The sequence below is a fragment of the Megachile rotundata genome, chromosome 6 (assembly GCF_050947335.1).
Source record: "Megachile rotundata isolate GNS110a chromosome 6, iyMegRotu1, whole genome shotgun sequence".
Taxonomy (NCBI): domain Eukaryota; kingdom Metazoa; phylum Arthropoda; class Insecta; order Hymenoptera; family Megachilidae; genus Megachile; species Megachile rotundata.
This window is the reverse complement of record NC_134988.1, coordinates 14584581-14728759: the sequence shown is the minus strand read 5'-3', so window position 1 is coordinate 14728759 and position 144179 is coordinate 14584581. Positions and strand designations below refer to the sequence as shown.

Sequence of the window (144179 nt, the reverse complement as noted above, 5' to 3'; positions counted from 1 at the left end):
TAAATTGTCATTTCTTGATGGGCGATCAAATCATTGGAGCCACAGTGCAAATGTTCTTCTGTATTTTTCGATTGATTGTTTGTATTATCACTGGGTCTAATAATTCAGAAATAATAATTCAATAGAAGCAGACTTTCTTTTTAAGGTGACTCTAATAGTTTGATCATTCTTTAATTTATGCAAAAGATGTCCTCTGTACTTTTTAAGTAAAATTGAATGTAAACATCAGATAGAGAATATGACAGCTCCATAAGACCTTACAAAAGGTTCCGATTTATAGAATTTTGTAAATGCACTATTTAAAATAATTGAAGAAATTTTTAACTGAATATATCTGAAGATATGAACATTGAATGTTTAGTATACTATTTTTGTATCAGATATATAATTCTGTAGAATTGTTCAAAGAGATAACTCAGCTAAAATTTGTAATTTTGCAAAAATATTTTAAAATATATTTCTATAGTGAAGTATTTATAATTGAGTTATCTGAATGAATATTCCAATAATTTAATTAAACAATTCAATTGCATTAAGTAGTGTATAAATCTATTCTGAAAACTGTATGAATTGAGGATACGTACAGGATGAAAAATTATTTAATCCCTCCAGCTGATTACCATTAAAATTTCTGGTAGAGTGATTGAAATAAAAATGTAGAAATTTGAAAGTTTGCATATTTTCAAAATTAAAAATAAACGAAAATTGTATAAAATCAGCAACAGGGATTAAAGAATTGACAGCCATTTTTAATGGAAACTAACCTCAAAAGAATCGTCGTGCGTCACGCTGTTCCTACCGAGAAAAAACAAACCCTCCGCAACAGTCGAAACAACTATTTTTCTTTCCGTCACAAAACCGCTCGAAATTATCCACACTCGACTCAAAATTCGCACACGCAATACGCGCAGTCTTGTAAAAAAAATTCGATGTATTACGGTGTCTCAGCTCTGTACATTTTTTGTTCATCTTCCCGTTTAGGAGCGCGTGTATTATTCGCGAGGCTAGTTTTATAGTCTCCTTGTAAATTAAACGCGATTAATCTGTACACACGTCGACACACGTACACGCACACATACACTTACACAGCATGGATGCGAAGCAAAAATAATTGTTTAAACGACCGGACTTCGAGCTGCGGCGTCTCGAAGATCGATTCGAGATCGATAATGCTGACCAGCTCGAAAAGTCCACGGTGACGACTTTGGGAGCGAAAAAATGAAGAGACATGGCGGCTCGATCGCCGAACACTAGTGTTTCCTCTGTATGGAATGGAAAGGAGTAAGGAACAGTCGTGCTTTGTACATAGCTTAAAAAATTACATATCGCTGCGTCTTTGAATATACTATTGCGGGCAATGCGATTATCACGAAACGTATTATTATTATTTTAATAATTATTTTTATTAATATTATTAATAATTATTTTATGAACGTTATCGAAAAAAAAAGAAATAGTCGTTAGTCAGTGTGCATCGTAGCCATCGATAGGCATCTCGATCCTGTAGAGCTGTATCACGTTTTACCGATTAATAGAAGTGATAATAATGTTATTATATATATATTTTATATATATTATATTATATATTGTGTTATATTATAAATTAGACGTGTATCTATAAATACGTATGTATATATACATAAATATAAATATGTATGTGTATATATGTATGTATACATCTATGCCTGTATTGCTAGCTTTACAATGAACCGGGGCGCACGGTCAGCCCGGTGAGACAAGATTTTGTTGCTTTTCTCTCGAAGAGAGATAAGACGACGTATGCGTGACACCTCTCCGTGTGCTTTCGGGGAATCGCAATGTACTTGTGGGCACGTCCCACCCTACCGGCCTACCAATAAATTTCGCCAAGTCGTAAAACCGACGTTTCTGCTGCTCTTTTTCTGCGCTCTGCCCGCGCCTGCACCGGGACGCAACATTTTCACGAAATCCACCGCGGTTCCCTTCCTTTTTTCCACCGCGCAGGATCCCGACGAAAGTTATCGGGTGACCGTGTTCATCCCGATGTCCTCGTCCCACCGAGAGCCGCTTGATTTGTTGTCCGTTTAATTGAATTATTTTAATGGGCCCCTCGGGGCCTTTTGATGGACGACTTTCGCTCCCTCGATCCCTCTGCCCGCTTTCCGTTTCTCTTCCGTACAAGTTTATCCCGAGCCGACCCGATCTTCCTTCGCCTCTCGATCGCGCTCTTCTCTGGAACCACGAACAATCGGACATGCTGATATTCTTTCATCCGTTTCGACGGCGGTTCTCAACCTGTGCTTCAACGAGGATTTTCCGGATGCTGATATTTTTTGTTTAAGGCTGCTTTTTATTATGTTTTAGACTGCAATTTATTGTGGGAGTTATTCTATGGTGGGGTTTGTGATATTTTTTAAATTAAATGTTTGCGGACCTTTTTGTTCATTTGGGGTGGTTAGGGTGGTAGTTGTAATGGATTCTAAAATTAGAATTATGAGAGATTTGAGAATTTTTAAATTAAGAATTTAGACATTGGGGATGTGGGAATTGTAAGACTTGAAAATTAGGATTTGAAGATTTTGAAATTGGAAACTTGGAGATTGAGAACTTGAAAAGTGAGAACTTGAGGGTTCTGAAACTTGTCAAAAACCTCAAAGAATTGCAAACCTAGAAATTTCAGAATTTTAAAAAAACTTAAAACTTGAAAAATCTCCAACTTAAATTTCAACACGTAAATACTAAAATTTGATAATAATTTGATAATATTAATAATTAGAATATACGTCGTACGATTTCCACCGCGACAGTTAACGTGTTAATGACCCATGTCATATCGCATGTCGTGCAAAGGTTGTCTGTTTCTACTTTGATACGGTGTCTGCTATTTCATTACGTTATTCACTGTATCAACTTCAGCATCAAGTAATAAAGCAATATAACTTACAGTTAGATGAAAGAAATACCGACAGATAACAAATGGAGTTCAGATATCAAGCAGCAATGAATCAATGAGGTGAAGCAACAATGACTAGTAGATCCAAAGAAGAATGTCACTATAATGGCATTTCGATGTGAAAAATCGTTTAGCAGATACTGTCAGATTGTATCCTATGAAGTATTTCATTTTGATATGTAGGAAGATTGAACGACTCGATTAAAGTCATGAGTATGTTATATTTAACACGAAGTAGTATTTATAGCTTAATTTTAAAGTGTGAAGCTTGGTTTCGTTGGGCAAATGGCGTTATGTGTCGCAAATATGGCGAACGTAGGATCGAACATAACCTAATAGAGAAGATACATTTTTATAATACAAAATCTAATTTTTGACTTCTTTATTAAAAGTTTTAATAAATTATGAAGTTATATTTTCTAGATATTATATTTATCATCGTATACAATAAATTTCGTGTGTATTCAAACATGAAACCAAAAAGAAAACAAATCAAAAAAGCTACAAACACTAATTTCTAAAAAGAAATCCAAAGTGAAATTAAAGCAAAATTGAAAGATCGTAGCTTGAAATAAAAACGTAGATCGTCAGAATAAACAACGTTAAAGATCACCAAGAAAAAGCTAGTTCCCAGAATAATTACAATGTAGACGTTAAAATGTAGTGACGTGTCGAAGTTGTTTGAAGTGGCTCTTCAACTTCAAACATTGAAATACCAACACGATTTAAATGGAAACGTGGTGGCCATTTAAAATCGCTTTCGACTGTCCGTTCCAGATCGCGGTATATTTAAAACGAGTTTCTGATGAGTCGTACACGGGCACTGTTTCGAAGTGGTCGTCACGCAAATCGTAACGAGCCGAAGGATGAGAGAAAGGAGAAGAATAAAGACTAAGGTATTCGTGATCGAGACAGGCCTCCTGCAGGCGTAAAATAGCCGAGTGTTTGCACGAAATTATCATTCCTGTCACAATACGCTGTCCAACCAGGTACATCTTGACTCAATTAGTTTTACCGGATTCGAAAAAGAGACGCTGGACCGGAAGACGCACAAAGGAAAAGAATTAGCAAACATTGAATTAGCTACGGCTTACTTAAGTGTCTCTTCCTGGTACATATTGACGAGGCTTCAAGGATACGAGGTTTCGATTCTTTTAATTTAGATATTTATTAGGTAAAAAGTTTTGAAAATTATGCACTTGTAAGATGACAGAAGAGGGTCTTCTTTATTACTGATTTAATTGAGAAATTTGACAACCCTCTAATTTTACCAATTTCATAATTATTATATCTTCAATATGTAAATTCACAGATTCCCAGTTCACAAGTCTCTAAATTTTTAAATTTCTTAATTTCTATATATCTCATTGTGCAAATCATCAAATTCCTAAAAATCTAACAGAGAATTGAATTCTCAATATGGGCTCTTAACACTATCAACAAACTTTGATACCCAATTTATCCTGAAGTAAAATCCTGCTCACTGAATTCACCCTAAACCTTGCACCCTAAATCCACCTAAATCCACCCTAAACCAAAATCCCACCCATCAGCATTGAACTCGCTCCCAAATACCCAAACAGCAAATGAATCACACATGAAAATCATACAGAAAGCCTACGACATCAAATCTCACGAAATTCGAATGAAGTTTAAATATGAAATCCCTGAAACTTTCACTGGCCAGCAAAGCAGATTTTTCAGCAGTATTCGTGCAGAATTTTGCAATTGTGCAACAAGCTTTAAGCGATTCGAAGGTGTATAGCACGGGCGAACAAGATTGCAGCCAGTGCATCCTGTTCGCTTTATGCTTCTGCTGGAAGCTGCTCTCACCTCCTGGGGCAAAAGTCGTGAGCTGAATGTCACGATGATTGAATACGACCCGTTGATGCGCTTTCCGAGACGTTGAACGTTTACCTCTCCTACAATCGTTGATGTCTTTCCTGGATTTACAAATATTTCCAGCCGGTGTAATCCTATTTTTGCCACGTAACACGCGGCACTGAATAACTTATCCGTTGAAAGATTGCCGCTAAGCGCTTCTCTTCCTCGGCAACGCGGTATTTTACGACCACTTTACGGTCGGTCTGTAGTTTTTACTTCACAATCGACGATGCACAAGTACGTGCCTCGTTCTCGGAACATTCAATTAAATAGTAGGTGTGTACTTTAGATGCGGACGTTTTTTATCGGCTGATGGAGGTTTCCCGTTATGATTTGTTACCTTGTTGTTGACTCATCTTTATGCAATTCTTTGCTAATTATCTTTGTGGAAATTAACGAGCGATTCGTATGGATTATGGAAATTAAGAATGTTGCCACTGTACGACGCAGAACAAGTGTTGTAAAACTGAGATGGAGGGTGTTAGGAGGTTATGGACGCTGGGGTTTACATTTCTTTATAAGTTTGTTAATTTGGGGATTTAATGGAGGAGTACGAGTTTACAAATTTTCCTGAAACAAGCTTCCAAAATTATAAACGTACAAGTTTTGTATATTTGCACAGAGACATAAAGATATTGGGGTATACTTATGGAGAGATATACATGTGGAGATACATGTATGTCAGAGTCATAGAAATATAGAAATATAAAAGTATCGAAATTTCACCCTTCAGCTTATTCCAACTAAACCTCCAATATCATCCTCACGTTCTAAATAAATAACCTTAAAAACCCCTAATAATAAATAAACCCACCTAATCCTCCAAATCACCAACATCTAAATTTTTGATCAAGCCACTCCTCAAAAATCGAATCCTTCGCTACCTCCTTGAAGCAACAAACGCGTCGCGATAAGCGATCAATCACGCATAACAGTACAGTGGTTTCAATAAAACGAGAGGACGTGGCAGAACCGTGCGTGAAATATGTTCGATCAAGCGCAATAACGTCGCATTAGCGAGGGACGTTCGTCAGCACCTCCTTAATCTACGGCGATTCGGCATGGCCACTAATTCGACTCGTAACCTCGTTGGCCGCACCACGATTTGAAAGCGTTTCCACATGCTTAAGAACAAGTTATGGGCATGTTCGACGCGGTAAGGTAGCGGGCAGAAGCTTCCCATGGAGCTCTCACCTCCGCGGGCGGAAAGTGAACTTCGCGGACTGTGTTGCAGCCGACACGGCCGCGATCCTTTTTGGGGGGAAAGGTCGGTGAAAAACGACTCGATGATCGCTACTATAACTGCATCAATGCCATAGACCGCTTTCATTTCGCGAGATTGGACGGACTATCAGATTATTGACACTTTAAGCAAATTCACGATGTATTGTTTTAAAACTATTTTATAAGCTTTTAGAAAATTTCAGGTGCATTATGAGCTTTCAGAAAATTGTGTACGACGAGATATTAGAAAATTGAGAGCTATTGTAGAAGTGTCTTTTTTTGGTAAATGTTTTTGAAGAACGCTTTAAGCAAATTCACGATGTACTGCTTTAAAACTATCTTATAAGCTTTTAGAAAATTTCAGGTGCATTATAAGCTTTCAGAAAATTGGTACGACGAGCTATTGGAAAATTGAGAGCTATTGTAGAAGTGTCTTTTTTTGGTAAATGTTTTTGAAGAACACTTTAAGCAAATTCACGATGTACTGTTTTAAAACTATCTTATAAGCTTTTAGAAAATTTCAGGTGCATTATAAGCTTTCAGAAAATTGGTACGACGAGCTATTGGAAAATTGAGAGCTATGTAGAAGTGTCTTTTTTTGGTAAATGTTTTTGAAGAACGCTTTAAGGTTATTTCTCGTGAAACTAATTTTGAGGATAACTGATTATAAGGAAGTTTGAATATGAAAGATACGCAACGAGGTATTGTGGTGCCAGTTAAATAGAAACAGACAACGAAGCCGTCAATAGGAAGGATCAGGAAAGAGAGACAGGTTACGTGAGAAAGCGAATGTCGTTTTATAGTAGCAAAAGGTGAATGTTTAACTGTTCTAAAGGTTATTACCGCGGTATCATCGCTGCGTAAAACGGGAAAGTAAAGTGGGTTGCGTTAAGAAAAATTGAGGAAACTTTTATTTTTCATAGAAGAGTGAAACATGTTCAGAAGAAAGTAGTGAAAATTATATTTGGTCCAATGACTATTCAATTTATTGACCACCTTTGTGGGATAGATGAACACTGATTTATGAAGACTCGAGTGTAATGTAGGTTTCCCTCAGTTGTGAGTAAGCGTAGTGGGAGGAAACAGTCGTCATTTGTCACTAGTGTAAGTGGAATTCTTGTCTAAGGTGAAAAAGCACCGTATCTAACCTTGAAATATTGGAATGTATGACGCTGCATTAAGTATCGTCTTAAATCTTGAACTGAATATTACTTTCTCAGAAAGATGACTTAAATATGATCTTGTCTTGTATATAACCTTGTTCTACATATGATCTTTTGCTCCAAATATGGCCTAAAATATGCTCACATCCCAATATCCATACATCGCAATATCCACATATCCCAAAATCCACACGTTCCATATCCACATGTCCCAATATCCACACATTCCAATATCCACACATCCCAATATCCACACGTTCCAATATCCACACGTCTCAATCTCCACACGTCCCAATATCCACATATTCCAATATCCACGTATTCCAATATTCACATATGTCAATATCCACATATTCCAATATTCACATATTCCTATATCCACACGTCCCAACATCCACACGTCCCAATATCCACACGTTCCAATATCCACACATCCCAATATCCACACATCCCAATATCCACACATCCTAATATCCACGTGCCCCATATCCACATGTCCCCATATCCACACATCCCAATATCCACACATCCGAATATCCACATATGCCAGTGTGGACATATCCTAGTATTCACATATTCCAATATCCACATATCCACCTATCCATATATCCACATATCCACATATCCACATATTCACTTGTCCACCTATCCATATATCCACATATCCACCTATTCACCTATGCTCAAATATAACCTTGATTTAAATAAAATTTCGTCCCAAAAATGACTTTGTTCTAAATATATCCTCCACCTCAATTTGACTTTATCTTAAATATATTTTCAACCAAAAATTTTGTCCTACACATAACCTCTACCTAAATTGACCTCCACCTAAACATAACCTAACCTCAATATATATCTGCATATCAAATTTCTAAATACCTCCCCATCGAAAATATTTAAATTGTAGAAGGTGGGGCACCCTAATGTACACGAGCAAGCATTATAAATACTAGTTATTCCTCACGAAACAGCTCCATTCTAATGTCTGAAGACGCAACTTATTGTTCGGTTAGATAGACATAACTTTTGAATAGCGAAGAAGAACGATAATAAAAACGAACGAATAAAAATGCAAATAGAATTACAGAAAGGGAGAAGCATAAGAGAGGCAGCCGTGGGTGTGGATACCGTCTTAAATAGTGCCAGAAGGCAGAGTAGTTAAAGGTTACTACCGCATCATCGTCACGTCAAACTAACAGGGAGATTAATACCCTATAGTTGAACGCTAGTTACGTTGCCCGTTATACCGTGGCTGTTATTAATAATCACAATTGATGCGGACCCGTGCTATTAATCATCGCAATGATAATAGTGCAACACATTGACGCGTAATCAATTATCAATTACAATTATTATCGCGTACGTTCGCGAGGGGTAACAGTGCGAATGTTTTGAGTGCAAACTTTATTAATTGCAATTAAATAAGTCGCGTTTGTGATCGGGGAATGTTGCCCACTAATGGATGGCTATTCGTAAACGGCAGAATGGAGCATAATTAGAGAAATTAATAGTTGTCGTTCGTGGAATATTTGTTTGATTAATGACGAGTTTCTATAATGCCGATTATGGAGATGGGCAATTAATATTCCTGAATGGTGTACATGGCAAAATCACTTAGCTTACGGTTTGCCTGTTTATGGATAGGGTTATGGGTAGATAGTTAGATATTTATACCTTTATAGTTTATTGTTCTATATTGCTATTTTCTAAGATTTCTGGAGATGTAGGTTAATACCTTGATTTCTGGATCTGTAGATTTATGGGTTGCTAGATCCATAAAGTGGATTTACGATAAATTCGAAGATCCACGCATTCCCATATCCACATGTCCTCATATGCACATATGCCAATATCCACATATTCCAATATTCACATATGCCAATATCCACATATTCCAATATTCACATATTCCTATATCCACATATTCCAATATCCACACACCCCAATATCCACACATTCCCAATATCCACACGTTCCAATATCCACACGTCTCAATCTCCACACGTCCCAATATCCACACATTCCAATATCCACACGTCCCAATATCCACACGTTCCAATATCCACACGTTCCAATTTTCACACGTCTCAATCTCCACATGTCCCAATTTCCACACGTCCCAATATCCACACGTCCCAATATCCACATGTCCTAATATCCACATATCCCCATATCCACATGTCCATATATCCACCTATCCACCTATTCACATATCCACCTATCCACATATCCACATATCCACCTATCCACCTATTCACATATCCACATATCCACCCATCCACCCATCCACATATCCACCTATCCACATATCCACATATCCACATATCCACCTATCCACCTATTCACATATCCACATATCCACCTATCCACATATCCACATATCCACCTATCCACATATCCACATATCCACATATCTACCTATCCACCTATTCACATATTCACATATCCACCTATTCACATATCCTCACATCCCTACACTCCCATATCTCCAGATCCCCATTCCTAAATTCCTAAATTCTTTCACTTAATTGAGAAATCGTTTGCCTCAATTAAATATTAATCGAAATGGATTCACTCGAATAATTCACTGTCTACCTCAACGATTAGAGAAACCAACACCACGTCACTGTTATTTATACCTCTTAATTATGCAGTTAAACATAGAATTCCGGAAAAATCGCGATTATGACTAATTACAGTGCCCCTTTTGCGAAAGCGAACGGTAATATTTTCTTATCTCCACGGATTAAATCGGGAAAATGTTCGCAACAGACAGTGTTCGTAATTAATTCTTGTCTGAGCCACCTGTTAGTAACGAAACAAGTGATTGTATACACAAATACAGAAACTGGTAGCTCGGGCTTGACGAACAAATTAATTACTCGCTTTATGAAATTAATCGCTGCAATCGGAACGGATAAAAAGGCGAGCTGCGATCGAAGGGGCCATGGGAAAGGTAACGCATTAAGATAATTAAGTATCGTTTATTTATGGCGTACAGTTACATTCTTCGTCGATTTCTTTTCCTATTTTCTGATAATTAATATTGAGTGAACGATGATATTAAATGACACAAATATTTGTACATTGCAAAATATTTGATAAAGCTAAATAATTATGATGTATGCAATATGTAACGAGAGTCTAATGAAATAATTGCAGAGAAAAATTTTAAGAAATTTTTGCAAAATTCTACTTCGATCAGTTTGACAGAAAAATTATTTCTAACATTCATGATTTATTAGAAAACATTAATGTTTGTATAAAATTATATCAACACAATTAAAAATTTATTATCATTGTAACTATCAGTTAATTACAATTACAGTAATAAATCAATAATCCTAATAATCACAGGTCAACTCTGATTACAATCACAAGTTAACTATGTACACAGTAATGATTTCACGAACGTTCACAAGTCTTTATAGGTCAAAAACCTAGTTGTCTGTTTAATATTACATCCGCACATAACATGAATTATAGTTAAGCCGTAATTAAATGTTCGTTTAATTAAATTCGCCGTTCGTGTACATTCGCAAGAAGTAACCAACACAGATCTTTAATGGCCATGTAACGCAATGGCAAAACGCTTCTCCTTTCCTGGTGCAGGTGTTCTGCATCCGTTAAGCAATCACGGAAAGTGTTCGTGTCAATTAGAAAGATCGTAATATCAGGATTTCTCGTTAGAGGTTTTGCGGGGTTAATTCGCGTGAGAACGTGCTATTAATAATGAGTCTGGTAGCTGCGCCTCGTTAAGTGGAGTTAATAGCTAAATCAAGTTGCAAATCAAGAAACGATAGGTTACTGAAAACAGACCGACTTGGGTGTGGGTGGTGGAGATATCACTTTAGATATAGTGCCAAACGATATAGCCTACGATAAAAGGTTAGATCGATGCATAATTAATTTATTTAAAACGTTGCACGAATCTTTCGTCGTATAGTCCATGCTATTTACGATTATTATCTGGGTGATAAACTTTCTGGGTCTTTCAAATGTTGTTTGATAAAGAGACTGAGTAGGGATGTGATGTGGAAAGAGAAAAATGTATTGGTAGAAGGTTAGGTTTCTCGGTTAGTATATTAATGGAGCTGTGTGTGAATTTCTGGATTCCAAGATTTGTATGTTTACATCAACAATTCCAATATTTCCCAATTCCCACATTTCCCAATTTCCACATTTCCCAATTCTCACATTTCCCAATTTCACATTCCCCAATTTCCACCTTTCCCAATTCCCATATTCCCCAATTCCACATTCCCCAATTCCCACCTTCCCCAATTCCACATTCCCCAATTCCCACGTTCCCCAATTTCCACCTTCCCCAATTCCACATTCCCCCATTCCCACATTCCCCAATTCCACATTCCCCAATTCCACATTCCCCAATTCCCACATTCTCCAACTCCACCTTCCCCAATTCCATATTCCCCAATTCCCACATTCCCCAATTTCCACCTTCTCCAATTCCACATTCCCCAATTCCACATTTCCCAATTTCCACCTTCCCCAATTCCACATTCCCCAATTCCCATATTCCCCCAATTCCCATATTCCCCAATTCCCACATTCTCCAACTCCCACATTCCCCAATTCCTATGCACCCAAATACCTATATCTCCAAATCCCTATATCCCCAATCCCTACATCTCCAACCCCTACATCCCCAAATTCCATCATCCTCAAATCCCCATTCCAAACTTCCCAACTCTCAAAACACCAAATCCTCAAATATCCAAATCCACGTATCCCAAGTGTCTAATAGATTGCTCTAAGCTGGTTACCAGTTATGCATCGCATAAAAGCAATTCGTTATTTTGGAAAGAAAAGTACCGGTGGGCGAGAGTGAAAGTGATCTTTTAATGGCGTTTACGGAAAGAATGCGCAAAAGTTTCTTCCTACCAAGACTAACCACCTTACGTACACATAATCCTAATCTGCGTGAGAACTAGCCGTTAACGAGAAACCCGGTAGTCCTCATTTTACCGGGTAAAATTGATGGGTGAATTAACCTGCAAGTCACGAATGGACATTTATACAGAAGCGGAAAATAGATTCTTTCGTTATGCGGCAATATGCACACTGATGTTTCTAGTCGTGACTTTGTTTGGTCAGATATAAATGTACTATTTATAACTTCCTTGTGTTATGCGGATATTTTCGTGTACCTTGTTATCTAGCTATCAATCTTCTAATTTATTCGTTTATCAATTTACCAATTTTCTAATCTAGCAATCTAGAAATCTATATTATTATATCAGTGTATCAATGTCTCAATGTATCAATGTATAAACGTATTAATATATCAATATATTAATCGACCCATCTGCTAATTTACCAATCTACCATACGATCAATCTACCAACCTTACACTCTACTAATATGTCAATCTACTAATCTACTAAGTTATGAGTCTACCAATTTACCAATCCACCCATCCACCAATTCACCGATCCACCAATCCACCAATCCACCAATCCACCAATCCACCAATCCACCAATCCACCAATCCACCAATCCACCAATCCACCAATCCACCAATCCACCAATCCACCAATCCACCAATCCACCAATCCACCAATCCACCAATCTATCAATCTACCAATCTACCAATCTACCAATCTACCAATCCATCAATCCTCCAATAACCCGACCGTCGATACCAACGACCAACATCCAAGGAACCAAAATAGCAAGCCATGAACTGACCAAAGAGCAAGGAAATCGAGGATGAAAAAAGCCTCCTTTCCTCGAAGCACCATTCCCATGCGAGAAATCGTTATTGCATATCATCGAGTTGCCCGCGCAAAATCACCGCTTCCCTACAACACCATCCGTCGGTACAACCTACACACACAGCCTGCGAAACAAGCAATCCACAAAATGGTCATCGAAAGCGGCGAAACGTCAAGCGAAGCTACGAATCCATCGATCCGGGTCGACGGGTAGACGTTCAGAGCGACAGGACGGTGGGTGCGGATATCAGCTCGAACAGTACCAGGAGAAGTAACCTAAAGGTTACTACCGCATCATCGCCACGTCAAACTACCAGCTAGATTAGTCCCCCTTGGGCGAACACGAGGTATGTTTTGCTCGAGCGCGTCTCCATCTCTGTCAGGCTAGCTCTCTGTACACGACGCAGTAACTGGCTACATTGCCAGCTGGTAGGTTGGTAGGTAGGTAGGTCGGTTGGTCGTTCGGTAAGTATATTAAACGATCCAGTCCCCCTCCTCCTCCTCCACCATCACCTCCTCCCCTCAACCCCTGTTAGACTCTTTCTCTCGTTACCTATCAGCTCCTCTCTGTCCTTTGCATCTCTAGATGCTGCCTCTACGATCTGTGGGAGCGCCTTTCACCTAATTGTTGGCACAATATGTGAAGACCGAGCCACCACGGTTCCCATCGACTTCTGGAGATGATTCCCCGGCTCGTGGCGCTCGGGCACGGTTCCAGAGGTCGATCATCGGAGCGACGAGCACTTTTTTTTATGAGCACCCGGCTAATTAGAGGAGAGCGGGAAAGATCACATGTGGATGAAAATCGTGTCCTTGCTGTGGAGACTATATATCTTTTGCTGTAGAGAGATCGATGGAGAGGTGATTGATGGGTTGAACTTTCTGGGAGAAGTTGGGTTTGATTTAGTTACTGCATTTTAGAGATTTTTTAGAGAACTACCAAATTTTTGAAGTTCCAAATATCCAAATACCCAAGTGCCTAAATCTACAAATCCCCAAATTCTGAGATTCCTAACTTCTCAAACTCCTAAATCTACAAGTTCCTGAATTCTCAAATTCCCAACTTCTCAAGTTCTCAAATCAACAAATCCCCAAATTCTCAAATTCCCAAATTCCCAAATTTCAAAGCTTCCAAAATTTAAAAGTCTCAAATTCCAAAATTCTCACGTTCCCAAATTTCCAAATCCCCAAATTCTCCAAACCCCAATTTCCCAAATCTCCAAATTCTCCAAACACCAATTTCCCAAATCTCCAAATTCTCCAAACCACAATTTCCAAACCCCAAATCCCAAACCCCCAATTTCCCAATTTCCTAAATTTGCAAGTCCCTATATCCCTACATCCCAATTTCCCAGTTTCCCAATTTCCCAAATCCCTAAATCCCCAAATTACAAAAGTCCACCAACCCCTAAGACCAAAACCTTTCAGGAAAATAAAGATAAATTTAATTTCACATTTCCAATAAAAAAAAACTAGACACACCGTAGGTCAAGCATTTCCCTAGAAACCCAAGAGAACGGAATGCTTGCTGACATTTTAAGGGTTCAAAAGATTATTCAAACATGGAAATTATACAAGAAATTAGCGTACCACTAATCAATAATTATTTTCAATCTACACAACAGTGAATTGAAGATCTTTTTAGATGCACGTTATTATTAGTACATGATTTTATAGCATTCCTTGGAATTCGATAATAACATTATAGCCAGAACTATGCTTCGTCCTAACAATATATTATCACACACTTCTAAATTATATAGTGTAGCATTACAACGCGCATACCTAATTATACTAGTATATTACTATAACACTTTTAACACCCTATATTTACGTTCCGCATACTTGAAATTTCTTGTATATTCGTCTTACTTTCGCTCCTTTTTCACAGTTCGCGGAAATTGATAGTCTCGTGATTATACATAATCGATAGCGTTCTTGATGCACCATTTTGTCATAATCCCAAGATTCCCAAATCCCAAGTTCCCCGAATCCCAAAATCCCCGAATTCCAAGATCCCCGAATCCCAAGATTCCCGAATCCCAAGATCCCCGAATCCCAAAATTCCAAAACTCCTAAGTCCCCAAATCCCAAGATCCCCAAATCCCAAGATCCCCAAATCCCAAGCTCCCCAAATCTCAAGATCCCCAAATCCCAAGATCCCCAAATCCCAAGATCCCCAAATCCCAAGATCCCCAAATCCCAAGATCCCCAAATCCCAAGATCCCCAAATCCCAAGATCCCCAAATCCCAAGATCCCCGAATCCCAAAATTCCAAAACTCCTAAGTTCCCAAATCCCAAAATTCCAAAACTCCTAAGTCCCCAAATCCCAAAATTCCAAAACTCCTAAGTCCCCAAATCCCAAGATCCCCGAATCCCAAAATTCCAAAACTCCTAAGTCCCCAAATTCCAAGATCCCCATATCTCAAACTTCCAAAACTCCTAAGTCCCCAAATTCCCATACCCCTAACCCCCTAAATCCTTAAATCCCCAAATTCTCAAATCCCCAAATCTGAAACCAAAGATTCCAAAATACTAACCATCCAATATCCAAGAATGAAATTTTCAAATTTCCAAATTTTCATCCTTGCGAATCCTAAAACTTGTAAATACGAAAAACGCCATATGCACTAGAACCTAAGAAGCGAAGTATCATAATATCGAGAAAATAATCAGAAAGCGATAGAAGGCGGGTGTCTCGATCAGTTCTTCCTGTCTTCCTTCGGCGATTCGCCACGATCTATAAATTACGAGACAAGAGCCACCTCCGCCGACGCGAGCGAGCTCGTTGTGACTCACCAGTCACAACTTGGCCGGGTGACGAGAGTGAAAGAGCCGAAGAGAGGAACGGACGCAGTGTCCGCGACAGAGGGCAAAAGAAAGGAAGAATTCGCCGATGCGAACGGGCACAAAGGTCGAACGAAGACGAAACACAGCGAAACGAAAAAAAGAAGAGGAAGAAAATAAGCAAGGGACCGCGCGAGATCGGTATAGTTGAAAAGAGAGGAACAGGACGTTGCTGCCGGACGAGCTTCAACAATAACGATTATTTACGTCCGCGGAACATTGACGTTGACGTTTAACGTTCCTCTCCTACCGTGAAAGCAACGCTTGCCCGATCGCGGCTACGACCTACGGTTCACCGAGGAATTATTGCCGCTTTTAGAGAAATTAATTCTAGGTGCCGGATCGGGACTGCTTACGACTCTACCTTGTTGGAGCGCCGGCAATAATTCAGCACCGATTTTATAGTTTCGACCTCGTAATTGAAATTCTACGGGGCACCGGCTTTTTAATATGCTCGCCGTACGGTGATTTACGCGTGGCCGGCCGGAAAATTACCACGAATTTACGCTAATGGTTAACGAGCTTATAGTGCGTGGCGATATAACGTGTTGCTTCGACTGTATGGTCTAATAGCACAACGTGGAACAACGTCATGTTACACATTACATACACATGTCATATATACATCATATACACATGTAACATATACACATATAGAAGAATGTTATGATACAGGAATGTTGGGCGATATAACACGTGGCAGTATAATGTGTTGCTTCCACAGTTAATAGCACAACGTGGAACAACGTCATGTTACACATTACATACACATGTCATATATACATTATACACACATGTAATGTATACACATATAGGAAAATGTTACGATAGAGAAATGTGAAGCGATATAACACGTGGCGATATAACGTGTTGCTTCCACAGTATGGTCTAATAGCACAACGTGGAACGTCATGTTACACATTACACACACATCATATATACATACATTATGTACACATGTAATGTATACACATATAGGAGAATGTTACGATAGAGAAATGTTAGGCGATATAACAAGTGGCGATATAACATGTTGCTTCCACAGTATGGTCGTTAATAGCACAACGTAGAATGTCATGTTACACATTACATACAGATCATATATACATTATACACACATGTAATGTATACACATATAGGGAATGTTACGATAGACGAATGTTAGGCGATATAACAAGTGGCGATATAACATGCTGCTGCCACAGTATGTTCGTTAATAGCACAACGTGGAACAACATCGTGTTACACACTACATAAACACATCATATATACATTATATAAACATATATGCATATATGTTACGATAGAGGAATGTAAAGCAATATAACACATGGCGATATAACGGATAGAGTACAGTAGTATAATTACGCAATTACACATGATTTTATAACGCAACCTAATGAAACAAGGATCGATTCCAAAGCTGATAACTGGTATACGATAATTGAATTACTTCCACACAGCACCGAATAACGAGGATGAAGGAACATGCCAAAGAGGAGTTGAGAAACGAGTGACAGGCAACGTGTGACGAACTTACACGCCCCTTCGTGACACTTCTGCGTCGACCTGCTGTCACCGATCTTTTCCTTCGCTCCAACATGCGGATGATCCTTCTGCGACACTCCCACATTCCCCGATGACGATGCTAGATCGCATCCCTCGATAACGCAGCATCTGGGCCTCCTTACCGCTGAATTGTACATTCTTCGGCAGAAAATTCATGGGTGAAGACACCTCGCGCTGAGCTACGGATTGATGAACAAGACTCATCGATCTTTTTTTAATATTTTTGAAAATGTAGGGTGTGAAGTATAGTTGTGAAGTGGAGTTAGGAAGAAAAATGGAGATTTGTGTTTTTGATGTAATTCAGTTGATCATATTTGTATGTTAGGGAACTTGATGTGATGGTGAACGTTAGTTAACTAGGAAACATTCCAAGTTCTCATAGTTTCAAATTTTCTGGTATCCAACTTTTCAACTCCTTAAGTTCACAATTTTTTAACTCTTCAAATCTCTAAATCCCCAAACCTCCAAATCTTCAAGTTTCCAACTCTCCAAATTTCCAAATCCCCAAATTCCTAAATTCCCAAATCTCTAAATCCCCAAATCTCCAACTTCCCATATCTCCAAATCTCCAAATCCCCAAATTTCCAAATCCCCAAATCCCCAACTCCCTAACTCCCCAAATCTCTAAATCCCCAAATCCCCAAATCTCCAACTCCCCATATCTCCAAATCTCCAAATCCCCAACTCCCTAACTCCCCAAATCCTCAAATCTCCAAATCTCCAAATCTCCAAATCCCCAAATTCCTAAATTCCCAAATCTCTAAATCCCCAAATCCCCAAATCTCCAACTCCCCATATCTCCAAATCTCCAAATCCCCAACTCCCTAACTCCCCAAATCCTCAAATCTCCAAATCTCCAAATCTCCAAATCTCCAAATCTCCAAATCTCCAAATCCCCAAATTCCTAAATTCCCAAATCTCTAAATCCCCAAATCCCTAAATCTCCAACTTCCCATATCTCCAAATCTTCAAATCCCCAACTCCCCAAATCTCCAAATCTCCAAATCCCTAAATCCGCAAATCCCCAAATCTCCAAATCCCCAAATTCCCATAAAATAAATGACAAAACCCAAGTAAACCCTATAACTCTAAACTGTACCATGCACGTCCAATAAGTTGTCACTCGAGTCAATAAGCTCCTCACATCTCCAGCAACTTTCTAAACGCACACAAACGATTTCTCCGTGAAAAATCACGCATAAAATGCTTTTACCACAAAACGTCTTTTTTGAATTTCATCAAACGCCTCCGTCAAGAATATTTTCCTACACACCTATCCCGTAATAAACGGGAATAAATAGTAATAAATACACCGTTATATTAAACATTAATTAAAAGCTTTGAATAAACTTTGTATTTCATAGAGGTCTAAAAATAGATAAATTAAGAAGGTATTTCAAGTGGAAATAGAAAGATACATTAAGAAACATTGATATGCATTATTTGCCGGAAAAAAGCTTACGGTACGAAGCATAAATTATGGAGTAACATAAACGCATCTGCATCGGTATTCAAGCAAGCAACGATCACTTTTGAAGAGGCCAAGCTTCGATTCGCTTGAAACATTCCCAAGTTATCAGCGTGGGCGGTGAACAAAGAGAAAGGATGAGAAGAAGGTGAAAGATAGAGAATAGACCGCGAAAGGACTCGTGTAATATGTTTACGGAGAAACGCGAGCCGAGAAATCTGCTGGCCCGGCTTGGCTCGCGTTTCCGCGGCTGTAATTTGCATAAACATCACGGTCATTCACTGCTTGGTAGCAATAACCATATCTAGACACGGATTGCAACTGCATACTGATTGATTTTATTTCTAATTGACGGCTGCGTTCGTTAGCCTTGAAATATTAGCTTCCATCACGATCACGTTACCCGTTTCTCTGCGATGGACATTCGAACGATCTGCATAATTTCACTGATGGTATTATTTTAGTGGATACCGTTATTCGATGTGTAGCAACGTAGTTATGAAGTATCAAAATTGTCAAATGTATATAATCAAAAATTTGCAAGGTTTCAAATTTGCAAATCTCCAAATTCTTCAGTCTTCAAATCGTACAATCCTTAAGTTCTCAACACTGCAAGTTCTCAATTCTGAAATTTCTAAATCTATAAACTTTGGAAACTTCAAAGTTTCAAATGATCAAATCCTCAAATTCCTGAATATATAAACTCTGAAATCTCTAAATTCCCAAATACTCACAACCCCAAATTTGCAAGTCCATAAATCCACAAATCTCCAAATGCCTGAAACTTCCAAATCTTCATGAGTTCCCAAATTTCCAAATCCCCCAATTTCTAAATTTTCAAATCCCAAAATTCCAACACTCCTGAATCCCCAAATTCCCATATTCCCACACCCTTAAACCCCCAAATTCCCAAATGCCCAAATACTAAAATCCCCAACTCTCAAATCCCCAAATCCTTAAACCCCAACTCTCAAATCCCCAAATCCTTAAATCCCCAACTCTCAAATTCCCAACTCTCAAATCCCCAACTCTCAAATTCCCAACTCTCAAATCCCCAACTCTCAAATTCCCAACTTTCAAATCCCCAAATTCTCAAATTCCCAAATTCTCAAATCTCCAAATTCTCAAATTCCCAAATTCTCAAATCCCCAAATTCTCAAATCCCCAAATTCTCAAATCCCCAAATTCTCAAATCCCCAAATTCTCAAATCTCCAAATTCTCAAATTCCCAAATTCTCAAATCCCCAACTCTCAAATCCCCAAATTCTCAAATCCCCAACTCTCAAATCTCCAAATCCCCAAATCCCCAAATCCCCAAATCCCCAAAACCCCAACTCCCCAATCTCCCAATCCGAGCACTGATTTAGACATTAAAGTTCCTTATTACCGATAGATTCAGCTTGATACATAAAATAGAAAAATTGAACGGAAGTGTTACTAGTTGAGTTTCTAGTATAAATCACACAATGATGTATAAATTTATTTATATACGTATCACCTTTGATAAATCAAAGTCCTACTCGTGGTTTGCTACACCAACACTTTGTATGTAGCAAAACAGAACCTACCGGTCAATAACAACTTTATCAACACCCACACACCTGAAAGCCTCCAAACAGCTTCTTATACGAAGCTGAACATTAATAATGGAACGAGTTGACAACAGTTCGAATCTGTTACATCATTTTATAAATCTTTATCTATTTTTCCATCTTTAGCTATTCGTGGAATAATTTATAATTAACTATTGTACATTTTTATTGACTGTGAGAGTATGTATATTTCTTGAGTGACTTTCGAAAGAAAATCAAGTTGAAGCTTGGGTAAGAAGTACTGTTAAGGATTGAACAAAATGGCGAGATACGGTCGAGGATAAGTAGTCGTTCTCCAACTATTTATTTTACTTAATTTGCAGTTAAATATTGATATATGAACTTTTGTACTTTGAGAATAACTTAGACTGATGAATAAATATATTTAAGTTTACAAACATATTTTTTAACCTCACGTATACCAACTACCATATGTAACAACTCATATGTACCAACTACCGTATGTAACAACTCATATGTACCAACTACCATATGTAACAAATCATATGTACCAACTACCACATGTGACAACTCACACATACTAGCTACCACATATGTATAACAACTCATATGTACCAACTACCACATGTGACAACTCACACATACTAGCTACCACATATGTATAACAACTCATATGTACCAACTACCACATGTGACAACTCACACATACTAGCTACCACATATGTATAATAACTCATATGTACCAACTACCACATATGACAACTCACATACATATACCAACTACCACATATAACAACTCATATGTACCAACTACCACATATGACATCCCATATATACCAAGTACCAACCTGATTAACAAAATTTACATCGACTCTAAAGAATTAACACCCTCAAAATCTGTAAGACAAACCTTAAGATCTCCAACTCAACATAACTTTACCAAAACAAAAGGCACCATGTCCAACTGCCCGATGAGTCCCATAGGAACGGTTATCGATGGAAGTAAAGAATGAAATAGTATAAGAAAACAGTTGTTAGGTATGACTCAGAGGTATTTGCCTTTCCAGTGAAGAGTTTCCGTTTCCAGTCGTGGCTGGAGTCACGGTTTTGTGGCTGCTCATTGGCCCCCGTGGGGGTACCGGGCCAACCGCGTCCCATTATCCCATGCTAATTCCCTGGCTACGGCTGTCATTGCCTCGAGGCGAGGACTGACAAGTAACACCTCTTGGCTCGTGTTCCTCTCGATCGTAGGAGTGTCTCCTCTCTTGCTCGCCCCTCCAGACCTGCCTTTTTTCCTCCAGTCATTGGTCCCCGGCTGGAAATCGTCTCTTTTTAACTCGGCTACCTTCGTCTCTATTTCTCCTATCCGATCCCGATCGATTCGTTTCTACGAGTCCCGATGTTCCATTCTCATCCTACTGTCTCGCCTTGTCCCTGCTGTTGGATAGTCCGAGCGGGCTGATCCTTCGCGAGGAGCGTACACTCCCGCCGAGACCGAAAATCAACTCGTCATGCTCGCTTCATTTTCTGGCCGATGTAAAACAGCCATTTGTTAGGTCGTGTCAAGCATCGCAAGAACGTCCGCGGGGCGTCCCGCTTCTTGGACGGCCACGAATGGCATATCGATTGGCGTTTCATGCGATCGACGCCTGATAATAAATATCCGTGAGCGAGACCGCTGTAACATTCGTGAGTCCTCACGGACCGGGTTTACCCACCTCGACTTTACTCCCGGTGTTGTTAATAGTTCTTCGGAAGGTTCGTCGACTAACCTCCGATGACCTTGGATACCACCGGATGACGGGGTTCAAGGTGCATCGGGCTGATTCCCTCGAATTCCTTCACTTCCTATCTGATCGTACCCCTGATTAATTAGCTCTTATCACTTCGAACTGATGCAAAACATTTTCTACCTAGTTGTGCCATGAAGTAGTGACATGAAGTGAAGAAGTTAGACGAGCTTTGTATCAACGATCCCTCTGAAGATTATAATCACATGTGGACTCAAAATCGCGTATAATCACATGTGAACTCAAAATCGTATATAATCGCATGTGGACTCAAAACTGTATGTCACAAATGTAACACGAGGCAAAGGGTTAAGTTACGAATGAACAAATGCTTCATACAATGAAGTAATCGAACCCTTGCTAAATTAGCCCTCTTCTCTTCAAACTGATGCAAAACATTTTCAAGCCAGTTACGTCAAAAACGACTAGGTACTGCTACGATGTGAAGAATAAAGAAAGTGAAAAAGTTAGACAAGCTTTGTATCAACGATCCCTCTGAAGATTATAATCACAAGTGGACTCAAACTTGCCATGAAAAGAGTGTGGTTTATAAAATATGAATTGTACGTCACACATGTGACACGAGGCAGAAGTTGAACTTGCGAATGAACAAGTGCTACATACAATGAAGTAATCTAACCGTAACATATTACATAAAATAACCCCAGCAAAAAGTTGCGATACTCATTGAATCGAAAATTGGTCACTCGTAAGCTGGAACCACATCAGGGTTAGTCTCGGCGGAAAATCAGTCACAGAATCGTCCATCAAGAAGCGTCGTAAAGCGACGATAGCCTCCACGATACAGACGTAAAATTTGATTAACCATCAAGTACAATTCGTGAACGGTTCAGCTGGTCAAGAGGTAAACGCAATCGCATTTGTTGCGTGAAATTTCACGATGTGCCCAGAACAGATCGGTGTCGCGCCGCTTAGTCGTTCGTTGGCCTCGTGAACGCTCGTTATACCGTGGCGCTGTCTCGTAAATAACTGCCTTATATTCTCGCTCTCCTCTCTTCGGTTCTGTCCCCGTGGAACCGTATTCATTCGTTGTTACCGTCGTTTAGAAGCCGTTGCCGGTTTTATGAAACACTCGAAAAACCATGGTAACTGTGGCGACGTCGCTACCACTGCCCCTGCCGAGGCAAATAACGCTGACAATTGTGCATCGAAAGTGGATAATTATGTGTTTGAGGCTGTTTCAACAAGCGGTGGCTCTTAAAATTTTATATTGCGAATAATGCTGCGCGAATTTTATATTACTGGTAATTTTTTTGTCAAATGGACTTAACGGTGATGTTTGAGTTTGTGCGGAATTGAGAGTTTGACGTGGTTTGGAGTGCTGTGATAATTTTAGGGAATTATATTCGGTGTTGAAGTTGAGTTACTGTTATATTAAGGGGTGGAAAAGTAATGGTACTCTTTTACGGTGGAGAAAGTGACAGTGATAATTGTGTGTCAGTGGAGATTTATATGTTTGAGGTAGTTTGAACAAGTGCCTCTCCAAATCTTATACTGTATTAAAATTAATTTTTTCAATTTTGAATTATTATCATTTAACATTCATAATGATGTAGGGGATGCAGTGATAGTGATAGGTGCACAGTGTCAATAGAGAATGAGGTGCTTGAAGTTTGAAGAAGTTTGAAAAGTAAGTAGCATCTGCTAATTTGATCACACACGACTTATTGTGTTACATACTGAAAGTTACTTTTATAAAATAACATCAGTAGCTACGTACTAACAAATTGAAAGTTCGACATTGTTTAAAGCACGTTCGTCTCCAAACTTCACGATTACAATATACACATAGAAATACAAATAGCAATTGCTTCTAAGATATTCCTCAAAATGGTGTCCCTGCACAGGGTAATAAAATGGAGACGTCCGCAGAAATAAAGAAAATTCCCGTCCATCACGAATATGTTGTCCAGATTCAAATACGCCAGAATCCTTGATGCACGCTTCTAGATTACGAAGAACGAGGATCTACTTTGTTAACCATGAGGAACATGGAACAGAAACGCGTTGGTATGCACCTCGTCGCTGTCTTTACACCGGCTTGAACCAAATTTATGTGGCACCGGGAGCCGAGGGTGTGCATTTGAATCCGGGATGAGACACATCCATATTTTTTTCTTTACGACCGCACGTTCAGACGTGCATGGAACTGCATGCCGGATGTAGCACGCGAACCGACACTTTTGCGACGACATGTACTCGACCTCCACCACTGGCCCGTAGGCTTCTTTTCCTTTCTTTCCCTGCCATTTTTTTCCCCGCCTATTTCTTCCTTTTTCGTATACTTTGCCAATGTTTCGACTCGACGACATCCGCCGTTTCGATACAACCATTCTTTCTGCCCGTTGTTCTTGGCTATGCTGTCACCGTACTGGCCTTGGACGGTCTGGACTAAAATTCGAGAGCGAAATTGATGCTATTCTATAATACTTGAAGCGATACGATCGTTGATTCATCGAACGCGACGTTGCGAGGCTTTCGGCTGGTTTGGCGAACCGCAACGCGGATGAATGGAGACGACCACCAAATATGAAATTAGGAGCTAAGCTAGAGTTGGTACCTTAACACTCTGATGTCTGATAGCCAAAGTCAAAAGCCCAACATATCAAAAAGTTCAACAAGGGTTATTAACATTTGACGTTATGTTTAATGCTGTTTAATGTCGTATGATACACAGCACAATTTACTATGTGGATAAAAAGTTCTCTAACTATAGATTATATGAATAGAATGACTCTGATGTCTGAACCGATAGTCAAAGTCAAAAGTCCAACATATCAAAAAGTTCAACAAGGGTTATTAACATTTGAGGTTATGTTTAATGCTATTTAATGTCGTATGATACACAGCACAATTTACTATGTGGATAAAAAGTTGTCCGCTAACTATAGATGATATGAATAGAATGACTCGTGCATATTTCGTCCAGGAGTCCCTTTAGCCACCGCGAACCCCGCGGACCTGTTGACAAGCACGTGGACTCGCTGTCAACAAGCTCAAGGCGTAACCTCGCGTTTATAAACCCCCTCGTGCCAGGATATATACGACTGGCTGTCATAATCTTTCGCCAAATTCGGGAACACTCTGGGGACTCCTGATGGTCGAGGAATCCCGGCCCTCCGGCGAACGTTTAAATCGATCCTCACCCTGAGAAAGGGACCCCGTAGCCGCTCGAATCTCGTTACCGGGCTCAGCGGGGCTCCGATTACCATTTCTTGGACAAATCGTCGCCTTCGAGCCGCGTATCGCGAGACTATTGCCAGAGAAATCGCTTTCGAGCGATTATGAATGCCGGAGCATCCGGGGAAATTCTTTACACGCGAATCTTCTAGGCGAGCTCGCAGTTTTTACTGGCTATGACGGGGTTTAGAGGCAAGCCGCTTCCTCGCGGGATTGCTCATTAGCATCCGAGCTGGCAATAAACGCTGACGAGGAAAATTAATCGATGGGTTGATTCCCTGGGTTGATCGACTGGTAACTGTTCACGTTTACCAAGGTTATTGTAATTTTCATTAAGCAAGTGTTTGATAGCTGCGTTGAATCTGAGGATTTAGGTAGAGATCAGAAACAGAAGGAAAATTTAGTTCAAGATCGAGTATTCAAGTTTGAGAACAATTTTTGTCCGATTACCATTAGGTAGTCATTAATGTCTCATATTTTCAAGATAAATGTACTTCAGTATAAATATATGTGAAGTCCATACATGTGCATGGAATGGTTAATCAATAAAATCCAGTAGCTTGAAAATTCAGACCTGAACCTTGTAAGACTATAGCAAACAGAAATATTATCACAATGAATACATATTTAGGGAAATTATAGTACACTCTAAAAGTGATGTTACAACACCCTATACTCAAAGTAACATTCTTATAGAACATTATCTTCCACATATCATTCTCCATATTTCACTCACTCTCCAATCATCATCAACCTATCCCAACTCTCATATGTACATGTGCCACATGTTCGTACACTATGATACAAAGAATTTAAATACTACAATGAACGAAAGCCTGCCATCAAATCGAGATCTCTTGTCAGTTATGACTTAGCACTGACGTATTTTGATACAGTTTTGAATGAAATTTTTGCGACTACCACGTCAGTTATGTCTGGAAGCCAGTGACTAGCGTATCTTCTGCATCAGCTACTTAAGTTTACAGGATGTCGAGGAACTCGTAGAGCCGTCAATGAAGAGCAATCGTCGAATCGACGTGCATACACGCGAGCAAGCATACGGACGAAGGTAGAGAAAAGGTAGGTAGGATGTAGGTCGTATATCAATCGGTTTATCTACTTGTCGACGCGTGTGGCCGACGGCACGTTATGTCGCGGTCGACGGAGAGAAGCATCGTGCGCTAGAAGAAGCGAAAGAGAGGACCAGGACCTCCGCCTCTCATGGCTCCTCTCCTTTTCTTATTTTCTTCGTTCACTCGCGGAGAAAAGCAAGTTTCAGAGCACGAAGAAAGGAGAGGAAGGAGAGACCCGTGTTCACTAATGTTCTTCTGTTGTTTCTTCCTTTTTTATGGGGTGGATTCTTCACCTTCGATCTTCGGGGGTTGAAGTGGACCATAGTGTGTAATTCTTGATGCTCTCGATATGTTAACTTTTAAAATTGTAGAATGGGAGGAAGATACAATAGGAAGAATGATAGTGAAACGATAAAAAGTATATCCAGAACAGTATAACATTAAAACAGTAAATAACAAGTAGCTCAAGAAAGATATCTTATAATAAAATATGCAAACACGTCCCACATAAATATATCTGCATAAGTAAGAATAAAAGGAAAGCTATACTTTCCTATAGCTCATTGACGACCAATAAATGAATGAACCAACTATCCAGAAAATGTTCATTCTTAAGCTTCGCATGATTTTATAAAATGGCCTCCATTTCTCAGCGAGTTAAATCATCTGCCTCGTCTCGGTAGAAATATTCTGGCTCCATAAATCACACCTAATTACCCTGTCTTCGCGTGTCTGAATGCAAGGAAACGAGCTTCTTATTAATTACACACGGCATCAAGCATTCCCGATTCTATTCTGTCGCTAATTGAAGGAAGAGTACCTTAACCCTCTCGTGACGTTCACCGTTTCGTCTACCGTTTCCCTCGAAACTTCTTTCGGCTTCTTTTCCTGTTTTATGGCTTCTCTGTTGGTCATAAAACTATTTGCGGCCTCTCCACCGCGACGATAACTCACCGACCATCGCGTTTCTCAATTAGGTAACGCGCAACGGTCTCGGGCTAACGTAATTTCGAATAAATCAGACCCCTCTTTTTGCCTCGCCTCTCACCCCGCTGACAGACCCTCCACCTACAGCCTCTCGTGGATCCTCGTAAACCTGTGTATTTGTTTATTTATCGTCCGTTTCCGCTGTCGCGAAATCCCGCGCGATTGCGCGGGAAGTTTGAACGGAGGTTTAGTGTAAGTGGAATTTTAGTTGTAAGCTAATTACTTTGGAATTTTTTGTAAAGGGGGTTTGGAAGATGGGGAGGGACGTTTGGGGATTTAGGGATTTGGGGATTTGGGGATTTGGGGATTTGGGGATTTGGGAATTTAGGAAATTAGAAATTTGGAAATTGGGGGCTTTGGGATTTGAACAATTGGGAATTGGGGAATGTGGGAATTGGGGAATATGGGAATTGGGGAATGTTGGAATTGGGGAATGTGGGAATTGCGCAATGTGGGAATTGGGAAATGTAGGAATGGGGGAATATGGGAATTGGGGAATGTGGGAATTGGGGAATGTGGGAATTGGGGAATGTGGAAATTGGGGAATGTGGGAATGGGGGAATATGGGAATTGGGGAATGTGGGAATTGGGGAATGTGGGAATGGGGGAATATGGGAATTGGGGAATGTGGGAATGGGGGAATATGAGAATTGGGGAATGTGGGAATTGGGGAATGTGGGAATTGGGGAATGCGGGAATTGGGGAATGATGGAATTGGGGAATATGGGAATTGGGAAATGTGGGTATTGGGGAATGTGAGAATTTGGAAATGCGAGAATTTGAGAACGTGAAAATTTAGAAATGTGTGTACTTGAAAACGTAAAAATTTGGAAATGTGAATATTAGAAAACGTGATCCAAAAAATAATTCCAAATAAAAAATAGTAATACCACAAATACAAAACCCAAGTTTTTAAACTTGACTCACCATCCGAAGAACATGAATAAATAAATCATAAAACCTCGATATATGATTAGCGTCCCAACGTGGATCACTCGATAATTTTCCTATTTCATTCATCCGTCCGTTCACTGAATGAACAGAGGGAGGAGCCAGGAGTATATTTTATTCGCTTTGACCGGGACTTTCTCCGATTGCATAAGAATGGTAGATCGTTTTGGGTCGAAAGCACGCATCTCGGTTGTTGAGAGATGGGAACATGGACAGTGGGCATAGAAGCGCACAGCAGCAGCTTTAGCGATCCATAATTTACCGGTGTTGCTGCTCTCTCGCGTGGCCATTTCCCACTAATTTATGTGTTTTTAAACACGCGGCTACGCGGCTCCTACAACATTCAATTTTCTTCGGTATTCCTCTCTCTTTTCACTTCCGACGATCGCTAGAGATGGGTCGAAGCTGATTCGAATCTAATTTGAATCTAATTTCTGTGGTTTATGATTGTTTTCAAAATGTGAAGCAACAGTTTTTGGTTAAGAGATACGTTTGAAGTTTTTATAAATTGTTTAGAAGTACTTTATTCTCTTTTAAATTTTCAAGGTGGTTACATAATGTTCTAACTTAAAACCTGTTCAATTTTACATTGTTATACTTGCTTAAAACTAGGTTAGGTCAAACTTGAAATTTAAATAATCGTAAATTGATTTGACTAAATGTAAAGATAGGTTAGGTTGCATTCCAAGCTTCAGAATAAATCGATGTGAATCATAAAATGATTGAGTAAAGATTAAATTTAATTCAGTAGCATAAATAACATTTAGGAATATCAAGAAAATATTTAGAAATACTTTCTCATCAAATTTTATAAAGTAAAAATTATGTCAAATGTCGATAATTTTATACATCACTATAATTATCTATAAAAATGTTTAAAATTGCTAAAAAATGAAAAGAAAGAAGAATGATTAATACCCGCAGTATTAGCACTCTCAGAAAAAGATAATTATAATATCGAAGATGATTTTCATTGATTGTTAATGCATGGGAGGCGAAGCTATTACGTGTATACATCGATAAATCTATGGCCGCCTTGAATTCGAATTTGAATAAATTATTGCGAGGTACATTTGCATAGCAAGGTAGGCCGCTGATCGGTCGTCCCTTGGAGAACACCTGGTGCACCTCCATTGATGCGCATTGCATGCAAATATCTTTGCTGGAACACCAAAACAATACACGTCCACGCCCGGAATTCGCCGATGGGCAATTTCGATCGAACAAAACAGTGCCTGTCAGTTTTGTCAAGGTGAAAAGGTTCTTTAGGATGCTGCACGTGTTCGATTCGCTCTTGACGTACAAAAAAATCTTCCTACAACTTCGTTCGCTGCCCTAATCAATTTTTATGTTCTTTTATTTTCTTCTATTTTTCATTGTTTTTATAGTTGGTAGAAGTAAAATTAGAGATGGTTTTAAGGGAAATCAAAAATGTATATTTGCATGAAATATTTATTTGCGAGAAATTAGGGGAGGTTTTTGGAGATTAGGAGGGAGGTTACTTTGAGGAGGAAAATATTCGGAGGATTGTGAGTTATAAATTTTAGGATCTCCACATTACCAAATCCCTTGATTTCTAGATTTCTACAGTACCGAATTTTTGAATATTCAGATCTCTGCATCTGTGGATCCTTACACCCCCAAATCTATAGATCCTTAGATCTCCACGTCTTCCACTTCCTACATTTGCAAATCTCTGAACCACTAAATCACTACGTTCTTGGATCTCCACATCCTCAGATTTTCACATCCCTAAATCCCAACATCCCCCAATTCCATAGATTTCCAGATCTCTACATCCCCACATCTCTAACACCCCCAATCTCCACATATCCAGTTCCCATAACCCCATAAACCCACATATACTCAAATCCACATAGTTCTATCTCCTCACACCCTTATATCCTTGCCCTCCCAATTTCCACAGTCAAAAATTTCATCATCCCTCTACCATTATACAAAAAATAACCAACTACATCAAAGACTATTACCCTAACAACCCTTCAATCCTAACTCTACTCCTAACAAAATCCACAGACCATCATCCTCCACAACTCTAAACCTTCCCAACCTCAAAAAGAAGCTAAAAATTCCTCCCTAAAATTTCTCTAAAAATTCCCCAACCAAAGACCAGTACAAGAATTCCCTAACCAAAGACCGTAATCCAGACGTGAGAACAGAAGTCCTGCAAGAAAGAAATGCAAGCGGAATGTTTCCGGGGGTAGTCATAAGGACCTGGTAACCGCCAGGTAATTGGCCGCTTCCACTGTTAATTGGTTAGCCCGTGTTTCGAGCACGGTCGTTAGGTGTTATACTCTGTTGCGTTGTAAACGTTCCGCTCGAAGTTAGATCGAATTTTTTCGGGAACGGTAGACTGCTCGAAACGGGTCCGAGTTCACGGTTCGAAAAAACAGAGGCTCGCGTGTTTACGACCGGTGGACTGGGCAGGACCGATCAATGGCCAATTATAGACGCGTTCGCAGGGACCCGAGGATAATTTTCGAAATTGACCCTTGAGCTACAGCCCGTTCTGCCCTGGATTTCCTTCGTTTTGATTGGCGGAACGGTGACAGGAGTTGGGTCATGGAGGCAGAAAATCGGTGTGGACTTCCACAGTGTGGACAGTAATGATTCATAGAGGATAGTGAATCATCAGATTGGTGGAAGCATATTGTTACGGACTGAACTTTGATAGAGTACAAAAATATTCAAGTATTTATTGTGGACATTAAAGGAGGGTCAGATTAAAAGAGGGTAGATTTGTCTATGATGTAAAGTTTGTAGAGTTCATCTTTTGAAATGTGCATGGTGTAGGCTAATGTCATCCACATCTGATGTATGAGCTTTTATATTATGTTTCTCGAATCTGTTCGAGTAAAAAAGAATTTCATATTACAACTAACTGTATAATTACAGTATTATTGTATTGCTAACTGTATTATTGTAATTGCAAGTAATGTACAATAAATAATTCAATGCAAAAGGAGCAACTTTTATTACAAAACTCAAACAGCAGTATTCTTCAAAATAATAAAACGCAAACATGATACAAAATAACACGTAACATATGAATTTTTCTACACATCGTGAGCCAAGTGGCTACTTTCCGAATCGAGCACGAACGGGTTAATCACCGAAGGGTCACGATCGTATATAATTACATCCTTCCAAAAGACATAAAATCAGAAACGACACGAGCAGATAAAAGGGGGAAAGCCGCACGGATCCAACCTGGCACAATGTATCGCTTTGTGCTAGATGGAAGCTACAGCAGCATACTTTCAGGGGGATCCCGGAACATCATCCTTGTTATATGCCGCCCTCTCGGGTCTGCACGTTTATGGCCGGTGAACTGGGACGGGCCCGATCGACGAGCAATTATATACGCGTTCACAGGGACCCTGCGATTCCTGAAATTGGGCCTTGCGGCTTGGCTTCTTTTTCTTGTGGCACTTTCCTAGACAAAAGAGGATCGATGAATAATTGAAGAGGGTTAGGGAAGGGGTTCGTTGTGACAATAGAGAAGATGGTTATATGGGTCACCATAACTTTCAATTATAATTGTTGGAATTGATGTATGTCTTGACAATTCTGAAGACTCTGGTTTGAAGTTTGAACCTGATCTTCGTGATCCAATTTTCTTTACATCTATTCAAGTACAATTTCTTTCACTCCTACTCAAGCACAATATCATATAATCAACATTAAATATAAAAATATACAATATATATGCAGATAGAGTAACTAAATATATGTACGAAGAGCAAATATATAAATATTATTATAGTAAGCATAGTTGAGTTCTTTAGACATTTAGAATTTTTCATTTCTTCCACTATTAAGATACAGTGTTAAGAATATACTTAATATTGAAAATTTATTGCAGAAAATATTTAACATTAAAAAAGTAACTCTATCGACCTAATGCAATATTCTGCAATCTCCGAGCAATTTTTTGTGTCCGTGATAGCACAGGGGGCAGAAGAATCGAAGAGGGGCGGAGAAGAAAGCAGAAGGGTGAAGATAGGACCGACGATGGGTCCACGCGGTTTCAGAAATCTAGTGCCTACCATATAATTGTTACGTTATTAAATACCGCTTAAGTTGGACTGTTTCGGAAGAAATTCTTGTAACACGGGGTCCCCTTAATTAAGGGGCATCGGTGGCCATACCGCCCTCGTACGATGTCTAGGAAAACGAACTTTTAATAGAGCCCGGGCACCCGCGGGAAAGGGAATCGCCGCAGATAATTACCGTCGGGGATATATAGAGACTTTTCGGACAACTTTGGTATTTATGGCGATCAAAATCCCTGCCTCCGTTGTGATGTAACGGGTCTATTCCCGTTGACCGCTTACAAAATGGTGGCTTTCGGAAACCGACACACTGTTTACTTCTTTTTATTTAACACCTTAATGGCTTTCCTCAAGGTCTGCCTTTTAATAAATTTCATATTTATTCTTATAGCTTGATCTTGTGGAACGTTGCAAAATTTTCTACATTAGATATAACTTTATCAGACATAACTACTTGAAGGTTAATAAAAATCTTCACCAATTAATACACATGATGCAACTTTATATAAAAAGTATAATAACGAAGTCCATGTTTGAACGAATATAATCTAGACTAGAAGGTTAAGTACACGCCATTTGCATTTCTTGGCACAGCGCCCTCTCATGCACAATTGATTGTGTATAATATATGATCCTCACTATCTAGTATATAATGTATAACCCTCACTATCTAGTGTATAATATATAATCCTCACCCTAAAGTACAATCCCTATCGCAACTATTCACAGTGTATCATCATTTATCCAAGAGGGTGTACAATAACTAGTGACATCCTAACCTTATTTTTCCGACGCGCTAGATCTCCCGTGAAACGTGTGAAAGAAGTCGCAAGCTCATGCGAGCGGAATGAATGTTTTGTTAGTTCGAACCCCGAGGCGAGGAGAGTTCTGTACAGTGGAAATGTGGTTACTGCAGACCGGTGGAATCGTTGGGCGTACCTGGTTTTTAGAGACGTTGCTCCCGTCGGGTCGTAAACACAGGGCGCCGGGTTACGAGCAGGCCCGAACCGTTTTTCGGGAACGATACATTTTGGTCCGCGGAAGCTATTCGAGGATTCTTGATGAGAAGACAGCCTTCACTCCCTCTGTCTACTTCTCGTTCTACTGTCGCTACTTCGCTTCACCTTCTTTTACCCTCTTCTTTAAAGTGACTATCATATGAATTTTTTCAAAAGTGACGGCTGTATGATTTTGTTCAAACATGACTGCTATATGAATTTTTTTAAACATGACTGCTACATGAATTTTTTCAAACATGACTGCTATATGAATTTTTGCAAACATGACTGCTATGTGAATTTTTTCAAACATGACTGCTATATGAATTTTTTCAAAGATGGCTGCTATATGAATTTTTTCAAACATGACTGCTATATGATTTTGTTCAAAGAGGACTGCTATATGAATTATTTCAAACATGACTGCTATATGATTTTGTTCAAAGAGGACTGCTACATGATTCTTTTCAAAGATGACTGCTATACGATTTTGTTCAAAGAGGACTGCTATATGAATTTGTTCAAAAATAACTGCTATATGAATTTGTTTAAAAATGACTGCTATATGATTTTGTTCAAAGAGGACTGCTACATGAATTTTTTCAAACATGACTGCTATATGAATTTGTTCAAAAATGACTGCTATATGATTTTGTTCAAAGAGGACTGCTATATGAATTTGTTCAAAAATAACTGCTATATGAATTTGTTAAAAAATAACTGCTATATGAATTTGTTCAAAAGTAATTGCTATATGAATTTGTTCAAAGACGAATATTATATGAATTCATTCAAGCATGAGTTGTATATGTACTTCTTTAAAGAAGACTATCATATGCATTTGTTCAAACATAACTACTACATGCATCTCTTCAATGGCGATTATTATATGAATTTATACAAGGGTGACTACTACATGAATCTATTCAAAGACGACTCTTATATGAATTTATTGAAACAAGACTACTATATGAACCTGTTCGTTTTGATAAGGAATATGATGTTCATTGAAATATAAGATGTTCATTTGAGGATACATTCACAATACTCATATAAAAATATCATTTAAAAATTGAAGAATATTTTGCAAAGTCTACTGAAGAGACTAGTCGACCAGAGTTCATCAAATGCAGGTCCATTTGAAAACGGTAACAGCAGGTATATAATAGACGAGTAGAAATCTATCCATCAGGAAATGTCGATCGAGAAAGAATTCCGCGAAGAAAGAAGAGAACGAACGGGGTCGAATGACGCCTCCATAAATCCCACGTAATCCTCTCTCGATTTCAGGGCCTCAATTCGCGCGATATATTGCGTCGAATTCCGATTAGCTGTCCGTCGAAATTGCCTTCAATTTAGCAATTAACGAGAGGGAGGAGGGCTAATGGGAGGGTAGCTAGACACATCGGGTCGCTTGAGTGACAGCTCTGACCTCTCCCACAAGTCTACGCGCCTCCAACTCACCCCGAATCGACAATCGAGTTCACTCACACGACCCTGCGACTATTCATTGAAATCGACTCCTTTGAATCTACAATCTCTCGTCTACGATTCGCTGCGAAATTGTTAGCTGGCGCTATCATCAAGCGCAGGGAATAATCAAGTAGCCTTCACGATGCATTGTAAGGAAATTTTTAGTAATCCTTCGTCACTTTTTGAATACGAATGTGAATGCATATCAGTTCGTGTACACATGTACAAATACCAGCACCAAAGTCAGAATTGCAGTTAACCTTTCTAACACGTTTTCCCAAGTTTTCCGCCTTTTTCTCTCCATAGAACACGAGAGACCACCGAAGGACACGAAAAGCCGCAAATTGTCCCGTAACAGCGACACAAAGTGACGAGCAGTCCCAGTCTCACAATAGCGACAAAAGGCAAGGTGGCCGAGGATGATCGTTTCCCGAAACAGAAAGGAAGAAAAAAAATAAAAAGGAAGACAGGGGCGAGGCTCTTTTTCACGCTGGATGACCTTACACGGCACGAGGACTGGTCGCGAGTTTCCAAGACAGGTAGATCGAGCTAGGTAGCTGATACTCGCTGCAACAATGGCCTCTCGAGAGTCTCCAGGGTCCTCGTTTCAAGGATTCGAGAGGACTATGGGTAAATAGGCAAGCATAATTCAGGTAGGACACGGATACCTGTGTTTACTTATTGGACCACTCGAACCGCCAACGATACGGCTCCGAGGAACGCTCTCGATGATTCCTTTTGATGAGAGTGATTCATTAATTAAATTTTGACACGCTTGTCTTAACAGCGGCCGGAGATGACAGACAGTAGATAAGTCGGGAATCGATTTGTTCCGTTGGCCAGCTTCTCAAACGACTTGTGCGAATTTTGGTGGATGTCGGATGTAATTAATGAGAAGGATCGATGTGATCAGCGAGGAGTTAGTAATTGAACCGCCGAGGTAATTATGCATTTACGTTCTTTTGTGATGGTCCATTTTTGAGGGTTCTATCTTTGGGAATTTCGAAAAAGACAATTTGAGAATTTAAGAATTATTATTGTTTGATAATAAAGATTTTATATTAAACTGATCTGATCTCTGACATAATCTCTGATTTTTAACCTATGTTCTGTAAATAAGGTTTAGAGGTTAGTTATATCGGTAACCCTGTTTTATTAAGTATATTATGAGATTAGATCCTTTCTATCTTATCTGACACTCTTTAACAAAACAACGTGGACTTCTGTCACACGTAGGACTTGATAAGCTACGCATCATTATTCATTTTAGAGAACAGGTAGAGGCTGAGATATTTAGATGTTCTCCGGTGACAGATACAGTTTGGAACAGCTTCCTATTTAACTTTAGTAACTCTCAAATTATAAACCTAACGTAACAAACATGGAGACATTAATTCTTCTAAAAGAATATAAACCTGAATTACGACTTAGTTAAATTAACCAATTTCTCGTTTCTCATGTGTCCAATAAAAGAGATTACATAAAAATAACAAGAATAATAAAAAAACATCAGAGATCCCTTCAAATCAACCCCATCTTCAAATTCCAACGCCGCCTCCTAAAAAACAGAGAATATTTTACAACATCTTCCAGAAACTCAAGTTCCGAAAATATACGATGCACATAAATCCGGCACATTAAATTTCTATTAACACCGGTCCGAGTTGCCGAAATACTTTTTGACCCCGTTTAGAATCCGAATGCGATTTCGGAAATTTGTCACGGTCGTTGGTAGCCTCTGCCGTATTCTTCTCGAACGTGGTGACCGTTAACGACCTTTTGTGGTCGAATTCCTTGGAGAAACTGGCGATCAAAGGTGCCAGCAGCAAAAACGAGACGAAACACGACCCCCTGTGGATGAACCGCACGGTAGCCGACCTGTGTCTCCTCTTTGGGGACCACCGTTGACGTTTCCTTTTTACGAGATTTGCCTTTGACGCGGAGGAAGCCGAAAACGAATAATGCTTGGAATAAAACAGTCGGGAGAACGTTTTGTCAAGTGCAATTGTCAAGTTTCGCTTTGGCAAGTAGCGATAGGTAGCATTCTGTTACACGGTTCATCTTTTCATGATTAACCTTTGTGAGTCACGGATCAGGATTTTCTATTCTGCTGGTGTACTATACAGGGTTCACTAGGTTATACAGTTTCGTTTAACGCTAGATTTATGAGAGAGAATCTTAGATTCATTAATTTGTGCAAGATTCTTTTGTTAACCTCTTGGCTATTTTCGCTTGCATAAATAATTACTGCTGCAATGTTAAGGCAATTAAAGAAAGTTAAAATGTGATGTATATTTTCAAAGATTATGAAGATTATGAAGGTTATAATTAGAGTTGAACTGAAAATTCAATTATAGTAAAAATACGAGTTGTAGAACGAGTAAAAACAAGATGCAGAAAATATAGAATATAAACAAGTTATAGAATATGTTTTATAAAGCTATGTTAAATAGAAGTAATATATCTAAAAGTGATGTGATTGGCCGTAAAAATTCTGGAACGGTTGTAGCAGAAGAGAAGTTAAGCACGAATGTAGACCTCCACAGTAACATATGGTCCCCCATGAACCCTCAAAGGTATCGACGCAGCCACCCCGTCAACCGGGACCGTGTTCAGCTTGCGAAGTCGACGAGCTCCGAGGAGTAAGAGGCAAGAGGACAGGAGAGAAAGATCGCGCGGTCGAAAGGAATAAATGAAGGGACGGTGGATGAAGAAATAAAGAGAGGAGGCGAGGAGATAAAGGACGAGAAAATCGAGGGGTGAGGGTGGGGATGCAAGTGTCTCGATTCGACGGCGCTTCAAAGGCGCCCGAAGAAATAAAAACTCGGCTGTTGCGGCTCGTTGGCAGAAAAAGGAAGGGAAGCTCGCCTCCAAGGGGACCCCGGGTTGAACCCTCGTGGACACGCCGCCATAATAGGCGGCGTCTTTACGATTAGCATTGTGAGTCTCTCGATGAATGTGATTGTTGTCTAAGCGGGTCCCTGTCGTCCCGTATACCGACGGACTCCGAGATGGGGCCCCTCTGGACCTCGTGCTGGGCCCACAATGCGCGCAGCTATGCCAAGCACGCGTCCCTTGTGTTGCGTGAGCGTGCGCTCGCGCGCGACCTGCGTGCCTATATTTATAATGCATTATTTACAACTCGGTATTCCTCTTACAAGCTCGGAAATCTTCTTGACACTCTGTCCTTTAGCATTTCGGATATCGATTTCACCCATTTTATGTTGTATTATATTTTTATTTTATGTGAACACTTGGTCGAATAAATGTTCTGTTTGCTTAATGAGATTGTATAGATCTAATATTTTGGTGTACAATATATCAGAATATATTTCTTCTTTATAAAATACATGTAGAATACATTGCAGTTGTGTTGGCAATATGAAGGAAACACCGCCATTTTGATTTCGTTCATTGACAAAATGCAGTGCAGTTCGTAAACAGAAAGCAGTAGAGAGCAGTCAAATATATATTTTACAGACAAGAATTAGTATGTTTTATACATAGAAAATAGTATATGATATTTTATAAACAAAAACCAGTATAGTTCATAAACAGTAAACATTTTCTAACCTAAAAACAGTGTATCCTATAAACAGAGAACAGTATATTTCATAACCTAAAAACAGTATATGTTATAAACAGCAAACTTGTATATTTCATAACCTAAAAACAGTGTACCCTATAAACAGCAAACAGAATATTTCACAACCTAAAAACAGTATATCTCATCAACAGCAAACCTGTATATTTCATAACCTAAAAACAGTGTACCCTTTAAAGAGCAAACAGAATATTTCACAACCTAAAAACAGTATATCTCATCAACAGCAAGTCTGTATATTTCATAACCTAAAAACAGTGTACCCTATAAACAGCAAACAGTATATTTCAAAACCTAAAAACAGTATATCTCATCAACAGCAAACCTGTATATTTCATAACCTAAAAACAGTGTACCCTATAAACAGCAAACAGAATATTTCATAACTAAAAAGCAGTATATCTCATCAACAGCAAACCTGTATATTTCATAACCTAAAAACAGTGTACCCTACAAACAGCAAACAGAATATTTCATAACCTAAGAACAACAAACCTATATATTTCATAACCTAAAAACAGTGAACCCTAAAAACAGAGAGCAAAATAATTTAAACAATCTACCCAAAAGTTTAATCTCTTCAGCAACAGTGAAGACACCTATTCAAGTACTTTATCCCCACCCTAAGAATATATTCGAGCCATTGTCCTTTCATCCTTGCTTCACCCTATCCTAACCCTCGGCACAGCACACGTGCCCGATTTGGCATGGTACTTCGCCATCTTGTAAGTCCCAGGATTCCTCTCTGTCTCTCTCTGTCTTGTTCGATTCCCTCGGGTGTAGTTTCACGACGATTCCTCGGAGTTAACTTGATTGAGACAACGAGCTCCTAGTGATCGATCGATCTCGAGGAAATGTTATCTCGCAACCGATCCAACCACCGACACCTTTTCGCTCTCTCCGGGGCGAGAAGCACGAGAAAGCTCGGAAAATATTGTATTACCTGAAGGCTCTGTTGGCTGTAGATCAACGCTGATAACTGTAATAGGCTTTTAAGATGTTTATACTTGCCGGGACTTCCGTCGGTGTTTCGCCAATAACAAACGTGCCTTGGGTGACGGGCAGGGCGACTGCAACGGGTTGCGGGCAATGGGGTGACAATGATGAGATGCAGGGAATTCGCAGAGATTTCATATTTAGAGTTTGATAGTTGTTATGTGGTAGTCTTAGAAATTATTTGCAATTTTTATACTTTGCAGTAATAATTTGAAATTATTTGAAAATTATAATTTTTTAATTTTTGCAATTTTTATATTTATGTTTAGGTAACGACAGGAACTACAAATTAAAAAATTTGTAAATACAGTAGAATAAGTACTGTATATATATTTATTCTCTTACTTATGTATTTCTGAATAAAAATAGACAAACTCATATGTAAAGTACACGTCTCATATGTAAAATATAATTCATAAAAATTATTACTAGAGAAAAAAAATATTTAAAAATTCTATAAAGTGTCTCGAAGAAATATGATATCGGTCTAAATAACAGTGAACAAGAACACTCGAGGTGTTCAATTAGAAATCGTAACTATAGTAACACTATAGTGTAGTCAATCATCTAACACCGTCCATCGTTTTCATCTTCTTCTCACTTCTTCGTAAATTATAAGACAATAGGAACATGATCTGCAACCGACATGGTGAACAATGGAAGCGTTACAACTGAGAAACTGTCGTAAATCAATTTATCTTGGAGTCTGTCAATTAATTGATACTTAACCACATCACTTTCATCTATCAGTGCCTCGCCTACTGCCTGTCACCAACTTTAATTACGGGGGAATCGTAATTCAATGTTGCATGTGCAAGCTAATCAACTTTTGTTTATTAGAGTTTAGAGATTTTATGTGGATTATATTTGTTACTTTTTTTTGGTATTTATTGGTGGAAATAAAATATTAATTAGTTGTGAAATTTTTAAGTTTTCGAATTTTCGAATGTGTGTATTTTCAATTTTTAGTGCTTCAAATTTCCAATTTCCCAAATTTCCAAATTTCTCAATTTCCAACTCTCCAAATTTCCAACTCCCCAAATTTCCAACTCTCCAAATTTCCAACTCCTCAAATTTCCAACTCTCCAAATTTCCAACTCCTCAAATTTCCAACTCCCCAAATTTCCAACTCCTCAAATTTCCAACCCCTTAAATTTCCAACTCCCCAAATTTCCAACTCCTCAAATTTCCAACTCTCCAAATTTCCAACTCCTCTAATTTCCAACCCCTTAAATTTCCAACTCCCCAAATTTTCAACTCCTCAAATTTCCAACTCCCCAAATTTCCAACTCCTCAAATTTCCAACTCTCCAAATTTCCAACTCCTCTAATTTCCAACCCCTTAAATTTCCAACTCTCCAAATTTCCAACTCCTCAAATTTCCAACTTTCCAAATTTCCAACCCCTTAAATTTCCAACTCTCCAAATTTCCAACTCCTCAAATTTCCAAATCCCCCAATTTCCAACTCTTCAAATTTCCACCTCCCCAAGTTTCCAACTCTCCAAATTTCCAAATCCCCCAATTTCCAACTCTTCAAATTTCCACCTCCCCAAGTTTCCACCTCTCCAAATTTCCAAATCCCCCAATTTCCAACTCCCCAAATTCCCAAACCCAGATCCCCACTTCCTAAAACCTCCACATCCCAACCTCCTCCATCTCCAACTCCTCACATCCCCTCTGCAAAAGTTCAACCTTCAAAACCCCCACCTCTAAACTCCCCACCCAAAAAATTCCATCTCCCACAGACGGAAGTGAACCAACAAACAATAATGTAACCGTTAATGAAACCACGAGGCAGATAACAGGGGTTGTTTTTAACGAGCACAGATAGAAGGAAAGTGTGAGATGAGGTCGTTGTCGAGAGGGATGCACGTTAAGGTCGCCAACGAAGGAAGGAAGGACAAGACCCCGTAAAGCAGAAGATTAGAATCTGAAGCGACGGCCACCCACCCTGAAGTTCCTCTACTTTTCTCTCGTTCCTCCGTTCTCGTGCATTCTCGTGTCGTCTGGTCGGTCAGTCACGTGAAACTGTCGGCTCTACGTGGCGATAATTAACCGTAAAGTGTCTACGAACTTATTTATTTCCCCTTTCACGGCGTAAGCGTTGTCGGGTCGATACGCTTCGCACGGAAGCCTTCGGGCGGCCATTTTCCTTTCTAACAGTCGTGAAAGGGTGTCAGGTCTTCAACTTAAACTGCTTCGAGATTATGTTTCTTCGCTGGTGCTTTTAACGTTGCATTGCAATTTAGTTAGGTTGATTATCAAATATATTGATTCAGTCATTTATTGATTTAATATTGGTGCAATTTTTATGTTCTTGCTTGTCATATGATTTTCAGAAAATATGACTTCTGGTGAAGTTTGAAAATATGCTGAACTTGAATTACATTAATATATTTGCTGAATATAATTATTGTTCCAAGTCAAGACTGCGTATGTTCATTTGAAAGATGTACCTTCATGTTTTATGTTAGAAATAAATTAAAAAATTATATAAAGTAAAGACTATTAATATTTTCGTCGATAACAGTGAAAGACAAGTACATCATTTTTACATTTGATCAAAAACAACCTATTATGGCAAATATAATATACGATCTTCATATAAATTGTCATAAAATCTGACGCAGTTCACAAATCGTTTCAACCATGAAACCTGCAATGGCTTCAAAAATGAATAATTACGAGCGGAATAAAATCCCCATATTTAATATCATGTTAGCGCCAGACGCCGCAGGCTATTCACTATCAACTTTCAAGGCAATAACTTGTCGCAAAAACTGTTAATCCTTTAGCTGGAAACAAACGATCGTGTACGAAAGTATATCGTTAAGTGCAATGCAGGTAGTAGTTTCGACACGTGGAAGTTGGCCGGCGAGGAAGTTTAGCTTTACAAGAGATGTTACGAGCGGGCTGAGTGTCGGTTTTCATGCTCGTACATTCGTTTATAAACGACAAAACGAACGGAATTTAGTGGCTTTCCTCTGCCGATGAACTCTGCATACCAAATAGAAATACGATGAAACGTCGCACTAACGTACCCACTTTGTGCCGTGCCGGTTTCCTCTTACCTCGATGTAGATTCAACACTGTAGAAACAACGGTCGACGGTGAGAAAAAAAATTCTGAAACGCGGAACCGTTCACGTAATTAATCCTTTAACCGCTGTCGATACCTCGTGTACGCGGCTCTAACTCTGGAAGTAGGGATGGACTCTTATAGAGAACGAATAGTTTGACCACGAACTACTCTGGCCACCCTGCAAGAACTGTTTCATTCACATTCTCAGAAAAAGAAACAATTACATGTTTAAGCATTATGAGCTAAATTTAATCTTAATCATATATGTCAATGTGTTTGAACATTTTTAAAGTACATTTTAGTAAGAATAGTTCTTTTGAAAAGTACTATTGTTACATAAAAATGTAATAATAAAATGCGAAATAATAATGCATGTTTGTTTGAAAAACGAGAGTGGTTAATTCTAAAATATTTCATGTTTGTCTGATAATAAATTGTTACGACTGTGGTGCAGTATAACATATTTAATATAATGCGTTTGATTTAATATATTAAATTGAAGGATTTTATAGTAAAACGTTTTCCTGATAAAATGTTACAATGATGAAGTGTATAACTAGATTTTCTGTTAAACTAAACAAGATTTGATAGTTTCATAAAGCTGCATAACAGAGCCTACTGCGTCGGGGTGGCAGCCATTTTGGAAAAAGCGGTCACGTGGCGTCACTGACATCTGCAGGATACTGAAACATTTCTGATTTACTTTTTCAACATGAATTTAATATATCAACACATTATAGTAAGAAGATAAAGTAGAATTACATTGATAAAGTATTACATAACATAATGTTTATGTATGATAATATTTTAATTTGCCTGAAAATTGAGTTACTTTGCGTTCCAAAGTTAGCTGATACAAAAAGCTGATTCAGTCATGATCTAATTAATATGGCCCTATTAATTTAGATGTGGTCTATGTTCCTATCTAGATGTGATGTTCCCCAAGTGCAGTAACAAGAAAGTGTCAATTTGTCGTGGACAAACCTTAGTAAAAGAGTGCTGTCCTTTCGCAAACAAAAGGTGAACGATTGCGTGTAAAAGGAGCAGGCGATGTGGAAGAAGGAAGGTAAGTGACGTACATAAAGCAGGCGAAGAAGAGGCAGCGATTTTTCGAGGTGGTCCCACATAAGATTGGGAAACGCGGGGTCCAACACGTCCGCCTTTCTTCGTTCGCCTTCGCCGCGCCGCATTACCTTTTCTCCTCGACTCGATCGCACGTGGAGAGGAAGAGACGGCCCGTTACGTGCGTCGTGCGCCGAAAGAAAGTAAAAAAACGCCGACGAAGAGGAGGAAGACGAAGAAAAAGAAGAAAGCGACGGGTACAGGGAGGACCCAGTACATCGTTGGAGGATATTTGCGCCGAAAGCGGCATGAGCAGCAGATTGACGGGCGACCACCCGGGCCAGAATGGGTCTTGCGTGGTTCTGGAACGGCGACAAGCTTCTTTCTCTTCTCGTTCCTTTCTTCGCCCTCGCGATTTCGTCCCTGTCGCGCCTCATTGTCCGCCGAGAAATGCCCCGGACCATTGGCCAACTTAACGACGTCTGCTCGCGTCCTCGGTAGGTGCTCGTTTCCGAGCAAACGACTCCTTTATGCGTCTACTCCCGCGTCCTACACGCTTGCTAGCGGTAGTTACAGACCCTTTTTCTCTCGAGGACAAGGAAAAGCTGCCACTCCGACCAAACACACGATTCTAATACCTGATTTCTACCAGCATTTCCAGAAACTCCACACTTCACAGGGAACATCCATTTTAATTGCCAACAGTTTGCATCGCGTTTCATCTACTTTTATTGCTTCGAGCTCTATTAACACATATAGCTTCAAACTTTATTGTACATCTTCAAACCAGTACCTTCAAACTCCAGTATCTTCAAGCTCTAAGTTGAAACCTTCCCGGCTTTATATGTTCAAAATAATTCATAGACTCAGAGAATCAGAAACAGGGATAAATCATATCTGACATTTACATATCCGACTATTCAGTTTTCAACGTACCGCTTTATGCGGTATGTTCATGCAGTCATTGGCTGTGGAATTCGCATCTGTGAGTGTTCGTTACTTTCAATTCTATTTTGAGAAAAACTGCAGATGTAAAATCTGATGATTACGAGTAGACGAAGATGGTACTTTCGCCGGGTTAGAAACAATTAACGAATACACTGTGTGGTCACGATGAAGATCGTTGAGAATAATCGATAACTGTTCGAGTATACTTCTAACCGAGTGACCATTCAGATTTAGAGAGTGAACTAGATCCAAGTCGGTAAAGAACGGGCTGTGGCTCGAATCGTAAAGCTGGAAATTTACCATCGTGATAAAAGTCGAGAATTTATCATCGTCTCGGCGTTTAAATTTTTTTATTACGATTCTTAGTTGCCGTTAAGAGCCATAAAGCTGTTTTATACGCGGCCTTTTATCCGTCTACCCGCGGACGAGGAAGCCTTCTACGCGAGCGTGGGAGGGGTTGCACACTGAAATGTGGTTTCAACCCTTACGCGACCAATTTAAATTCCTTGTCGCGATTTTTAATTGCCATCCGTATAATTGTTAACGTCCCTTTCATTGCACATTCCACTTTTCCTGAGACTCTTCAAGAGAAGAAACAGCGCGAATATTTTAATTGCGCAATCGAGAACGAAATGTGATAATTTCAGATTGAAATAAAATGTTCAGTTCGATGTAGTGGTTCGTTGTTTTTATGGATTCCAACATTTTTTTATTATTGATCATAAATTCATATTACTCTGAAACGTATACGAAAGCGAATCTTACTACCATTCACCATATACGAAATCATGCATTCGGTGCGAAGTGAAATAAACGAAGCCACGAAAGTCTTAAATTATCGATACACTTGGCGCAACAGGTACACTTGTTAACACAGTATACCTCTCCTAAATGATCCCGTGCATTGGCTCGGCTCTCTCATACATCTTCCGTGTCTCACGTTTCGTTTCGCGATTCCATTAATATTCATCGCGTCAGGCGTGTCACATTAAAAACAGATCGATCACCGGGTTATATACAACGCGAAGCCACCGCGTCGATTCTCATCCGAGGCGAGTTCTCTCACGATTCTCGAAGATGATCTTTCCCGATGATTCGTCCCCGTAATAGGAGCACCACGTCCCAGCCAATCTATCCGGATTTATTCCCCGCGAGACGCATTCGCCGTTAGCGAAGCGAGAAAAAGAGAGAGCGCGGAACCAGTTCGTTAAATTTTCGGGCCGATCGAGTGCACAACAATAAAACACCGTGAACGTGACACGGGACCACCGTTCTGCTTCCCATCCTCTTTATCGTAACTACTGGACCTCGATGGATATTTGAATTTGGGATTAGTACTCATAGGTACATAAGAGTATTCATATGTAGTAGGTTTAATGACGTGGACTGTTGGAGGTGATAGCTAGCTGTAACACAAACTGGGTGAATTTTTAATTAGGTACGAAACAATAACCCTATGTACCTATGTACATTCTTATATGCCTGAATGTATCTTCAGTTAACATACATCATGTGCACTCATTTCATACCCATCAGTAGTGCTTATGATCAAGTACAATACATCAAACTTTTGATGTCTTCTACCAACAAGACAAGAAATCGTCACTTCACATAGATAATTGCAAATGAAACGAATTAGCAAAGTTATAATCTACATAACCAAGTCTTCCAAAATATGTTTAGCTGTCGAAAAGGACCTGGTGTAAAAAACATGGAAGCATGATTGTCGCCATCATCGTATCACAGAAGAAGAAAGAAAGGTAACGTGGCTCAATAAACCTCGGCGGACCTCCGGATATCTCGGTGCCCGGGGCATAATCGTTGCACGGCGTTGCGAACAAGAGATATCCACGAGCGCCGAAAATCCAGGCGAGATCCAGAAAGCACACTCTCGTGTCCGCACTCGTCTCTTCGTGGTCGTCGCACGTGTGGTCCCACCGGCGTAGATCTAGTCTCTTGTCACGGATACGCGTTCCTCTTCGTTCCACCTTCCTGCACGTCCCTGTCTGTCCCTGTTCCTCTCGTCGCCGGTCGTGTTATCTCGTATTCTTCCGATGTTCCTACCCCGTGTTTCGTCCTGACGCTCGGGTTAGCTTCGAGAAATCGCGTGGGCAGGTAATCGAGTAGGCCCCTCGCGAGAATTTAAGATCGTCGTATCCAGGTTCTTGCGCTTAGCCTCTCAGCCACGTTGTCGCGAGATTAAGCCTCGATTCTCTCCCTGTCGCGTCGACTTGCCACGGGAGGGTAGACGTACACGCCTTTCTTCACCTCCCTCCTGTCTTCGTGCTCGCGAGGAAAGCGCGATGAATTTGTTTAATCTACTAGGTATCCAAATATTGCGATTTAGATTAAAGCTGTGAACATAACTCTATATAGAACGTCAAGGTGTAAGTATGTGCAAAGTTGTAAATATGTTTGCTAAAGTCATCTGGACGAAAGGAAAGTTAAGTGAAAATGTCCAGATAAGCTTTCTTTAAATATAGACGCATTTGTTTGTAAGTATAATAAAATGTTTGCAAGTAAAGATGTGGTCCAGGTGTACAAAGATGTAGATATACAAATATGATCCCTTCAATGTAAAAATACAGGAAAATAAAAATATTTGATACAGTGACAAAGACATTCCTGCTGCAATCCTGTTTAAATTTTCAGGATAAATCACTAATTTCATCAAGTTATCGCGAGCATCTAAAAAGGATCCATCAAAGCTGTTGAAAGGAGAATAGAGTCTAAGAAGTCCAATAGGCAGGTAAGTTGAGCGGCAAAAGTTTTTCCAGCGAGCATCGTTGGTCCGCGTATCTTGACTCCGCTTACCGTTATCTCGATCGAGCTGACAAAACGTCAGCGAGTCTCCCTTGTTGACCGGTTGCAAAAAGCACCGTTTGACGAGGGTGACACCGGAGAATATCGGGCCCGATCGAGTATACATAATACGCGCGTCGTATACGCCTCTTGTCCCCTCGACGGTCCGTCTCCGTCTTTTCGTCGGGTGATCCCCGACGGGAGAAAGAAAAGAAAAAGGAGAAAAAAGAACGGACACGGGGGGGAAAAAGAAGGGCCCCGATCGTCGTTGGTGCGCTCCTTCCACGAGGATTACAGGTTTGCGGAGAGATCAAGATCTGAGCTTTTGGTGCTGATCGGACGGACGGACGGACGGGCGAGAGCGGACCGGACGGTTCCCACACGCCGCTTAATTGATCGATTCGAAAATCTTGGTGATCACTCGAGGGATCTGCTCGAGCATTTACCGTAGATCGTGTCCAGATCTTCCTATAGCCGGTCTTTACCCCTCGCTCGAATTCTCAGGAGTATAATAAATTCCTTCTCGTCCCATCTTATCGCGCTTCTCGCTCTCTTTCTCTTTAACCCCTTGATCTATAATATCGTGACACTTGTTGCACTTCATTGGAATGTACACTTGTATTTTCTATTTTTCGTTCAATTTTAATTTACTCATCAATTAGTGAATGACTTATGTACCACACGATGAATTGTCTCATATTATTTCACCATGAATTAAATCTTAACGCACTACATCCTATACTATCCTAACTATTATAACAACTCTACATACATGTTACAATAACCTTATAATACTACATATTAATATTACATGTTGCAATGACCTTCTATAATATGTCGCTACAAATTAAATTACTCATCACGTACACACGGTATCACATCATCGTTGCATCAAACTCTAATCTCACCCTAGTTATCATCTCTCAAAAGAAAGAGAAAACATGAATGAAAGCAGTGAATAAAATCGAGAAGATGAAAGAGGAGAATACTCAAAGAGGCTCGGTCAAACGGTCGACCGAATATTTCCTAAGATTATGACGTCAGGCTGCCAGTTAGCCATGGCTTACCGGTGTAATCCGTCGTAATACTCGTCAGAATCCTTTTCCTTCTGCGTTGCATCCGACCTTTCAATTTCCGAATGGTCGACATTAAACATTAAAAAATACTGACATTTCCATACGCACAGTTTAAAATAAATGAGTTAGTAGACTACCTAAACTGACTGATAAGCAGTCAGAAGCAGTACCCTATCAATTTACCTTGTGACACACACGGTATAAAAGCTAAACTTGTCAAATTAAAATTGTCAAACTAAAATTGCCAATAATTTAGTGTTAATCGTAAGTATTTGTTCACGTCACTCTGTTGAATTATCGCAGTTTGTAATATCGACGAGCGTCCTCGAACGAAGAGGACACCAAAGCGTAACCCGCGAAGCGGTCAGCTAGAAACGACAACGGTAAATCAACGAACCGAAATTTATCGCTAATATTTTTCCCAGAGGAGCATTTAACTGTCGCCTGGTCGTTAGCGACGACAAAAGATTCGAAATTTATCGAGTTCCCGGGTTAGCCGACCGGCTGAAAGTCTTCCGGCAAAGTTTCCATTTACGAACGTCATCCAACGATCGAGAGGGTACCTCTTTTGTACGCGTACGCTTCCCGAATTCGATTATCCGCTCGTTTGATCGTGTCGGCCAGCTGAGTTTACAGCGCAGGAAGAAAGGCGATTATTAACGATCCAGTGCCGGCACGATCAAGACGTCTTTGCTTGAAAGAAAGTGGCACGCGTTGTCTCTTTAACACTAAAACTACCAAGCCGGTCAAATGACCGCTCCACAAGTTTCTCCTTAAAAGGTATACATTTTGTTGAAGTACATTTCTTGAAATCAGAATTGATTTTCATCAAGATAAAGAATAAATGTGTGTACTAATTTATGTTTCATCGTTTGTTTATTTAATTTTTAACTTCATTTTTAATTTCAAATTAAGTACGCATTGTATGCCGGTAGGTTTAGTGTTAAAACGCGATAAATCTACGCAAATGTCTGGTCGCTCTGTGACGAGAGACGAAAATAAATTTTTCTTCAAGGTACGTTATCCACTTCTCTTTGTATGGCGCGTCACGAAATTCCTGTCGCCATCTTTGAACCATTCAAATTTTTTTGCTTGGAATTTCTTATTTAATAGCAAATATTCGCCCATCTTATTAGTCAATAGACAATATAGATAATATTATTAATAGTCAGTAGATTTTGATAGACAATAAATTTTAAGTTGATTCGTTTACTGCAGCGAAGAGGCAGCCATTTTGTTTCACGACTGCAGATGAGTCAGTAAAAGTTAACGTATGATCATTGCAGATTTAATTTTGTTCCTACTTGAAGACTAAAAATAATTGATTGTGCTATTTCTATATGTCCGAGGAATGTAAGGTACATAAATATTTAGAGTACTTAAGATATTTAAAATGTTTAAGATACCACAGCAATATCTGTCTAATAAATGATTTACAAACAAGATTGTAATAAATACAATAATTACAAACAAGCTGCTACACAGTAAATTATAAAACTTGAAATACAGACACAACAAACCGTAAAAACATTTCCTCCAACTCATAAATGCGTTATTCCACCCTATAATTACAACAATTACACATACCCGGTGCTTAAACTAAATCTCAAAAAGCTCCATACATTCATAACTGCTCAAAAGATTGAACACCCAGCGTCCCCATCATTCAAGATCAAAAAACAAGAACCGCGCCATTCAACATTCAAGAGCACCGTTTTTGACGGGCTCAAAGATGTACAGCTTCGACCCAGCCCGCCAAGCTCAAATCGAGAGAAAATGCACGCTACGAAGAGGATGAAGCAACAGAAGAGGAACAACGGAGGCTGAAGAGGAAGGAGATTGCGGGGACCACGAAGAGGAAGATCAAAGAAGAGGCTATGAAGAAAGAAGGTTACCAGGTGGCCACGAAGAGGAAGAATAAAAAAGAAAATAAAACAAAATGAAACTACGAAGACATAAAAGATGGAAGAGACCGAGGATCATGAAGGTGTTCGAAAGTAAAGAAGAAAGCAAAGAAGGTAGAAGAAAATAAAACTCATGAAGAAGAAAACGTCAGGAGACAAATGTGGATAGACGAAGACCATGAAGAAGCAGAAAAAGAAGACATTAAGGATATGAAGAAGTGCAACATCTCGGATGACAAGAGAAAAGAAAAAAAGGTGAAGAAGGCTCTGAAGATGATGAAGAAAAGAAATAAAAGTATCAGGGAATAGGTGAAGATACGAAGGTTCATAAAGAAGATAAGGATGAGGTTGAGGAAAGAAGAAGAAGAAGAGAAGCAAATTATGAGGGTTAATAAGAAGAGAAAGAAGATTGAAGATCATGATGAAGGGAAAGAGGAAACTATGAGGAGAGAGGATAAGAAGAAAAAGAAGGGATCAAAGACCAGGAAGAGGAGGAAACTATGAGGAGACGGAATAAGAAAAAGAAGAGATCAGCCTAGGAAGAAGAAACTGTAAGGATAATAAGAAGAAAAGGAAGAGATCAAAGACTATGAAGAACAGGAAGAAAGGAAGCTGTGAGGAGGCAGAAGAAAAAAAAAGAAGAGACTAGCAAGAAAGAGAACTGTGAGGAGCTAGAGTAAGAAGAAAAAGAAGAGATCAGCCTAGGAAGAAGAAACTATGGGGAATAATAAGAAGTAAAGGAAGAGATCAAAGACTGCGAAGAACAGTAAGAAAAGGAAGCTGTGAGGAGGCAGAAGAAAAAGAAGAGACTAGGAAGAAAAGTGAGGAGCTAGAGTAAGAGGAAAAAGAAGAGACTAGGAAGGAGAACTATGAGCTAGAATAAGAAGAAAAGAGAGACTAGGAAGAAGAGAGAAGCCGAAGAAGAGGAAAATACGAGGAGACAGAAGAAGAAGAAGAAGAGGAAGTAGGTAAAAGACGAGAGGTTGGAGTAGAAGGATTTTCGCGTGGGTGTCGCTCGGTGGGCGTCGCGTCTGCCTCGTCGAGAGTGCGGCTGACCTCTGACCTCCTCCTCGAGCACCTCCACTCCTTCCAGGTTCGTCCGCTTCTCCTATGCGAAGCTTCTCTCGCATGCAGATGTTAACTCGCGTACACACGGCCGGGGAATCCAGTGCGGACCAGGTAACGCGGACGAGGAAACGAAACGTCGGATGAAAGGAGACGGCCAATAACCGAGGGAGAATCACGTGTGCAATTATCCTACGCGTGCGTGGGCGACCCCTTTCCACCTCCACCCTCTCGTGCCCCTGTAGCTTCATCACCTTTTGCCCCCTTCGTCTACCTCCTAGCCATCTCACTCTATTTTCCTCTCCGCTTATCCTCTCTTCTCCGCCCGAGACGCGCCGCGGAACGAGCACTCATTGCATAATCAGATTTTTCAACGAAACCTGCTGACCTCTCACCTCCAGCTTTCAGCGTTCCAGGGGTAAGTGTGTGAATCTTCCCTCTCCCGGTAGTTCATGCGCATTTTTCGACTTCCGACGCTTAACGGAATACCCTTCCCGGGATTTTATGCTCGTTAATTGCGAGTCGCTCTGTAATTGACGCTCCGTTGTTATGCTTCAACTATACATAGAGAAGCCTTCAATAACTTGAGAGAAAGCTTCGATACTGAAACCAATTTCAGTATTTCTTTGAAACCAATTTCACTTTCTTTGTAAAATCAAGTTTCATCGTTTAATTAGATTTTTATATTGTAAATTCTGGAGTTGACAATTTGAAGTATTTAACCCTTAATTTACAGATGATCAAACTTCAAAAATTCCAAAATCTGGAAGTTGACAATTTTCACCGCTCCGACATCTTGTAAGACTACTTGTATGTGCAAAGTTCCATATTGTATGAAGATTAGATATTACGAGTTACACGTACGGAGATTAGTACATTGGAGGGTTGTATGTTGTATTTGTATGCACGAGAGATAATAACGGATGTTTGGTAGTTCCAGCACCGGTTGGCGACACCGGTGCGACAAACACAGCGTCGCCGGAGGCGTCTTCGAGGTATCGTCTTCGTGGTCTCGAGGTGGGACAGACTGCATCGTCCCCCCGTAATTAACGTCTTGGCGCACCCACGTACACCTCGATTCGCCTGTGTAACACCGCATATGCTCGTATCCTTTCTGGTATCTACACGGGGTCAATAAGTATCGCCACCTGAAATTACCGATTTCTTTGTCAGTGCAGAGAAAGTTGTCCGATGTCCCGTTTCATTTCTGATACCTATTCAAGTACACAACATTTACTTTATAAAACATACTGAAATTGCAATCGTTTGAGTATGTATTTTCTATTTGTAAAAATTATAGAGAAAAGCAAAAATGAAAAATTACATAATTTTCTACTGTTAGAAATATGTCTAACGTAGCAAAATTTATTTGAAACCCTTATGCTTCAAAACTTGGATTGTGTGATCAAACGTTTCTGACAAATACATATCTTAACACTATATAATGTCATGCAACGACCCATTCATTTGTATTCTTTTTTTCCTTTTATTTTTTTTTTATTATGACAACGAGTAGTAGTTCATTGTTGCACCAATCCTTAGAGCTAGTTCACAGTGATTTGTGTTTCCTGTTTCACAGTGAGTATTGTTGCATTTTGATTCGAAATGATATACTGTACTTCGTATGAACCCTTTTCTTCATTCTTTTTTACTACATTGTATTGTATATTTATAATTCTTTATATCATATTTTATGACAGCTGGTTGCTTCAATATTATGACTACACTTCTCAAGATCGGTCGTCAAGTTCTTCACAAGATCAGTCAAGATCTAAGAGTCGTTTTTAAAAATACTGTGAACGTTAATTTCTCCCACACTCTCCGTCATCCATCTTCCGTTTCTTCTCGGAACGCGAATTTCTCCTCCGAATTTTCTCATGGAATCCGCGATCGGTCGATTTCACGCGTAACGAAACTCGCATACCTCGCAGCTGTAGACTATAGGGAAGAATCCTAAAAAAGGAATCGGGGCTGTCAGAGTCGGATACACGGCCGGAGCCTCGGTGGGTCAATTAACCGAGTCGTGAGATATATTAGCCACCCTGCGGTCCGTTCGGCGTGGATCTCGACACTTTATTTACGAGGGATGCCTTCGTCTAACGGAAAGGAAGACACTCGACGCCCCTGCAATCTTTGCCGGCGGATCTCCACGCTTCCGGAAGCTGTCTGTATCCCACAGAGTCCTGCAGCTCCTTTCTTCTTAAAGGACACAAATACCTAGTCGCTGGGTATTCTGGCCACGAGCATTCTTGAACCCTAAAGGACACCAGGGTTGCTGCCAAATTGTACGATACGCATCTATCGGGGTGTTACAGTTTCATGTTGAGACACCTCTTTGGACCTGTCCGAATTTTTGCGAGGGAAAAGTGTTTTGGGGTCTGTTAGGGAATGAATGAAGGAAACATTGGGAATGAATCATTGCAAGGTTGTTGTGAAGGTTACTTGCAATTAGAGAAATGTTATTTCTGTTGAGACAAAAACAGGGTAGACTTTTGTGAAGTCCTCACGAAGTGCAGGTCTTAGTAATTATGTAAAAATAATTTAATAGATGAAATTATTTAATTTAATGAAGTCATAGAATGACTGAAGATCTCCATTTAATTTATAATAAATAATTGTACAAAAATATACCTTTCAATGTTTAACGAGAGTGTTGATTGTACTAAGTAATGGAGACCGTTGGTAACCCACTCAGTGGGGAATTATTAATTACCCTGCAGACAATGTAATTTATGCGGCTCATTATAAATTCATTAAAAACAGAACCAAAATTAAGCAGTTGTTTCAAAACTGTTAAATATATAGCCTGCTGGTGCTATAAATTAGTTTCCTGAAATCATGCGGATACGTGTTAAGTACTGAAGTGTACACTTAACGAGATCCCATTTGCAAGATGTGGTGGGAATAGTGACAGACACTTAAGCGAGCAAAAATGTGGACGATTAAGTGTACACTTCTGAATGAGACATTAATGCAATTAATAACTTTAATATTCCGCTATTTTGCATTCTGTCTGCATAATTTGAGGATATTTTATTCTGATATTCAAAATCATCATCTAACTGTATGAATACCTTTTACAACCTTCACACTTGGTGTCACATATGACACTTCGTGATTCCTTCACTGACACGCGTCCACCATTTTGGATCTCAATCACCATCTCACACCACACTGATAAACAGACAATATCAAGCTTTCACTCCGAAGGATTGAACCGAGATCAAACAAGTTAAAATGCCAAACATCAAACGCAAAGACTTAAGCAACACGATACAACGTTGACCATAAGATCACCGTCCCTGTTCGGCGCATTCCGTAGATTCGCCCGTCAGTCGTTCACGACTTCCTGTCAGGCATCGTTCGGCGAATGCCGCATAAAATGGCCGGAACAGAAGGTTGTCCGGAATCAAAGTCGGCTATCCTGTCGGATAAGTTTCTCGAAATCCGCGCGGAGGTCGTGCACGCTCGTAAATCGAGAGGTCCGAGCGAGGGTGTAAAGGAAGAAGAGGCCGAAAGAAGAAAAGACATTTCCAGGGACATCGACGCGTGCAGGTGGTGGTCAATGCGTGTACGTAGGCATGCATCGGAGCGGCGAAGACGAATCCATTAGCCGTGAGCGCGGATTGAGCAATAAACCAACTGGGAGGTAAGTCGACTCCAGCCCCATATCCCCACGTAGCCGAAGAGTAGTCTCCTCTCGTTCCCGCGCGGGTTTCGGTTCGCCTGTTATTCCTGTCGAGCCCGCATTCCCATACAAGATGTCGCGCCGATAAAAGTCCCCAAAGACTCGTGGTAGGGCCCACCCCGAGCAATTCATTTAAACATTCCCGGAGGTGGTCGCACGACAAATTACTCTCACGAAACCTTCGCGCGACAGCCAAAAGCTCCGTCGGACCTCGTGGCTCCTATCTCCATTCAGAGATCTCCCACTTTCCCTCTCGCTTCGTCTCCCTCCGACCTATTCCTTCCTGGATCGTTTCCCTCTTTCGTGCCCGTACGGATAACCTGCTGTCTTGCTCCTTTTTCAGAACGTGTCCCTACCATTCGACGTTTGCCCCCACCCCACCCCGGGAACGGACATAAAACCTGGTGACACTTCTCACCCTTCTTAAGGAGCAGCTCTACGGCACGAGCTGGTAACAACACGGGGAACCAGACTGGCTTTCGGGATCTTATCGGGGTACGCGGGACTAAGATGGGGAATCGGGATGGACGCCACGGAGATTCAATTGGAAAAGTTTGTTCGATGGGAATGGGGAGGATGTGAATCGGATGCTTGCTTAGGGCAGTGGTTCCCAAACTGCAACATTCATAGTTTACTTGTTGTAAATAGATTAGCTTCTTATACAAGTCAGCAAATCTTCAAATTCCCCGATTGCTAAATTCTTGAGATCCTAAATTCCCAAGTTCATAAAACTTCAAATCCACAGTCCCCAAACTCTAGACCTCAAACTTCAAGTCCCTAAATTTCCATATTTCAAATTCCTAAATTCATGAGATCCTAAATTACCAAATCCCCAAATCTCCAAATCCTAAAATCCTCAAATCTTCAAATTCCCCAATTTCTAAATTCTTGAGATCCTAAATTCCCAAGTTCATAAAACTTCAAATCCACAGTCCCCAAACTCTAGACCTCAAACTTCAAGTCCCTAAATTTCCATATTTCAAATTCCTAAATTCATGAGATCCTAAATTACCAAATCCCCAAATCTCCAAATCCTAAAATCCTCAAATCTTCAAATTCCCCAATTTCTAAATTCTTGAGATCCTAAATTCCCAAGTTCATAAAACCCCAAATCCCTAAACTCCTAAATCCCTCAGTCCCCAAACTCTAACCCCCAAACCCCAAGTACCTAAATTTCCAAATTCCAAATTCCTAAATTCATGAGATCCTAAATTGTCAAATCTCCAAATCCCCAAATCCCCAAATTCCTAAATTCTTGAGATCTCAAATCCCCAAAACCCCAAAACCCCAAATCCCCAAATCCTCAAATCCCTAAATCACCAAATCCCCAAATCCCCAAACCCCCAAATTCCCAAATTCTTAAATTCTTGAAATCCTAAATTCCCAAATCCCCAAAACCTCAAACCCCAAATCCCCAAAACCCCAAATCCCCAAAACCCCAGAACCCCAACCTCCCAAAATTCCTAAACTTAACTCTACCCATCAACCAGTTCCCACCCAGATAAATCCATTTCCCCATACATCGCGATTTTCCTGAAGAAGCTTACCGAGCACGCGAGCGTACGTTTATCGGATAAAACTAGACTCCGCCATGCAATATAGAAATTATTACAGGCAACGGTGTATCGGCTAATGCCGTAAACAAGATGTTCCCATCGTTAATATTTCTCCCGCGTGCAGATAACGAGATGAGTTTCACGCGAAATTTATCATCGGCATGTTATACTCTGTTTAACCAACGCTTTCCACGTTCCATGCTAGAAGAGGAATATTTCTTGGCGCTTCATCGCCTTAGCCAGGTGTCGATAGCCGCGTACGGAACTGCGCTAGCGCAAATCCTCTAACAAACTTATAGCTCGTTAGGGTGTATGGAGCTGCTGGAACGAAAGCAAAATTGATATCGCTATCGAGGAAATATTTGTTTGTTGTGATGGTGTGGTTAGCTGTTTCTGAGTTCAGGATTCGTTATCTACTTTTATTTTTAATCAAGCTATTTAATTGGTGCATTTATTGAAAGATGAATGTTAATAATTTTGATGAATTTTTTGAATCGAATGTCAATACTGAAGTAAAACTTGCAGTCGTATCAAATTCTTCACTTAAAATAAATTTGGTTACTTCAAATAAATAAAAGAATTGTAATATAAAATCATAACAATTGCAAACAGATATTATTGCAACAAACTGCACCAGTTGCCTCAGAAATATAGCAAAACCACATTATCGAAAGTATAAATAAAAAATTGCATTACTGAAAATCATAACGAAAAGATATGAAGAATGCAGAACCCGTAATACAATGAGAATGAAGTGTCGAACATTGTCGTTTAAAACTGCAAATTTATTTTCAATAAAGCGACATGACCAACAAAGTGCAACTTTCTTCAGCCTACAGTTTCAGCTTATCAAATCCCTCGCGCAATTTGAAAAGTAATACACTTTCTGTCGAACAACCTGGTAAAATGGAATTCCAATAATTCTCTGTTGAAATCGCGCATTGAACTCAACGCATCGATAAGATAGGACAACACGTAACTGTCCTAAGTGTACGCTTTCATTTTACAACAGCTGTGTGAAATTACAGCATCGTTTCTTAACAAAAAGAAATTGAAAAGAATTCAACTTTCTACTTAGTTAAGTTGGATACTCGGGGTGAGATAAGACCACTTTTTATATTTTTATTTCAGCGTTTGCGGATGTTTTTTTAAATTGTGCAATATAATATATAGTTGTTACTAAATTTGTTGAAAATAAAAAATTAGTAGTTGGAAGAATTTTTCATAAATTTTCTACACTCCAAATTTTTATATCATAAAATTCCTAAGTTCTCAAACTTCTAACATCCAAACTCTAAAATTGCTTACAGAATTTTTTAATACAAATGTTCTATATCGTCAAACCCCCATTGCTAAAAGTTGCAAGTGCGTTTCATGGATAAAAAGTATTACACACAATACTAGAACGATACCGAGAATGTCGGTAACCTTCCAGCTGTCTCCCAATGACCACTACACCCACGAGTGGTCTTCCCATTCAAGAGGTCCCTGAATTTCGAAGAAATCACCAACGACCCGGACCCAGTGAGTTCCTTCTCGATGTATGGACATCGCGAATCATCGCCGCGATAACGGACAACCGTTCTGCCGGTCACAGTGCTCGGCTGAGCTGCTCGTACCTACCTGTGCGTGTTACATGTACGCAGTAAACTTTATCTCACGAATGTCCGCCACCGACCACCATGGCTTTTACCTGCGTTTCCGTACCTGGCTCGTGTTCCTATGCCACCTTTAAGGGGGTGTTCTCATTCGGCTCGGTCAAAAATTATTTACGGTATAACAAATATAGAACAAATATAGTTCTTCTGTTGACATTAATCACCGTGGTTGATTATTGGGCGGTCAATTATTTAACGGTCAATGACCGCACGGTCAGTTATCGGACGTTCGATCATGACGCGTTAAGTTACTCAATGTTCAGTTACCACGCGTAGAGGTATCTAACGTTCAATCACCGCACGGTCAGTTATCGGACGTTCGACTATGACACGATTACTTAACCAACGTTCAATTACCACGCGTCGAGTTATCTGACGTGCAATAACCACATATGCAGTTATCACGAGTCAGATTACTACACACCTTCAAATACCACGAATAGAATTATCAGCCATGTGGTGATATCTTGAAATATAACAAAATATGCGTCCAAAGAACCCTGACACATACACAAATAATTCTCAATCTCAAACCGAATAAAATCGATAGCCCCAAATGTAAATAGCCCCTTAACATCGTCAGCAGAATCAAGAACAGAGGATAGTCATTGTCCTCAACCACACCTTCGGCCTTCAGACAGTTGAAATTCGCCTCGCGAGTCAACCGGCCAATGATTTAACCGATTTCACAACGGCCGAGTCTTCGCGAACAGAACATTAGTCTACGAATCGTCGGTTTTCTCCAATCCTGTCGTTAGTAAACCGTAGCATTTTACGATCGATCTGCACGGTAGCCCGGTTTTGGTTCGCGGCAACGAAATTTGAGACACATCGGCTTCGTTTCGTAGAGATTCTTGACGGCCCGTACTTTTCTCCGCTCCTCCTTAAAGCAATCATTTTTGTAGGTGAACTTCAGTGTGGGAGTTCATGGGTGATTTTGATGGGTATCCTTGAATCGTCGCCCCGTGGAAGTTGAGATTTGATCCGGTGGGAGTATTGTTTTGATTGCTGCGTGGGCCGAGAAGTTTTGTGAGAGAGCTCGGGGAATTGTGGGTCAGTTTTAAATTGAAGGAAGTTTTATCGGGCTGGTTTTATGGCTATTGGGTTATGCACCGAATTTGGGATTTGGTCGTTTGGGAATTTATGAATAAATTAAATTGTTAACCGGTGACTCTACATGTGAAGATTCTCCTTTCGTGTATCACTAATGCTCTCAGAAATATATTTTGGAAATACATCTTGAAGAATGCAAGAGAAATCATATAACAATACTGACATAACTTTGACATAACATTGACATAGTACTGCAGGCACTAGCAGAATACTACAACACATTTTCTTCACATACGTCCATATTCTCCGTTTCCACTTGTTCTAATCTAACAGCAAGTAAAAAAGGATAGACCACAGTTCGAATCCGCCATCGTACAAATTCCCGAGCCATAAATATCCGGGCGTAGCAGGCTCTCCTATTAACAACAATACCGACAACACGATAAAGAAGCATTCATAATGAAATCAGCTCGATGGACGGTGATTTCGGTGGGCCAGGTTGAAGCAACGAGAAGGCCGGGACTCGATAGAAAAGGACGAAGGATCCCGAAGGAATCCCGTGGAGCGGAGTGGCGTGCATACGGGGGTGTGCCGCGTGCCAGACCCGAGGCCCTCTCCGCATAGGCTTCACAGGGGGCCCGTGGATGGGGGCCCCGTTCACCGTAAGATAAGGCCTCCTGGTGCGAGCTGACGACGCGCGACCGACAACCATGTCACATTATTACCATATAGGTACCAGTCGCGTCGTCACAACACTGCACGACGAACGTACCACCGCCGTTATGCGTTCCTAGGAAAGGGAAGAAAAAGGGAAACCAGAGGTCGTCCACTATTTTAGTTGCGAACCGGTTCGATATCTTCCTTCTTCTGTTCATTCAGCACGTTTTAGAGAACGGTGTCCTTCTGAGGAAAACTTGATGGCGACTCGCTCTTTGCTGGACAAGGTGTTCGAGTGATTAGAGATGTCTTTTGCTGAAGATAGTTAGAGAAGTGATTGTTAATTGGGGGTTGCTCTTGATGAACTGTAAATGTAAAAGAGGATACTGTCTGGAATAGGGTTTGAAATATTTGAAATCTTTTGTGTGGAACTTCTCAAGAACTCCTCAAAATCTCCAAATCGTAAGTTCCTCAAATTTTCAAGTTCAAAAATGAAGACGTACTTTACCCAGTACAAAATAACAGAGTAATTGAAATTTATTTTATCAAGTACGGATTCAGAAGGAGAGCTATCTTCCCATCGTGTTCACACTTTCCGCTTTTCGACGTAGGTGTCTACCTTAAAATTCCTTGGCGGATTTAATCGTGACGCGTTCCGGAATTCGAAGGAAGGACAATGTCGCGTGAAAGAAATGAAGACAGAAGATGCATCAGGTTTCAGGTGGTTCTTAAGTCGATCCTTGTGTCGTTCTTGACACCAGTATTTTCGAGAAACGATCGTAGATCCTCTCTTCTAATTCCCACGTCTCTTCAACACTTACAGTACGCAGTCATAAAAAATCATGCATCTTAAAATTTTTATTCTACAGCAACACAAATTATTTTTACAGAAAGTGATATAAATATTGGTCCTACACTTGAAGTATATTATCTTAATATAAGTGTATTATCTTCATATAATTGTATTATCTTAATATAAATGTATTAAACTAAATGTTATACTTATACGTTAGCTCATATATCAGAACTTTCAAATCGCTCAAACGAGGACCGTGTATTTCAGCAAATATCGATCGATGTTTCGATCGAAAGTAACCGAAGGGCCAGACGAAGAGAAACGGTATGGGGAACACCCCGACGAAGAAGGGGTTGAGGTACATACATAGGTATATTGTACAGGCTGGAAGGTAGATCCTTTGAAGTGACCCGTACGAGCCGGCCGGATGACAGGGAAGAAATCGAAATATGCGATGACTGCGCAGATGAAATATCCGTGTCCCTTAATGGCGAGCTGTTGGCTCGTCTCGTGGGTGTACAAGAGGAGAAAGAACTCGTCGCCTCTCTCGGGGTACCGCGGTCCACCAGATACGAACCGAGACTTATAGGTGAAGTCATGTCCATGTTGAGTGCATCGTTTTGCTCGTTATAACGGCGGAAAAGGGTTGGGAAGGAAAGTCGCTTTCGGTCTGAAGAAACGAACAAGAATTTGAACGGGGAAAAGAGTTCGATGGTTGAGGAGAATGAAATAGAATAGCACGAGGAAACTCTCTTAATTATTTTCTTTCATTCACTCTGACAGAAACTAAGCCTAATAATTTGTGAAAAATAGTTGTTTGAACTAATACTTATAATACGAGTAAAAATAAAAATTAACAAACGAGGTCTACTGCTTAAATGATTATCGAATTTTAAAATTGTAGAGCTTGTCTGTTGCTATAAAACAATCGAGATCTTTAGAAGAACGTTTAATGTCCCGTTGTTTTTGGGCGAATATTTACGCAGTCAGAAATGCGTTCTAAGCGTGACACGAGGAACAAGACGAGGTGGCGCGTCCAGCAGTGCCTTCTAACAAGTAACCCCGACCTTAGAACGACGAAGCGCCACGTTGGAATTTATTCAACAGGTTTACGAAGTGACGACGCGGCGAAACATCCATAATGGTGGCTCGTGGTCCCCTCTCGTAGCTCGATTATAATATAAATAAGAATTTATCGACGCCGTGGCGGCGTTAGGTTAAAAGGTTTACGTTTATTAATTCCGCTAATCCTCCCGTGAACGCGCGAGCACGCGAACAAAAAGGCACCGCGACGTTCAATACCGTGGCGTCGTTTTCTTCCTAAACAGACAACATCTTCTTCGTCGTCGTCGTCTTTCCACTCCTCTTCTTCTTCTTCTTCCACCCTGTTTCCTTTCCTCGCCGTTGATCGTTCACTTTTTATGGGACGTAAGCGCCGTTCGCGAGTAGCTCGAGGAAAAATAAAGTAGGGGCACCCGACTGCGCCGGGCATTTTATGCGTCGCATATTCTGCGAACGGGGAGAAATAACGCGTACCACGCAGGGATAATTGTGGGGAATTAATTGATCGCGTGGGAGATTCGAGATGGCGAAGGCGTACTGGATTTTTCAGGAATTTGATACGCTTCGGATTTTTCATTATTTTTGCCAAGTGTTATTTTCAAATTAAATTTTAGAGTTATCAAGTTTTTAAGGTGACAAGTTTTTATATTCAATAACAAATTCCTTAATTTTTCCATTACCGAATTCAAATTTATTGCTAATCTCTCAAAAATTTCTCCAAATTCATCCTCGAGTAATAAATTGATAATTAAATACAGAGAGTAGAATATACGATATCTTGCTAACAGGCATAGTTTTATGAGGCCTAATCGAGCAAGAAAGTACTGGATTCCGTTTATCGATATCTCCAGCATATCGTAAGAACAGCGATTCCCATAAGCTCCGGTCTCGTTGGTTCTCGCCTCGCATACAAACCTCTCGCTTCCATAAACGTCAAAGTTATCGAAGTTATGGAGGCAACGTGTAGCTGGTAGTGTCCCCGAATGAACGAAGGGTCTCGAAAAGTTCCAGGATGCGCGCGTTTTAATTAATAAGGGCACATCTATACCTGGCCGACGGATAGGGGCTCCGAATGAATCAGCCGTGTAAATTATCGAGCCACGTTATCTGGACGTGGTATTGGGTGCCCAGGTACCTGCTCGTCGTCCACACGCCCCGAACCATTCACACGTAAAATTACGTTATCTGCTGGTTTCTTGGGAGGCGAAAAGATACGTCCCGGAGTAGTACTCGGATACAGGTAGATAGATTGTCGTACGGGTACGTAGAGGCGCGCGTAAAACGATCGAGGGAACCGGCAGGATCGCATAAACTCCGAAGATTTAAGCGGCTTGAAACCGCTCACGGACGAGGAAACCATCTTCCAGCTCGACCACCATGGCTACGCTCTTAGGCCGGTTTGCCTATGCTGAACAATGTTTCACTGAAAGCTGAGCTAAATGTCGTGGCGCGGCGACCGCGAGGCTTTTAGCCCGAGATATTCAAAATCAAATCGTGGAAATACTATTTCAATTACCGACGTTTACGACAAGGACTTTATTCATGGCGGATAACATGCTGCAAGCGATGACAGGTAAATGGGGTGAGGAGCGAAATAATGGATGGCTGACAATTGAAGTTCGTACAGAATATTCTCTGTTTGGAAGGTGGAAATGTTTGTCTGACAATGAGACTTCAACTGCCTTTCAATCATAGTTTGTGAAATTTATTTTCGAGTTTATAATAAATTTTCACAGACCCAAATCTCAAAGTACCCTAACATTTTTGTATGAACACGATAATGTTATTGAATTTATTACCCAATAAGGGGTGACACGAATAAAATAATAAATGAGACTGGAATTAATTTTTAGAATAATTTTATGATGATGTATCCTCAGAATAAAAATAAGAGAACGTTAATGAAGTATTGTAGGTCTGACACAAGAATTTTCCCATGATTTTTGCATGTCGTTTCATAATTTATTCATGAAAGTGTTGAAATCTATATCTGATGCTTAACAATTCGTTCGAAACTATCATTAACGTTATTTGCGCTGCATTACAGATAACGTAGTATCCAACTTGAGATCGAAGATTTAGAGGCCCCGAGGTCTTTGAAATGGAGAAACCGTCATAACCGTGAGAATACTCTCTGCTCATTTAACTATTTTTAATAATATTGTAAAAGGTGAGGCAAATGCCGCGACTAAATCGAATCGAATGAATAATGCATAAATTACGGAGTTAATTATCGGAGTAATGACATTAATGCGCGAAACGAACGCGATCTATCATATTAACCTCTATTCAATTTTACACGCATGTATTAATTTTATACATCAACTTTTCATTGACATATAAATTTTGTACATAAAGTTTTCACTGACGTATAAATTTTCTGTATAAAATTTTCATGTACAAATAAATTTTGTATACGTATATTTCTTGCTACATGTATGTTTTGCATATGTGTACAGAATAGATGTAAATATTTCATGGATATGTAGGTTTTATGTACAAATTCTTCATGGACATGTATACTTTTTGTAGATGTATAAATTTCTTAGACACGTATGAATTTTGTATATGTAGAAATTCTTCATGAAGATATAAATTTTATATATGAAATGAGGTGGTATAAGATATATCTATTTCTGCTGTATCAGTAAACCTAAATATCTACATAACCTAACTACTGCTTCAGTGTCTCAAATATATTTGTATTGTATGAGTATGTGAAATGTATCTACTTCTATTGTATCTGAAATCAATCTAAATATCTATACTGTATCAGTCCGTGAAATATATCGATTGCTACTGTATCAGTATCTCAGATGAATCGCAATACAACATCAGTCTAAACTATATTTATTTCTACTGTACCAGTAAAGGAATTAACTAGCAGTTAACTTAAAGAAGTATCCGATCGTGAGATCCGCGAGAAAATGTCGTGTTGCTCTTTGAATACGTCTGAACGGCTTTAAAGGAGCTTTTCAAACGATGTTGATAACTTTCGCAAATGGACAATCGTTCGCGTCTGGTCGAACCTCTTGTCGCGAGTTTATGCACAGGACGAACCGCTTGTCGCTGTGAATATATTCACTGTACTGACTTAAGAGGTTAACTATACCCGACGATATTTCAATAGCAGGCGAAGCAAATATCATGTTCCAAGCCCAATCTTGCGACGGGCAGCGAGAGAATAAACTGTAAAAGGTGTAAATCAATGAACTAATGTAACGAGTAGAGGTGTAGGGATATATTGGTAACGTAATAAGTCGTCGGATCGTATGTACGTCGGCAATGGACTTTAAAGCTTGTTTCACACGATCGTAAGCTTACGCTGGTTGAATGATTTCGTGCTGTTTTGCTCTTTCTGTAAGTGTTTTTAAATTAGAAATAGTCGAAGTGTAATGGGAATTGAAATTATTCCAAATTTCCCAATTTTCTAATTCTCAAATTCTCCAATTCCCACATTTCCCAAATTTTCATATTCCCCTATTCCCACGTTCCCCAATTCCCACGTTCCCCAATTCCCACGTTCCCCAATTTCCAAATCCCCCAGTTCCATAATTCCCCAATTCCCACATTCTCCAATTCCCACATTCCCCAATTCCCACATTCCCCAATTCCCACATTCCCCAATTCCCACATTCCCCAATTCCCACATTCACCAATTCCCACATTCACCAATTCCCACATTCCCCAATACCCACATTCCCCAATTCCCACATCCCCCAATTCCCACATCCTCCTATTCCCACATCCCCCAATTCCCACATCCCCCAATTTCCACACTCCCCAATTCCCATATCCCCCAATTCCCACATTCCCCAATTTCCCAATTCCTCAATTCCCAATTCCCCAACTCCCCAAATCCCAAACTCCCAAATCCCAAATCCTCATATCCCCTTCCAAAACTCCCAAATACCCAAATTCCCACACCCAAAAATTAAAACCTTAAAAAACACCCGAGTTCCAAATTTAATAATACCTCATATTGAATTATACAATGTAGAATAAACAAAATTTCATTGTACGAAGAGACTGCGAAGAGGTTAAATGTCAAGCTGCCATAAACTCTTCAAATTGCCTCCACAGTACTTACAGAAACTAATACGCGTGTTTCGTTTGAGTTACTGCTCCGCTGTTCTCCGCAGAGAATGCAGAGAATACATTTCGCGTTTACTTCCCATTCCGTTGCTAACTCGATCATTTAGCAAACAAGAATGGGTGGAACGAAGAACAGCGACGAAAGAAATGAATAGGAGGTCGAAGCAATTAGAGGAAAAGAAAAGCGGCCCCTTCTATACTTAACCTCTCTCTTCCTTCGATACTCATTTCATTTTTATCTATTTTAATGCTCATATATTATATTCAATGTCTGTCTAATACCAACATTATGGCTGTTGTAACTTTTGATAAATTAAAATATTGAGTCGGGTTGCGTCATGGAGGCAAGGTTTGTAGACCTAACCTCTCATTCACTGTGTAATTTGAAAATTAGTTGTTTTATGAAGTATTAAATTACTTCACACATTATCGTTGGATTGTATTTAAGTATAAACACTAACAGTATCATGGCTGCTGCAACTTTTACTAAATTAATATATTGCGTCAAGTTGTGTCATGGTTGCAGTTGTAATCCTAACCTCTCATTCACTGTGTAATTTGAAAATTAGTAACTCTATGAAGTATTAAATTATTTCAAATATTGTCGTTGGATTCCATTTAAGTATAAACTCTAACAATACCATAGCTGTTTTAATTTTTGCAGAATTAATACATTGCATCAAGTTACCTCGTGGTTGCAACGTTTACAACCCTAACCTCCCATATACTGTAACTTGAAAATTAATAATTTTATGAAGCATTCAATCATTTCAAACATTATCATTATATTCTATTTAAGTAAAAATACCAACAATACCATAGCTGCTGTAACTTTTGCAAAATTAAAAAAATTGCTTCAGTTGCGATCAGCTGCGTCATGTCGTAACTTAAACCCCTCACTCGCAATTGCCAACGCCATTACCATCTTTAAAATTAATAATTTTACAAAGCACTCGATCATTCATAGTTAATTCCATTTAAGTACAAACACGGAATAAGTGTTACACGAAGAGCATAAATTTCACAAAGCTAGCGATTGTCAAAGCGTTGAAAGGGCAGAAGAGCGTAACGATCGCGACACCTAATTTCATCCTGATTCGTCGCAGTTGCAACAAACGTGGTAAGGAGAGAGCAAAAGGAGGCAAATAGCAACCGCAGGTTATAACGTGTTGCAAGAGATCGCTTATGCGACCGACCATGATCCCCCTCGACGTAGTTCCTGAATATCCTTTAGACAACGACAATGACGATGGTCGCACGTTGGCGAATATACTTGCGGCTGGCCGCAAGAAGAAAGCCCCGGGAGAAGAAACGGGGAAGTAGACGGGGAGGACACGTGCCATAAATAAAATCTACCTTTTGTTTTTTTCGTTGTGCCATTGTGTTTCGATACATTTTTCCTTGCTGTCGTTTCTAATACAAAATTGCTGACATGTTAGGGACATGTTAAATGACATTAAATTTTATTTATAATTCTGGGTAATATTTGTTCAATATTTTTTTATTGGAGATGATATTTATTTTTGAGTTATTGCATAAGGTTCATGGTATACAAAATTTAAAACTTTTTTGTACAGAAATTTTTGTGTGGTTTGATACATGTACAGGTACTTTATTATATCTTCATGACAATTCTTAGTAAGTAATTTTTCAACATCTCTGTTTCTTCAATTATCATTTTACAATTAATATCACAAATCGTCCTAATTAAAATAGCCACGTTCAACACTTAACCTTCTTTACTTTATTAAATATTAATAACCTTATTGAATCATTACTCTTACCATAAAATTAATAAGAAAATAAGAAACCCTCTCCAAACCCTCATTTTCTTAAATGAAGCTTCACACAAAAAACCCATAAAAATTCCAAAATTGCAGTGCCAAAAGAAAAACTGAGGTCCTTATAAATTTTAAAAGAACCTTTAGCATTTCCTTGTGCAATTTCCTTATAATAACTTTTGCATCAATCTACAAGAAAAGGTGTACAAAATGGAAGCAAGAAAGAAAGACAGTCAGAGGGAAGGAAATGGCGATGAAAGCAAAGAAGAGCGGAAGGAAGAAGAAGATGGAGGAGGATCGCTAAAGGCTCGAATACGTGGGCGAGTGCGAGCTTGTGTCGCGCAAGTCACCGCTCGGTTGCCCAGGGCATCCTGTCGTCTGTCATTCTGTCCGCCCGTCCGTATTTCGTGAGCTAGCACGCTGCCAAACGAGCACGCACACGCACACGCGTCTACGCATGCGCGTGCACTCACGTGTTCCGTCGTTCCGCCAATCATGGACCAACGTGAACAATCCCGCGCGATTTTTACCCGTTCAAACTGTCACATCGGCCGTATTGTAATTTATTCGCTCATTCTTTTAGCCCTCGGTAAATCACTGGCCCATTATGGGTTCCTTTTAATTGCCGCTCGAGATTACTGGAGAGTTATGTTCCGGAAAAAACAGAGGTTTTATAATGTGGTGGGGATTGAGGACTCTGATATAATAATGCAATTTTTGTACTGCTTTGGTGATGCTGGAAATTGTTATTTGTTAGGTAGTATTGGTTTATTGTGGCTAGGTTTATGTTATTTTATATTGTTACTTGTTAATGTACAATTGTTTTGATGTAGCTGTATTTATGTAACATTAAATTGTTGCTTCTTAATATGTATTGTTTTAATGTATCTGTATATATGTAACATTAAATTGTTGCTTCTTAATATATATTGTTTTAATGTATCTGTATATATGTAACATTAAATTGTTGCTTGTTATTATATATTGTTTTAATGTATCTATATTTATGGAACATTAAATTGTTACTTGTTAATACAAAATTGTTCTAATGTAACTATATTTATGTTACACAATATTATTAGTTATAAATATAAATTGTATTAATGAGGCTGTTTTTATGTCACATTGAATTGTTGCTTGTTAATACATATTGTCTTAATGTACCTCTATTTATGTAACATTAAATTGTTACTTGCTAATATATATTATTTTAATGTATCTATATTTATGGAACATTAAATTGTTACTTGTTAAGACAAAATTGTTCTAATGTAACTATATTTATGTTACACAATATTATTAGTTATAAATATAAATTGTATTAATGAGGCTGTCTTTATGCCACATTAAATTGTTACTTACCAACATATGTTGCTTCAATGTCACATTAAACTGTTATTTACAGACAGGAACATATTTAACGTAGCTGGATTTATGTGACTAATTTTGTGTCACATTAAACTATTCTTTATTAACAAAGTTTACATTGACAGCAACCTAAGTCAGTATACTACATGTTCCTTTATTATTCCTCCTTCATCTTGACAGTATTAATATGTTCATCAATGAGGTTCGATATGTTATATCATAAATGAACAGTTTCTTATTTAACCAACTTAAATGTACTTTTTAGTACTTCCATAAAATGATCAGAATTTCGTGTGCTGTTCAGACGAATATCGCAATGCAAATGCGTTTCATCGAATTTGTAATAGCTAAGTTAAAATTAGTGTTCTCGTCGAGGAAGTGTTAACGTGAAGATGTTCTTCGTGTAAATCAAATTGAACACGTCTTTGTTGGCAACGAGGCAAGCCATTCACGCGTGGCCCCTGGTGCAGCTGCTAAACGATACACGCCTGCGAAATTGCGGGTGGCCACCTTGTGCGTGAGCATCCGATCGTATACCGGCAAGTACAACTTCGTTTTGCCGGCTATGGAGACGTTAAACCCGGGATCTCTTGCGAGAAAACATGTACAATCCATTAGATATTTATTTATATACAGAGTGACGCGTAACGAGCGCGGGATAATCCGAGTGCAAACATGACATTGCACTTGCTTTTGGGGTAATGTGGAGTGTGTATGTTTTAATTAGAGCTAGAATCGAATAATGGAAAGTAAAGTTGTAATAATTAGCAACAGTCAGTGAATCGATGTTAAACACCCGTCTTTCATTCTTGAAGTCCACTATAATACTTGAGATCCACTTCAATAGTTGAAGTCTGCTTCCAAATCTCGTTTACAAGAAATTCAAAATAATTCAAAATAATCTTATTAAAAGTGATAATTAAGCAGCTACAAACACACTACATGAGGTGTGAAATAAGGAGTAAAACCACGTTGCTAATTTTCATCATCAAACTTCACAAATTTGGAATTCGAGTTTGATGGTTCCTTACAGCATGATGGTTTATTACAGTAATAAAATTCTATCAAGGTTAAAATCACCCACTTCAATTATCTCGAATTTTTATAGAATTCCTCGTTTCGTCGCTTAAAAATGCAAAATAGATTAAATACACAACGACATAATATTTTATTAGTTGCTCAAAAAAACCTAACCTAAACCTCGAAAGTATCGCATATCAAAGTTCAGTCTGTTAATGTCACTTAAAAATGCAAAATAGATTGAATGCACAACAACGTAATATTTTATTACTTGCCCAAAAAACCTAACCCAACCCTCAAAAATATTTTAAAAGTATTACATATCAAAGTTCAGCCAGCGTCCACTTTTGAATGCATCTGTATAACTAAGTACGTATTAAAAAGAATATTTCCACGGTTAATATTACCTCAGTTGCTGCCACACTAATTATCGGAGTATATTCGCCCATATTTATTCACATGCAGTGTATAAACAACTATATTTGTGTGCAGGATTCACGACCTTCGACTCGCGTCTTATCCGCTTGATGTTACGCTGGCGAACGGTCAAGAAGAGATAAATTCGCGTGGTTTTTTGCGAGGCTGGCTTAATTGGCCACCGAATGGAATGAAACGGATCGAGCACGGCGAAGTAGCGAAGTGAAAATAATGCGAACGACGTCCGGGAACAACGCAGTCGTGAAAATATAATTTGACGACTTGGTTTCTCCTTTCTGATCGCTCGTTTGGGATTACAGGCTCGTTCAACTGGTAAAAACGCACACTGCCTTTCGACTGTTTGTTCGTTTATTGATGACTCGACTTTCCATTGGAAAATTTGTCATTGTTCATTTTTAAGGATATCTGAATTATTAGTTCAACCACTTTTGATTTATGAACTTATTTTCTACAAATTCTTACATTTTGAGTTATTAGCTTTTGATGTACTGGTAAATAAAAATAATAATATTAATTTTTTATTAATAGAAAAATATATTACAAATTGCGTTTCTAGTAGATAAAACAATTACTTGAACAATTTTAAAATAAATAAATAAAATGAATAAATTTCTTCTATTTTAAATATGTGTTACCCCAAAAAAATTAATCATACAAAGACAAAAAAATAAAAAATAACAGAATGAAAAATATTTCATAACCGGGTCAAAATGACCCCGCAATGCAAGAGACAATTATGTAATCTTCTCCGAAGCTGATTCCAATTAGTCAGAAGTGCCTGAAACAAAGGAATTGAATATTGCGTGCCAGTGAACTTTGATATATGTGATGAGCAACACATATTTTAAGCATTGAAACATAGAAATAATTACAGCACCGACGATTATCATTTCTCGCGATCTAATATCTAAAGTTCAAATCGACGCCGCGATATCCACGCAAGCATTCGATATTTTTCAAAATATTCGTATCTGCGTCGATTACGTAAAACAAATTACCATATTAATCGATACTCATTTAATTAAAAAGATTTCCATTCGGCCAGAAATTTTCATACAATGTATCGATCAATCAATCTTAAAATTAGCATAACTGAATTGAAAGTTTCTTGTAAAGTTCACGTTGTAGTTGCTTATTAGTATTTACAAATTAAGATTGCTTTTCGATTATAAAATTACAACGTGCTGATTAACCTGATGACCGATATTCTTCTCTGATGAATGCAGTAATTATAAAAATCATATAAAATGACATTGTTCATTGTCAAATTTTATACAACAACCGCTCCAGGACTAATTAGTCCAAAGAGACCAAGTTTCCTTGAAGGAGACTTCTCGTGAGACGCACACATCCAATACAACAGTTCAATACAAAGAGTAAAATGCAGCAATCAAATAGAAATAAATCACACGACAAAGGGTTGTAAGCAAGAAAGGAAGGAAGGAAGGCAAAAGCGTCTGGCAACGCGAGCGCGGAAAGCGTAGCGTCAGGTAGACACGTATTAAATCGCATATTAAGTCTGTCATTTCCCCATTTAAAAGCGAAGAAAGGCAAACCGGTAGGATCGAGAGATCCAGGTATAAGGCGAAAAAGAGAGAGGAAGAGGCTCGGAACGGGCCGGTGCGTTCCCTGAAGCATGGACGAAGAGACGAAGGGGAAGGTTGGAAGTTAAAGGGGACATAGAAGGACCACACGCACGCGCCGCCCACAGATACGCTATCACTTGGCTACAACCGACGTGATCTGCATGCGCATGTCCTCTCTTCGTCACGAACCAGAGGAACAAAAAATCGAGGGATCAGGGAAAGGGAAAGGAGGATCTTCCCTCCGCCTCTTCTTCTTCTTCTGCACCCTCTTCGCTTAGCTTCGCTGATTTAAGGGGTTGGCAGAGCGTCGATAACACGTCTGGTCAGCCCTACTCTACTCCTTCGGAATTTCTTCTTATTCTTCTTCTTCCTTTCGATGTGTTAACGTAGGATATATACGGATATCTTTACACGATTAGGTTTCTCTTCCTCGATATTGTCACTGGGGTCCGTTCTGGCCCCAGGGACTTGTAACGAGGAGCTGAACTCGATTATTTATTTAGCTATTCATTTAGGTTATTTTTGGAATTCAACTGACTTAGGGTAGTATACAATATTTTGAGAAAGTGCAGGAATATTGTTGTTCTCGGACTGGGGTCAGTTCTAAGCTGCATCTAAAGAGTGCATCACAAGCAGCTGAATTTGACATTCTATTTATTAGGCATTAAATTTATTTATACAGACAATAGATTCTGTAGAAAGTCACACTTCATGTACACAAGGAGTGTCATGTCTCTAATTGTAAATACATATGTTTATTTGTAAATATGTTTATATGCATTATTTGTAAATAATATTTGTTTCTTGTATTAAATAATATGCTATTATAATTTGTTATTTCTACATCTTACACCTTGTAATCAAACTCCATTCTTCACAATTCAAACTTCGCGGTTCTGCTAAAAAATGGCGGCACCAAACTCGATGTTTCATAACCTAACCTTCAAACTCAAATAGGCTCAAAATATCTTATAAAGAAAGCAATACATCTTATAAATTACAGAGTAGTCAAAAAACTATAAAATCTCAAAATCTTTCTTAAATATAAAAGCAGAGATTGATTCATCCTTGGAGTCACAGCACAAGCATCAGCAGGAGCATCGAAATCGCGCTAAAGACGATAAGGACGAAATAAATAGCCGAAAATCGTGTGGAAACGCAGCTTAAGCGAATTCGGGTGAATTAATTTGGCCAAAGGGGGCAACGCGGTCGCGGCTGTCACGAAATTATGTAAATTTGCTTTACAAGGCTGGGACAACGTTCCCTTGTTTTTCTTTCTTTCTGATCCGGATCGGAATTCCTCAAGTTTCCAGCTTCGGAACGAACTGCCTCGTGGAAGAAGTGGAAGCCGACCGGTCGTGCGAGATTCTCCTTATCGACGCGAACTGTCCCGTGTTCGGCCCGTTCCCGGGCCCGAAATAGCGTCTTCGGGCCCACCTCGTGCCTTTCCAGCACCTACCTTCGAAAAAGAAACGTAACCCTAGACGTATCGCGGTGTCATGTCCCGCGCACCTGGCGGCCTCGCTCTTTGTAACACGATACACGCGTTTCTTCGTCTTGTTCTTCTTCTTCTTCATCGTCGTCGTCGTTGTCCGAGGCTGCTGTTGCTTTTTCTCCCTCTCTGTCTTCAGAGTTCATACTTTTTTCTATGCTATCGTATTCGTTTCGGGATTGAAGAGTATCGTTTGGGATGAATTGTTTGCGATAAGTTTACTTTCAGCGTCTACTTCTGAACTTTGGATCTGGAGAACAATTAGAGGAGGAATGACTGAATGGGAATGAACAAGAATTGTGATGTGATGTTTGTTCGATGTTGTTCTTGGAGATCACCTGAAAGTTTCGGTTTGGATCCATTTTCGATAACTTTTGTGATATTCCTCCTATTCTTCATCCTACTCTTCATATTCTTCATCAGATATAATTAAACAGAAGTATAATACAACACGTGTGAATATTTTAAAGCAAGTATAATTAACAAGAGTAGTTTAATTTGAAAGGTCTAAAAACTACGGAACAAGGGAGAATAAAAGACCCAGCTCTATCTCACAAACGTTATATATTTCACTATTGTACTCGACAAAGAAAAGTGTTCAGGTGGTTGGCACAGCAGGCACGACAACGTTTTAAAAAATAATATAATAAAAGTTTATTTTACACGTACAAACGAAACACAAGGGACACGTACATAGGTACACAGTGGAAGTACAAAAACAAAGAGACCCTCCGCATACTTACAGTAATACCTCGTTACGTAACGCAATTACACAAGTAACGAGCTAAATCCTTAAATAACATACGCGATTAATATTAACCTCTAAAACATAAACAGCTACGAATACGTACGCAGGTAAATATACACTAAAAGATGAAGAACAAAAATGTCCCACTACACCTAGAGCGAGTTCTCATCGTCCTCGATGATCCTCGAATGATTCACAAAAACGCTTTCAATTTACAGAGAATTCGACAGCACGAGTTCACCGTCGAATTCGATGAACGAAATCTTTTGTTTTTCCTGGCACACGTAAATTGTTCTAGTTGGCTTAGGAGAACACTAGGATGTTTCCTGTAGCACAACAGTGCTGGATCCAGGTACAGGGATCCCTGGAGGCGGTGGCGACGTCGATACGCCCAAATTATGGGTCAACGAGTGCCTCCTGAGGTCGCAGTTCCTGCGAAAGACCTTGCCGCAGGAGGCACAGTGGTATGGCTTGATGTCCGTGTGCGTCAGAAGGTGTGTCTTCAGATTGCTCCTCTGATTGAAACTACGGGCACAGACGGGACATTTGTGCGGCGATTCCTCCATGTGCAGGATCTTGTGCACCGCCAGGGTCCTACTCTGGCAGAATCCTTTGCCGCACTCCGCGCATTTGAACGGCTTTTCCTTGCTGTGGATGTACCTGAAGCAGAAACGGCGGTTTTCTCGATTCTAATATTCGCTTACAAATGAAAATTACTCTGATATCTGACATTATGCTTGTATCTATATTTTTGAGAAATGTACTGAATCAGTGGTTCTCAATCTTTTTATAAACGTTATGTAAGAATAGTTGAGAACCACTGTACTAGTTTGTACAAGGAAAACAGAAGACCAGTAAATTGTCCATCACCAAATTTTCATAATCATTAAATAACCTTTTTATAGTATGAAAGAACAATATTTTACTTGAAACAATATTTTATTAAAAATAAATTATAGCAACTATTAATAATTGAGTGTAAACAGATGTAAAATATAACAAATTATAATAAAAGGAAAATAGTAAAACCCCAATTAAAAGTATCGATGTAGTCAATGATTTCAACATGGTAGGATAAAGTCAATAAAATTGGAAGTCGATGAAAACGTGAACGAAATGATTGTCACTGATCTCATATAACCCGACGAACGAACCGTGGAAGATGCTGGTAATAGGATTAGCGAGATTAGAGGGATTAAGGATTGTCAGGCTATCGGAGCGTGGAAATTTTGTGGACCACGAAACGATTAGAGATGTGTTACAGCGATTGGTTTATTGGTAAATTTGTGAGTGTTGAAAGTGTCGAGATTATAAGGGTTGCAGGTACGGAGATTATCAGGGGATTAACACGTATTTGATAGATAAGAATTAACCCTTTCAGAACTGAATTTCTTCGACAGTGTGAACAATCTTTTTATCAGAGGTTAATGGTGGAAGCTTAAATAAGATTTATCTACAAATGTATCTACAGAGTGTTGCAATGAAATGTTCACAAATGTTAATGCATTATAAATACATATTTATTGTACACAAATACGTATTTATTGTACACAAATATGTATTTATTGTCGTATAACTTCAGCAAGTGAGGTTAGGTTATGTTCGCCATTTTGTAGTCACGTGTGTTCAAAATGGCCACCGACACTTGCTTTCATTTGGAGACATTAATGTTCAAAATTAATAATAACATTCAGAATGCTATATTTTATTTACTATAAAATAAATAATAAAAAAGGAGTCATTTGTTATTGCGCAAGTAATTGGAATATAAATAATTAGAAGCAAAATAATGAAACTTGTAATATAAAAAATAACTTCGAGGAAGGTTATAGAAAACAGGTCCTTTAGAAAGGTTCTCAACTTCGACACAAATTGAAACTAAAAAACAGAAAAACAACTGACTGCAAACAACGCACGTCAATTAAGAATAAACAGTAAAAAATAACAACTTACAAGTAATAAGACGTCAGATATTATAAATTACTGCGCACTAAGCATTCAAACTACTCAATCGAAACGAATTACAATAAGCGTCAATTTCGTCCAGCTCCTAAATTGCAATCAACAAAACATACAAACGACACGACACATTATAAATCTTGGTATCTTGAATAAAATCAAGGTAAGTGTGACTATTTTAACGCGCAATTACCGGGTCGAAATGAACGGGAATTGCAGACGTATCGATCGACGACGTGATTAATGATCAAGATACGAAAAGCTCTATAAATTGTCACGAATTGATCAACGTAATTAATACACAGCCGTCGTAATTACACGTTCGTGCAAACAGGCGTGCATTATTTCGTCGTGTTTAGACACCACGAAGATTGCAATCAATTTAACCGCACGGAGAAGAAAGCTACATAGGTGTCATGATTGGTGTAATGGTACTTTTGCTGTGCACACTTCGTTCCAGCCAATAAGCATACGTAATAGCAGCTTTATCTTCCGCGTCTCTTCCGCGAACAGATCCTTGCAAGGGTAATTCTTTTTACCGCTTTTAACAGTGATACTTGAATAGAGGTAAATTGAGTTCAATTATCGACCGAGCGACGATTTCTAATTTACGTAACTGCTGTCGAACTTTCTAGAATGTTCTGTATGATTTCTGAAGGATCAGTCGAGACAAAGAATCGGAAGAATGTAGGTTGCAGATTAAATGTTTCAGACGCAACAGCATCTATTGCTGGCTTATTGTTTGAGGAGATATACAGCTTATAATGATGGATACTGAGCTTGCACTTTGATGTAATTACTTTGACGTAATTTTGTATGATTATATAGGAAATACATTCTAATAATTGGTTGCAAAAACTATATTTTTCAATTTGCTAAAATAGAAAACAAAATTCAACATATAATTTTAATCCCAACAAATTATACGAATTCAACAATTCAACATAACAATTCTATTTTCTATAAGCTATTTCGGCAAATAAATGTATCTAATAATTTTTCCCTTAGCATAAATAATTTGAATATAAAGTTAACGTTTGACCCTGCGTCCACCATATGTGCGACTACCGCGCCATCCTCTGCAACGTTTGATAACAATGCGAGAATATTACTTCGACCGTAATAATATCAAGTGAAAGGATCTATAAAATACCCGTGAAATGCTACTGAAGCATTTAACACGAAAGGTTAGAAATGATTCTCCACGAACTAATGCTATAATGTAACATAATGTGCAGTATCTCAAAATCAGTGAAACGTATTTAGTTCTCGAATAGCTCTATGAATCATAGATTTTATTTCAATAGTATGCAGTAATACAATTAAACAATATGTACGTTCTATTCAATAACTATTTACGTTCAAATCGTATAGAAGATACTATCGTTTGTGTAACCTCAAACTGACAGTGATTACAAACGAAGCCTCATACAAATATCTAGAATATGTTAATCATACAAACATATAGAACCTCAGTCAACTCTGTGATTATGAAATAGAAAAGAGTACCCATATAATACTTAAGAAGATATACAAAAAGAACAGTGTCTCGTTAAAAAAGGATTAGTGAAAGTCAAGATTAAGGTTAGATAAGGTTAGAGAAAAGAGAGCAGTGAGGCATAACATCTTAATCAAGCAACAGCTATAAGTGAACGTTTCCTACCTATGGTCCCTGAGGTGATCCTGCCGTCGGAAAGCCTTGCCGCAAATGTCGCACGAGTACGGTCGTTCGTCGGTGTGCGTTCTCTCGTGTATCAGCAGATTGTAGCTCTTGGTGAACTGTCGGCTGCAAAATTTACAGATGAACTGTTTCTTGGGCCTGGATGCCCTGCACGTCCTGGGTATACTGGTCTCTGCGGATGTGGAGGTGGCCTGAAGCGGCGACGAGGAGGACAACGAGGACGAAGAGGACGACGAGCAAGCGGACGAGGATGCCGGCGACGTGAAGGACGAAGCGACGATCTGCGCCAGAGACGTCGATTGTTGCACGGTCGTGGTGGAGCTGGTACCTCGGTTTCCTTCGGATATCCGTCTGAGCAACGCCTCGTGATTCGCAGAAGAAGTAGCCACGGAAGTGTCTCGCAAGAGAGCTTCCTGTTCTTCCAGCAGAGCCAAGTCCTCCTCGGGGTCTCCGATAAAGTCCAAACGTCCCTCGTCCTCGTCTTCGGTGGACTGTAATAACCTGTCGGCAACTAGCTGGTCGCTCTTGGACGTTGTCGTGGACGCGAGCGTGTTGTCGAGGGCGGCGTTAATGGGCGAGCACCTCTGATTAGCAGTGGTCAGTCCCGGAGCGGCGGGCTGATTAACGGCGGGCGCTGCGCTGCTGGCGTGAAGACGATGAAGGGTCAAATAAGTCTCCAACGCCTGGAGATTCAGAGCCGCAGCCGCGGCGTGTCCAGGAGGTAACAAAGCGGCTCTCTGTAGTGCAGCCAGAAGAGCGCCCTGCAGTCCGAGGGCGACACTCTGCAGGGTGAAACTGGGCAGACCAGCTTCCGTGACACTGGTAACGTCCCTGAGGTCCGTGCTGGTGGACGTGGTTGCAGAGGAAGACGGGACCATTACGATTCCCCGTTCCTGCTCGTGGTCCTGGTCCTGCTGTTGCTGCTGCATCCTCCCCCGTCGCTAGAATCGTCCTGGGTCAGGATCAGGGGCTGCCGACGTGTTGCCGGCACCATTGGCGAGGGTGAGCTCTGTCGATCACCGTGTGTCGCCTGCTGATTGGTCGATTCGGGCACGGTTTCGTTCACTAACCGACGAGATCGAGGATCGACCTCATGCTCGATCGTACCGTGGCTCGATCGCGAGCAATCGTTCGATAACGGCCGCGACAGGGTGCACAAACGGGCAAACGGCAAAGAGGAGACACACGCGCGATGCTGGCGGTGCGAAGGCGCCCCGACGACTGCTCTTGCCTCTCGCTGCTGGGCACTGCTCGTGGAGACACCTGGTGGCAGGTATCCGAGGCGAGTTGGGACCGTCCGCGAGGAACGGGCCCCGGATTCTGGAGAGAGAGCCACAGCTGGCCCGCAATTGCTCCGCGTTTCGGCGTAAACGGCGTCGTTCGTAATCTCGCGTGCACGCGTCACTGCGTGCGCGGATACACGCGACGACCCAAGGGGACATCTCGAGTTATGCTTTAATTCGTGCTTTAACGAAGATTCGACGGGGACTCACGGGATTCCCTGTACGTCGAACACGGAGCGAGGTGACGAGACCGGTTACTTCGTTTTTGATGATGGACGCGGTAATGAGATACACGCGGAGTGTACGCATCGTGATATATGGCCCTGCGGTCGGGAGACAGCTTCATCATGTTTCATCGGGTTTTCGGTAGAGGCGATAATTCACTATTTGGGAATATTGGGGAGGGAGTGCCCGTTGTAGGGTTCTGGGCACCGGTGTGCACGGTGCGTGCGACGATGAGCTGGACATGGATAGTGACAGAGAATCTTTAGATATTTAGATGCATAGATACTTAGTTACTTATATACCTAGATATTTAGGTACTTGGATGCTTAGTCTCTTAGACACGTCAGATATTTAAATAGGCATATATTGAAATATTTAGAAATTCAGAAATTTGAAGGGTGAACAAGTAGACCGTATGTTATTGTCAAATTTTAGCGAGCAACTTTTCATTGAATTACCAATTATACGACGCTAAAACTGGAAGGTAAAATTGGTTTCTGTCTACCAACGTATCGGTAAATCTCCGTGCTTCTGTGTTCGCGGCTATCATTAAAACGTCGCGAATTAAGAATTACGAGGTACTTACGTAACATGCTGTGAGCCGTGAAAGTAATGAACAGCAAATTCCGGCATGGCGTGTGTCACCAACGCGAGATACGTGCATCGAGCAATAAACAATGTAAATACGACGTTGTTCGTACCTTAGAGAGTTATTCGCCGATTTACGAATGCAACAATACTTTGTCAGGAAGATGGTTTAAGGGGGGACATAAAAAAGTTACTGTAATTCATCTGCTGCGTCATCGAGGAATTAAGGAAGAAAATTCTACCAGGCTACAATCAACAGTCCTTATGAATAATTATTACTGTCATCTTTACTATATGCACTTGCAAGAGGCGACTACTATAGTAATCGGATCAAACGAATGATCAGTTGTCTAATTAAACTAAAAGCACCCTTGATCAGGATCTTTCTATAAACTAACCTTCTGTCAGTTTATTATATTTAGTACAATTTGATATTTGCAATCTAATGGTGTTTAAAAATGCAGTTGCACTAAAGATCCAACAAATGTCTTCCAAATAAAAAAATGTATTCCCCAAATTCACCCCATCAGACAGCTCAATATTCACAGCAAAGAATAACTTAAAGATGCGAATGAAATTTGAACGTTCACAGCTCCAGAATAAAGTTCACGCTCCGTTACTTTCCCATTTGCCTATGCGCACAAGCGTCTAAGGGTGAACCATTTTCCGCCCCATCTACGAGTCTCTGCCACTTCGTTGCAAAGCCGCAACAATTTACGACGGCAATTAATGCGCGCGAGTAAACCGCGTACAGCCCTGAATAGTTAGGTGCCTCTGACGCCGGAGAGGAAGAAAGACGGACACGTTCCTTGCACGCGCAGTATCGCGAGGAAGAGCAGGCTCCCCTCGCAGAGTCGACGGAAGAAGAGGAAGAAGAAAAGGAGGCGAGAGAAGAAACAGCGGATAGAAGCAAAGAAAAGAGAAAGGAAGAGGAGAGAGGCGAACCGAGGCAGACTAAATAATATTATAGGTGGTGTTCTCACGGTCCCGGGACGCCCGCGGGCCAACTCGTCACCCCCTCCGCCCCTTTCTCGTCTTCTTATTCTCCTCTCCTCACGGCCCACCTCGTACCCAACCTCTTACACCCCCACGCCTCGGTTTCGCCCACGCTGGGGCCCCACGAAGTCGTTGGGCCCCGTCGGTGGGAGAAAGAGGGCCCGAGACACCGGGAACGAGTATGGACGACAACGGACGAAGGGTCAGGGTTCAGCTCGCGCTCGCTGACCGTCACCGTGGACGGTTTTCTTTCTCCCTTCTTCTTCTCTTGCTTTTTTCTACTCCTCTGCTATCCTCTCCTCGAACTCTACTCGATCGTACTCCTACGCTGCAACACTCTAACCCCAAATTTTCTATATTTCCCTATGGGACTGATTATGATCTTCACATTAGGTTCAATTAAGAAATAAATAAATAATCGTTCGATTTAATAATGTCTAATACCTTATCATAGAGTAAATGTCTGATACCAGCACATATTGTATTAAGTTAGTAATCACACTAACTTAATATAAAATTAATTAAACACACTTAAACGTCAAATTAATTGTGTATAAAAATTGAAGAATGTACCATGACTAACAAAGTATGTTTCAAATGAAAATACACGAGTATATAATAAATTACACTGAACCAAAGGGTCAACAAGTAAATAAATAAATTTTAAGAATTGTTAATCAAAGACGAACTTCTGTTTTTTTTTTATTATACAATATTTGCCAATTTCGATGAGAATTTTTTGATTGAGTAATTTGCTACAAAGCAAAGGTTCCTCGATTGGTTATATTCGATGTGTTAGTAAGGATATCCTATTCAGAGACCTTGGTGAAATTGATTTTTAAATTTTGATGCACGATGGGTCGATTGATTGATGCTCGCGCTTAATCTTCCTTTTCGTTCTTTTCTTTCGTTGTCGTTTCGATAGCTCGGACTGTTTAACGAACAAGATGGCAGATATTTTGGAACTATACGAGCAATCAAAGAGAGAGTGTTAAATGAGAATTGTGATTAATGCGTGGTAGCTTGGAAAAAAGGAGAGATTGGGATTTTTATTCTTTATGAGTATTTTCTTTGTTGTTATTATTGGTGTGGACAGTGCATTTATTTGGGGATTTTGGTATTTGGGGGGTTTTGGAATTTTGGGGGTGTGGAATTTGAGGATTTTGGAATTTGAGGGGTTTCGAATTTGGGGGTTTTGGTATTTGGGGGTTTTCGAATTTGGGGGGTTTGGAATTCGGGGGATTTGGAATTTGAGGAATTTGGAATTCGGGGGATTTGGAATTTGGGGGATTTGGAATTCGGGGGATTTGGAATTCGGGGGATTTGGAATTTGGGAGATTTGGAATTCGGGGGATTTGGAATTTGGGGGGGTTGGAATTTAGGGATTTTGGAATTTGGGGGGGTTGGAATTCGGGGGATTTGGAATTTGGGAGATTTGGAATTTGGGGGGGTTTGAATTCGGGGGATTTGGAATTTGGGAGATTTGGAATTTGGGGGGGTTGGAATTCGGGGGATTTGGAATTTGGGAGATTTGGAATTTGGGGGGGTTTGAATTCGGGGGATTTGGAATTTGGGAGATTTGGAATTTGGGGGGGTTGGAATTCGGGGGATTTGGAATTTGGGAGATTTGGAATTTGGGGGGGTTGGAATTTAGGGATTTTGGAATTTGAAGGGGTTGAAATTCGGGGGATTTGGAATTCGGGGGATTTGGAATTTGGGAGATTTGGAATTTGGAGGATTTGGAATTTGGGGATTTGGGAATCTGGGGAATGTGGGAATTGGGGAATATGGGAATTGGGGAATATGGGAATTGGGGAATGTGGGAATTGGAGAATGTGGGAATTGGGGAATGTGGGAATTGGGAAATGTGGGAATTAGAAAATGTGGGAATTTGGAAGCTTGAGAATTTGGTAATTCAGAAATTTGGAAATTTGGAAATCTAGAATACCTTTCTCCGTCTCACACGTTTCAAACTAGTAGTATTAAGCGTCCATATTTGTATCCGGAATTCCATTGCGTCACCTTTGTTGGAATTCCATTCTGACGATTTCGAGACTGGACCTCGACAACTATATTTGGTTGGTGCGAATAAACGATGTCCTTTCGCTTATCTTTCCCGTCAATGAATACGGTATTTCTAAACACGAAGACAATTCTTCTCGCTTTTTATTCTGACAACTCTAAATTCAGATACGACACTGAATTACAGAAGTATCCTCGATTAATGATTAATCACGTATGCCTCTGGCTGCACAAGATGGAGATTTATTTTTTATTAATGATACTATGAATATCATTAAATTTTTATTAATGATCCTCTGACATCCGTGTAATCATTTATCATTAATCTGAACACCGTCGCAAAAAACTATTGCACTGCTTTGTTAAATTACGAAAGGTATTTTTAACAATACCCTTTGTAATATTTTTGAAAGTATTTTAACTAAATTAAAATTATAAATAATATTAACAAATAACAACAATTATAAATAGTAAAATAACCGTGTAAAATTATTCATGTAACACAGCAATATCATAAGCATCAAAAACGGTATATAATCACGCAAAAATAGTTTCGAAAGTTCACAATCCCAAAAAATCACAAAATTATGGTACACCGAGCAATAAATCACTGGTGAACGGTATTAGTAACTCGGCGATCTTGATAAAAGCTCATCAATCTTACACATTCACAACATACTTGTTTAAATAACACAATGTTGCAAACATCTCGCGCAAAGCGTCAGACTTGAAACAAGCAATCGACTCTTCGCTGGCTACCCAATAAATCTTCTTTACAACGCCTCGAATTAGCATACACCCGCTAAACTTCAGTTCTACCTGCCCGTTAAACTCGTATAACAATGATAAAATAAATTGCAACCAGAATTCGACATCGTCTTGTTCAAACAGCACTTAACAAATCGAACTGAAAAAGTTCATTGTTAAACCACTACTTGAGAGCGTCAAACAAATATGAGATTGTAATATGCAGTATTTTATGACGTGTAATAATTTATACATTTAACTCTTAAATATTTGACATCATACTTCGTGATACTTCATGTATTAACATGAAGTGTATCGTTACAACATTAATTGTGTATGATACTTCATATATTTAATCCCAAAAAATAATGGTACTCTTGTATGTTTATATTGTAGAACATTAATGAACAGTGGGTCCATTATTATTTTTGATGAATGTTTTAATAATGTAAGTGAGTAAGATTTTCGTGAAAAGTGCACATTGGTTAATCTGTTATAACGTAGATGATAAAGGTTACAATAAATATTTGCTACTAAAGGGATTCCCGTGTAACCGATTGGACAGTTAATGGATTAAACGAATAAACGAAGAGGAAGCAAAGGAACGGTGAATCACAGAAGCGAGTTGGCGAGGATCGATCGATCGACTTCGCGCGCCGGAAAAGCACCAGTTTGCCCTTTAGCATCGCGAGGTAAAAGGTTACGAAGCGGTGTTCACCGTCGATAAATAACGTAACATGGCGTGACATGAGAAATTCCTCACGATCACCGACCTACGTTGAATTAGAAACGAACGAACGGTCTTCGGGCTCGATCCTAATACGTTTTGCCTAACGATAAACCGGCATCAGGATAAGTGCGCATGAGAAATCACCCTTTCAGAAGTCAAACCGATCAACTTGACTGCACTTTCTGTAATTTAATACCGACTAATTTTTCCGATATGTTTATTTATGCGTTTATTGCGTCACATATATACTGCCTTTATCTGCGAGCACACGATTATAGAGCTTTAGGAATTTGCGCGCGAAATGTTTTCACACACGTGTTGAAATCGCGCATGAAATCACGTATGATGTGCAGATCAACTTACGTGTTCCTTTTGCAAATGGATCAGAACGTAGATATGTACTTTTATTCCTTCTGCTATTTATTATGCTGTATATTATTTTTATCTTTCGTATATGATGAAACATGTATGCCTCTCTGTGTCAGTATGTGTATGTATTTGCATATGTAGATGGATGTGTACATATCTCACGTGTATCCTGCATGATACCTGCATTGCACCCCATCCAAGAAAGCCCAAAGGAAACTTCAATTCCATCCGACAAAAATTTTCGAGCAATTACAGTCCGAGACTATAAGCCATAATCGAGTACAATTTCGCAGAAAGCAACGATCACACACTTTTTTATTTCCGATAGAAGAAGGTAGTTGACAGTTTCACGGATAGAGTGATAATGTGCAAGAATCAATTTACTATAGCATGAAAATGATTTTGCGTCGTAGAGGAAGTCTTAGTTCCCCTACTCGAATAATTAAATGATTTAGCGCCCCATTATTTTGCCTACCTTCGTTATCAATCACCCTCGTGCAACAATTGTGCAAGTGGCAAGTAGAAATTATGGCACAACTCACGAACTACGGATAACTTATTATGCATATAGTAAATGCGATACAAATGACATCTGATAATTGGTGATAGACAGGCAGAGGATACCTACCCTACTACTCTAAGGTAGATCCTTTGTTCAGTAGAAACTGTTCAGTTCATTGCAATAAAATCTGACGCTGTTACAGAAGTAACGGTAAATATAACAGAACCATTTGGCAACTTTATTGCAGAAAGCAACGACTGACCGGCTACGCAGCAAAGCGAGAAAAAACAAGACAGATTAATCCGTTTGGCCAGTTTCATTTATCATTCCGGTCGATCCTCGTTCAGCGTGTTTACACGCGTTGCGCCGCGGAAGACGCTAATTCGACGGTGTTGGCCCGATCGAAAGAAAGGGTATCAGATCGTAAAACGATCTCGCCTTTGTGCGCGAGCATCGGGGCCCGGGACCGATCGCGGTGCACCGAAATCGCCTGACGGTCGTTCGGGGTACACGCTCCCTCCGGCTCGTTCGAGCACCTTTCAATTTGCTCTTGTTTCCTGAATGCGGTGAAGCGCAGAGGGAGGCCGCGACTTCCCGCCGCGTAGATAATTAGATCGCTACCAACCACCTCCACTTTCACGCATCTTCACCTCCGCGGTTGCGTACCCGCCGTTTCTCTCTTCGTGTACCGCCGCTTGTTCCGACGGCTCCTCTTCTTCCGCCGGTTCTCCCGCCGCTCCAAAGAGCAAAGCGAGCACGCTTCCCTCGCGGCGTGATGCCAATGGATGCTCGCGGTGCAACCGACTTCGTCCGCGAGCAACCGCGCCGAAGAGGAGCCGTTCCTCTCGGACGCGCGAACGTTCTCTGTTGCGCCCATCTCGAGTCGAAATTTAAATTCCACTTTGGATTTATCGACTTTGCGCGACGTACTTGGCATTTGAAATTTTGGGGTGGGAGATTGAGTCTGTGGTTTACTGATTTCGAAGTGCCAGCTTTGTGGAGCTGAAGCCGAGGTGAGAATGGTAGACCTAAGGAACCACAATAATACTTGAACCTCACCGAATCAGCGTTGACATACTTATATTAATACAAGTATATAGTAGAGTGAACGCTCAGGGCTTGTGATCAGTGGACGACCTTTGATGTCGATAGAACAATTTTAATTCCTAGCAAAAGGAACAAAGAAATCCTGCAGACTTCAACTCAGAAAAGTTTGAAAGGGTTCGCTCGGAAAAGGAATGCAAAATGTTCAAGATAACAAATACTTCTCAGCTGCTATTAAAATACAGAGTACAATATACATGTATACAGAATATAAAATATAGTCATATTTTTCACATCGGGATACAAGAGCAATATTCTGCTTTTTTTGACACCATACATTTATAGTAGTAATCTTTGCTTCGTAAGATTTTTAGTGGAGTCAGCCTCTCAGTGATAGCAGCACCGTGAAGTATGACATGCAGGTTTTAAAAATCTTCGAATCAAATCAAATAGATTATTCAATATTTACTGTTGTGGTATAATAATCATATTGCCAAGGTAATATAGTAATACATACTGATCCGAAATTTGTCATGTTCATTTCGTACAATCCGCCTGCTGACAGCGTGCATGGCCTACTACATCTAATTTGCATTATGTGAAGTACCTTTTCAAGTTTCACTGGTATCTGGTACCATTTCGAGAAGTATCTGTTACAATGTGAACACGTTCCCTTAGTTTGAAAATCATTTTAATACCCAACCTAAAGCTTCAAATCTTGTAAACTTACATATCGTTAATCAACTCTAAACCGCGATCTATCAGCACCTGGCCAGGTAAACTCAGAGCGTACAGATGGAATTGTTGTCCCAACAAAAACATAACGATTCTGAAAGCTTCCTCTGGTCTATCGATGTACATAACAGCCTAATTGATAAAAACATGTATATAATAACATCCAAATTATCGAAAATTAAATTCTTGTTCAACTTCTTACTTGAACGGCTGTTACAGTAATTCCAATCATGTTTAAACCAACTTGAAAGAGGTAACTGGTACGAGTACTTTCGTCCATGTACTCATAAAACCTTAACGTGTAAAAATGAATTTTGTGAGTTTTCTATTGTTTCTTATAATTTACTAGTAGATGTCACAGCTGACCTGATAGCTTCATAAAGCGTGATCACGCAGCGATTGAACTGAGCTTTAGTATTAATCGTGGGGATTGCTTTTGGACCCACCATCTCTGTAGCTTTCTTAACCTGATACCTGTATTTGTGAGAAATATTCGAATGAATAGCACTCTACATTTTTTAATATTATGAAATTTGCTGACTTTTACAATTTTAATTTTGAAGTACGTGTTATGGTTAAGCACGAAATATTTCAATACATATACAGGTTAAATTTACCCGCACAGAGCAAACAATCCGCAAGCATAGTGTATAATAACCATGTACAACGAATCCATAGTGGTTACAATCAGCACGATAATCAGCGAACACCAAGCTGAATGCAAGTACACGATGTAAAAGTGATCTCTCATGTCCACGATGTAATTCAGTTTAAACAGTGGCAGTTTCGTTCGAGTTTCATTTAACGGTGCAATGAAATCCAGAGCAGGAGAGGACAAAGGAATAGACACAAACAACACTAGAAATCCCCACAAACTCTCTGAAAAATAACTTGCAATTGACAATTGAAATTATGTTTATCACTAGGGTTGGAATTAAATCGACAATATAAAACGCGAACACTATTTTCATACGTAAACTTTGATAGCACTGTATTTAATTTTTAATTACTACAGTATAAAAACAATATTGTAATTGAATACACTACTATATATAACTTGTCTAATTACTACAACATGAGAATATTTTAAACTCCGTCCGTCATGTTACACACAGTGTAAAAATACAAAACTAGAAAATGTAGAAAATTCGACGTATTCATCCAGTAATGATACACGAAAAGATTAATTCCGTAACCTGTCAACATTATACAAATGCTGTACTAATTCCAATCTAAGTGTTCGATTAAAAAATTAGAAATATTTACTTCTGTATAAACTACCCATTCTACTTCCTTCTTCCGTGATTTCACTCAAGACGTGCAGTTCGCCATTGATCTCAGAGATCTCCCACAGCTCAGCCATACGATTAAATATATTCAGAAACTGTAAAGTAGATGTACTTGATGATTTCGAAAGATTTTTCTGCAAATCCCCTCAGTACACTACTTACCTTCTGCCTGTTGATATTGTGGTTTAATATTTTTATCATGATAACCAGCAAGGTGACGATTATCGGTACGCATTCCATCATGGTGTCCATGTCTCGTTCACGCATTGACAAGAAGAACTGCAACATCTACAGTCAAATTTACAATATTAAAAATACATGATATCAAATTTACTGATGACAGAAAACAGTTGCACTTGAAGATTGGTATTTTTTTAGGAGACTTACGGACGGAATTAGGAGGCTTGTTGTACTGAAAACTATTATGGTCACGTTAATTTTGTGAGATCGCTCCGTCTGATATGGATACTGTCCAAGAGGTATCAGATATTTTTTGAATACTTTGAAGTAAGGTAATTCAGAGGCTTTCTTGTGGGTTCCTTTGCTCTGCAACACTAAACGATTAAATATCAAATTATGTCACGACATGCACGATACAGTTTCAACAAATTTATTGATTAAGACACCATAAGGTTAATTCGAATTAATTTTTGTTATATTGTCATGGACGAGGCTGTAACAATATAGAAAGAGTTTCAACAGTTTGTAATACGGAGGGTTTATAAATTTAAACATTTCTATATTTCTAAAATTCTTAATTCGAAAATTTGGAACGTTCTAAAATTCCAAACTAAGAAGGTTCAATTTACACTGATGCTTTAATTCTCAGTTTACAGCAAAATACAAGCAGATAATGCAAACGCTTCATTATCCACACACTTTTATTTCCGTCCAAGTTGCCCGTTTCGCGAACAAAAATTGAATGAGTGAGACTCCGTGTACATGAAAATGATTTTATGTCATGGAAGTCTTGCTTCTCCTACTCGAGTAATTAAATAATTTAGCGCTTCATCAGTCTGTCGCCCTTCATATCGTATCGATCACTTGTGTAACTGGCAAGTAGTAATTATGGCAAAACTCGGAAACTATGTGTACGCATTTAGGCATGCAATAAATATGGTGTAAATGATGTATGGATGTGTGATAGACAAGAACCCGTAACAAGGTGCTTTTTGCCGGTAAATATTTCAGTGGTTAGCAGAGGTAATTGTTACAAGGACCCATAGTGTCCTTGATAACCCTTAGTACCTTCGATGAGTTCGTATTGAACGGTTCAGAATTTACTGATGGAGTAAAATAATACAGTGCTTGTGACATTTTACAAAAGATACTTGATACTTGTGTATATCAACATTCTTATTTATCAAAATGAATCTACTACAACAATTTTTAAACATCGACAACACAATTTGAAGAGGTAAGAATTGTTTAGATTAATCAATTGTATAGGTACCTTGGTTAAATGATGTGATGTAGGTGCGTTATTAAAACATCTTCACGATAATCTGAAGCCTTTAGCAGCAGTAAAACTTCCAAGTTTTCATCCATTTTTTTCATTGATATTTTTTGTTGAAATAACACCTGATGCTTATCAATTTTCTAATTGTTTCCATTTCGTATGAAGATCCTTAATGGAATGTTTCTTTGTCAAGTACCTTATTGCTAGACTACCTGTAACAGTACTGTTAATTAAACTCGTAAAAGTACACGAATGAACCTCGAACACAAAATCTGCATAATTCACATAATTGAGAGAATGTATCAACTAATTCTGTAAAGTTCCGACATCTTTTAAGATCTCCGAAAAAAATATCCTTCGAAGAACAACAGAATACTAGTATTCTTCTTGAATTTGCGCCAAATTTGAACCTATCTTCCTGACCAAGTACATAACCTATTAAGTCTCTTCGTTTCATCCTAATAAAAAAATGTCTTTCCTTCCAACGTTAGATTCCATCCCACAAAGATGAAATATCCTTCGAAGAACAACGGAGAAATACGAGCATTCCTCTGGCACAACCGACAAAGATTCTCTTTCAGCGGTTTCATGCTCCTACAATTGCGCGGTCTGGCCGTTCACAATGGCGGAGAAAATCAGGCATTCTCGGTCCGCGATGAAGACAGAACCCGAGTGTTGTCCACGCTGCTTCGTCTGGAACCAGGAGATTGATTCGTCCAATTACGCTAAACAATCCTCGAGATGACTCGATCGTCCATGGCATGGATCGTTCATTCGCGGGGTCGGCGTTTTAATAATTTCCGAATGTAAATTCGAAACCGCGGCGCGGAATAGGTATACCGGTGAACGAGACAACGGATTTATCGTGTTCACGACACCGAATCATTAGTCCCGGCTGGCTGATTAATGACACCGGTGGCCCCGCCCTTCTAAGGAGCCACCTCTTGATAAGATTAATGCGTCACCGTCCGCGTGCATCCGCTCGGTTTCATGCACGTGTCACCGATCTCGCTTTTGTAAATCTATTACCGGATGAGGTGGAAAGCGACGCGGCGATTAAACGCGCTCCTAACGAATGTTATTCCATTTTTTAAATTCGTGGAGCCGCTTGTCGTCGGCCTGCAACTGATTTATACCGGGAATTCTTCCGTTTTCAGATAGTCTTGAACCCTAGATTGAAAAAGCTCTGATTGATCGATTAACTGGGTTTTATTCGATGAACATGGCGAATGGCGTAATCGAATCTAGTTGCATGTAGTTGCAGGTTTAGAAAAGGTAATTTGAAGTGCTACATTTCCTGGGAGCATGGCTGTTATAGCGAGACATTTCCTAGGTTCTTGTGTTTCTCGATTTCTGAATTGCTAGATCTCTATGATGTTGTGTACGTATGTGTTCTTATGAGATGCGTATGAACATAAGCATAACATTTCTGTGTCCATCATATTTCTATACCCTGGGACACACCCTATGTATGAATACATATCGATAGCCCTACATTTTTATATTAACAAATATGGATTCCCATGTATAAATCTTGACATTCCCAAATATTTATGTCAGCAAACCCTTGCATCTCTAAATTCTTACATCCACAAACCCTTGCATTCTCAAGTCTCTACATCCCCAAATTCTTACATCACCAAATCTCAACATCCTCAAATCTCCACATCCCCAAATCTCCACATTCTTAAATCCCTACCCTGCCAAATTTCTACGTGACCAGTCCCCTACACTCCTAAATCTCCACACCCCAATTCCTACATCCACAGACTTCACATCGCCAAATTCCTAAAATCCCAGAGCCACTCAAATCACACATTTCAGATTATTCCTCTCATGTCTCATTCCTCGAAAGCTTTATTGAAGCTACAGCATGAAATTTTGTTGACTCTTCGTCGTCTGGTACAATTTAATCGGTATTTTATGAAGCATATCTTTTTCGACAGTTTAAAGGATTGTCCCCAGAGGTTTGACATTGCTTTGACCCCAGATTTTACAAGGTCCATCCAGCTGTAACTAAAATAAAGAGTATATTACCGCAGACTTGAACCTCATATTACATACAATTTCGAAAAATAAATCATTGCCAGAAACTTATGAAAATTATTAGTGTTGCCTTAAATAACGAAGGTAGTACATCTTTGAAAAAATACCTTAGATGAAATGAAGTTTAACCTTTCAGCGTAGAAAACATTGAGTGACATGCACATAGCACTTTGAGCGACAAACGTTCGCGCATGGGAAGAATTACTTTATCCCGAGGGATCGTTTAAAACATATATCCTCTATCTATAACAGCATTCTCTAATTCATACTAAATAGTTTTCGTCGTATCAATCCCTGAACGATAGCAGGACCGTGAAGTACGACAAGCTGGTTTTGACAATCTTCAAATCATATCAGACTGATTAAGAACTAGTACTATTACAATATAACAAAGACATTCAAAGAATAATTCATACTGATCCGAAGTTCTCCATGTTCATTTCGTACAATCCTCCAGCCGTCAGCTTGCACGGTCTGCAGCTCCTAATTTGCATTATGTGAAGCGTCTTTTCAAGCTGCACTGGTATGTGGTACCAACTGGAAAAGTATCTATAGCAAAGTTTATATATTAGGATCATATGGATCAGATGTGATGTACATATCGTGACGAATGAACGTACATATCGTTGACCAATTGCAAGCTTTTGTCTATCAGCATTTGACCAGGAACACTTATGATGTAGATATGGAATTGCTGACCCAGCAGGAACAAAACAGTTCGGAAAGCATCCTCCGGTTTGTCGAAGTACATAACAGTCTAGTAAACAAAAGCATCGATTTATAAAAAAATCGTTAAAGAATTGCATCCAGTATGAATAATTGTGAATTAATAATAATTGTAAATTAATATTGCCGTAAGATTGATTTGAGTAAATGGTTCTTACTTGAACGGCAGTTACAGTGATGCCAATCATGTTTAAGCAAATCTCAAACAGGTAACTCATACGAGTACTCTCCTCCATATACTCGTGAAATCTTAACGTGTAACAAATCAAGTGATTTCTGTGAGTTATCTAATGCTCCGCTAGAGTTTATTATTAGTTTGTGTTACTATTAACCTGATGGCTTTGTAATGCATAATCACGCAGCTCTTAAGCAGATCTTGGTTTCTGTCCGATGAATGCATATTCCTTCCCTCGATCTCTACAGCCTTTTTAACCTGATGCCTGCATTCGAAATGTGATTAATACTAATTCGCATTGGTGTGATTGGAGCATTGGTGACTGATTGGTCTATTTCCAAAATTTTACTTACCCGCATATAGCAAATAGTCCGCAGGTGTAATGAATGATAACTATATACAACGAATCTATGGTGGTCACAATCAACACGATAATTATAGAACACCAGACTATATGAACATAGATAGTGTAAAAATAATCGTCGGTGTTTACCATGTAATTCAGTTTAAATAATAGTGGTTTTTGTCGAGTTTCGTTTAATGGCGCGACAAAATCCATGATGGGATAGAACAGTGGAACGCCCAGGTACACCAAAACAAATCCCCATATACTCTCTGAAAAATAGACATAAATATACAATTTTATTTTATTTTATAAATTATAAAAATTGTTAAAAGTTTGAAAAATTGTTAATAAAAGTTTTATTCAAATCACAAAAATTCATCATCAAAGCAATTTATTTGAGAATTCAAAAATTTCTCCATTGAAAAGATTTAGCATAAAATTCGCAACCCAAGTAATTAAAATCTAATTTGGTAATAGAATAAAATTTACTTCTATACAAACTGCCCATTTTACTTCCTTGCTCCGTGATTTCGTTCAGAACGTGTACTTCGCCATTATTCTCTGCAGTCTCCCACACTTCGGCCATGAGGTTAAATAAATTTTCAAACTGTAAACCAATTTATAGGCTGTAATTATACTGATGAATTTCGTGAACCATATTTATAATCATTATTAAGTATTATGCAAATACCTGTTCTCTGTTACTGTTGTGAAATATCATTATTATAAAAATACCTTTTTTTTGTTACTGTTGTGAGATATCATTTTTATCATAGTACCCAAGACGGTTGCGCTAATTGGTACGCATTCCATCATCGTGTCTATGTCCTGTTCCTGCATTGCCGATAAAAACTGTAACACCTATAATAATAATAAAATTAAAAGGTTTGCATCTTCCAAATGTTATACGATTAAAATAAAAGAACTGGTTGTCACAAAAATGTGAAGCATGTATTGTATTTATTGAAAACAGCAATCTGATTAAAGAAGCTTTTATTTCTAGCATTCGCTACATACGAGTTAAACATGGATTGTCTTGACATATTTAAACATACACTTGTACTTTAAAACTTACTTCTTGATTGTTAATACTTACTCCTGGAAGTAGGAGGCTGATTAATGTGACAATCAACAGGGTCACCCTAATTTGACTATTTATTTTAGTTTGACATGGATACTGTCCCATGTACATCAATAACTTTTTGAATACTCTGAGACAGGGTATTCGGGACACGTCGTACGTCTGTCTTTCATTTCTCTGGAACACTGAACGTTTTTAACTGTAGCCAACGATAACTGTTTAATAAACCTAGTGTCTGTGCGACGTCAGTATAATTAATGGACAGTTGCAAATTATTTGATGATTGTAGAACTATCAGTTTTTATTTGCAACTGATTAGCTATATTCTATTGCTGCCTCATATGTTGCTAAAAATCAATCAATTTTGACGACTTTGTTAAATAAAAAAATTAATGAATTTGTTCGTTTGAAAATTATAAAATTTGTCATTATTAAATATTGATGTTTTCAAAGTTAAATATTTATAAATCATAAAGTTTCCTAATGTAAGATATATGATTTCAAAATCGATAAAATAAAAAATATCTAAATCTGAAAGCCAAGTAAAGAAGTGGAGTATTTAAATTTCTAAGCCATCACTACAATGGTATTTCATATCACACAGTAACACAATTTATACAAAACTACAGCGTTTGCAATGAATTACTCGTAGCACTTTAACACTAAAACTACCAAACTCGTTCAATTTACAAATTTCCTACTGTTTGTTCAATCACTACATTTGTACCAAATTTGTTCAATTTACAAATGTAGTTCCCATTGCATTCAAATATCTCAATGAAAATAAGCAATGAACATATACAAAATTTTACGTCTCATCCTTGAATTACATATTCTTCTAACTTTATATTCGACTCAAAATTATATGTGAATTAACCGGTAGATTTAGTGTTAATAATCGTTGACACACTTTTGTCGCATCGGAAAAGCGGATGACCGTATCACTACAGCGACGTACGCACGAATAAACGCTTTCGGGAGCACCAGCCTGCATAGAAGTAGTGTTAACCCTTCACATGAAACAAGTAAATAATTGACATATGGTCCCTCCGACGTTCTTCATGAAATATCGAACAACCGTCTGTGATTTGAGGAGTTGACAGGTGCACATTATAGTCCAGCTCCTGCACCCTGTTTGTAAACACGAAACAGATAGCATTTAGATACGACCGGAAAAAATCTGCTTGCACTACAATTTCATATTTGCGACAGGAACCCACATCTGGCAAAACTTTTTTCTTAATGAATATTTCAGGTAGTCCACGGGAAAATGTAGCACTTGCGCGGTTCAGCGAGGGACACTGGTCGGAAATCTATAATATGATGATTCAGAAAGAGTGCTCTCCGTTCTGATCATTTAAATATTTCTGATCACTCAATATATATTATAATTTAACGAACCTCTGGGGTTAGTGCTGTATTCTTACAGCAGTCTTTGGACGATCGTTACACGGAACGGTTCTACTTCACTACCAATAGTGTGCATCATGTTATCGCATCGAATCTGTTTTGTGAAGTGACATGGAGTTACACTTGTGTGGCAGAGTTTAATTTGTGTGAATAAAGTTTGTAATTAATATTGCTAACTAATAGGTTAATATTGGATGAAATGGTAAGATTTTTCAAATTCCATATGTAGCATAAAATCTTTATTCAAACTACAACATGAATATTTTTTTGTTTCTTCTTAGAGCCATCACTGGTACAGAGAATTATTTACATGGTACTTTGCGATGCACGTCTTTAAAGGATGTTCGCCATTGTTGGACCTCAGATTTAACATGGTGGTCTTCTGTTATACCGATGAGGTAGTGTTGTAACTATAATAAAACCAAAAGAAGCTCACATATCGTTTAATTCTTGCTATCATTTTACTTAATTACAAAAACATATGGAAAACCATATGGATCATGTGGAACATAACGCACATGGATTTTGAAAAATTAAATTATTGCAAAATTAAACTTGTGAAACCATAACTGTATTAAATAATTTGCAACAAAAGTAACATAACTATGAAAGAGTCCATACCTTAGATGAAGTGAAGTAGTTTTATCTTTTAACGACTAAGAACGCATGGGAAGTACTGTATCCCGAGGGATCCTTTAATACACAAATCCTCTACCTAACATTCCCTAATTCATACTAACTAGTCCCCGTTAAATCACTCTCTGAACGACAGCAGAACCGTGAAGTACGACATGCTGGTTTTCACAATCTTCAAATCAAATCATACTGATTAGTGGTATTATAATATATTAAGGAGAAAGACAATATGTAAAACATACTGATCCGAAGTTCTCGATGTTCATTTCGTACAATCCTCCAGCCGTCAGCTTACACGGTCTGCTGCACCTGATTAGCATTATGTGAAGCGTCCTCTCGAACTGCACTGGCATTTGGTACCACTTGGAAAAGTATCTACAAAATTTTGATATCACGATCAAATCGATCAGAGTTTATATTATGAACGTACATATCGTTAACCAATTGCAAACTTTGGTCTATCAGCATTTGGCCAGGGAGACTTATGATGTACAGGTGAAATTGTTGACCTAACAGGAACATAACGATTCGGAAAGCTTCCTCCGGTTTGTCGAAGTACATAACTGTCTAGTAAACAAAAGCATCGATTTATAAAAGCATTGTTAAAGAATAAATGTTAAACAGTATGAATAATTGTAAATTGATAATAATTGTACATTAATGATAATTGTAAATTAATATTGCCGTAAGATTGATTTGAGTAAAGGGTTCTTACTTGAACGGCAGTTACAGTCATGCCAATCATGTTTAAGCAAACCTCAAACAGGTAACTCATACGAGTACTCTCCTCCATATACTCGTGAAATCTTAACGTGTAACAAATCAAGTGATTTCTGTGAGTTATCTAATGCTCCGTTAGAGTTTATTATTAGTTTGTGTTACTATTAACCTGATGGCTTTGTAATGCGTAATCACGCAGCGCTTAAGCAGATCTTGGTTTCTACCCCTTGAATGCGAATTTCTCCCCTCGATCTCCGCTGCTTTTTTAACCTGATGCCTTTGAATTGTTTATGTAATTTAATTAGCATTGCTGTAATTGGACTATTCCACAAATTCTTGTTTTACTTACCCGCATACAGCAAATAATCCACAGGTGTAATGTATGATAACTATATACAACGAATCTATAGTGGTCACAATCAACACGGTAATTAGACAACACAAGGCTATATGAAAATACACGGTGTAAAAATAATCGTCCGTGTTTACCAAGTAATTCAGTTTAAATAAGGGTGCCTTTGGTCGAGTTTCGTTTAATGGTACAACGTAATCCAGAAGGGGATAAAACAATGGAACACATAGAAATAGCATTACAAATCCCCATATACTCTCTGGAAAAAAGGACGTAAATATTCAATTTTATTCCGTTTTATAAATTATAACAATTGTCCTTATACACACAAGTTTTATCCAAATCACAAAAAATTCATCATCAAATTTATTTGAGAATTCAAAAATTTCTGTATTGGAAAAATTTAGCATAAAATTCCCAACCCAAGTAAAATCTATTTGGGAACAGAATAAAATTTACTTCTATACAAACTGCCCATTTTACTTCCTTGCTCCGTGATTTCGTTCAAGACGTGCACTTCGCCATTGGTCTCTGCAGTCTCCCATAGTTCGGCCATGAGGTTAAATATATTTTCAAACTGTAAAAATTACAAGCTGTAATCTGATGAATTTCATAGGTCATATTTTCAATCATTATTAAGTGCTGCACAAATACCCTTTTTCTGTTATTGTTGTGATTTATCATTTTTATCATAGTGCCCAGCAGGGTTGCGCTAACTGGTACGCACTCCATCATGGTGTCTATGTCCTGCTCACGAGATGCAGATACGAATTGTAATATCTGTAATAATAATCAAAAAAAGAAGTATTTACACTCGTCTTCCATTAACATTATACATTATACAATTATTAGAAAAAAAATAGGTTGTCACAAATGTGTGAAGCACGTGAATCATATGTGAACATATGAGATTATGATATTATTGTTAAAACGAATACATATATTTTTACTTACGGCCGGAATTAGAAGGCTCGTTAATGTGAGAAGTATCACGAACACCCTAAGTTGACTACCTATTTCTGCTTGATACGGATACTGACCTATGGACGGCAAATACTTTTTGAATACCTTGAAACAGGGTAGTCGGGACACGTCGTATCTGCGTGTTGCATTTTCCTGGAACACTGAACGTTCTCAACTGTAGCCGAGTTAGTGATAGTAATTAGAAAACCTAAATTGTGTCATCGGTAGAATAAATGGAACAGTTCCACGATTGTAAAATGATCTGATTTTCCCAAATAATTTACTGATATTTCCTACGTGTTATTACTGACTCGTATATTGCTAAAAGCGAATCAATTCTGACGGCTTTGGTAAATTACAAAGTTTATGAATTTGTTCGTTTGAAAATTAGAAAATTTGTAATATTAAACATTTAGAAATATTGATCTTTTCAAAGTTAAATATTTATAAATCATAAAGTATCTCAGTTTAAGATACATGATTTCAAAATAAACTGGAAAATGTCTAAATCTGAAAGTTAAAAAGTATCTATATTTCTAAACCATCAGTATTGTGGTATTTTATATCACACAATCACAATAATATCAGTTTGTTTAATTTACAAATTTAGTTCCATTTCATCCAAACATCTCTATGAAATTAACATTGTCCACAATTTTACGTTTCATCTTCGATTCACATATTTCTTTAACTTGATTTTCACCCGAGAATTATAGGTGCAAGTTTTAGTTGACGCACTTTTATCTCTTCAAAGAAGTAGATGACCGTATCACTGCTACGACATGCAAAAGAATAAATCCTTTGAGGACTGACTCGCATACAAGTGGTATCTACCCTTCATATAGAACGACAAAAAAGACATATTGTCCCTCTTCGTTCTTCATCAAATATCGAACAGCACCGTCTGTGATTTGAGGGGTTGACAGGTACGCATTATAGTGCACCTCCAACACCGTGTTTGTAAACACGAAACATTTATGACTGAAAACATCTGCTTATACTACAATTTCCTATTTGCACAGGAATCTGCATCCGGCAAAATTTTTTTGTCAATGAATATTTCAGATAGTCCGCGAGCACTGGTGTACCGCAAGTGACAATGGTTCGAAACCTGTAATATGCTTATAGATAAAACAATTCCTCGTGTAAATATTTCTGATTACTTCCATGTTTAATATGATAGAACGGACACCTAGGGTGCAATGTCGTGTCGCAGTGTTTCGTCGACGGTTACGCTGCACGGACCGACTTTGCGAGCGTGTAATATTTTCTGATTCCCATATTTCTACTATATGGGAGTACTTTCTATATTTTCGAACTCGAGTGATTAATCTTTGTGTACGAAGTCTTGAAATTTTTTATTCCTATATTTTCACATTTCTGAAGTAGCAAAACGTGGTCTCCAATTTCTGAATTGTTCAATCTCCAAATCTGTCATTCTCTGAATCCTCGAATTCCTAAATCTTCAAGCCTACGTTTTCAAATTTCTGAAGTACCAAATTTCCATGTTCTCCAATTTCTAAAATATCTAATCTCCAAATCTCCTATTCTCTGAATTCTCAAATTTCTAAAATACAAAATTTCCATAGTCTCCAATTTCTATTATATCCAATCTCCAAATCTCCAAATCTCCAAATCTCCAAATCCCCAAATCTCCAAATCTGTAATTCTCCAAATCTCCAAATCCCCAAATCTCCAAATCTGCAATTCTCCAAATCCTCAAATCCCCAAATCTCCAAATCTCCAAATCTCCAAATCCCCAAATCTCCAAATCTGCAATTCTCCAAATCCTCAAATCCCCAAATCTCCAAATCTCCAAATCTCCAAATCTCCAAATCTCTAGATCTCCAAATCTCCAAATCCCCAAATCTCCAAATCCTCAAATCCCCAAATCTCTCATCTTCTAAATCCACAAATTCCCAAATCTTCAAATCCCCCAATCTCCATCTCAAATTCTCAAACACAAATTATTACAAAACTCGCGCCAAACTTGAACCTATCTACCTGGTCAAGTACATAACCTATTAAGTCTCTTCGTTTCATCCTAATAAAAAAATGTCTTTCCTTCCAACGTTAGATTCCATCCCACAAAGATGAAACATCCTTCGAAGAACAACGGAGAAATACGAGCATTCCTCTGGCACAACCGACAAAGATTCTCTTTCAACGGCTTCATGCTCCTTCAATTGCGCGGTCTGGCCGTTCACAATGGCGGAGAAAATCAGGCATTCTCGGTCCGCGATGAAGACGGAACCCGAGTGTTGTCCACGCTGCTTCGTCTAGAACCAGGAGATTGATTCGTCCAATTACGCTAAACAATCCTCGAGATGACTCGATCGTCCATGGCATGGATCGTTCATTCGCGGGGTCGGCGTTTTAATAATTTCCGAATGGAAATTCGAAACCGCGGCGCGGAATAGGTATACCGGTGAACGGGACAGCGAATTTTTGACTGAATTGAGTGACAAGTCAGAGGCATTCTTTCAACACTTCTTTATGATCACAGTCAGGGATCACTTGTTGATAAGGTTAGTATCGAACATGGTACACGTTTATTTTGTTTGTTAGGAACGTTGGTAGTTAGATTACACATTCTGCACATAGTACATTGCACTTGCTTACTTTTTTAAATTTACAAAATTTCACTATTATACACATTACTGTGCACAGTACTAGCACTATACCAGAGGTTCCTATCACTCCCTAAACTACAGCAAATCCTTAAAAAATTATGGAAAATAATACATACTGATCCGAAGTTCTCCATGTTCATTTCGTACAATCCAGCTGTCAGCTTACACGATCTACTACACCTAAAATAACAAAATAAATATAATACAAATGCATCTGGACACTGCGGGAACCCCTAACCAACGAGGTGCTTTTTGTCGTATTTAATTCAGCACGTAGTAGGGGAACAAAGAACTTGCAGTTCCACGGGACATTGAAACCGTAGTATCCTTCTACGTCCAACACAAGTACAGAATAAAATATACAGAATATAACTTATAGTTATATCGTTTTTATTGAAAACTTGCGAGGTACAAAAGTAACATTACAGTGAACATTTTTTTGTACTTTACAAACATTATTTCCCATAGTCCTTCTTGCTTTAACTCCGTACATTTATAACTATTTCTTCTTCCGAATAAAGATTCCCGGTTCACTCAGCCTCTCAGTGATAACAGGACCGTGAAATACGACATGCAGGTCTTAATAGTCTTCGAATAAAACCACAGTGATTATTTACTATTATATAATGATTATATTAGCAAGGATATATTTATACATACCGAGCCGAAATTTTCCATGTTCATTTCGTATAATCCTCCAGCTGTCAGCTTGCATGGCCTACTGCATCTCATTTGCATTATTTCAAGTGTTCTTTGGAATTTCGTCGGCGTCTGGTACCATTTCGAAGAGTATCTTTTGTAAAATTCCATGGTAGCGAATAGATCAATGTTAGTGAACACGTCCCGTACTTCGTGAGACATATATGACACACGGTATATTGCAGTGTACATTATGCATGCACAAAAATTGTTCGGAATATTATATTCTATACATTGTATTATTATATTTCTTACACATTGCGAGAAATGGGAAGTCTGACACGATTTGATGATAAAAGATTGTCACAAAAATGGCACTGTCACAAAAAGTCACTTAAGACTACACTAATTTAAATTTTTGTGATGAAGGAAAGTAACAAAAATGAGAAATACAGATAAATTGAGATACATACATAAATACAGATATATAACGTAAATCTACTGCGAATTGTTTCAGTACTTTCTTCAAAGAGCAAACACATGAGATATTCATACAACAATTTTGAGAATATTTGCAGCTTCAAACGTCACCAAATACATCTCAGACTTCTGTATTTTCAAATCAATGTCACTTGAAATTATAAATCGTATAAACTCACATATCGTCAATTAACTCTAAGCTGCGATCTGTCAGCACCTGACCAGGCAAACTTATGGCGAACAGATGAAACTGTTGACCAAACAAGAACATGACAATGCGGACAGCTTCTGCTGGTCTGTCAAAGTTTGCAACAGCCTAATTGATAGAAGAATATGTATAACGATATTATTGAATGCAGTGAAATTTTCTTGTTGCTTAATTCTTACTTGAACAGCAGTCACAGTTATACCAATCATATTAAATCCCACTTGAAACAGGTAGCCGATCCGAGTACTGTCGTTCATGTACTCGTAAAACCTGAGTGTTAGTTCAAGCAAATTCTGAGTTAACCTTTACTAATAGTTTATTGTTGATTTGAGGTGACTACTAACTTGATGGCTTCGTAATGCGTCTTCACACAGCGTTTAAGGTGGTCGTAGTTGAAATTATGTTTGCTGACATTGTTCGAATTTAGATCTACACCCTCCACTGCTCTCTGAATCTGATATCTGGATTTGCGGGAAAAAAAAATGATATATTTGTAGGGGGGGTGTCCCACTTGGACGTCGACCGATTGGACGCGTACCGAGTCGAAGCGTTCCAATTCCAGGCTCTACCGATAGAATACGTTCCAATTCGAAGCTGTTAGATTAGGTTAGGTTAGGGTAGGTTAGGTCCATTCGGCACTGCTTCAAGGCGGAACGCGTTCAATCGGTGCCGCTTCGAATTGGAGCGCTTCGAATCGGGACTCGTCCAATCGGTCAACGTCCAAGTGGGCATCATTTGCATAGGTGACAATATAATAACTTGTCAAATGTTGCAAAACAAAATATAGGCTGTCCTTACCCGCATAGGGCGAACAATCCACAGGAGTAATGTATAATAACCATGTACAACGAATCCATAGTCGTTACAATTAATACAACGTGCAGGGAACACCATGCTGAATGTAAATACACTATGTAAAAGTGATCCTCCATGTCTACGATGTAATTTAGTTTGAAGAGCGGTAGTCTAGCTCGAGTTTCATTTAAGGGTAGAACAAAGTCCAAAACGGAGGGAGACAGGGGAATGGACAGGAAAAGCACCGTGAATCCCCATAAGCTACCTGGAAAATATAAACAAAAACTAAGGAACATAAATAATAAGTAAAATTGAGAAATTAATATTTGTTGAACGATTAAGAATTTAATGAAAGAAAATATAAAATGCAAAAATTCTAATTTTGACAATAAAGAAAATTTCATTTTGATTGATAGAAGTGTGCAGTATTAACTTAAATAACCTGTGAGAAGCAATAAAGCTGTTATCAGAAGTTATTCTGATTCGAGAGATTGAAATTACCTCAAAACGTATTAAACATTAAAAAAGGAATTTTAATAATTTCACTGTAAAATTTAGTTATGTTTACTTCTATACAAACTGCCCATTTGACTGCCTTCGTCGGTGACTTCTTTCAAAACTTGTACTTCGCCGTTGAGCTCAGCGATCTCCCACAATTGAGACATGCGTTCAAATATGTTCAAAAACTGTAAATTAGTGCTACTTAATTCTCTGATATCACACATTGATACAGAACAAATACCTTCTTCCTATTAATATTGTGATTCAGTATTTTTATCATAGCAACTAACACCGAGACAATAACTGGCACGCAGTCCATCGCTGTATCCATGTCGTTTTCGCGCAGTGAAGAAAAAAATTGTAGTACCTGCGATAATCGAATGCAAAATACAGGCTTTCGTCATTCGAAAACTAATCAATATTTATTATTAGTATTATTTCTAAATATTACTAATTAATAACATTAATGACATAAATACTTAATATAGTTGTCTACTTACTGCAGGAATTAGAAGGCTCATTACACTCCCAACTGCCATAGTCACGTGAACCTTGTGGCTAAATTCTGTTTGATGCGAATACTGCCCAAGAGGTATCAAGTACTTTTTGAATACTTTGAAACAAGGCAATTCGGACGATTCTTTCTTACGTGTTTTATTGCCCTGCAACACTAAATATTATTAACTCGAGTCAAATTGATGAAATGTCAAATTATATTGCTCACGTAGATCACGGTAAAGTACACCAAAAAGATTCAACAGATAAACAGAGGACGTAACACAATAATAAGATAAACTGGAGTTTATTTTTATTATATTGTTATACAACAAAATTTTGTTATATCGTGACGAACGAGGTTGTAACAATTGACAGTATAGGAAGAGTACGCACTGCAAGCAATGTACAAATATAAAAATTTATTTTGTAATAGTGAATTTTGTTGAATATAAAAAATTCTGGACATCAGAAATTTTCAGTCTGAAACTTAAATCGATTTCTAAATTTCGAAACAAATATATTTGAAGGCTTGATTTATTTGAATAACGACGTTATCCTGCAGCGCGCGACACCAACACAGTTACCATGCGATAATTTTAAAATCGATGACACACTTTTATCGTTTCAGAAAAATGGATGACCGTATCCCTACTGCGACGCGCAAAGGAATAAATGCTTTCGGGAAGATCGACCTGTATAGAAGTAGTTAACCCTTAGTATTAACCCTTCACCTGAAACAAGTAAATAATTAACATATAGTCCCTCAGTCATTCTTCATCAAATATCGAACAACCGTCTGCGATTTGAGGAGTCGACAGGTACGCATTATAATCCAGCTCCTGCATTGTGATTATACATACGAAACATTTAGACACGGCTGGAAAAATCAGCTTACAGTATAATTGCATATTTGCGACAGGAACCCACATCTGGTAACACTTTTTTGTTAATGAATATTTCAGGTAGTCGGTAGGAATATGTAGCACTTGCATGCTACCGTGTGGAACACTAGTTGGCAATCTATAACTCAGAAAGAGTGTTCTACGTGTAAATAATTTTAATCACTTCAATGTATATTGTGTTATAACGAATCTCTAGGGTTAGCGTTGTGTTTTTACAGCAGTCTTTGGTCGACCGTTACGCGGGACGGTTCTACTTCCCTACGTGCACTGACAATAGTGTGCATCATGTTATTGCATCGAATACGTTTTGTGTATATGGAGTTACATTTATGTGACAGAGTTCGATTCGTATAGATAAAGTTTGTTATTAACATTGGTAACAGCTGTTAATAGGCTGACTGGCGATATCAAATGGTAAGATTTTTTTTAATTCCATATACGGCATATTTAAAATGCATAATTCCACATTCCTGATTTGAACAATTTCAATCCTCGAATTTTCTATTATTATTCCGTGAAAGTTTCAAATTTCTAAGTTTCGAGTTCTGAAAGTCTTGTGAACAAGATTTGATGCTTAGGTTTTATTTTGACAAGTGGACACTTGATGTGATCGGTGAAGCACAATTATAATTTCAAGCTTGAATTTTGCTTGAAAAGTGCGAACAAAAAGGTGCTTCTCACCTGAATTCTTAAAGTGTATATAAAGTGCATATAAACTATTGTCGTGCATCGTTTTTATTGAACACTTTCGAGTTACAAAAGTAATATGAGTATTTTTCTCTACTTCATAAATATTTTCTATTGTTTATGACCGTATACTTATAACAATTACTTCTTACTAATGAAGACTTCGGTTGAGTCAGCCCCTCAGTGATAGCAGGACCGTAAAATATGACACACAGGTCTTAATCATCTGCAAACCAAATAGATCATTAACATCTGCTACAATAATTATATTAAGAAGATATAATACATACCGATCCGAAATTTTCGATGTTCATTTCGTATAATCCTCCCGCTGTCAGTTTACATGGCCTACTGCACCTGATTTGCATTATTTCAAGTACTCTCTGGAATTTGATTGGTGTCTGGTACCATTTAGAAGAGTATCTTTTAAAAAATTTCACGATCCACAGTTAGTGAACAATATAATACACCTATAAATGTTAGAAACTCACATAGCGTCAATTAAACCTGCGCTGCGATCCATCAGCTCTTGGCCAGGCAAACTTAGGGCGTACAGATGGAACTGTTGTCCACACAGGAACATGACAATGCGGAAAGCTTCGGCTGGTCTATCGAAGTTTGCAACAGCCTAATTTATAGAATGTACGCGATATTTATTTTATTTTAAATTCACGATATTAAATACAGTAGTTTTGTTGCGTGGGATTCTTACTTGAACGGCTGTTGCTGTTATACCAATCATATTAAATCCCACTTGAAACAGGTAGCCGATCCGAGTACTCTCCTCCATATATTCGTAAAACCTGTTAGTTCAAGCAAATTTCGAGTTATCTAATTTTTATCGTTGTAGTTTAGTTTATTGTTGACTTGAAATGGCTACTAACTTGATGGCTTCGTAATGGGTCTTCACACAACGTTTAAGTCGCTCGTACTTGACACTACTTATTCTGGTATTATCCGAATTTAGGTCCATGTCCTCCGCCACTTTCTGAATCTGATATCTAAATTTGCAGGAGAAGAAAAATAAGTTTGTAGACATTTGCACACTAAATTTGTACTTGTAGACATTTGTAGATTACGTTTGTGTTTGTCGACATAAGTGAAAACATAATAGTTTATTAAATGTTACAAAACAAGACATAGGATACATTATACTTACCCGCATAGGGCGAACAATCCACAGGAATAATGTATAATAACCATGTACAACGAATCCATAGTGGTTACAATTAACACAACGTTCAGAGCGCAGCAGGCTGAGTGTAAATACACTATGTAAAAGTGATCTTCCATATCCATGATGTAATTTAGTTTAAAGAGCGATACTCTGGGTCGACTTTCATTTAAGGGTACTATGATGTCCAACGCGAAGGAAGAGAGAGGTATGCAGAGAAAAAGTGACACAAATATCCACAAACTACCTGGGAAAAACATAATAAACAGAATTAACAAATAATTTATTGATCGCTTGGAATTTAATCGGTGATAAAATCACATAGTCATCTATTTAAGATGATTCATTTATGACATAAGTTACAAACATTTCAATTTTAATTTTATTGCGATTGAAATCACTTTAAAACATATTGAAGGCTTTAAAAAAAAATTCAGACATATTTCAATGACGACTATGAAGAAAATTATTACTTCTATACAAAGTGCCCATTTGACTGCCTTCGTCAATGACTTCTTTCAAAATCTGCAATTCTCCATTGACCTCAGCGATCTCCCACAGTCGAGTCATGCGTTCGAATATGTTTTCAAACTGCAAATTATTGCTACTTCATTCTCTTATATTCTTTCACACATCAGTGATACAAATACCTTCTTCCTGTAAATGTTGTGATTCAGTATCTTTATCATAGAATTTATCACCGAGACGGAAACTGGAATGCAATCCATCGCCGTATCAATGTCGTTCTCGCGAAGTGACGAAAAAAACTGCAGTATCTGTCATAATAATCGAATGCAAAATACATATAATTCATTAGTAATTCATTCAGTAACTCATATCAACTGATATCCCCTTTCCGTCTTCCGGAAAAATAAAAAATTCTTATTAGTATTAGTAAATGTTATGTATTCGTTGTCTACTTACTGCAGGGATAAGAAGGCTCATTACACAGCCAACTATCACAGTGATAATAACCTTGTGACTCAGTTCTGTTTGGTAGGAATACTGCCCTAGAACTATCAAGTACTTCTTGAACACTTTCAAACAGGGTATTTGGGACGAGTTTTCTTTGCGTGTTCCATTGCTCTGCAACACTAAATGATTTAAGCTAAATCGAAATATCAAATTATTTCACGTAATGCTGATACACGATGAAGCTTCTACAGATAAGGCAATATTGATTACAATAACATGAGATTGATAGGAGTAAATTTTTCTTATATTACCCCGAACGAGACTGTAACGAATGACAATATAGAAACAGTGCGTACACTGCAGACAATTTATAAATATCTAAATCAGTCTTGTAATATGAAGTGTTTGTGAATTTAAAAAATTCTGGCCATGTAAAATTCTCAAAGTCTAAAAGTCCTAAATTTTTAAATTCCGAATGAAAAATATTTGAACTACTTACTTGAATGACTGCGTTATCGGCGACACCAATTACCATGAATTAACCCTAGTGTTAATAATCGTCGATACACTTTTATCGCTCCAGAAAAAGGGATTACTGTTTCACTACTGCGACATACACAAGAATAAATTTTATGACAAAATCAGGCTTGTATAAAAGTGGTGTTAACTTCAGCTAGAACGACACAGTAATTGACATATTCTCTCTCCGACGTTCATCAAATAAACAGCACCGTAAATTGTGGAGTTGACAGGTGCACATTATAGTCCAGCTACTGCACCGTGTTTGAAACACGAAACAGATCGCATTTTGACACGACTGGAAAAAATCTGCTTGCACTATAATTTCATAGTTACAACAGGAACCCGCATCTGACAATACTGTTTTGTGAATGAATATTTCAGGTAGTCTACGGGAAAACTTGCGTACAGTGAGGGGCAGTAGTCGGAAATTTTTAATAAGATGATTCAGAAAGAATGTTTTCTGTGCAAATACTTCTTATCACTTCAATAGATGTTATAATGTAACAAATCTATGGGGTTAGGGCTGTTCTTACAGCAGTCTTTAGACGACTGTTACGCGGGATGGTTGTATTATCTTCCTACGTGCAATATCAAGAGTGTGCAGTATGTTACTGCATCGAATACATTTTGTGAGGGTTGCATTTATGTAGAGTTACATTTATGTGATCTGAGTTTGTGCATATAAGTTTGTAGTTATTAACATGGCAACAACTGTTAATAGATTGACATTGGATCAAATGGTAAGATTTTTTTATTAGCCTCTTCCCATACTTTAACGAGTTAGACTCGTGACGCACTTATTATTCAAATGCGACAAATTTACTCAAATTTTGAATTCTCTTTTACTTGAAATTTAGGTGCAGCTACACGTTGTATTATCAAGGATCTCTGAATATAAAATACGCACAACATTTTAATTTTCTTTGTTCGGTTATAGCCCTAATTATTTAGTCTTGACTGACGAATCTGATAAATAAATGGCACGGGAAGAGATTAAATTCCATATGCAGCACATTTAAACTTCATAATACCAAATTTCTGAGTTCTACAATTTCAATCCTTGAATTTTCAATTTTCCCCAAAAAATATCCTTCTTGACGTAGACTTATATCGCACATTGTAAACTTATATCCAGAAAAATTTAGAAAGGTTCACTTGCAAAGGAGTAATAAAATTTTAATGGTAAAAACTACCCTTAATTTACATTCCTAAAATGTGGATATAGAAATAAAATAAACATGAAGTCAAAAATCCCATGTTCTTATTATTGAAAACTTTTTTTATTGAAAACTTACAACAGTGATATGACTATTTTTTCTACTTTACAAATATTTTTCGTTGATGTCATTCTTCTTTTGACAACTCATATCGATATCAAGAATGTCCACTTCCATTTTTAATCGAATCAGCCTCTCAGTGACAGCAGGACCGTGAAGTACGACACGCTGGTTTTAATAATCTTCAAATCAGACCATCTATTTACTATTACGAAACAATAATTATATTAGGGAGAGAACATAGTGATACATACTGCTCCGAAATTTTCCATGTTCATTTCATAAAATCCGCCTGCTGTCAGCTTACATGCCTTACTGCATCTGATTTGCATTATTTGAAGTGTTCTTTGGAATTTCACTGGTGTCTGGTACCATTTAGAAGAGTATCTTTTGTAAAATTTCATGATATCGAATAGATCAGTGTTAGTCAACACGTTCCTTACTTCGTGAGTTGTATGTCGCATAGTATTGCAGTGTACAGCATTATGCATACACAAAAATTGTTCAGAATATTATATTCTTACTCGAATGACACTTTGTAAGAACTGATAAGTCACGATTTGATGATAAAAGATTGTCACAAAAAATGACACTCACAAAAAGTCACTTAAGACATCCAATTTAAATCTTGGTGATGAAGGTAACAAAAATGAAAAATACAAATAAATCGCTACAGTAACGTAAATCTACTGTAAGTTTCATTAGTTTCTTCACAGACAAATGTTCATACAATATCGAGAATATTTTCAGCTTCCTAACCAAACACTTTTTCTGTATTTCTTTTATTTTCAATGACGAATCCACCTAAAAGAAATCTTATAAACTTACATATCGTCGATCAAATCTAAACTGCGATCTATCAGCACTTGTCCAGGCAAACATAGAGCGAACTGATGAAACTGTTGACCACACATAAACATGAGGATTGCGATGAATTCGTTGGGTCTGTCCATGTGCAGAACAGCCTAATAAACATCGTAGACATGATTACAATTTACCAGAACCAGAAGTTCTCTTTAAATAAAAATTTCTTACTTGTACCGCATTTACGATGAAGGCAATCATTGTGAAAACAACTTGTAACAGGTATCCTGTACGAGTACTCTCGTCCATGGACTCGTAAAATCTTAATTTGTAAAAAATACGAGAAATTCTGTGAGTTTTCGGTTGCTCATAGTTTATAATTGCCACTGCTAACCTGATAGCTTCATGATGGGTAATCACGCAGCGTCTGTACAGATCGTTTTTATTGCGAATCGTGGCATTTGTTCCTGCGATCTCGGCTGCTTTCTTGACCTGATACCTGCGTTTGAAACATTCGAATGAAAACACGTTAAAGTATATGAATTTTTCATAACATGAAATGTTCTATGATTTTCAGAAGCTTGTGTTTTGTACTGATAATAAGTATACATTTATAGTTTGAGGTTAGGTCCACGCGAATATTATTTTAAATTATATTTGTCAGGATAATTTTACCTTTTGCTGTAATAAAGTATTATTCAATAATGTTTTATCGTTTGTTTATGAATTTTTCTACTAGATTTTTTAAAGTATGTGTACGAATGGGGATGAAATATGTCTGAAGTAAAAAGTGCAACTCCTTCCCCAAAATTAAAGGGAAATTTTTTAAATTCTTAATATATGCACAAGTATCAATTATTGGAAAGTACAATAAATGCAATAAATTTACCCGCATAAAGCAAACAATCCACAACCATAATGAACGATAACCATGTACAACGAATCGAAAGTGGCTATAATCAGTACTATGATGATGGAACTGAACGCTGAATGGAAATACTCGATGTAAAAATGATCTTCCGTGTCCACGATGATGTAATTCAGTTTAAAAAGTGATAGTCTAGCTCGAGTTTCATTTAACGGTAAAATGTAATCCAGAACTACTGGACACAATGGCATGGATAGGAAAAATGTCGCAAATATCCATAAAGAACCTGAAAGACAGACGTGAAAACTACAATTTTCTACTTAAAATGATTCATTAGTTGCCTTAGTTGGTAGAAGCAGGAAACTAATTAAATAAATTAGCTATCAAAGTCAAATTTGTGACAAGCGTAATGACATTCCGACCCATCAATTTAAAATATTTTAAGCATTTGAATTAAATATTGTTCACATGAAAATTTAGTTGCATTTACTTCTGAACAAACTGCCCAATCGACTTCCTTCGTCGGTGACTTCTTTCAAAGCTTCTACCTCGCCATTCATCTCGGCGATCTCCCACAGTTGAGATATGCGGTCAAATATATGTTCAAACTGCAAATTAGTGCAACTTTACTTTACGTGTTTTTTCATCGATCACTGATATAAATACCTTCTTTCGGTTAATATTGTGGTTTAATAGTTGTATTAAAACAACCAACACCGCGAAGGTAATTGGCAAGGAATACATCGCCGTATCAATATCGTTTTTCAGCAGCGATGAATAAACTTGCAACACCTGTGTCGAATGCGAAATAAATGCATCAACCGATAGCTCCGTTCCGTCATTTTAGAATTCATCGATACTTAGTAGTGTTGAATACTAATTAATTATACTAATGAAATGCTCAATATACTCGTTTACTTACTGCGGGGATTAGAAGGCTCGTTACAATGCCAACTGACATAGTCACGTTAATCTTGTGGCTAAGTTCTGTTTGATACGAGTACTGTCCTAGAGGTATCAAATACTTTTTGAACACTTTCAAACAAGGTGCTTGAGACGCTTCTTCCGTGCGTGTTCCATTGCTCTGCAACACTAAATGATTTAAGCTAAATCGAAATATCATATTCTATCATGTAATGTTGATACACGATGAAGCTTCTATAGATAAGGTAATACTGGTTACAACAACATAAGGTTAATACGAGTAAATTTTTCTTATATTACCCCGAACGACACTGTACCGATTGACAATATAGAAACAATACATGCACTGCAAGCAATTTATAAATAAATTTAAATTTGACAAATCTAAATCAGTCTTGTAATATGAAGTGTTTGTGAATTTAAAAAATTCTCAAAGTTTAAAAGTCCTAAATTTTTAAATTCCGAATGAAATATATTTGAACTATTTACTTGAATGACTGCGTTATCGGCGACACCAATTACCATGAATTAACCCTAGTGTTAATAGTCGTCGATACACTTTTATCGCTCCAGAAAAAGGGATGACTGTTTCACTACTGCGACATACACAAGAATAAATCTTATGACAAAATCAGGCTCGTATAAAAGTGGTGTTAACTTCAGCTAGAACGACACAATAATTGACATATTGTCCCTCTGACGTTCATCAAATATCAAACAGCACCGTGAGTTGTGGAATTGACAGGTGTACATTATAGTCCAGTTACTGCACCGTGTTTGAAACACGAAACAGATCGCATTTTGACACGACTGGAAAAAATCTGCTTGCACTATAATTTCATAGTTGCAACAGGAACCCGCATCTGACAATACTGTTTTGTGAATGAATATTTCAGGTAGTCTACGGGAAAACTTGCGTACAGTGAGGGACAGTAGTCGGAAATTTTTAATAAGATGATTCAGAAAGAATATTTTCTGTGCAAATACTTGTGATCACTTCAATAGATGTTATAATGTAACACATGTATGGGGTTAGGGCTGTGTTCCTACAGCAGTCTTTGGACGACTGTTACGCGGGACGGTTGTATTTCCCTACGTGCAATATCAAGAGCGTGCATCATGTTATTGCATCGAATACATTTTGTGAGGGTTGCATTTATGTAGAGTTACATTTATGTGATCTGAGTTTGTGCATGTAAGTTTGTAATTAATAACATGGTAACAACTGTTAATAGGTTGACACTGGATCAAATGGTAAGATTTTTTTATTAACTTCTTTCTGTACTTTGACGAGTCTGACTCGTGACGCACTTACTATTCAATTGTGACGAACCTTACTCAAATTTGGAATACTCTTTAACTTGAAATTTGCAGTTATAAGTTGCATTATCAAGGATCCCTGAATATAAAATACGCACATTTTAGTTTTCTTTGTTCGGTTTAATGTTATAGTCCTAATTAGTTAGTCTTGACTGACGTATCTGATAAATAAATGACACAGGAAGGAGTTAAATTCCATATGTAGTACATTCAAACTTCATAATGCAATTCCTGATTTCTACAATTTCAATCCTTTGAATTTTCAATCTTCCCCTCAAAATATCCTTCTAGATGTAGTCTTATATCGCAGATTGTAAACTTATATCAAATTCAGAAAAATTTAAAAGAGTCTGCTTGCAAAAGAGTAAAAAAATGTTAATAGTAAAAACTACCCTTAAATTTCTAAAAAGTGGATATAGAAATAAAATAAACATGACATTAAACATCCTATATTTTTATTAATAACTAGCAAGGTACAACAGTGTGACTATCAGTATCTTTCCAACTGTACAAATATTTGATGTCATTCTTCTTTTAACAACTCATAACGATATCAAGAATGTCCACTTCCATTTTTAATTGAGTCAGCTTCTCAGTGACAGCAGGACCGTGAAGTACGACACGCTGGTTTTAATAATCTTTAAATCAGACCATGTATTTACTATTACCAAACAATAATTATATTAGGGAGAGAACATAGTGATACATACTGCTCCGAAATTTTCCATGTTCATTTCATAAAATCCGCCTGCTGTCAGCTTACACGCCTTACTGCATCTGATTTGCATTGTTAGAATTGTTCTTTGGTATTTCACTGGTGTCTGGTACCATTTGGAAGAGTATCTTTTGTAAAATTTCATGGTATCGAATAGATCAGTGTTAGTCGACACGTTCCTTACTTCGTGAGTTGTATGACGCATGGTATTGCAGTGTACAGCATTACGCATACACAAAAATTGTTCAGAATATTATATTCTTACTCGAATGACACTTTGTAAGAAATTATAAGTCACGATTTGATGATTGTCACAAAAAATGACACTCACAAAAAGTCACTTAAGACATCCAATTTAAATCTTGGTGATGAAGGTAACAAAAATGCAAAATACAAATAAATTGATACTGTAACGTAAATCTACTGTAAGTTTCATTCGTTTCTTTACAAACATTCTTTCTGTATTTCTTTCATTTTCAATGACGCATCCACCTAAAAGAAATCTTATAAACTTACATATCGTTGATCAAATCTAAACTGCGATCTATCAGCACTTGTCCAGGCAAACATAGAGCGAACTGATGAAACTGTTGACCACACATAAACATGAGGATTGCGATGAATTCGTTGGGTCTGTCCATGTGTAGAACAGCCTAATAAACATCGTATACATGATTACAATTTACCAGTACCAGAAGTTCTCTTTAAATAAGAATTTCTTACTTGTACCGCATTTACGGTGAAGGCGATCATTGTGAGAACAACTTGTATCAGGTATCCTGTACGAGTACTCTCGTCCATGCACTCGTAAAATCTTAATTTATAAAAAATACGAGAAATTCTGTGAGTTTTCGGTTGCTCATAGTTTATAATTGCCACTGCTAACCTGATAGCTTCATGATGGGTAATCACGCAGCGTCTGAACAGATCATTTTTAGTGCAAATCGTGGCATTTGTTCCTGCGATCTCAGCTGCTTTCTTGACCTGATACCTGCGTTTGAAACATTCGAATTAAACCACATTAAAATATATGAATTTTTCGTAACATGAATATTTCTATGATTTTCAGAAGCTTGTGCTTTGTACTGATAATAATTTGCACCGGTTGATTAAATTTACCCGCACAAAGCGAACAATCCACAGCCATAATGAATGATAACCATGTACAGCGAATCGAAAGTGGCCGTAATCAGTACTACGACGATGGAGCTGAATGCTGAATGGAAATACTCGATGAAAAAATGATCTCTCATGTCCACCATGTAATTCAGTTTAAAAAGTGGTTCTCTAGCTCGAGTTTCATTTAACGGTAAAATGAAATCCAGAAATATTGGACACAACGGCATGGATAGGAAAAATATCGTGAATATCCATATAGAACCTGAAAGATGTAAAAAGCACAATTTTCTTATAATGATTCATTATATGTAATGGATGTTACACAGTAAAAGTTTCAAGGAAAATATAGAAAATTTGGCCTTAGTTGCTGGAAGCAAGAAACTTAAATAAATTAGGCATCAAAATAAAATTTTTGTAATACTATTCCAACCCAAGGGACTTTAAAATATTTTAAACATTTGAATTAAATATTGTTCTCGTGAAAAATTGTATTTACTTCTGAACATACTGCCCATTTGACTTCCCTCATCGGTGACTTCTTTCAAAACTTCCACCTCGCCATTCATTTCGGCGATCTCCCACAGTTGAGACATGCGGTCAAACATATGATCAAACTGAAAATTAGTGCAACTTTACTTTACACGTTTTTTCATCGATGCAGTGATATAAATACCTTCTTTCGGTTAATATTGTGATTTAATAATTGTATTAGAATAACTGACACTGCCAAGATAATTGGCAAGGAATACATCACCATGTCAATATCGTTTTCCCGCAGCGATGAAAGAACTTGCAACGTCTGCGTCGAATGCAAAATAAATGTATCAACCGATAGTTCCGTCAGTCCAAAATTGCTCAATATCGTTTACTTACTGCAGGAATTAGAAGGCTCATTACAGTGCCAGCTGCAATAGTCACGTTAATCTTCTGGCTAAGTTCTGTTTGGTACGAGTACTGTCCTAGAGGTATCAAATAGTTTTTGAACACTTTCAAACAAGGTGCTTGAGACGCTTCTTCCGTGCGTGTTCCATTGCTCTGCAACACTAAACGATTCGGGCTAAATTATGTCACGTAAAAGACACACGAACAAGTTTCAACAGATTGCTACACAATAATAAGATTAACTGGAATTTTTGTTATAAATTTTAATTATAAAATTCTGAACTGAGAATATTGTAAGGCTTGATTTACTTTAATAAGAGTGCTATCTTGCAACAACTACCGCCAAGCTATTATTCTCAGTTACACACAAATGTGTACTGCAAAACAGCAATATTTGTAAAAAGATTCTAGTACAACTTCATCCTCTGTTCACACACTTTTTTATTTCCGATAGAAGAAGGTAGTTGACAGTTTCACGGATAGAGCGATAATGTACAGGAAACAATTTACTATAGCATGAAAATGATTTTGCTTCGTAGAGGAAGTCTTAGTTCCCCTACTCGAATAATTAAATGATTTAGCGCCCCATTATTTTGCCTACATTCGATATCAATCACCCTCGTGTAACAGTTGTGCAAGTGGCAAGTAGAAATTATGGCACAACTCACGAACTACGGATAACTTATTATGCATATAGTAAATGCGATACAAATGACATCTGAATATTGGTGATAGACAGGCAGAAACGCGCAATTATACGAACCGCTTCTTCTCCATTAATAGTTTAGTTATTTAGTGGGGAAACAAAGAACTAGCTGTTAAAAGGTGCATAAGCTAATAATCTATCGTTGCAGATTCAGTAGGGGATACTTACCCTACTACCCTAAGGTAGATCCTTCGTTCAGTAGGAACTGTTCAGTTCATTGCAATACAATCTGACGCTGCTACAGAAGTAACGGTAAATATAACAGAACCATTTGGCAACTTTATTGCAGAAAGCAACGACTGACCGGCTACGCAGCAAAGCGAGAAAAAACAAGACAGATTAATCCGTTTGGCCAGTTTCATTTATCATTCCGGTCGATCCTCGTTCAGCGTGTTTACACGCGTTGCGCCGCGGAAGACGCTAATTCGACGGTGTTGGCCCGATCGAAAGAAAGGGTATCAGATCGTAAAACGATCTCGCCTTTGTGCGCGAGCATCGGGGCCCGGGACCGATCGCGGTGCACCGAAATCGCCTGACGGTCGTTCGGGGTACACGCTCCCTCCGGCTCGTTCGAGCACCTTTCAATTTGCTCTTGTTTCCTGAATGCGGTGAAGCGCAGAGGGAGGCCGCGACTTCCCGCCGCGTAGATAATTAGATCGCTACCAACCACCTCCACTTTCACGCATCTTCACCTCCGCGGTTGCGTACCCGCCGTTTCTCTCTTCGTGTACCGCCGCTTGTTCCGACGGCTCCTCTTCTTCCGCCGGTTCTCCCGCCGCTCCAAAGAGCAAAGCGAGCACGCTTCCCTCGCGGCGTGATGCCAATGGATGCTCGCGGTGCAACCGACTTCGTCCGCGAGCAACCGCGCCGAAGAGGAGCCGTTCCTCTCGGACGCGCGAACGTTCTCTGCTGCGCCCTTCTCGAGTCGAAATTTAAATTCCACTTTGAATTTATCGACTTTGCACGACGTACTTGGCATCTGAAATTTTGGGGTGAGAGTTTGAGACTGTAGTTTACTGATTTCAAAGTGTCAGCTTTGTAGTGGAGCTAAGGCCCAGCTGAGAATTGTGGAAATTCACTATTAACAAAATTATAACTATCACTGGGGTTGCAATATGAATTGTGAACATACATATATTTTCATTTAAAATCATTAATTTTTATAACTATTACAGCATTTTATTAAAAACATGTATTTTATTATCTAAAGTGCAATTGACTTTTATGATGGCAGGTCTACACCGATTATGCCATGATGACATCAGTGGTTATGACATTCCCGTTGCATTGTTGATGTAAGAGAAATTGAGCGTTACAAGCTCGGTTCTGCATACACTGTTGCATTGACATTTTACACCGACAAGATTTACAACCACCGACATAATCTTGCGACAACAATGTCGGCAGCTCCGACGTGTGGACATCAAAGATATACTTTCAGCTGGTAAGATTTATTTTGATTAATTAATTATATACTTTGTTTAATACACGCGGTATAAGTACATTACTAATATGATATACAGGTACTTTATTTATGTCCACGTTTCGTTAAATAAATATAAAATAAATGAATGTGTTTTTCATGATTTTCATAGTTAATATACAGACATAAAATTGACGCTTCCAATTGTCTCAATATTTGTAACTATAGTAAAGGAAAAATATTATGGAAAAATTTTTGCTACTTACTTTTTGCACCACCCTGTATTCGATCAAACGTCGCAGAAATTAATTCGTAATTCATACTGGAACATCCATCATGCAAATCATTCGATGCAAGCACGTCAGCTTCACAGTTCAATTCGACCCAGACAAAAATCTCCCCCCGAATGCCTACACGCTATCGAACCAGCACGCCCATGCAACACACTCCTCCACCATAACAAATACCCTCCATCCTCAGACAAGACGGCACCCATAATAAAAGAGTACCAATGATCCCAGTGGCGTCACCCATGTTTTTCAAGGTGACACGGCCCCTACTGTTTCCTAGGCGACTGGATAAAGTGCTCCCTGTCGTGCAGGCCGCAGGTCTCTTCAGGGCCTGATCGTGTGTAGGAGAATACTAACCTTTCTGACTTCTTTCGCTACTTGAACATTTCGATTATCGGAGCTGTTCATTTTTGGAATTTTTATTACATAATTGGTGTTCGTTCTATCAGTCAACTAAAATTGAAGCTATATATTTGTCACGATTTAAAAACAAGTGAATTATTGAAGGATAAAAATGAGAAGTGTCCAAGTATCTAAGTACATCAGAATTATCTATGTTCCCAAATATCAAATTTTGAATGCGAAAGTTTAAATGAAACATAAAGTCACTGAATTAGTAAAGTTGATATTAGTGAATCTCCGAATTTGAAAATGTTCAAACATCGCCACTGCTTCAGAACATAAAAGGCTGGGACTGTGCCGTGAAAGAGGGTGAATAAAATAAATGTGATACTTTCAGCACCGCCGCCTTGCCTCCAGACTTCTCCTGGGGCATAAATAACGCATAACTTGACCGTCGATGAACGAGCGTCTGTTGGAAGACGAGATAGCCTATGTGACCAGCTAAACTGAAAGATTAGAATAGGAGGTTGCATCGACGGGAGGGAAGAACCCAGCGAACATGAAAAATCCTTCGATGATGCTACGTATCACCAGGAGGCAAGCGTGATTCCATTAGTCAGGACCTCACCACCGACGACCACGATTCAAAATCATAAGGTACCAGGTACCTGCCTAATTTTAAAACCTTATTCTTTCTACAATGTTACTTAACAAAGGAGGTAAATTTTGTCTTGTTCTGACACTAACAAATTTATTTTTTTGTTAGTAGATCTCGGTACTAGACTTACAGATCTTACAGTGTATTCTGATTCCATGTGTTGTGTAGCTTTGGAAATATTACAATATGTGGACACTTACCAAAAATGATAGACGAGTACTAGAGTTCAAGTGGACGCAGACAAACTTGCGATTTTTGTTAATTCAGTGAGTATAAAAATGAAGGATTTATTGTAAAGTTCAGGTATCGGCAGTTTAGCTAACCTTGGAAATATCCTTGAAGTTTGAAGGCCACTACTTACGGAAGAGCGGTTACATTTGAAATATTCTCGAAAAAGAAAAGGTAGCACCTTCCTTTCCACGTGTAGGTATCGAATTGCGTACATTAACACCGCAACAGAGCGGCGCGACAGCGTACAAGGAAGCAGCCGTGGAAGGATGCATCAACAGGCGTTGACCGCATGCGGTGTAAACTCGCCTTCAGGGGACCTGGAGTTACCCTCGAAACCCCTGGCAGGGGGTCCGTACACCGGCTTCTCCTTCCTCTTTTTTAAAAGTAAGGATACCTGTCACCGATAGTGATTTGTTGAGTGTATTTGCATTTTAGATTTAGACTGCCGCGCCTGCTGCTGCCTCGTCTCATCTCCTCTGTCTCTCCCTCGCCTACACCCTAACCTAACCTATCCCGTTTCATCCCCACCCGAAGATGGAAGCATCTCCAATTTGGTTCGTCCTTCTCCGCTTCGATTTCTGGTTTCTGGTCACTCACGTAAGCGTCGCGAGGGATGGCGAACGGGGGTGGGACGCGAAGGAGAAAGGATGGGAATTTCGTTGCTTCAGGAATGACATTAGTCATATACCATCCCCCGATTGCTGGCGCGGAGACTTGTTTATGCACGTTTAAAGAATGATTAGGCGATGGAGTCGCGACGGGGGGCACCTTGCCATCCCTCTTTCCCTCCGTCGCTCTTCAACCGCTTTTACTCGTGATTCCTCTTCGCGTTTGCAGACGTCGCCGCCTCTATCGCAGCGTGAAAATGACCGCACAGTTTCCTTCGTGACCATGATTTTTCATCCTGTTTTTTCACTTTTTCGAATGATCTTCAGATGGACTTTTCAACGGGGGTATTGTTGCGATTGTGTCGTTGGGTAATGTCAAGTCTTTTTTGCTGACTTGTGAAGACATTTTGGAAATTGTATAAAACTGCAGCTGCGAAGAATGCAGACGGGTCTGATTGGCTATGACCTCCATAACTATAGTAGCGCATTTAAGTTATAAATTATTGACTTAATTTGACAACATAGTGATTATTAATTACTAAGATGTATATATAGAACCCTAAGTGTAGGAGTAGTAGACATAAATATTCTTTTTAGCTGTGAATTGTAGGTCAGATCTGAGTTGAATATAAATATGGTAGACATAGTGAATATAAAAATTTTAAACCTAACCCTAAATACTCAAAAACCTTGAAATTTCTTACTAACACTAATCCTAATAACATAACCTAATTTCTCAGCTGATAAACTCAAACAAAATTGACCTTATTTTCACTAAATTCCTAATGATATCCAAGAGCAATCTTAATAAAGGATTCATTTATTGTTTACACAGAAGTAGAATATTATTCTCCGTTGTTAAAAAAGAAATGACGTAAGTTGGTCCACATTCGTCGGTGGTTAGACGAGAAGGATTTTGGGCTGGAATGCGCGACACTCGCGGCGGGTGTTCAAGTAACACGAGTGACTTTTTGACCCCGCAGGCGGTACCCCAAGCAGGGTGCGGCACTGGAAGTCTCCGAAAGGATTCACGCAGTCCGAAAAGGAGATGGAGGAGTGGACGCAGAAATATCTCGACAATAGGGCCCAGTCATACGATAATAATGATCAATTATCGATCTGTCATTCAAAGGCTACGCCGACGGAATGCACGACGAATCGAACTCTTTTTCTTCATCGTCTCCTCGTCTTCTGCTCTTTCTTCTTCGAGACCGCCTTCGATATCCTTCCTATAACGCTCCGACGATCCTCCTGGCATTTTAGTAACATTTTCTGGAAAATGTTAATGGGCAAGATGCATTGTCTCGAATTTTTTGTGATTATCTTGCAAGCTATATCGATACGAAAGCGATTGTTAGCAATAATTATTATTGTAAAGCAATAATTATTATTTTTAAGTATGCATTTTTTACAAATTTAATTATAAATAATTCTACAAATAATTCAATAAAATTCAAACATTTATTGTCACAAATATACAACAATATTTTACCTAAGCTAATAATATTTCATATAAATATTATTAATTATTAAATGTCTCATAATTGTTCACAGGTGAAAAAATGCTTTAAAAGGGCGACTCAGAGTGTCGATACAGCACTGGCCAATTTTCAGCCCGCCAAGATTTCTCACAGCAGTAAACCAAGCAGTAACTACCGGCTGCCGCAAAAAGCCTGAAATTAATAATAATAACGACAGGTTACGCGGTAAAGCTGCTAACTGGAGCATCCCGCCGGGCAAATATGAACATCACAGGGAAACAGGTCTCCATTGGGAACAGTAAGCTCTACCGGTTCCAGGATTACACGATTATGTTTCTTTGTAGCAAGAAATGAGAGGTGACGAAGGATTACGTAAAACTTCAACGAGGGTTACTTTGTATTATGAAGCTGAAGGTGGGGTAATACTTGTGGCTATTTTACGCAATTTTCGATCATTTACTGATATAGAAATGATAGAAAGTGCATGTAGTAAATTTTGGTATTTTTGAATTTTTGGATCTTTGAATTTTTCAATCTTCAAATAGTTGCATCTTTGAATGTTTGAATTTTTGGACCTTTGAATCTTTGGATTCTTGAATTCTTGAATCTTTGAATCTTTGAATTTTTGAATCTTTGAATCTTTGAATCTTTGAATCTTTGAATCTTTGAATCTTTGAATCTTTGAACCTTTGAATCTTTGAATCTTTGAATCTTTGAATCTTTGAACCTTTGAATCCTTGAATCCTTGAATCTTTGAACCATTGAATCTTCGAACCATTGAATCTTCGAATCTCGGAATCTTTGAATCCCCGAATTTTCGAATTTCCTAATCCTTGAATCTCCGAATCTTTGAATCTCCGAATCTCCGAATCTCCGAATCTCCGAATCTCCGAATCTTTGAATCTTCGAATCTCCGAAACTTTGAATCTCCGAATCTCCGAATCTCCGAATCTTTGAATCCCCGAATCTTTGAATCCCCGAATCTCCGAATCTCCGAATCTTTGAATCCCCGAATCTTTGAATCTCCAAATCTTTGAATCCCCGAATCTCCGAATCTCCAAATTCGACTCCCCTAAACTTAATAACAGTCCATCGCAACCAACTTAAGAAACACCAAAAGTATCCACAAATGACCCAATTACTCTCAAGGCAATTCACCGCGAACCTCGCGATTCTGTAGCACGTCGATCTATAGTTTACGTGACATTTCAGAATGAATATGGCCGCGTGCACCGGGCAGGAGGGGGAGGACATCGTATGCGAGTCTCCGTACATATTTTGGGAGAACACCACGCGGCCGAGCCGGTCATGTACCGCCGTGGGCAACAATATTCATAACTAATAGATCGCCGGTCCGTGGGTGACAGAGCAATACGTCCTGCGTTTCGATGTTCCTGAGTCTGAGAGATCGAGCGAGCCCGCATGCGGGGTCGTGGCCGGATCCGTCGCTTGGTTAGGTTCGCTTTACACGGGCCGAGCATTCCGGGAAGTCCGCCTCGAACGACCATAAACAAGCCAACAGCCCTCTTTCTAACTCGCCCGTCTTTTCTTCACCTCACTTTTCACCGCTATTCGCGACCTCGTTTCCCCAATTTCTGCTTCAACCCTTACCTGTAGGAATTTGGTACTGTAAAGTTACTATAAGGTTAGATAGTTAAGATTCATAGTTAAGACTGTAAGATCAGCACTGTTACGATATGTTGCCCTGATTAAAGTAATCAACCTGAGAGGTTAGTTTAGTATATTGATGTAACAAGATCATGAGGTACATTGAACAAAATCAAGTTAAGATGTTTTGAAACAGTTCGATACTTGTTAGATATCGTTCAGACTGTGTCTTCGTTCAGACATTGATTTTCTGAAGTTACAAGACTTCTAAAAAGAAGCTGAAGATTTTGGAAAATTTCATTTTATATATACACTTCATAGACAAATTTTTAAAAAATCTCTTTTAGCATAATATCCAAAGTTTCAGACTTGTAATAGTAAGATTAATGTATCGAGTCCCCAGTGACATTTTTCTTTTATTTTAAAACTTACATGATTTTTGTAAATGTTATGAAAGACGAAACTTTCATATGGAATCATGTCTAAACTCACAAAGCAAAGGGATCTTTCAACGTCTCCATAATTTACACTTCTTACGATCAAAGGTCTATCTCAACCGCACAGAACAAACCAATGTAGCGTTACGTTTTGGCAACCATGATAGCAATAAATCACATTGCGGTTATGTTTGACCACTCATAAGGTTCAGGCTGTCGTGTTCACCACCCTTAAAACAGGCATCCTTTATACTTTCTCAATCTTTTATCATGTGAAAACATTCTTCACAACTTCTACAGTGTCCTTAGATCTCTACGCTGAAATAATTCTAAAGAGTCTTCTCTAAAAGTCTCCTCTCAAAAGTTGATCCTCTCTAAGACAATGTGATCCTCCGAGCTAAATGATCAGCAATATCCGAACTAAATACTCGATACTCGCGAATAAAAACCGGTTGCAATTCACCCTGCAACCCCATCGGAAAAAATCCAGAAATGATCGATCCCTTTGGTGTCACCGTCGCTCGTCAGACGGGAAGAAGAGGTGGAGTAACGTGGTCCGGCTAGTGGCCGGATAAAGAAAAAGAATATACGCCGCGTTGGCGGCGTCGAAGGACCCAGAAGAATCGGTAGAGAGACGGCGTTGGAGGTGGAGAAGCTCGGATGAAGGAGTAGAAGAAGAAGAAGAAGACGAAGACGATGCGGAGGAGGAGGAGCGGCGAGCGCGGGTCGCCATTAAGCGGACCCCCTGCCGCGTGGCCCGCGGCAACCCTTCACAAAAAACTGTAATTGGAAATACTTTTCCTCCTTTTTTCCTGAAATAATTTATGAATCTTCCACCGGTCAGCCAGCTAGGGCTGTGGCTGCTTCCAGACTTGGTTCCCTCGTTCCTCCAGGACTCGAAGACGACGAGGAACCGTTCGGGGAACACTTTCGTGAAGGAAACATCACGAGTTCCTTGTTTGAATGCCTGCCACCCCGACATTATTGTCGGGAGGGCGAATATGAACTGGATGTGGACATGTAACGCGTGGCGATATGTGGCGATGGGTTATGATGAGGTGTTGTAATCGGTGGATGTAGGGCAGATATGAGACAGAGAGGATATGAGACGATAGTGTGGAGATTATATTGTGTGGAGATTGTGACGTGTGGGGACTACAATGTGTGAAGATTACAGCATGTGAGAATTTTAATGTGTGGAGGTTAGAACGTATTTCATTGCGTAGTTCACAGCGTGTAGAGATTGTAACGCATGGAAATTACAACGCGTGATGATCACGATCCATAGCAATTATAATGCGTGGAGATTTCAACGCGTAACGAGTACAATGCATAGAGGTTACAACTCGAAGCTATACCACCTGTGACGACCTAATGCGTCGTAATTTAACGCGTGGAAATCTAACGCGTAGTAATCTAACGCGTGGAAATCTAACGCGTCGTAATCCAATGTGTCGTAATCTAACGTGTGGAAATTTAACGCGTAGTAATGTAACGTGTCGTAATCCAACGCGTGGAAATCTAACGCGTAGTAATCTAACGTGTCGTAATCTAACGCGTGGAAACCTTACGCGTAGTAATCCAACGTGTCGTAATCTAACGCGTGGAAATCTAACGCGTAGTAATCCAACGTGTCGTAATCTAACGCGTGGAAACCTTACGCGTAGTAATCCAACGTGTCGTAATCTAACGCGTGGAAATCTAACGCGTAGTAATCCAACGTGTCGTAATCTATCGCGTAGTAATCTAGCGAGTGGTAATCTACTATGTAATAATCCAACGCGTGGCAATCTATAACTAACCCTCCTCAAACTATAATTCTAAAGCCAACAGAAAGTACCCATTTGTCCCTAAGATCTATAACAAGAGGTGTTCTCGTCTATAACGAGAAGTGCTCTAAAATACAACAGAACTGTAAAAGCAGGTGGACAGGTGAGGGATAGAGAAGACACCTCATGGTGAGAAGATTCCATTGCTCTCTCTTTGAGGTCCTCTTTATTTTACGCGGAACTTTACGGCGTCGTTTGGACATTGCCGCTTTCAACGTCCTCTGATTGCTACCCTCAAGTCTTTTATTAACAGTGTCGATTGCTAACCGACCGTTTATTGGGAAAATCGGAGACTGTGGTAATTTTTTATGTCTGAGAAGGGAGATCCTCGTTTAGTTTCTATTCTTGAACTGCTACCAGGGTCCTAGCCTGATCGGTCCGTTTATGAGTGATTAATTACCCCTATAATCTTTTCAATTTCGAAAGACTTCTTCTTCAAATCCTTACAAATAACACTAATAAAAAATAAATATTTTTTCGTTAAGAATTTGTTTAAAAACAAATTATATAATGTTACAGGGAGTTTAAGGGATGATCACAAGAACAAGGAAACGCGTTTGAGTATATACGAGCAACTGAAAGAACAGAAGAAGCAAAAGTGGCCTCCTCTTATTTCGTTGCCGAAGACACCCCGCTGAGTGAGGGTGGAGGCGAGCCCTCTTTAAAGTATTACGAGAACCCTTACAGCAGCCTTCGGATGCCGTTATCAATTTGGGTGATTCTCAGGATTTATAATGAAGACGCAATGCTAGTGTTCGTCCTTGTTCGTTCTAATAGCTACCATCCGCCTCCGATACATCAGGGACGTTCAGAGATCTTCGTCATCGTCAGCTTTAATCCGCCAATCAGCGAACCGACCTCAGGTTTCGTGTTAGTAATTATGGTGCCACCCAGGATGCGGTCTATCGGAGTCGCCAAAGTGCCGATAATGAGGATGATCAAAAAGTATACAAATTTAGCTTTAGCTTCCTCAAGAATTACTGCTGGTATAAGCAGAGATTGTTTCATTAGTTTTGGACGAAACTTTGGGGTAAGTTTTATATTTGTAATGGAACAAAATTAAAAACACCTAGAACTAAAAAAATGCCAGACCTCAAATTCCCAAACTGCAAAATACCAAATTTCCAAAAATGACCGCAATCAAACTTACCTTATGAAGTGCCTCTGCATCAAGACTTCGAACCCTAACTTCACACCCACGCACCTCGAAGTAACATCATCGCACCTTCCGAGTAATATCGCATCATCCGATTGTCCCTAAGACCAGAGTTTCCCAATCTCCCGACAAACAAAGACGATCCAGGCGACTGTCGATCCGTAGTTCGAACCGATAGCTGGGCCCAGTTCATTAGCGATGGATTTCACGTCCAGCATCGAACGTGGCACAGGCCTTTCACCGTTTCGATAATGAGCATGCAAGAAAAGCTGAAGCCGTAGCCGGCACGATCGTCCTCGTTACGCCGAATGAAAGAGACCGTAGACGTAGTCCTCGCAGGAATGAGACACGACAGGTCGTCGGACGACCCTACGGCACGACCTCTATGCATCTAAATTGGCTGCGCCCCCATTCGTCATGCAGCGGCTCGCTTCCCCCATTGATCGCTCGCACACTTCGTGGGAAGTGCTGCCCGATCATCCTGCCTTTTTTGCATCTTCCTCCACGGCATATCCTTCGGGCGTTTCGAACGGTACACCCTGAGATCGTTGCGGTGTCCTCCTTTAACGCGTCGCGATTCGACCGCGATACTACTCTCTGCCCTCGAGTTCCTTGAACACGATTGGGTGTGAGTCTGATAGCTGATCGAAATTTGATCGCAAAGGTTACTTTCAACGTGATTCGTGTGTTCGCGAACTGCCTGTGAATTTGTATACCAGTGTGATTTGACTCTTCTGACATATGGTCTGACACATATGTGAATTTGACAGTTTTGTGCTTCTGTCAGAATGTTTAAGTTTTGCAAGTGTTCATTTCTCAAATTCTTCAATTTTTGTATTTCTGAATTATGGAATTTTTTGACATGGTCTCAGGTTTTAAAACAGTGAAGGGAAATACATATATAAGAAGACATTGAAATTGTGTATATAAATTTATTGTGAGCTTACTTGTTGGCACATGAAACTTGAATATATCTCTGTACTTAAACTACTACAGAAAATATCGTAGATCGCGTGTTGAGTGACAGTACGCGCATGCGCGAGTGCGGCCGCCGGACAGCGTACACTAAACGAGCGCGCAGCAAGCGAACGCACACTAACCTAACCATCATCACGATTCGTAAAATCAACAAAAAATATCCGTAAATGCAACGCGAATATTTACGAGTTCCAGCTTCCTATGACGTCAGCCCGCGGAAATCCATATATCAACCGTGTTAGTCCGAGACGATGAGTCCCAGCCGAGGATTGTTCAAAGGTGACCAGCAGGGGTCCGCGGCCTCTCACACGGAGTTATTCCGCTGGAAATTTGTGGTTTTCCTTAAACGGCAGCTTCCTCGTGTCTCACCCCTTTTCCACGGAAAGAAGAAAAAAATAGAACGTTATTAATCGTCGCGCTGAAAAGAGAGGCGCAGAGGGCAATACGCTCCTCTACCTGACACCAGAGGAGGATGCTCAGGTAGCCGGAGGATCCTTTGACCTTTCCACCGGCTGTCCTGCGGGATACGTCTCGTTCCTGTCCACCTTCTGTCTTTTCTCACCGAAAGAATTCCGCCAGCGGCCGATTCCTCGGGGGGCGGGGTAGCCCGGGCTTCAGTCAGCTCCCGCTATTCATTTTGCTGCCTCCGAGAGAATGGGAGAATTAATAAGTGACATCTCCTCGGAGAAAAGGTTTTTACGCGCGCCGCGGAGGCGAGGAAAAAAGGGGAAGGGAAAGGGAGGACTTTTTCGACTGCCCTCGTCCCGCTGCATCCCTGATCCTCCCCCGTTTCACGCGCACCGTCTTCGATTCGCCGCGGACTTCTTTGTTGTGCCGGTGCTGCCCTTTGTCAGCGAGCCGAGAAACACCTTGTCTTAGGTCGCGCATAACAATGCCCGCCGCGATAAAACCGTGTCTGCCCGGATGGCAGACATGGGTTCGCTGACAACCCTTGCAGCCCTTGTCCTTTTTGCTGGCCCAGACTGAGGGGATGGTGACACGGGACACGTGCTGGTTCCTGGTAATTATGGACCATGACACTGGAATAACTGGTGCCTCTTCGCATTTTCGGTTTAGAAAGCTATCTGCTATTTTTTAGCTTTAATGTAAAGGTCATTGGATACTCAAAAGATCTGGTTGCTTCACTAGTTCTATTATTGTTTAAATTAGGAAATAAAATTTATCCAACAATCTCACACACTATCAATAAAAGCAACTGTACAGGAAGATATTCATGAATGCTATAAAGAAGAGGAAATATAATCACATATTTTAGCTTTCTTATTGAAACAGGTTTTATGAATAGACCCAACTGATTCTTACATAATATGGAAATAAATCAGGAATAATTCAGGAATAGTTTATTGAAATATCAGAACTATGATTCAGTATCCTAAATTCCCAAATTTCCGAAACAACCTTCTCCAAACAGTACTTCAGCCAACCTCCACAAGTGCAATAAGAACTTGCAATGCATTAGCCATATATCAGGAGCCGCGTTAAAGCCGTATCCACAAATATCATAAGCCATTATCCATCATCGACAATCAAAATAGGTGAACTCGCATTAATCAACTCATCAACGAGCGAAGTACGGCAAGTAACAAGGCCGGTACCAGCGCCCTTTAGCGGTCGCATAAAATTGGCCCTAAATCGCCGGTCGAGAGCCACTAAATCTCCATAAACAAATTTTCTCGCGCACTTTCGCACAAAGGGTGCACGGAACGGTGACACGCGGAGATTTACGATATTATTCATTACTTATTTCGAGAAAGAATGGAGGAGAAGAGGAACGGAGTGGAACAGGCCGAAATATATCTCTTTCGCCACTTTGGACGCGAGTCGGCGCAGCCGAGTAGCAGCGTATAATCGAGAAGCAGGTAGTCGTATATCGGTCCCGGATGAGTAATATTGCGGCCCTCGCTGATCGTGTCCGTGGAAAGACGCATATAACACATAGACAGAAAGGAGAGAGAGAAAGAAAACGAGAGACGAAGAGGATGGCCGAGGGGCGAGGGTGTCGCGACATCCCGCTGGGCGCTGATGGAGCCCTGGGTCCTAGGGGTCCCGGGTGCACGATTTCGGTAATTAGCTTTTTCGTTCAGTGCCAATTACGCCGCGACTGATTTACATAAAGCAGACCCATGGATCCCGCTTCTCGGATACCGAACCGACTAATGAAGGCAACTTTCCATACTGACGGATGTGCTAACATAACCGACCCTCGGAAGTACTGTGGTCCAGTTTCCAAAACTGGATATCTCTTGCTAGTTGGTGATCGTTTTTACATCTTAGGCTACTCATCTGATGTTATAGAACTTAGACTATTAGGTAGTCTATTCGGTTTTAATCATATTCACATTAAAAGTACATGTACTGATTATTATGTGAGAATATTAAAAAAAATACTGCTGATGTAGGCACATATGTATACGTTCAATATAGTTGCTACATATACCACATGTCTTTCATGTGATATATGGTCTAGGTATGTTATTGTACTTCATATGTCTATATATGGTCTATGACATGTTTTACATATTTCGTTTTATTTAATCATATACAGTATTGCATCCTGCCACATGTGACACACCATATCTACATCTTGCACATATCATTTTGCACATACCATTTTATACAGTTAGCACAATTCAAGCGTCTAATTTTACAGAATAAGATACTATCTGCACAGCAAAATTTTGAGTTATAATAATACGAACAGAGAAATGATATATCGCACCCCCACAAAAGAGGCGAATAGTCGCAGCCGAAGAAAATGTGATATTTCATTTTGGGGTACATTAAAAGTTCTCGATAGTCGATTCTTCGGTGAAAGAGAGCCTGTCGATTTCATGGGGGCAGAATAGTTGGCAGAAAAGAAGATTGCCACCGGGTCGCCAGGGACGACGGTGCCCCGCTGCGTAAAATTGTCTTTTGCCTTCCGCTGACCGCGACTCGCCTCGAACCCGAACCGTGTAATTATTCGAACGCTCGTAACTTATATCCATGTCATGTGGCCAACAGATAGCCGTGGAAGAATCGAAGATAGCGGATCGTTCTTTCCTTGCTTTGGGACAGAAATTATTTAGCACCTGACTCGCGCCGCCGGTCTTTGTTTCTTCTTTTTCTGAACGGAGATACAGGGGACTCTGAGGGCTGGAAGACTGAACAATTGCTCCGTTTGTAACAATAGACCTAGAATGGCTATAATTATAAATTGCGATAATTATGTAGGAAGCACATCTCGACATTTTCGAAAATAAAAGAATTTTCAAGCAGAAGTTTCCAAACTTGAATAAAATAAGGTTGACAGAAAGGGTTGATTTAGGAATATAGTTTCACATAAATTTTCTCTTATTAAAAGCTTGAAATTATAGTTCTATCCCGCAACAATTTTCCTTCAAGTACCATAAAAGCGATCTCAGCGACATCTACCATAACAATTTCGCAGTAAATTTCCCTATAACGATACGCCATTTCATCGCGTCACACCGTTTCATAAAAATATCAGCGAATCAGCGTCAAATCGGTCTGAAATCAAAACGTCATCGCATCGTGTCCGTTAGCCTTAAATCAACGAGGCTTATGGATGAAGAGGGAACATTACGAAGGAAGAAAGAGTAAGAACGAGATACGGATGAGTAATATGGGTTCTTGGCTACCCTCACGAGGACGAGGCAGAAAAGAAGACGAGGGTGTCGCGATTCCCTGCTGTGCATTGATGGCCTCATCTAGCCTAGAAGAGCTCGGGAATTCAGCGGTAATTATCTTTTCTTCGGGCCGACGCCAACCGGAGGTGTTTCTGGTGTAATCGCTGCTCGAAATCCTCGATGAAAGTTTTCGAGGCTTCAAGGTGTCCTTTGATCTATGACCTTATACCATTAGCATAGATAAGCATAATAAATAAGTACTGTATCGTCTAACACATGTGATTCATCTCAATAAAATATTATGGAATAAGTTTCCCTTATTGAAAAGGGAGTAAAAGATGATTGACAAGAGAGAGTATCAAACTATGGTTCACTTGACAGCTATGTGAATTAGTCCAAAAGCTCTTTACTGAATTTTCTTAATTATAAAAAGGATACATTTTCAACCCTCATAATAGCAGAGAAATAAAAATTTTTGTGGAACACCCTGTATATTTCTAGCGGACCTTATGGGGGCGACGGTGGAGAGACTGAGTGCCGTCCTAATTCTTCTGCCGTCACGCGCTTTTATGATACCGACATAAAATTTGGATTCCAACGCGAGACACGAGCAGGCTTGCGGAGGATGATCGCCTCCTTAATTATATCGCCGGTGCCCTTCCTCGATATCGCTCGTAATTCAGCGAACATCGTCCGACGATTTACGGGGATCTCCTGCTGGACGATCTGTCCTTCTTCTCGTCTCGACGGCTCGTTTTTCGTCAAATTCGATAGATTCTATAGTAACCCGCCGAGAGGAATATGCTAATTACGATGATATTAATTACGGTCACCTATGATACGGACTATGAATTCTAGGACTTCTTCCGAGAACTTTATGAACATGTGTTGATAGGATTTCGGGAAGCATGAATTGTTGTAGAGAAATAAATGAAATTCTCAAACTTGAACCCTGAAGACTTTCTAAATACAAAACTTTTGAGATTCAAGAATTGTCAAATTGTTCGTATCAATACATTTCATAATATTGATACCTGTAAGTGCTGTAACGTCTTCAACTGATATACATCATAAAACCAAAACCTTCTTCATTATTTCCCAATAATATTCATCAGCCCTCATTGTTCCCTGTTTACATCCCCGATTCAATTTTTCCAGACCAAACATCCTGTATTTACACATCTCCAACCCCATCTCTAACCTCAAATTCAAACATCAATCACTCCCCTCACAAAGAAGCCAAAAAGACCAGATACCACCACATTTCACCTCCTTCATGTTCACACCTCCCTGATCGTTCCACCGCTCTGACCAGCCTTTTCATCCCTTATCAACCCCTACCAGCGCCACGATCGACGTGTAAGAAGGTGCCATAATGGAAACACGAGATAAGGAAACGAAAAGGGAGGAACAGGTTCGTATCCAGAGAGGTATCGGACTTCAAAGAGACAATTAATGTGGCTGGATACAATGGCGGTCGAATGGTCCATTGTCAGAGGAGCGAGTGTCCCTGCAGCGTCTCCTCTTCTTCGATTTAGCCGACCTGCACAAAGATGCACCGAGTAGGTTCGACAGGGTGAAACAAGAAAAAGAAGGCGTGTATCTATTGGCTCGAATATATTCAATGGACGCGTTCGAGTAGGTGCAGGGATATATGGGGGCGGGACACTGGACCTTGGGGTTTATTTTGGATGTTTGATGTTTTACGATTTTTGGGAACTTTTGAGATTTTGGGATATTGGGGATTTTGAGGAAATTGGAGATTTGGAGCATTTTTGGGATTTTGGAGATTTTGGAGATGTTGAGGATTTTGAAGATTTTGGGAAGATTGACAATTTTGATGATTTATGGAATTTTTGCAATTTTAGAATTTTTTGAAATATTGTGAATTTTTGGTGTTTGAGAAATATTTGAAATTTATGGGATTTTTGGACTTTATGATACCCATTACGTACATAGCGATATTTACCATATGTGTTACGCAAGTTAACCTCATTCGATCAATGTTAATTTTCCTCACCAATCCTTCCATCAACCGCTACAACCGTGTATTGTATTTTGAAAGTTAAAATCGCGCAGCAAAAGTCGCTGGTCATCATCGTGACTAAAACAGTAACTTACCCTTGTGTATCGTTTTAGAGTCATGGCCACGTATGACCGCTCATTTAGGAGGGCCATTCATCCTCGAGACACTTCTCTTGTCCGGCGTCTGAGAAAGCACCGGCCTGATATTTCTCTCCCTGTCTATCATTTTCTCTTTAGGCCCGTGCAGGCTCATTCGAAATGGAACGAAACGAATTACCCGCGTTGTCGAGGACACGTGCTCTCCAGGACTCGTCGCGTATCCCTTCGTTCTCCCCACCTTCTCGCTCTCTCTTTCTTTCTCTCTCTCGCTCTCTTTAATTGTGACGGCCGCTTGGGCGGGCACCGCGAACAGGGTGGGCGGCGGAGAGAGGGATCAAACATTTATTATTCCGAGGGATAAGTCCCTGTAAATATGTACAACGGAGATAAAGAAACAAAAAGGAGGGGACGAATGGAATGTTAACCCTTTCAGACCCTTTGCGTACTTTCGGTGCATTATATCTTAGTCGCTCTTCGTCGTCGTTGGCTGCTTCCTTCCTTGAAATATGTACTTTTTCTTTCGGTTCTCTGTGACGGCCATTTTGCGTTTTCACTTATTTCAGAACGATAGTCTCTTCTAATGCGTTTTCTCAAATGTCCTAACTATGCACTTTGTGAAATATTCTATGCATTCTATGCATACACTATACTTTTTGTTAAATGTTCTACCTATGTGATGTATGAAGGTGAACATTTTTCAAGTATTAAACAAAACACCCTCATCATCAAAGTACTATCAAATCATTCTATCGACGACTGACTAAAATTAGAGTACTTTAGATGAACTTAATACATCATATTGTTATAAGAATTAAAAATTATTTATAAAATTCCGTATTACAATGTGCTACAGTAAAGGTGTCGATCTGACTATCGGTGTTAAAATACCAGACAGCGTTCAACAAGTGGTTTATGGAGAGAAGCAAAATAGGCACTCCGCTAGTTCTCTTTTTAAAATTCCATTAAAATTTGTTGCGACGGCACGAACGCGTGCAGAGAAACGAGCCACGCCATTTTGCGCTAGGGGTCGCAGTTCGAAAATTAAATTTCTCCGGTCTTTCACGCGGCGCGTTCCCAATTACGTCCACGACAAAATATAAATTCCCACGTATTTCACATCGATATCCGGGGCTCCTTTCTTCGTCTCCTTGCCTCGAGACGCATCTAATAATTGGCTTCGTTGAAAACCGCACTCCGCGACGAATCCATCCTCCCCCTCCCGCATCATCTCCTTCTTCATCACACGCGACGAACAGCGAAGCGAGTCAACTTCTTCTTCTTCAGGTTGATTCTTCTCTTTTTCTCTCTCCGCAGTTCTCGAGGATCCTCCTCCCCTCCTTGCCGGTCCATTGAGCCGGCCACGTGGGAACTCGAGGGGTATTTTTACGTTTCGCCATTCAAGTGGACCACTGTAACAGATTGTTTCTTGGAAAGGGTGAGTCCAGCGTCGGGAAGGGGGCTTCCCTTTCGTAATACGACCCTGTATCTATCCAGCAAGCAGCTAATGACGCGGTGAGAGCGTGGAGAATGATCGTAAAAGCCCGAGAATTGGTTCGTTTTGTCTCCACGCTGTCTCAACTCTTCTCGTTCCTTCCTCCATCGTCTTCCACCATTTCCTCCTCTTCTCCTTCGTCTTCTTCTTCTTCGGTTCTTTGAACAGCGCGTGGTGACGATCTATTCGCAGTCATCAAAGAGACCAAGCCGACCACGATTCGATCGCTGGCTATTCTTTGAACGCCGTATGTTTAGCCTTTCATTGTGATGATGATGACAGGGAATTAGCTTGAATTTTATGCGTACGTATCCGCACCAATGCTACGGGAACGGTTGAATAACCACGAGTTGTTAATGTATTCTGTTAATTCGACAGATAACCAGCCGCGAGAGCAACGGGTTTCTTCATCGATGGAGGACAGGGTTTCCTGCTTCTTTGTGAAGCAACATGAAGCAGTGTTTGATTAGAAAGTGTCTTTTGTTGCCTTTTATAACCTATGCCTTTGGTAACTGCGGGACCTGTCCGGTTCAAGATTCGTGTAAACATCTGAAAGGGTGTATGGAATTGAATTTGATGGGAATGATGTATGAGGATTTAACCCTTTAACCACGGCGCATTCTGAAAGCACGTCGGCTTCTTTGAAGTTTAATATTTTCAAAACTTCAACTTTGCGTTAGAACATGGTATTCTATTTCATTGATCATGATGCTCGCTTAATGCGTAGACAGTGGATGCTCCTGACGTGCATTAATCAAGCACATGTTTTACCAAAGTAAACATATGTGTTACTTTTTTGATACAAGCGTATTTTATTGGATCAACTATCCTCACTACTCTTGTGTGTTGTAAGAGTTCATAAATTGTGTTCAAGAATCCACTGTTAATCAGACTGAACATCAAATCAGGAATCAAGGACATTAGGCTACCTGGGTATCACTTCATTATGTATCAAATTAGGCTCTGAAGTTTAGGAGCCTGTCAATGTAATAACCTTAAACTTTTCCCAAAATGAAAACCAAAGAGCAGACAACTTTTTCCTTAGACTCCTCCTTATCCAAATAAAGTTAGAATTACTCCTAGATCCACGTAAGAAATCCTCAAGAAACAGGGAAATGCAGGAAAAGCGAGCGAGGAGGCGAAACGAATGTTGGGTAGGTGTTCCCGGTGGCGATCGCGTAGTCACGAAAATAATGATTGATCGAGCAATTAAATTCCGTTGTCGTGCGGCAAGCGGGGGCAAGCTCGCGGTCGGCTGCGATGAAGATTCAGGTGGTGGATCGGGTCGGCGGGGGCCGGTGCAGCCGTGTACCACTCTGCAGGGTGCCGTTCGGCCACAATTGCTGGTAATGAGCCAGCCTAAGGCCTTCTGACGGGCCTCTTACGCCCCCTTGCCTACGAATTCGCATTCTCACGTCCATCTCCAGGCCACGATGACAACAGAAATCGACCAACACACGGACCCCGACGGGTATCCTCGCTCCGAGACTCTTCCAAGGAATTCCGCTTGATTTCGAAGAAATCTTCACGACACGTCGGCACTGTGATTGACCTTTATGAATGGATACCCTTTTTTATATCCGCCCACTTTTTGGTCCTCTATTAAGATTCATATTTATATGAAGTCGATCAAGATTCATATTTACATTGACCAAACTAATTTTTCTTTTATATTTATTAATCATTAAGTATACAATCATTAAGTAGGTATAATCAGAGCCTTGGATTAGGTTTGAATTAGATTGGACCACATCTGGACGAGGTTTGCTAATGATAACTATACATTGAATCACAAGTGTAGGTTCAATATCTACATCAGGTTAGTGGGAGGATTATTTTGAGCTCACTTAGGTTAGGTCTAGATTAAGTTACGCACCCAGTGACGCACTAAGAACTATACAGCTCTGGATTACATGTCTGATCAATCACACATGAGTACTTGTATCAAACTACAAGTACAACTACGATTAATTAACATATTCTAACAGTGTTACTACAGTATTACAGTGTACACATGGCAACATCGTATCAAATAACAAAAACTGATACATGTGGCTCCTCCGAAGGACAGTAGCGAACGTGTCGATAGCCCTGACACAATCAACGAAATCGACAAAACGAAGAGACCTTCTGACAAGGCAGAAAGGACATCGAACCAAAGCATATTCGCGTCGTCGGTTCTAAAGGACAAAGGTAGTGTCATACGCGACGGACTTTGCGACGCAACCCCGTGCACCGAGGTCCCCCTTCGAGTTTGTTAAGGCACGAGGGCAGCGTGGGTGTATCGACGGAGACAAGATGAACGTTAGAACACGGCCGCGGTCCTCCTTCGGCAACGTTCGACCGGTAATGCATGGGTTTTGTGTCGCGGCAGGCGGCACACTTTGTAACGACCGCGGCCTTTTAACTCGATTAATCTTCGATGTATGTATATACACGCGCTACATATATTCAGGAAAATATAGCCGGGCACACGAGCCGGGCAGAGTGTGTGCGCGTCCGTATGCCATGGCGCGCTGCTGGGACCGCCGATACATTCGGAAATAAAGTGTCGTGCTGCGCGGATGGGAGCCGTCCGAGTCGGCCTGCCGCTAAGCGCCATGAAAATATTGCCCCCTGCTCGACCTGCATCCGCACCCCTTTACCACTTTCTACCGGCGAGCACGAGGTGACGGCTACGCCGATTTCTCTTTTTCACCAGATATAACCGCAGGTTGCGAGCCAAAAATTTCCGAATCGTGGTCTGTAAGCGAGCTGGACACTTGTGCGCATGCGTGAACTATGTAACGCGGTTTGCGCATGCGTACTCCGACTCCTGAAGAGAAAAGTCTCACTCTAAATTGAGTGGAGTTGAGTGAAAAATTTGGTGATTAAGTTTGAAAGCCTAGTTAGGATAGTAGTTTATAGATCTACGAAAGTCAGAAGTGGAAGCTTAAAAATTGAAAGACTCAAAAACTAGACCACATAAAAGAGAAATAAAAAAATATGCAAGTTTCTCCGCATCCCTTATCGAAAGGAATGCATCGTTTCACCGAGTGTACACACGATAAAGAATCAATCAACGCCTATAAATTCTTATTATCGCCATATTTCACGCCCCAGCCTTCAATTTCCAATTAACGATGAAAAAGAAGAAGGCAAGAGAAACGATCTCGCAGAGATTGCATCCAATTAGCCCCATCGGGTATACCTTTCATCGAAACCTTCACCTACTTGCAACGAGAACAAATGTATCCTCCCGGTCGGTTGTATCCCTCTCATATTAGATCAATTATTCACGATAATAGTTTGATACCTGTAGTCGATAAAAAACGGAGATTCTCGCAGCTCCCAGGGGAGAAGCTGGATATACCGGGACGAAGACATGGCAGTCGCGTGAAAAATGGTACGCGAACGAAGTCTAAGGGCGGTAAATGAGGTGTGCGCGAATCCGCGTTCGTTAATGCTCACCTCTTACCATAATCTAATATCCGCTGATATATGGGGTGAGTCGGTAGGGTGCCGTAGGTGCGCAAAGGTCGTAACACCGGGGGTCGACCGTACATATTTACAATTTTAATCATCGTCTCTGCGTGGGACTCATTCGGACCCGGCGACTCGCGATTTCTCCTTTTCGAATCCAACTTCTATCGGACAGTTTTCATTTCGTATGACGGATCACGTGTCGGACAATTATTGAATCCCACACGTTGCCCCGTGATTTCGATCTATTCTGATAACCATTTATTCGTTTGAAAAAATATTCACGGTGATTCTCTTTGCAAGCTTCCTAATTGAGACAATCGAGGGGTGCAAAAAACTCAGTTTCATTTATCAAAAATTAAATAATGTAATTAAATAATATTTCATTTATCAAAAATTAAATAATGTTTCATTTATCAAAAATTAAATAATGTAATAAAATAATGTTTCATTTAACAAAAATTAAATAATAGAGGATATACATGAAATAATGTAATAAAGGATAATGAATAATTAAATTTGTAGCGTCATTAAATTTGAACAGGTGCCATAGAAGTCCAGCAACATAACATTTCATGGATGTCAAAATTTTTCATCTGATCTTTTGACATTTCGTCGGATGTCGACAGGCCATGATTTTCTATGTTCTTTTGTCTACCGTTTACGGGCACCCTTCATTGTTTGCGGAGGATTCTTTTCACCCCATGCAACACGAACCCTATAGTAACGCCCTCTCCGTTATCCGTTGACAAAGGACTATATTCACTCCAAAGTGGTAGCTTTGACCACCTGTTGCCACTTTTGTGACGTATATTGTCCTGTCCCATAAGTGTGCACTTATCTGAAATGTGTACTTGGAAGGACCTGTGATTTACCTTCCTTCCTCGTTATAACAAATATGTTAATTCATATCTTATGGCAGAAATTGTTAGTATACAAAATTCTTATAAAATGTGACAAGTTATAAAATATCTATGGTATAAATTAATTCACAGATAAATTAATTAACAGATTAAGAACTGGTACTTCCTTAAGTCTTGCTAAATTTAATTGCTAGGAATACTGGTCTCATTATTTTTTCTAATAAAAATTCATCCTCATCACACAGATTTAAATCTTGTTGCAATGTGTTTCATTTCGAAATCTGACTCGAAGCTTTTGTTACTAGGGATGAAATTTGAACACAGTGACTTCTAACGCGATCTACCCTACAAAATTCGTACTTCAATCAGAGTCAAAACTGCGAACGTGTATTACCAGTGGTCGAATAGAGTAGCGACAACACGTGGGTATACGTAATTAAACGGGGAGAGGCCCGATAACCTGACGTGGCGCCGGTTTAACGCGTTAATTATCTCGTTCTTGCGAGTACAGTCCGGTTAATGAGGCTTTCGCTTGTACCTCGCCTCCTACGTACCCAGCACGTGCACCCATCCTGCTCAAATTGCTTTTATCGTTCTTTTATCCAGTTCTTACATTGCACATTCTCATTTGCACATCCGAAATGGATGTTCGAGTATTTTACATGGTGAATATAAAAAAATAACCTCGGAAACGTACATCAAAAGCTTCGTTTACCAGACATTTGTAGCATAAGAAGATTAAGAGGAACGTATTTATTTTGAAATTAATAGGATATTCTTTTTTAAGTTTATATTCTGTATATAAGTTCTTGAAGTGATGTTGAGGTTACTGGAGAGGGTGAAGTTAATTTTTTTAGAGATGAAGTGTTTCTTTGGTTTGTTTAGTGAGTCTGAATTTAGAAAATTAATTTCTGTGGTGAAATTCGTGGCGTCTCTCGCGGTTGACTGTGAGAACAAAATGGCGGCGGTTGTTACAAAATGGAGACGTGACGTTGGTTTGCTGCTACATCTTTAAGGTTACACATATAAAATATAAGAACACATATTTACATGAATGTTAATAAATAATATATTAATATATTGGTAAAGAACAAGTAAACTTTGAATAAAACTAGTTTCAATACAAAACAACAAATTTAATGTTCAAGCTTCTAATAGAATAAAATCCCACTCCAATAATCACTGCAGTGTTTCATACAAAAATTGAGCAATAATAACACAAATTTTGAAACCTACTATCTTATAACAATTTCCACGTTAAACCAGCATAAAGTTTCAAGTTGAAATATACCTACAAGGTAATTTAATTAATCCAATAATATTACGATGTGCCGATATCAAAAGTGTAAACGATTACAAGATACCTTCTTTGCATCGCTGAACACCGCACGAACGTAAGAGTTCGATTAAACACGACGGAAAAAAACCTAATGAAGAAAAACTAGATAAACGAGTAATCACAAAATAACCTGGCTGACTACAAGCCGATTACCAGCTTGTTCTACAGACGATCGTTCTATTCGCTCGACTAGATTTACAAGAACATCATTCTTGATCACTAACAAGAAACACTTCTCGTTCGATCGATCTTTGCTTTTCATTGCAACTGGTTCATAAGCATTTTACGCATCGCTGATATACAATCGGGGGCAATGTACACTTCCTTGATAGGGACAATGAGAAGGTTGGAACCTTTCTCATTTTTTAAGATTTCAAGCTTTCATATTTCTAAATTTTTTGTAAGGCACGAGTTCCAAAATTATTGTAATTCTGAATTCTTAAATCTTGAAATTCCTGAAATTCCGAGGTCTGCAAATTTCTGCACCCTCCTATTACTAAATTCCCAAATTTCTGTATTGCCAAATTCCTACGTTCCCAAATTCCCACGTCCCCAAATTTCTACATTGCCAAATTCCTTCTTTCCCAAATTTCTACGTCGCCAAATTCCCACGTCCCCCAATTTCTACATTGCCAAATCCCTTTTTTCCCAAATTTCTACGTCCCCAAATTCTTACACCCTCAAATTCCCACGTCCCCAAATTCCCACGTCCCCAAATTTCTACGTCCCCAAATTCCTACACCCCCAAATTCCCACGTCCCCAAATTTCTACATTGCCAAATCCCTTCTCTCCCAAATTTCTACGTCCCCAAATTCCTACACCTCCAAATTCCCACGTCCCAAAATTTCTACGTCCCCAAATTCCTACACCCCCAAATTCCCACGTCCCCAAATTTCTACGCCCCCAAATTCCTAAATTTCCAAATTCTCACACCCTAATATTCCAAATTCCAATTTTTAAACCCCTAAATTACCAAACCCCCAAATTCCAAAATGACCAAATTTGAGTTCACAAATTAAGTTCCAACTGAGTTCCCAACTCCCCAAATTCTGAAATCCCCAACTCCCACATACCCTTTCATATTCCATTCCTCCTCACCCTGAAACTCCTCCTCACCCCCTAAAACCCTAAATACATCACCGATCCACAATCGCACCTCAAACCTCTCAATACTCCTCCACAAAAGAACCCACCTTCACCAAAGTGAATGAAACTTAACCCTACAGAGCTTTATCCAAGCCCATATACGGTCTCGTAATTCGAAGAGGTTAATCCAGTCAGGGAGTTTCTCGAACAATTATTCAAAGAGAATTTTTCCAAGTTACCAGTCGGTTATTCAGGGTTTCGTTGGCCTTCAGCCGGCCCTGGACGAGGTAACCGTGGCTCGCGCGTACTCCTCTTGCGATGTAGCTCCATAAAGTCTTGTTTTTCGTAGCTGGCCGAGCCGACGGGGGAGGCTACGCGGCGCCTGGGGGCCCTCCCACGAGGAGGAGTGACCTCGGTTGCAGGCTTTTGCTCTTGGGAATATCTGCGAGCGTCTTCTTTGGCGGCGCTCCACGATCTGGACCCCCACACAGCCCTCGTCTCTGCCACTCTCTGTACTTGTTCCGGTAATTTTTACGCTTCGTAGGAAAAACACGGTTCCTGCTGTCGAACTTGATGGTCTATTGCTGGATTATAAATTAGGCGATTCTTTTCACTGTAACTAAATTCAGGACTTTTTTAAATGTACTGCAATTTTGTGACACAATTTTGAGATAAATTAGTGCTGGTAAATATAGTGCAGGTTTAATTGTTTGGCTCGTGAGTTTTATACTGAGGATTTGGGGATGATATGACCATTAGGAGGTTGATTTTTAAGTCGCAAAAAAATGAAGAGCTAAAGATGTTGATTGTCAAGTCGCAAAAAAATGAAGAGCTAAAGAGGTTGATTGTCAAGTCGCAAAAAAAAGAAAAGCTAAAGAGGTTGATTTTCAAGTCGCAAAAAAATGAAGAGCTAAAGAGGTTGATTGTCAAGTCGCAAAAAAATGAAGAGCTAAAGGGGTTGATTGTCAAGTCGCAAAAAAATGAAGAACTAAAGAGGTTGATTTTCAAGTCGCAAAAAAAAGAAAAGCTAAAGAGGTTGATTTTCAAGTCGCAAAAAAATGAAGAGCTAAAGAGGTTGATTTTCAAGTCGCAAAAAAATGAAGAGCTAAAGAGGTTGATTGTCAAGTCGCAAAAAAATGAAGAGCTAAAGGGGTTGATTGTCAAGTCGCAAAAAAATGAAGAGCTAAAGGGGTTGATTGTCAAGTCGCAAAAAAATGAAGAGCTAAAGAGGTTGATTTTCAAGTCTCAAAAAAATGAAGAGCTAAAGAGGTTGATTGTCAAGTCGCAAAAAAATGAAGAGCTAAAGAGGTTGATTGTCAAGTCGCAAAAAAATGAAGAGCTAAAGAGGTTGATTTTCAAGTCTCAAAAAAATGAAGAGCTAAAGAGGTTGATTATCAAGTCACAAAAAAGTGAAAAACTAAAACTAATGTCGTGATCATCTCACTTACCAGACTTACATCTAAGTCCAGATTTAATATAACATGTATTTCATAGGTTGTATAACGTAATAAATTTATGAAATATCGTATAATTCAATATGTACCGTAAGGAGTTGAAGAGATTGTTCAAGCAACAGTAAATATTGAACCGTAAAGGCTGAATATTACTCGAGAAATGCGTTAAAACGAGAGTTGAAGCGTAACTGCGTCGAAAATTGCGCGAACAGGTTTGTTTGTACCGATCCACCGTCATTAAGTAAGTTCTTTCGAAGCAACCGGAGCATCAATTCCCGCGGCAATTTGAAGTAGGCCGGCGAATCCATTAGGAGAAGTTCTCGGAGGCGAAAGGGGCGTTAAACGGTGTGACGTTGTCGAAGGATCGTATCTTCGTGTTAACGACACGGCTTCTTCTTCCACCGAAACCGAGTGAAACGTCCTGCTTCTTAACCCTTTAAACTCACACTTTCTACTTGTATCGATCGCTTTAAAAATGTTTTAACAACATGAAATTCTTCGACAATAACTTCAAATACCTCTTTCAGAACTTAAAGTATGACTAAGA

General features: G+C 39.2%; 8 protein-coding genes and 2 long non-coding RNA genes across 12 annotated transcripts in view; 2 read left to right on the top strand and 8 right to left on the bottom strand.

Annotated features, from left to right (window-relative positions):
• The window catches only part of drm (odd-skipped family member drumstick), a 14059-nt gene extending 12177 nt beyond the window's left edge, over window positions 1–1882 (top strand). For both annotated transcript variants that reach the window (XM_012287640.2, XM_012287639.2), the window contains exon 3: window positions 1–1882. This exon is cut by the window's left edge. The gene's annotated coding sequence lies outside the window, so the exon portion shown is untranslated.
• Window positions 1883–72928: 71046 nt separating this feature from the next.
• On the bottom strand, window positions 72929–79429 carry LOC100879007 (sister of odd and bowl). 2 transcript variants are annotated; one of them, XR_013038623.1, is made up of 4 exons: window positions 78090–79429; window positions 74571–75127; window positions 74058–74133; window positions 72929–73969 (listed from the first exon to the last, which is right to left on the bottom strand). XR_013038623.1 is itself a non-coding variant. In XM_003704218.3 (2 exons), the coding sequence occupies exons 1-2, from the start codon at window positions 79034–79036 to the stop codon at window positions 74782–74784; spliced, it is 1293 nt and encodes a 430-aa protein (XP_003704266.2). In that variant the 5' UTR covers window positions 79037–79429; the 3' UTR covers window positions 74265–74781. The 2 variants fall into 2 exon arrangements, 1 of the variants encoding a protein (XP_003704266.2); XM_003704218.3 differs by lacking the exons at window positions 72929–73969; window positions 74058–74133 and having other exon boundaries at window positions 74265–75127.
• Window positions 79430–86849: 7420 nt separating this feature from the next.
• On the bottom strand, window positions 86850–92433 carry LOC100875381 (uncharacterized). The gene is made up of 11 exons (XM_076533107.1): window positions 92250–92433; window positions 90091–92112; window positions 89025–89191; window positions 88800–88925; window positions 88615–88732; window positions 87966–88227; window positions 87715–87822; window positions 87551–87641; window positions 87344–87480; window positions 87131–87263; window positions 86850–87046 (listed from the first exon to the last, which is right to left on the bottom strand). The coding sequence occupies exons 4-11, from the start codon at window positions 88923–88925 to the stop codon at window positions 86993–86995; spliced, it is 1029 nt and encodes a 342-aa protein (XP_076389222.1). The 5' UTR covers window positions 89025–89191; window positions 90091–92112; window positions 92250–92433; the 3' UTR covers window positions 86850–86992.
• A 622-nt stretch (window positions 92434–93055) lies between these two features.
• On the bottom strand, window positions 93056–94905 carry LOC143264698 (uncharacterized). The gene is made up of 5 exons (XM_076533109.1): window positions 94486–94905; window positions 94125–94250; window positions 93879–93996; window positions 93397–93658; window positions 93056–93308 (listed from the first exon to the last, which is right to left on the bottom strand). The coding sequence occupies exons 1-5, from the start codon at window positions 94579–94581 to the stop codon at window positions 93167–93169; spliced, it is 744 nt and encodes a 247-aa protein (XP_076389224.1). The 5' UTR covers window positions 94582–94905; the 3' UTR covers window positions 93056–93166.
• A 1199-nt stretch (window positions 94906–96104) lies between these two features.
• On the bottom strand, window positions 96105–97831 carry LOC100875604 (odorant receptor 9a-like). The gene is made up of 7 exons (XM_076533108.1): window positions 97586–97831; window positions 97406–97513; window positions 97232–97322; window positions 96947–97083; window positions 96759–96891; window positions 96502–96688; window positions 96105–96290 (listed from the first exon to the last, which is right to left on the bottom strand). The coding sequence occupies exons 1-6, from the start codon at window positions 97825–97827 to the stop codon at window positions 96635–96637; spliced, it is 765 nt and encodes a 254-aa protein (XP_076389223.1). The 5' UTR covers window positions 97828–97831; the 3' UTR covers window positions 96105–96290; window positions 96502–96634.
• A 171-nt stretch (window positions 97832–98002) lies between these two features.
• Window positions 98003–98962, bottom strand: LOC143264700 (uncharacterized). The gene is made up of 3 exons (XR_013038624.1): window positions 98543–98962; window positions 98243–98368; window positions 98003–98165 (listed from the first exon to the last, which is right to left on the bottom strand). It is a non-coding gene; the product is annotated as an uncharacterized LOC143264700 (long non-coding RNA).
• A 2613-nt stretch (window positions 98963–101575) lies between these two features.
• On the bottom strand, window positions 101576–112240 carry LOC100875831 (uncharacterized). Its single transcript, XM_076532875.1, has 23 exons — window positions 112121–112240; window positions 111945–112062; window positions 111476–111740; window positions 110981–111085; window positions 107993–108176; window positions 107719–107844; window positions 107542–107659; window positions 107054–107315; window positions 106779–106895; window positions 106607–106697; window positions 106386–106522; window positions 106185–106317; window positions 106072–106120; window positions 105889–106005; window positions 104308–104477; window positions 104049–104174; window positions 103875–103992; window positions 103310–103571; window positions 102856–102972; window positions 102691–102781; window positions 102483–102619; window positions 101845–101977; window positions 101576–101772 (listed from the first exon to the last, which is right to left on the bottom strand). Exons 1-23 carry the CDS (start codon window positions 112196–112198, stop codon window positions 101719–101721), a joined length of 3108 nt encoding a protein of 1035 aa, XP_076388990.1. The 5' UTR covers window positions 112199–112240; the 3' UTR covers window positions 101576–101718.
• LOC105662742 (uncharacterized) lies at window positions 105313–132948 on the top strand. Its single transcript, XR_013038625.1, has 7 exons — window positions 105313–105621; window positions 118355–118564; window positions 119573–119839; window positions 119942–120099; window positions 120176–120448; window positions 122227–122567; window positions 126547–132948. It is a non-coding gene; the product is annotated as an uncharacterized LOC105662742 (long non-coding RNA).
• Window positions 109804–111002, bottom strand: LOC143264699 (odorant receptor coreceptor-like). Its single transcript, XM_076533110.1, has 4 exons — window positions 110818–111002; window positions 110611–110747; window positions 110037–110169; window positions 109804–109964 (listed from the first exon to the last, which is right to left on the bottom strand). Exons 1-4 carry the CDS (start codon window positions 110893–110895, stop codon window positions 109911–109913), a joined length of 402 nt encoding a protein of 133 aa, XP_076389225.1. The 5' UTR covers window positions 110896–111002; the 3' UTR covers window positions 109804–109910.
• Window positions 114188–115877, bottom strand: LOC105662764 (uncharacterized). Its single transcript, XM_076532874.1, has 5 exons — window positions 115533–115877; window positions 115137–115404; window positions 114930–115066; window positions 114409–114664; window positions 114188–114336 (listed from the first exon to the last, which is right to left on the bottom strand). Exons 1-5 carry the CDS (start codon window positions 115757–115759, stop codon window positions 114283–114285), a joined length of 942 nt encoding a protein of 313 aa, XP_076388989.1. The 5' UTR covers window positions 115760–115877; the 3' UTR covers window positions 114188–114282.
• Window positions 132949–144179: the final 11231 nt, after the last annotated feature.

What these genes read in the sequence shown, in the direction of transcription:
- LOC100879007 (XM_003704218.3), bottom strand. Translation starts at nt 79,036, where the DNA reads ATGCAGCAGCAACAGCAGGACCAGGACCACGAGCAGGAACGGGGAATC. An exon ending in GATCACCTCAGGGACCATAG is followed by an intron (nt 75,128 to 78,089) that starts GTAGGAAACGTT and finishes TTTCTGCTTCAG; the next exon opens with GTACATCCACAGCAAGGAAA.
- LOC100875381 (XM_076533107.1), bottom strand. Translation starts at nt 88,925, where the DNA reads ATGTTGCAGTTCTTCTTGTCAATGCGTGAACGAGACATGGACACCATG. An exon ending in GGATTGTTTGCTCTGTGCGG is followed by an intron (nt 87,823 to 87,965) that starts GTAAATTTAACC and finishes TCACAAATACAG; the next exon opens with GTATCAGGTTAAGAAAGCTA. An exon ending in TTAGAGTTGATTAACGATAT is followed by an intron (nt 87,264 to 87,343) that starts GTAAGTTTACAA and finishes ACATTGTAACAG; the next exon opens with ATACTTCTCGAAATGGTACC.
- LOC143264698 (XM_076533109.1), bottom strand. Translation starts at nt 94,581, where the DNA reads ATGTACATGGGACAGTATCCATGTCAAACTAAAATAAATAGTCAAATT. An exon ending in TCAGCCTCCTACTTCCAGGA is followed by an intron (nt 94,251 to 94,485) that starts GTAAGTATTAAC and finishes TTATTATTATAG; the next exon opens with GTGTTACAGTTTTTATCGGC. An exon ending in AATGGGCAGTTTGTATAGAA is followed by an intron (nt 93,659 to 93,878) that starts GTAAATTTTATT and finishes TCTATTTTTCAG; the next exon opens with AGAGTATATGGGGATTTGTT.
- LOC100875604 (XM_076533108.1), bottom strand. Translation starts at nt 97,827, where the DNA reads ATGCTATTTCTATGTGTTCCATTGTTTTATCCCCTTCTGGATTACGTT. An exon ending in ACGCATTACAAAGCCATCAG is followed by an intron (nt 97,323 to 97,405) that starts GTTAATAGTAAC and finishes TTACACGTTAAG; the next exon opens with ATTTCACGAGTATATGGAGG. An exon ending in ACATCGAGAACTTCGGATCA is followed by an intron (nt 96,689 to 96,758) that starts GTATGTTTTACA and finishes TTTGATTTGAAG; the next exon opens with ATTGTGAAAACCAGCATGTC.
- LOC143264699 (XM_076533110.1), bottom strand. Translation starts at nt 110,895, where the DNA reads ATGGACGAGAGTACTCGTACAGGATACCTGTTACAAGTTGTTTTCACA. An exon ending in TCATCGTAAATGCGGTACAA is followed by an intron (nt 110,748 to 110,817) that starts GTAAGAAATTTT and finishes GATGTTTATTAG; the next exon opens with GCTGTTCTGCACATGGACAG. An exon ending in TTAGATTTGATCGACGATAT is followed by an intron (nt 110,170 to 110,610) that starts GTAAGTTTATAA and finishes ATTTTACAAAAG; the next exon opens with ATACTCTTCTAAATGGTACC.
- LOC100875831 (XM_076532875.1), bottom strand. Translation starts at nt 112,198, where the DNA reads ATGTATTCCTTGCCAATTACCTTCGCGGTGTTGGTTGTTTTAATACAA. An exon ending in ACCCATCATGAAGCTATCAG is followed by an intron (nt 108,177 to 110,980) that starts GTTAGCAGTGGC and finishes ATTTCGATTTAG; the next exon opens with CTTAAATCATTTAGTGTTGC. An exon ending in TATACACTTTAAGAATTCAG is followed by an intron (nt 104,478 to 105,888) that starts GTGAGAAGCACC and finishes AATAATATTTAG; the next exon opens with TGTTGCAGGGCAATAAAACA.
- LOC105662764 (XM_076532874.1), bottom strand. Translation starts at nt 115,759, where the DNA reads ATGCCGTTGTGTCCAATATTTCTGGATTTCATTTTACCGTTAAATGAA. An exon ending in GGATTGTTCGCTTTGTGCGG is followed by an intron (nt 115,405 to 115,532) that starts GTAAATTTAATC and finishes TTTCAAACGCAG; the next exon opens with GTATCAGGTCAAGAAAGCAG. An exon ending in TCACCGTAAATGCGGTACAA is followed by an intron (nt 115,067 to 115,136) that starts GTAAGAAATTCT and finishes GATGTTTATTAG; the next exon opens with GCTGTTCTACACATGGACAG.